We start from the raw sequence: 144,179 nt of genomic DNA, 5'->3' as shown, positions 1-144,179 counted from the left end.
ATTTATGCGCAGTCTTGCTGTTGGTGTGGAGTGCTCTGAGCCAGCTCAACCAATTGGGGCCATGTGTTGTAGTGTTGTCATCATTAGGGTCCAGTCTACTCTGTCAAAAGCCTTCTCTGCATCAATTGACAGCAGCAGGCGGGTACCCTCAGAGATTTTAGAGAAGTTAATCAAATTCAGTATTTTGATTGTATTGTGTTTTGCCTCCCTGCCTGGTATGAAGCCCAATTGGTCGGGGTGGACCAGGTCGGGAAGTAGGGGGTGTAAGCGGTTTGCCAGTATTTTTGTAAACAGCATTAGGTCTACGTTGATAAGCGAGGTGGGTCTGTAGCTCCCACAGAGGGTATGATCTTTCCCCGGTTTTGGTAGGTAATTGTGGCATTCAATCTTTGCTGGAGGAGCGATGGTGTCTTAAGAAGGGAATTTAATGAATTGAGGGAGTGTGGGGATAGTGAGGATGAGAATGTTTTATAGAATTTTGCAGTGAGACCATCCGGGCCCATTTTTTTCCGAGGGGTAGGATTTTTATTACAGCAAAAAATTCATTGCTCGTTATAGGAAGATCCAAGGAGCGCTGAACATTCGCTGGTATTGTGGATTTGACCCGTTGCGTGAGGAAGCCTCGGATTTCCGTGTGTGAGGGTGTGGTAGCTCTTAGGTTGTATAGTGTAGAGTAAAAATATCGGAAAGATGTAGTTATGTCTGTCATTAAGTGGTCATTTACTTAAAGATAAAACAAACAAACTAGTTAAACTCGAAAAAAAAATAGAAATGTTATAAAGAAAATGGTATCTAGACTTTTATGAAAGAGATTCTGAAAGTCTTATCCGTTTCACTATTAATAAATGGTAAAACGACATAAATACTAATATAAGTTATGAAGAATGGAAAAATTCCTTAGCTATTGTTTCTAAGAATATACATTGTCTTAATTTATCCTAGGTACAGTATAAGATCATGAATAGATGGTACTTAACTCCAAGCAGATTAGTAAAAATTCATTTAAATATTTCTGACAAATGCTGGAGATGTGATCTTCATAAAGGAGGGTTGATACATATTTTGTGGGAATGTGGGTCAATATTTCTTTTTTGGAGTATGTTGGCCATTAAAATAAAAAAGCTGGAGGGGTGGAGCTTGCCTACTGGTCGGATCAGGCATATTTTGTCAGAGCTCCTGCATCTGACGCTGAATACCGAGACTAGCTGCAGGCTATATGATTATTAGGACCCAGAAAGATACTCACCCCGTTAGGCTGCCGGTGGTGTACCCGGGGATACCTCTCATGAGCCCATCTGACATTGAATCACCCGGACTGAGGCTTGTGGCCTACTCGCGCTTGAGCTGGGGTGAGACGGCCGCTCTCCCAGTTCTCCAACGGACGCATTGCTGTCGTGCCCCCCCTCTGGACCAGCGGGGGTTATCCCGGTCCCCACTGATGACCACCACTATCCACCATTGCCTTCCAACACCTGCAATGACTGAGGTCCTGGACAGGGACGGTTTCCCCAAGATGGCAGACATGCTACCACCTCGTGCACAGCAACTTACCATGCTCCGGCAGAGCCAATGTGAGCAAATCCTGCAGCGCCTGGCTGGGACTTTTGAAACATTCTGGTCCAAGTTAGCAGCTCACCTTGAATTGTCACAGGCTCCGGTTGAGGTGAGAGAGCGGAGAAAGGAGGGAAGGGAGAAGAGCGGGCCTTCTCTGGACGCTCCTGCCGCAACAGTGTTGCAGTCTCACAAGCTGGTCCAACATGGGCTGAGGGCTGACAAGGATCTACTCCCAAAGCATCATCCGTCGACGTGGAAGATCCAATGCCGCAGGCGGCAACAGCCCATCGGGATCCACCGTCATCCCCCGCAAGGGAAGAACTCGGCCTCCTATTCAAGCGCCCAAGTTCACGGTACAAGGATGCAGGCCTTCATAGTGGCCTGGGGCAGTGGGGAGGTCTGGCTCGGACTCTGCCTCATGATGCCGCTCAGCTCACTCTGCCCACCACCAAGACAGAGCATCGGCTGACTTGGGACATTGCACCTCAAACCCTGGAATAGACGGTAGCCTGACTTCCACACTAGTTTTACTCTCCTACCCATGGAATGCCTGTCTGCATCTACAGTGTCCCACATGATTAGGCTCACAGCAAGCATCACTTTTTCTTTAATTTGCTTATGTCTATTGTCTACTTGATATATCAACGCTTTTCTTTTCTGTTTTATGGGGGGATGTTGTGGCACGCAGCCTTTTATAGTACATACGTTGGCTGCTGTACCACTGCCTAATGGAGGTGCATACCCCGACATATAGTCTTAGAACCTACCAGTCTTTCCTGAGGCCATAAAGGAGCATCAAACTGACATTTTGCAGTAGCTCACGTTCCCGCGCTTAACTTGGGGAGCTGGTGCCCACCTTCTGTATGGTGTTAGCATTTACAGGACTGTGGACCCAGTGGTATTTCTTTAATCTCTTAAGAGAACTCGCATACTACCAATCATGGGCATAGTGCCCCTACTCTCATTCTGTTTATGCAACCAATACCTAGGTCTCAACTCCAGCCTGTAAGCCTTCTATAAGCCAGCACCAGTACTGTGTTTTTCTAGCCTGAATAACCAATCTATGTACCTAGCATGTTCTATATTTTTAGCCTGTTTAAAATATAAAATTGTGCATTTACGCACGATTATCCCAGATGCAAAGCGTGATAAAACGCTTGAGGATTGCCGTTGGGGTACCTCAAGCTTGTTGTAATTTTCTTATGCACTGCAAAAATGTAAACTCAAATTAAAATAAATAAATAAACATTTATTTATTTATTTTTAAAAGCTGACTAATATTGAGATTGATTTACTTTCAAGTATTTTTCTGTTACATCTAAATATACATCAAATCTTTGGGCAATTTTCTGCATTAAGAAAGACTGAATGAAGAGAGCGCGAAAAATAGCTATATTAAAACAGCAAACGCTGTAAATTACTGTACTTACAAATAGACCGCAAACTTAAAGAAGGCAACGTAATCACACTGTGATTTGCAATTTTCTGCATTAGTTATACACATATTGATGGCTGCGAAATGACTGGTGGCAAGGACTGGAAATCTTTTAAGGTTCCATGCTGGGACCTAGTTAAATAACAACTGGTATATCAGTTAAAGATGGAAATGGGAATTACACCAGCAGCTAGGAAAAGGCTGAAGGAATGGCTGTTTAAAATAGAACAGATCTAATTATTTTGAATTAATCCCCTGAATGGAATAGAATAGAATAGAATTTGAGTTGACAGGTAATAAGATATATTGAAGCCCAAGACACTCTAGTCTCACCTGCAGGGAAAATTTAAGAATAGTTATATAATGCCAAATGTTGTTTTGTGATGTTGTGTCCGTTATGAGAGGTAATATTTAAATTTAGTATATGAGCAATGTGTTAAAGCAATGGTTATACAAAAAGTCCTAACACTATGTTATTAATATAAACACCTATAACTGTATCTTCGATGTATTGTATTGTTTTTGATTGTATATTAACCCCTTAAGGACCGGACTGTTTTTGCGATGTTGTACATTTGCGACCAGGCATCTTTTTACACTTTTTTGGTGTTTGTGTTTAGCTGTAATTTTCCGCTCTCTCATTTACTGTTCCCATACAAATTATATATTGTTTTTTTCAGGACAAAAGGGGCTTTCTTTACATACCATTATTTATATAATCTCATGTAATTTAATTTTAAAAAAATGAAAAAATATGATGAAAAATTGAAAAAAATACATGTTGTTTGACTTTTATGTGAAAAATCTTTTACTCATCTACAAAAGCGAATGAAAAAAACTGCTAAATAGATTCAAAATTTTGTCCTGAGTTTAAAAATACCCAGTGTTTACATGCTTTTTGCTATTTGTTTGCATGTTATAGGGCTATAAGTACAAGTAGGATATTGCGGTTTCAAAACATAAATTTTTAAAATGTATCAATAGTGACATTGTAACACTATTATCTGTCATAAATCGCTGAATAACACCCCACATGTACATATTTTTTTTTAAAGTAGACAACCCAGGGTATTCAATATGGGGTATGTCCAGTCTTTTTTAGTAGCCACTTAGTCGCAAACACTGGCCAAAGTTAGTGTTCATATTTGTTTGTGTGTGAAAAAAGTAAAAACTAAATTGAACGCTAATTTTGGCCAGTGTTTGTGACTAAGTGGTTACTAAAAAAGACTGGACATACCCCATTTGCAATACCTTGGGTTGTCTTCTTTTGCAAATGGTATGCCATCATGGGGGTAATTCTCATTCCTGGGCTACCATACGCTCTCAAAGGCAACGTAACCAACCTGGCCATTTTCAATGTAAAAATATTTGACCCATATATTTGACCCTGTAACTTTCAAAAACGCTATAAATTCTGTACATGGGGGGTACTGTTATACTCAGGAGACTTTGCTGAACACAAATATTAGTGTTTCAAAACTGGAAAATGTATCACAACAATTATATCATCAGTAAAAGTGCTGTTTGTGTGTGAAAAATGAAAAAAGTGACAATATCATCGCTGTGATATGTTTTACTGTTTTGAATCACTAATATTTGTGTTCAGCGAAGTCTCCCGAGTAAAACAGTAACCCCCATGTACAGGTTTTAGGGTGTCATAGAACGTTACAGGGTAAAATACAGTGATAGCAAATTAAATTCTCTGGACTTTCGGCCTGGGTTGGCAGGCAGGTCCCTTAAATTGCAATTAATAAAATAACGTAATTATGTAAAAATATTACATAAATACGCACGTAGAATTTAAATATATATGCATATTTGTATATTTGAAGTCTACGTGTATATTTATATAATTATTTATGTAATTTTGTATATGGCCACATGAATAGTTTGTATTCTTTTTATTTATTTATATATACATAGATATATATACAATTTCATTCTAAGTGTATTTTGATACAAATATATATATATTAATATCAAAATACAGTTAGAATAAAATTTCGTATAGATATATAATTTAAAAAAAATTATTATTATTTTTACATGTTTAATTGAATTTAAATTACTTATTATTTGTATTTTATAATAATATATATATATACAATATATATAGTTATTATATATATTATATATATACACGTGTGTAATTTAATTATAAGTGTATTTTTATATTAATCTATGTACATATTAATATAAAAATACACTTAGTATGACATTATATATGATATATAGACATATATTATATACATATAATATATGTCTATATATTATATATATATATACACATATATCATTTTTTTTTTAAATTAACATTAACTTAATTTTTTTAATGATTTTACACTAGCAGGGAGACTGTCTGTCAGCACAGACAGTCCCCCTGCAGGCAGACACATGGACACGTATTGTGACCATGTGGTCGCCCTGTTGAGCGATCACATGGCCCCAGGGGTCCTAATTCACCATGGGGAGACTGTCTGGGCTGCAGCCAGTCTCCCCACACCGGGACCAACGCCGATCGCCGCCGGGGGAACGACGGCGATCGGGTAAGTACATCTTAAAGTAAGGACGGTTCAGGACCGTCATCGGTCGGCAACGCAAAAATGCCGATGACGGTCCTGAACCGTCCTCCGTCCTTAAGGGGTTAATAACCAAAACAAATTTATAAAACAAAGAACAAATATGAAAAAATAAGTTTCCTAGAACTTCTGGGTATTTGACTTGGCTTGTAGAATGTTCCCTCTGATTTCTGCTCTTTCTTACCTTTTTTTTTGTTTTTTTCTATATTCTTGTTGAGCCTCCCTACCACTAATCCTTGAATCATTCTGGGCTACTATTTTTGCCTGATTGCAGGTTTGTTTTTCCTTATTATAGGAACTGTGTTATGCCTGGCCAGTCTAAGGTAATCTGTTGCTGTGCTTAGACTGGCCTGTTTTACTTTGTCCTATCTTTTTAGATAGGTGTATGAGTCTTATGTCAGGAGACTATGGCATTGTAAGCGTTAATTAGCTGTGAAGAGATTGCTATTGAAAGGACTCTTTGGTGATTTGATACTTAGGAGTCAAGACTTGTGAGCTTGCAATCTCAAATCAACTACATATAGAGTAATGCTTTGTTACTGCCCAATACATTTTTCATATATTTTTAATGCTTGAAAGGACTTTATATTTGGAATAACATTTGTTGTATACTGTGATGGACCGCCGGGCTCCCCGACTGGGTACCTCCGCCAATCGTGCATCCTAGTAGTCGCCGAGTACCATAAGCACCGCACCGGACACCATAAGCATTGTAGCCCCCTTAGCCGCCGCAGCTTGGTTGGGGTCTCGCCGTCCCTTCCCACCCAGGACCAACACCTGGATCCAGCTCCCAGTGAGAAGACCTCTCCTCCGAGAGAGTGCAGCAGGTATAGCAGTAATTATAGCAGTATAGCTGTTCCCCCCACACATTAACCAAGGCTTAATGCTGGGAGTAGTGATCTGTTTTATTCAGGGCCACACACGCCCTTTTATGCTAACCCAATTCAAGGGGTTTCTTACACCAAACAACAGGGTAATCCCTCACCTGTACCTGAAAGATAATTGAGTAAGGAACTGTACAAACTCAATTATCTCCAGGCACAGAAAACACACATTTTACAGACACCCAAAAAGTACCCCCAAAACACATGAAAATCCCACAAAAGTCACATCCCCTGATAGCCCTGATCTGGGTGACCAACATATCCAAAAATCACACAGATCGATTCAGGGGTTCGGGTTTTCCATGGAAGTCATAATTTTACCGACTGCACACGAGGCTCCTGCCCAAAATAGTTCAGGGGATAAGTGGTAGTGGTCGGTCAAGTTCATTAGTTTAAAAACGAACAAACTACCGAACGTAGTTAATAGTCATACCGTGGAGCTTGTTCCCCTCATCCAGACGAACGATTCCACCGTACAGTGCCCTTCCACTCTGTACCGAACCAAACTTGTGGAAGTTCAGTGGTGTTCGGGAGTTCGAGTGTCCGATTTCAGTTCCATGCACTCAACGACCAAACACCACTGCGTGCATTCACGGGAACAAGATGGTTGTTCGGCCAAACGAACGGTGGCCACCCAGACTAACACTTAGAACACTGCGGGTATAATCATTACAAGATGCTAAAAGGGGTTAACAAGCACCCGGGTGGTCCTTAGTTCGGGAGTTGGTTCGGTTCCCAAACCAATAAGAAAATCCCACAAACCAAGTCTTTTCCCATAGCTTTTACAGGGCCCATCGTCCTCCAGGAGCCCGTGGCGAGGTGACGTTCGCCACATATACTTTTTTTTTTTTTCTCTCAGATTTTTTGGTGTGATACATGTTGGTTTACCTTTTTTGGTGAACTTTGCTAGACAAAGGTCTTCAGCAAGGGTATTGGACAGTCTGTTTTGTTTATTAATCTTCGTTTTTTTTATCTTCTTTAGTTTTAACTTCTACGTCTGCTCACCTATATTTCTCATTCATTACTTAGAATTATAACTTAATTAGTAATCTGATATTTATCCAAAAGACTTGCAAACTCTTTAAATTTGTATAGATCCAGCAAATCCGTAGCGCTGTACAATGGGTGTACTAACAGACAAGTAATTATAATCAGACAAATGGACGCACAGGAACAGAGCGGTTGAGGACCCTGCTTAATGAGCTTACATGCTAGAGGGTCTATGATGTATAATTTTAATTTCCAACACTTCAGATTTTAATGAAAAACCCTGCTATTGTTCTGCATCTGCTTAAAAAAAAGCTCTTCGTAAGGTTTGCCTTAGGATGTACAGATGATGCACCAAAGTAGATTTCAGGATTGACAAATTACCAGGGACTCACATTTTTATCTTACCAAATGATTTCAAATTCCCAGTTAATGACAGAATAGTAGACACATACATTAAGATGAAATAAATAAGAACAGAAACAAATATAGGAAAACCAGCAAACCGAAATATATCTTCAACAAGGCACACAAATGGTGGCTCCAATAACACAAACTTACAATTAAGAATGCCTTAGTTTGTTGACTTCTAGGTGTCTGTAAAAGACTCATAGATTCACATAAAGCAGTGGAATCATCAGGGGGCCCAAAGAGTGGTGTTTTAATTGGGAAAGGCAGAGGCATGGCTCTTAAAGAGACAGCAGGAGTCCCTACATGCTGGTATTGCAAATCAATAAAACACTTAGCACTTACATTTGCTCTAAAACCGGACTACATTACCCTAACATAGATTTAACCCTGTTGACTGCCATATGGATGAGTAACAAATGCCATTATTCAAAAGGTTGATTTACCTCAAAAGCATTTTAAAATTCAAATGCCGTTTTTTTTTTCTATAAAGTCTATATTTTGCAATGATGACAGCAACTGATAAAAGGCAAAGCTATTGTAAACTAGTTGCTTCATTGCGCGAGAGAAAATATCCAGCTTATTGCCATGTAGCATTTTTCTTTTTAAACATTATTTAGTTGGTGTTGATTCATATGAAAGTGTCTCTCTCAAATTGTACATTTTTTGCCTCTGTGACTTTAATTGAATGCAAATTTGCACTAGCAATTTATCACTGCATTTAAGAAAGGTGGGCCCCAAAACAAGTGTGCTTGTGTATAATAAATTTGTTGAGGACCCACAAGAAACTACATTGTGTACATTGACCATTTCTTAATATGAATAGAGGGACACCAATCCAGTTTTCGATAGAAGAGAAACACTGATAATTCTAATAATAGAGTTGATATGAACCCTCATTATCTAGAATATCATACCCTGGGTAAAATGCAATATGTTACATCTCATAATCCATTATCTCACATTGTATTGTCACAATCCACGATGTTCCGTCCTCTTATAATTGTATGTGCTGTCATAATTTAATCATCTCTAATTCTCTCATAATCCAACATTAACTGTTCTTTCATATTTCAGCAATAACATCCCTGTCACAACACAGCACTAAAACTCCTTTCACAATTCTTCATTAAATGCCCTGTCACATTGAAATATTACATATTTTTTCATAATTCTGAATTGAATGCCCTGTCACATTGAAATATTAGATATTTGAATAATTATTCACTCCATGTGAACGCGAAATTGACTCTGAGAGGTAAAACGTTTCTGTGAAAAATAGTCACCACTGTGCTTGCATATTAAAATTTAGATTTGTGAAAGTTTACACGAGACTCACTGCTTGTTCCAGTGGTATAGAATCAATTATATAGTCAACTATATAGAATAAAATCGCGTCAAAACAGAACTAAGGAACGAACCCATGATTTGTGCTTTTAAAGGCCATTTTATTCTTTCTTTCTTTTTCTGAATCAAATTTTATTTTTCCCTAAACATTTAGGTAAGGGGGCATTCATTTGGTACTGTAAAGAGGCACATAGGACCGTAATACCCTGTTCCAATGGGTCGGGGTCAGTACAGAGAATCTCAAAGGATGTGAGGTCCCTAGTGAGGAGATGGCATGGTGGAACAGAAGATAAACATTCCAGCAGTTGCCTATATCAACTTTTTGGAATTGGGGCTGCAACGGGCTGCAATAGTCATGATGTTTAGAGTAATCCTTTAACCACTTGTTCTGTGATTAAACACCACTTTTGTAAAGAAAATATCCTCAGATGTCTAGACAGAGGGGATTCCTTGCCATTGAGAAAGTGTATGCAGGGGGAATGAGGGAAATGATGTGTGGATTGCAATTCAAAAATGTTTTCAATTTTGTTCTTTTTCTTTCAGTTTTACCATTTCTTGCTTCCTACCAGGGAAATACATTTGTAGTTATTGAAAGTGCAAACAATAGGTGGAATATCTAATTAATTCAACTAAGGATAGTTTATATAGGAAAGAACTACTCTTCTATGGTATTTAGCTAGATGCCATTTTATCACTGCCTGGATTAATTTCCCTCATTCTTGATAAAGGCTCAATAGTAGAGTCAAAACTTTGCTTTAAAGGAACACTATAGGGCCCGGAACCCAAACATGTATTCCTGATTTGCCCCCCCCCCACCACCCTTAGCCCCCATATAAAAGTTTAAAACTCACCTTATTTCCAGCACCGCGCGGGTCCGCCGGCACTGGCTCCACGCGCTTTGTGACATCATCAAAATGGCTGATTTTTAGCCAATCCAATTCTTTCCCTTAGCACTGGATTGGCTAAAATTGGCACGGGGACGGGGCCAAATGCCGTTTTGGCCAATCAGGACCTCCTCATAGAGATGCATTGCATCAATGCATCTCTATGAGGAAAATTCAGCGTCTCCATGCAGAGCATGGTGAGCTGAACGTCAGTGCTGCTTTTTCGGCCGCACTGACCCAGGAAGCTCCTCCAGTGGCCATCTAAGGAGTGGCCACTTGGAGGTGTCCCTAGGGACAATGTAAATACTGCCTTTTCTGTGAAAACACAGTGTTTGCATGAAAAAAGCCTGAAGGGAACTATTATACTCACCAGAACAACTACATTAAGCTGTAGTTGTTCTGGTGACTATAGTGTCCCTTTAATAAAGTCTGCTCACAAATATAGTGCACAGGCATTTTCTCTGATGGATTAACTTTCGTATGAAGGATGGGTGGGCATATTGTAATATGTTTAAGTTATTTTTATGGGCTCTTTATTTATTTCTCTCTCTCTCGTTTTCAATGAGACAGCAGCATAACAAATGTGTAGTTGAACCTTAAGTACATTTGTTCAAGAAAAAAGACAAAACAACTTTCATCAAGGCATGGACTCCATAAGACCTCTGAATATGTCCTGTGGTATCTGGCACAAACACACCAGCAGAAGATCATTCAAGTCCTGCAAGTTACGATGATGGTGCCAGATTGTTGTTCTAGCACATACCACAAATGCAAAATTGGATCAAGATCTGCGGAATATGGAGGTCAAGGCAACACCTTAAACTCTTTGTCATGTTCCTCAAACTTTTTGTGGCAGGGTGCATTATCCTGTTGAAAGAGGCCACTGCCATCAGGGAATACCTTTGCCATAGCCATGAAGAAGTGTACGTGGTCTGCAACAATCTTTAGGTAGGTTGTACATGTCAAAGTAACATCCACATGAATGCTGCGACCCAAGGTTTCCCATCAGAACATTGCCTAAATCATAACACTGCCTCAGCCAGCCTGCCTTCTTCCCACAGTGCATCTGCTCCCAGGTAAACAACTCACATGCACCCGAGCATCCACCTATCCTAATATGATTCATCAGACCAGGCGACCTTCTTTCATTGCTCTAAAGTCCAGTTCTGACACTCATGTCCTCATTGAAGATGATTTTAGTGGTGGAAGGGGGTCATCATGGACACTCAGACCAGTCTGAGGCTACACAAACTGCAATGCATTGTGTGTTCTGGAACCTTTCATCATGGCCAGCATTAGGTTTTTAGCTATTTGAAATACAGTATCTCCTCAATGAGATCTGACCAGATGGGCTAGACTTTACTCCCCATGTACATCAATAAGCTTTGAGCGCCTATAACCCAGATGCTTGTTTACCAGTTGTCCTTCTTGTGCCATGTTTGGTAGGCTCTAATCACTGCATACTGGGAACACCTCACAAGACTTGCTGTTTTGGAAATGCTCTGACCTTGTCTAGCCATCACTATTTGGTCCTTTGTCAAAGTCATTCAGATCTTTTCTCACTTTTCCTGCAACAAACACATGAAATTTAAACATTGACTGTTCACTTGCTGCCTAATATATCCCACCCCTTGACAAGTGCCATTGTAATGATATAATCAATGTTATTCACTTTACCTGTCAGTGGTTTTATTGTTGTGGTTGATCAGTGTATATGTAATGGCTGTTTTAGTAGTGTGTGTGGAACTGCACTCACACTCATAAATTTGAGCCAGGGTGCTTACTGAACCGGAATCAAACACCAGATTTCCAAAAATTAATAAAGTAATAGAGGTCCAGGCACTACTTGGTTCAAGACAGGTACTTTATTAGGAACCACAACAGCAACATTTCGACCCCAAATGTCTTTGTCAAGCTTTGACAAAGACCTTTGGGGTCGAAATGTTGCTGTTGTGGTTCCTAATAAAGTATCTGTCTTGAACCAAGTAGTGCCTGGACCTCTATTACTTTATATCTAATGGCTGGTCCGTAGCCAGAAATGTAATAAAGTCTTAAATAAAGGCAGTTGTGTGAGGAAATACAATGGGACAAAGAAGAAGGAGTCTGGTGACTTTGAGTGAGAACGTGCAAGTCTATATGCACTTAATGAGGGCTAGTGCACAAAACATACAACTAAAATAGTTGTATAATTTTGTTTACAATAACAAGTAAGAAATGAATTAATTTGCTATTTAGGGCAGGAAGGAGGTTGAAGGTCATTAAGGTGTTTATGGCAGTTTTGGGTATTATAAAAAAAATGATGGAGATTTAGACACATATGCTGTATGCGCACATTATCATTCAGTAACGGAGCATTTGTACCCTTTTTGAACCAAACAAAATGTTTGTCAAAGCACAAAAGGGGGAAATAATGCTAGATTTCAATTTCACTAGAAGCTTCAATATTCTCCAAAACCGAGACAGAGATAACAGAAGCTACTATGCACTTCTATTAAAAAAGCAAAAAGCAGGGGGGGGCGTGTCCTGCGACCGCATGGAGTAGTCGCACTGTAACGGAGCTCCGCAGCCACCGAGCCTAAAAGCCGTCAAAAACGAGCCAGACATACCGCAAAACTCACCCATCCGGTCGCCCCAACATCCTAATACAGCATGGCACCATCCAGACAGCTGAAATTGACGGACCCGGTCCGGAACGCCAAAAAAGACCGCCCGCGGCAAAAACAAGATGGCGACGGCGGAACTCCAGAGGCCTCTGACTTTGCAGATGCCGCTGCACTAACCATCGAAGATGCAGACCAGACCCCCCACGGGGACTCTCTGGTAACTAACCACAGCCTCCGTTTAATGCTGCAAGACCTAAAAGAGTCTCTTAGGACCGATTTCAAGCAGATTACCAAAGAACTGCGCGATGATATTCAAGAGCTAGGAGACCGCACTGACCGCCTGGAAACCAAAACGGATGATATGTGCACAGCCCACAACGAGTTGGTGGACCACATACACCGCTTAGAGGAAGATCAAGCAACTCTAAAGCTTAAAATGGCCGATATGGCGGACAGGGCCCGTAGAAATAATCTACGCTTCAGGGGCATAGCTGACACAATCCCGAATGAGGCCCTCCCAAAATTTCTACAAACCCTATGCTCAGCAATAGTACCACAGCTCGGGGCTGAGGCCTGGACGCTGGACAGAGCGCACAGGCTGCCGAGACCGGCCAGGCTAACGGCAGACACGCCGAGAGATGTTATAGTACGCTTCCACTACTACAGCTCAAAAGAAGCAGTCTTGTCCGCGACGAGGAAACTGGAAACGTTACCTGAACCGTACCAAGGACTCAGCATTTTTGCCGATCTCTCCGCAGCTACCATGGCAAGACGACGTGAGTTTATTAATATTACGAAAACCCTGCGCAACCGACAGATCCCGTACAGATGGGGTTACCCTACTAAACTGCTAATTTGGCACAAAGGCAAAACTGAAGTAGTATTAGACCCGGAGGCCGGAATGGCGAAACTTAAAGACTGGGGCCTACATCATAACATGGGCCACAACTCTCCCACGCACACGCAACCAAGGAAGCTGACAGCTGACTGGATGATGGCGGGATCGACTTCGAAAGCAGCAGCACCTTAAGAACTTTGAAGCAGAACCAACCAGGGCCTAGGCCTTGCCGGCTCACTCACTTAAGTATCACTATCTGCAATACGCATTTGATTTACTGAATAACTTATATGCATGTACTCAGGGTTTCCGGTTAAGCCACATCAGTTGACATAACGGTTTTGTTTAATGTTCGGTTTTTAATTGCCACTGACCGTAGCCGTTTTGAGTTATGTTTATAATATAGTAGTTTAGCAACTTGCCTACCCAGCACCCTGTAAACGAAACTAATGTAATCCAGCATAATGTTTACATAAACCAACAGGGTGACTTTTGCCTACGGGGAACCACGCACAGTAATAATTGTTGACCTCCCAACCGGCCCATGAGGTGGATCCCCATATTGAAGTAATGTCTCTCAACGCCACAAGTAAAACCCTTAGCCTACCTAACAGGCGTGGTCGGTACATGTTTGGGGAGCCGGTATGGTGTACACCCCAGATTCGATACCATTGGGACATGTATCTCCTAAATTGGGCTACCGACAGTTATGTTTTAGTTTGCTTTAGATTTGGGCCCCCAACGCCATATTCTAGTGTGAACCTATCTCATTCCATCTGGCTCCTCAAGGTAGAATTTTAATAGGCTCGGCTTCGGTGGAGCCGTCTGTCCACACCCCCCACCGCCCACCCTCGAGAGATGCCAAACTCTCACCTGAGGCGATCTACATCCCTGTGCTGGCCACAGGTATCCCCTTGTTCTCCCCCTTACACCCCATCCCAAGGTTTAAATGTGTTTGTACGATATTTGTTAACATGTATAAAAATGTTCCTAGATGCTATGCAATGTATCAGTATTCCACCACTCATAATGTGTGTAACTGGCCTAAACATGCAATGTCTGTGCGTTTGCCTACCCTTGACCGCACGCAACACCCCCCAGGTTGGCCGCCAGGCCCTACTGGTCCCAGGCGCTAAAGCTCTGCATCCCCACACACAATCATGACGCTGCCTACGTTTAAAATCTACTCGCTAAATGTCAAAGGCCTGAATAGCCCGCATAAGAGGCGCCTCCTGGTGCAAGAAATGCAGAAATCTAAGGCGGCAGTTATATGCCTCCAGGAGACACATCTCTGTGTCCGCAAACCCCCACGCATTCACTCCCCTCACTACCCCCAGGTATTCCATGCGCTCTCACCTACCAAATCCAAAGGGGTCGCTATTCTTTTCCATAAAGATTGGGTCTTTCAAGAAACAAACAGGTATACTGACAAAGAAGGGCGCCTGCTGGTTCTGGTGGGTAACCTAAATGGCATGATGATGACTATAGCAACACTATACGCCCCAAATGAAGCCCAGAATACGTTTATTCGTAAGTCTTTGCTGCATCTCGCTAAAATCAAACAAGGCCACACGATAATATGTGGTGACCTTAATTGTACCCTGAACCCTGATCTTGATATACAGCGAGAAGGCCAAAAACCCCCCACCGCTCAATCGAGAGCGATAAGCGCTGACTTAAGCAAAACAATTTCCCACAATGAGCTTTATGACACATGGCGCTCTATATACCCTACCAAAAGAGATTATACGTTTTTTTCACAGGTACACAGAACGTACTCAAGGATAGACTATTGTCTGGTAGACAAGGTGACCCTAAATAATATAAAGGACATACACATAGGACTGAGGACGTGGTCAGACCACGCCCCGCTGTCAATCACTTTTAGATCTCTACACTCGGCGAGAGGCAGGGGAAAGTGGAGACTCAACGAGAGCTTACTAGATAACCCACACATACTTGACACAGTAGTCAAAGAAGCAACGGAATACTTCCATATCAACTCATCAGATGACATCCCGGCCCCAACCATTTGGGTTGCTCACAAGGCAGTTTTACGGGGAGTACTCATAAGGGAAGGGTCCAAACTTAAAAAGATAACTAAAGACAAACGTGCCCTCCTGCGACTAGAACTGACATCCCTTGAGACAAAGAACAAAGCTAACCCAACAAAAGCCATAACGAAACAAATCTCCGAAATACAAAGGGAACTACACGAACTAGACCTCTTATCCACCGAAAGATGGATGAGATCTCTCAAACTCAACTTTTACACACAAGGGAACAAAGCAGGAAAAATACTGGCCAAAAAACTCAAACACAAACAACTACAAACCAAAATCCCTTACATTGACTCCCCCACAAGAGGCAGATTATATAACCCCTTAGATATCGTAAACGAACTGGCACATTACTATGACACGCTTTACAACTTGGAAAAAGACCCAACGACACCCCAACCCACACTTGAGACCATAGAGGCCTTTCTAAACAAAACATCGCTACCGCAACTCTCCCCAATAGCCTATAGGCAATTGGACGAACCATTCACGGAAGAAGAGGTGCTCAACACTATTAAGTCCCTGCCCAAACATAAGGCACCTGGCCCCGACGGGCTCTCTAATTATTATTACCACAAATTAGCACAGACATTGACACCCCACCTCACAGACCTATTCAACACCATTAAACGAACAGGCACTCTCCCGGCGGAGATGCTGGAGGCACACATTGTTACCCTGCCCAAACCAGGCAAGCCGCCCACTCAAAGCGAAAACCTTCGACCTATCTCCTTACTGAACGCAGACATTAAACTGTATGCGAAACTTTGAGCAACAAGATTGAAACGTAACCTCCCCAACCTAGTCTCGGCCGAACAAGCGGGATTTGTCCCAAGCAGACAAGCGGGTGATAACACTAGACACTTCATCAATATGATCAACTGGGCTAACAAATATAAGAAATCAGGAGCAGTTCTGGCGCTTGACGCTGAAAAAGCGTTCGACCGTCTGAACTGGCTATACATGGAGGCCACCCTATCCAAAATGGGTTTCACTAGCCAATCCCTGAGAGGTATTAAGGCATTGTACCAAATGCCATCAGCCAAGATCTTCAACTCCGGCTTCCTGTCAAACACATTCCACATAAGCAACGGCACACGCCAAGGCTGCCCGTTGTCCCCGCTACTTTTCATTTTATGTCTAGAACCACTTATACAACGCATCAAACATGACCCCCTGATAACAGGCTTAGACACTCCAGCAGGGACCCAAAAACTAGCCTTATTCGCAGATGACGTGTTAGTATACGTTTCCGAACCAGAACGATCCATCCGACATTTAATGACTCTTCTCCAAGAGTATGGAAGAGTTTCCTACTATAGGAATAACCTCAAAAAGACACAAGCCCTGCCCATAAACCTCCCCCAGCGCACCGTGCAGTCCCTCATGGGCTCACATCCATTTGACTGGAGGAAGGTATCCATAAAATACTTAGGTATTAATCGGACCAAATCAGCCCAACATCTTCCTAAAGAGAATCACACCAAGGTGGCCCATAAATTGCAATCGCTACTAGATGGCTGGCATGATCTGGAAATCTCATGGTTGGGTAGGGTGAACACCATCAAAATGATGGCACTGCCACATATCCTATATCTATTCCGCACTATTCCCATACCACTCAATGACAAACTACTACACAAATTCCAAAGTATCTTCAATGCCTACATTTGGAAAAAAAAGCCACCGAGACTAGCTAGGCGCCTAACCTGGCTTTCCCCGAATAAAGGGGGGCTGGGCATCCCCAACATCAGGATGTACTATAGAGCCGCAATCCTGGCACAAGGCCTGGAAATACTCACACGCCAACACACTCCCATTTGGGCTTCCCTAGAAAACGCCTGCATTAAGCCACTCACCGTGCAAGCCGCACTGCGGGCAGGTGTACTCGGGAAGGCGCCCGCGAACAACCCCTTACAAAGCACAAACCATCTACTAAAAAGCTGGAAGAAATGGGCAGGCACACTCACGGGTGCGACTAATCTCCTATACTTCGCACCTATACAAACAATCTCAGAATTAGCTGAAAATATCACTATGACAACATGGACTACGAGTGGCATACACTCGATAGCCCAACTGTACACAGAAGCAGGCCTAAAACCGTTTCCAGTGCTCCAACTGGAGTTCAACCTTCCCCACAGGGACATATTCAAATACATCAGGATAAAACACATCTTACAAAATTTAAACGCACAATACTGTGAGGAAACACAACTAACACACTTCGGCCGACACTGCATAAAACGACCCACGCAATCAAAATCATTATCCATGTGCTATACAGCTCTCAACGATAGAGATCCGCTCCACAAGCACACCTATATGCGCTTGTGGGAACGCGAGCTCGAAGTAAACATCCCGATGCCACTATGGCTACAAGCCATTCAGACAACTAGAAAAACGTTTAACAGCCTAGCGCACTGGGAGGCTTACTGTAAAATACTTATGAGGTGGTATATGGTACCAGTCAGGCTGGCTCTCATGTATAAGACCACATCACCTAACTGCTGGAGATGTGATGCCCCCAGGGGAGATATGTTACACATTTTTTGGACATGCCCTGCAGTGACCGACTTTTGGAAGCAAATAGGAAAAGCCATCAAACTGATTACACCTCGCAAACTCCCATTCACACCAGAATGCTTCCTCCTCCACCTGTCTCCAGAATTGTTAACTGACAAAACTAAACATGTCCTCCTGCATATTTTAACCGCAGCTAAAACCAGCATAGCATGTCACTGGAAGAAAAGGAGCGCCCCAACACCGCTAGAGGTATGGGGTAGACTAGACAATATCGCTATGTACGAACGCATGGCATACAAACTGCAGGGTCGTGCCGAATCCTACTCCACACACTGGGAAAATTGGCACACGGCACGCAAAGAAATATTGAAATAGTGAAAACTCACACCACTAACATTTAACACACTTCATGACTTTCAAAGCCAACGTCCCACCGGCTAGCACCTGGGAATTTACGAATTTACGCAATTAAGGTATACCGCATAGCTCAGACAAGTAACACAAAATGTACACTGCATGGAACTAGTACAAGACTCTCGTACCGTAATGTATAAACACTGGTTACTAAGTTACCCCCCTGTTTACTTTCTCTAACATCATTTCCCCTCCTACACCCCATCCTATGAATATGCATATAATCTGGCGAACACACACAGTCCACAAGGCGGACATTAGTCAGCACTCTATGCAATAATAGGCACATAGATTACAGAAAGAAAACAACTTGGAGAATGGTACTTAATAGACGATGTGTAATAGGTATGCATTCTGTATGTATTTTGCATGTACCACCTGAATGAATCAACACCTGTCGCCTCCTTTGTTTAACTCAGATCAATGTCTAATATGTACTGTGCAATGAGATAATATGACCTTGCATATTCATGTCCCCCTCCCCTTTCTTCATTCTGTACCCCTATACATCTGAATTTCTTTCTGCAACAAAATTTCAATAAAAACGAAACATTGAAAAAAAAAAAAAAGCAAAAAGCAGCTCTCCAGCCATGGTTGATGGTAAAATGTTGCCCTCTAGATCACGTAGGTCAGATCATCAGATCTTCATGGTTCATAGTGAGAGAAATCTCAAAAAATTTAATATTTACAGTACATATTTAATATATGTTTTAAATGACATTAAGTGAAATGGTGTTTGCAAATATGCTAGGATACAGCATTGAATGAGATCCATTGTTAATTTCTGCCCTTGGATCACATTGCTTCCTTCTGTATGGTATGTACAAATGTATCAGTGTTACAAATTGGTGATAAAGGTATCCCTTGAAAGCATGGTAATAAATGTCTCTTAAAGTATTGGACTTGTACCTCCCTTCTACTCTGCTTTCTGCTCAAGTTGTTCCTCTGTATGTTACAGCTTTACAACTGTACATGTGCTTTGCGTGACTATTTCCCATGTGACATATCAGGATCTGCAAGGAGACACCTGTGCTTTGGACTCGGATATCAGCATAGATATAATGATTCTTTTCTTTTTTTTTTAATGTAGCTGCATATAGCTGTAGCTGTTTACTATATTCATATCCCTAATCGCATCACTGTGGCTGTGGTAAGGTTCAGCCATGAATTTCAGAGCAATCTAGAACTGGAAGGGTTAAAGGAAAATCAGTTATAAAATAATCATTTTGCATTGTGTTTTGGGATGTTCAGGTTTATTTATCACCCTTTTCCCAATCCACCAACACCAGTGTGCACCAATTACATAGCACAAATGACTCAAGACACTTTAAACAACACAAAGAACCAGAGCTGTACTGGGACAACAATTTGGCACAGACATTTAAAGGCGGAGAAGTCCAATACAAGAGGCTGGAGCTAGAGACAAGCATGCCTCCCAAAATGAGTATGTTTGTTTTATGTCTCTCCAGAGCAGCGTATGCGCAGTGCCTTGCTATAGTGCTCTTGTATGGTAAAAAGGTCCGGTGTACGTTTTCCGCAACACAAGCAAATTCAGCTGGTAGCTTGTCTCTGGTGTCCCCATAAGTGGGACACCAGAGGATGAAAGTGGAACTGACTAGTCTTTTGTATTTGTGAAGAGGTTGACTGTGGTGTTGTATGTGTTTGGAGGCTGCTTGTGGGATTCCATGTACGTTAAGGGATTTGATTGTGGTGTTTGTATCTGTGGGCACATGTATAGGGGCTGTAGAGATTGTATGTATGTCTAGGAGCTCCAGTGTCTGTATGTGTATGTGTATAGGGATTGCATTGTGTATTTGTATCTAGGAGATGTAGTACAGTGTTTGTGTGTATGTGTCTAATGGGGCTAATGTATTTGTGTATTGGTGGTATTGTGTGCTTGTATGTATAGGGTGTGTAGTGTGTGTGCATATGGGGTGCAGTGTGTCCAGATAGGGAATGTAATTTGTGTGTATAGGGGGTTTAGATTAGGTGTATGGGTGTATATGTGGTGGGATGGGTCTTACATAATTGAATTTTAAATGACACAAATAATTATTACAAAAATAAATAAAATGGGGGGGCGTGTCCTGGACTCAGACCGGAGCGGACGCATGTGCTGATGGCTCCGCTTCGTGAGAGCTTCTGCTGAGCAATTAAGTCCTAAAAGAGGGCATCAACTCTCTAACATGTCACAACCCAAGGGGAAGAGAACCACTGAGAGGTCAGAAAAGACTTATTACTTTGTCTCCAGAGCCGGGCAAGGTAAAAACCTGCAGCCGCCGGATCAGACCCAAGATGGCGTGGAGGACGACCCTGAACAGGCAGCACGACCACCGGAGCCAGACCCCTCACTGACACACGGCCTGATAAAAAGCCTACTAGACGATATGTCTGACAAAATACTATCCAAGCTAGACACTGCACTAAAAGAATTCTGCAAATTTCTACTTGAATTGGGTAACTAAACCTCTCGTGTAGAGGATTAAATGGCGGAGATTACTGAAGCGCACAATGCTCTGGCGTGCAGAATGGAGGGACTAGTCTCCAGGATGGATGCTCAAGATGTGAAATTGGCAGACATGGAGGACCGGGCCCGCAGGAACAACCTGCGAATCAGGGGCATTGCAGAAAATGTGGGCGCAAACGACCTCACGGCCCGTTACAGGCCTACTGCGGTTATTAGTACCCGATATGCCCCAGGATATGCTCCTCCTGGACCGTATTCATCACACAGCAAAGCCCACATTCCTACCTCCAGAAACACAGCGAGATGTAATGCTCCGACTGCATTATTTCCACGCCAAGGAGGCTATCATCAATGCAAGCAGAACGTGCAAAAGCCCACCGGCTGAATACAGGGGAACAACTATTTTCTCTGATGTATCGGCCTATACACTGAAAAGACGACGGGACTTTCGAGCTATTACCACTATACTGCGAAAATATTGTCTACCCTATCGCCGGGGGTATCCTACTAAACTCCTAGTAACCAGAGCAGGGAAAACCACAATCATACCGATGCCTGAGGACGGGGACCGAATACTGCGATCCTGGCACATCACACGATCGATCCACCCAAGAGAGTGAAGAAAATATAAATGGACTGCTGCATGCTCAATATCCATGAAAAAGGGGCCCTGACCACACATGCCACGAGAACTGATTAACGGAACATCGGGATGGGTAATGTAGTAATATAGTAATGGCAATTTTATCACCTTGTAACCAAAAGCAGGTGTGGGTCATGTACCGTAGTGGGATCCATATCTAAGCCCCTGGGCACCATTACGCCCTGCAAGGATCCATAGGAAAAACAATACAGACAGACTACAAAATTTAAAATAAAAAAAAAAAATACTCGCTCATGTGAGATTCTGGTTTGACCTAGTACCAATTGAGGGCACCAGGATAGAGCATTGCTGGCAAATCTTACCCATGTCCAACTGAACCACAGCGCCTAGGGGTGGCGCACAATCTGCTCGGAATCGACCTAAGGTTCCTACAAACATACAACTGTCTGCTTGCAACCGCATATCACCTAGGGTTCTTATACTCGAGACAGGCGCACAAATGTACTGAGCTTACTTAAAATAAGCGTTTATATGTGAAGCACTTGGGGGAGGGAGCTCCCCCAGGACTTGAAGCATAGGCTTCAACCCCCACAGCACGAATATGCAGTGCCTAGACACTTTTCTGTTGTTCATTGTTTATGTTTATGTATATACTTTCTTTATGGTTGATTATTGTTTTTCTTTTCCGTGTTATGTATTCCAATAAACTGCTTGCTATGATAGCAGGAGGCTAGTGGGTGGCCCCACACTGCTTCACGTTCGTGCTTCAAATCCTACCAGCACGAGGACTAATCTAAACTCTCCCCCCCTACATCGGGGAATATCACTATTTGGTCTGAGGGAATCACTACTCAGCTTGTCAATGCTGGGGAGAGCGGTGGCTCTCCCAATCATACATTGTTTAACACGACATACCGCGATCCGCACACGGCAACCACCGTGAGAATATGCACCTTTAACGTGAGGGGTCTCAATGTCCCAGCGAAACAACATCTTCTCACTTGAAACCTTAAAACACTGCATGCTGAAATACTGTGCCTACAAGAGATCCATTTCAGAAATAATGACTTCCCTAAGATACTGACTACAGAATTTCCTCACTAATACAACTCCACATCCCCCACCAAATCTAGAGGGGCATCTATCCTTCTAAACAGAGACGTCACGTTTACCCTACACTCCCAGGACATTGACACCAATGGCAGATATGTTGTTGTAACGGGTACAATAAATAACATGTTGTATACGAAAGCGAACACATACTCACCAAATACCAACCAACATAACTTCTTACATAAAATATTCCAAAAGCTGGCCAGCACACAGAGGGGCATTACGGTGCTCTGCGGGGACTTCAATCATGTCCTTGACCCCAAAATGGACACCACCCTCTCCCAAAAAACTCCTCCATGAATATCACTTCTATGATACGTGGAGAATCACACACCCGGAGGACAAGGCATACACACACTTCTCAACAGTCCACAACTCCTACTCTAGGATAGATAGCTTTCTCATCTCAGGTTACAACATAAACTAAATAGTCTCAATCGATATAAAACAAATCACATGGTCAGATCATGCCCCAGTGCTGCTGGAAATAAAAAAAATTATATGATTTTAAACACCGCAGCCCGTGGAAAATTAACGATTCCCTGTTGCATGATGGGGGCTACACACTAGAACTCAATGAGGATTTAAGTTATTACTTCACACTCAATAACACAGGGGAGATAACACCCACAACAGTATGGATGGCCAACAAGTAAGTAAAGGGGCTGTTGATACGGAGGGCAGCATATATAAAGCTTACGCAAACGAAACAGTGGCAACAGGAGTTATACGACCTGAATACCCAAAATCAGCTTACACCGACTGTAGCGGCGAAAAGACAAATACTCCAAATAACCAGACTTATACACAAACAGGCCATAGACCAGGTTGGTAGACATATGTCAAAATTGAAACTGTCCCACTACCTAAATGGCTAGCAAGCTTTTGGCACGACGCCTAAAAACTAAACGGCAAATCTAAAGATATCGTATCTGATCGACAGTAAGGGGAGCAAGGTCACGACACCTAAAGACATCAGTGACATATTCGCTAGATATTACTCCAGCCTCTATAACTTACGAGATGACAGACTCACCAGACAGCCAATGAACAGGGGTATTGCGGAATACCAAGATGGGGTTAAACTGCCAAGGCTTATGCAACAACAGCAAGAGGAACTCACCAAACCAATAGAGACTCAGGAACAAATCCATTTAGAGTTAATGTGCAAGATCCTGTACAGGTGGTACATGGTGCCAATCAGGCTAGCGAATATTTATCCCCAGGTCTCAAAACAATGCTGGAGATGTGGGAAAGGGGAGGGCACGATGTACCACATCTGATGGAACTGCCCACCCATCAAAGAATATTGGGGGGGGTGGAAAAAGTTATCTCTGGGCCTTACATATCACAATGAAGCTCAACCCGAGTGTGGCTTACTATTTATGACGCTTGATAGGTACAGAAAATCTCAGGCATTCTTGATATTTCACATCCTAATCGCTGCAAACCTGCAAATAGTGAGGGCCTGGAAACAGGCGATTGCTCCGGAGAGGACGATGTTGCTACAACAAGTCACCATGAACCTTGATTATGAAATAAGAATCCACACAGAGTTCAGGGCAACAAAACACATGTTAGCAGCTAAGGAATGGTGGGAAACATACATTAGCAAGGGGTCATGACTAACAGGAAAATCAAGCACTAAAATCTTATGAGAGTTCGATGGGAGGTCGTCATGTTTGTCATGCTTATCATACATGCACAAGTTAACGTTCCCACGATGGAGGTAGCAAGGATACCCACATTGTACATAGTTGTGCCATTCAGGCACCTCATACATTCACCATCTTTGTAATCGGGCCATACATAGAGCACGCACGACCACTAGGACCTGCGCTACGCACACAATAGTCACGGCAACGACTACACAAGCTGACCCAATCAATTAATGATGTAATTAGACAGGTATGACTGCATTGGTTATTGTTTGTACTACTCATTAATGTCCCTCTTCCCCATTTTCTTTTCTGTATTCCGCAACTCACTTGAAAAACAAGAATCGTAGGCAAAAAAAAAAAGTTGACGTAGACATAAAATTACTGACAACCAAAAGAGTACATACAAAAGTATCCCAACTGTTAATAATGTGTCCCTATAACAGGCTATGATACTCATTGTCGAATGTAGCATTGTAAATATTACCACCCATATTGTACAAATTGAACCTATTGTACCAATTGAATCAAGTGTGTTACTAACAAATGCATGTAATGTGTCACATTTGAATCCCTTCTCCCCTTTCTTTTCTGTACCCCCATTTTTGACTTATGACAAAATAAAAATTGTCAAATTGAAAATAAATAAATAAATAAAACGTATGCCTCTTCCCAGTTATCTTGAGGGGAGGGGAGACATGCTGATTCCTAATGTTCCATTATCTGGTGTTCCACATGTCTGCATCTTCCCTGGCTACAGACCATTAGTATCTGTCACGTGAGCTATGGCACTTGTTAGAGCATTGTCGTGGTAGCCCGGAGCAAGGTTCAAATTGGCCGAAGTTTGCCATACAGACATACATGGTCTGCAGAGGTGCAGACCAGAGACTGCCCCCCTCCCATGCATTAGGGTCCTCTGCCACTTTACAGGTTGTAGGAGATCTTTGATCTCCCTACCAACCCACGAAGGAATAAAAAGCCCTTTTTGGACTGGTGGTGCCCTTTATGAGCAAGCATGGGAACTCCTAGGAACCTTTCCAGCTGATAATACAGTATGAAGAGTTATTTGTTAAAACTGTTTTGTGGTGTATCTTTTCAGATTTTATATTGTGACTTTATCATACTTTGTACTGTTTGAAGTGGCAAATATACAATAATTGACCACAAAGAATAAATTAGTTTAAACATTAGATCTCTTTTTACAGGCAGTTTTTTGGAAGGCTGTGCAGGTCACAGTCAGGGAGGTGTGGCTACGGCTGTATTAACAAAGTAATTTAACTTCTAAATGCCAGAGAATTGAGCAGTAAGACTGCAGAGACATTATCTGTACACTAAAACAGCTTGATTAAGCTAAAGCTGTTTTAGTGCCTGTAGTGTCCCTTTAACTACATTTTATAGTACTCACTGTTGCTAATTAAAGGGGTTTTTACACAAGGTTCATTTATCCAGAAATATACTTAAGCTGAAGTTGTTCAGGTGACTATAGTGTCCCTTTAATGTAGTGTATTTCTTAGAGACTGCGTTCTTTGTCAAGTTCACTTTAACCATCAATGAAGCCAAAGAACCTTTCTATGTACAAATCAATATTCTGACCAAGGATTGAATCTTTGATATGGCTTAGAGCAGTCACTTTTCTGATTGGCTTAGCCAGAAAAGTTATCCTTGCCTGAAGCACTGGCTTTGTATGTCACTGACTGAGATCAGGAGAAGCCAAGAGGCAGAAAGTGAGAGCATAATTGAAAGATAAGTGTGAAGGAACAGTGAAGTGGGTGATGGACAGTGAAGTGCTCATAGACCCAGATATACAGAGGATATAGTGTTTGAAATCTATAAGTGAATGCGAGAGATCTAGTCAGCAGAATATATATCCAGAGATGGAAAGTGACAATCTGAGGGAATAGAAACTGCACATGAAGAGAGAAATGTAGAGCTTATATTCCAAGTGGAGAGAATGTTTGACCTCAGCAGTAAATATAAAACAGTATTCCAGCGAGATAAGTGTAACTGAAAGTGTAACTGTAGTACGAAGTAGAGACACCTTACCTGTTAAAGTGGCAGTCATGGCGCCAAGCAGTCCTCTGGTGCTGTCCCACTTTAAGACGTCAAATCATTTTTTGAACACTTTTGAACACTTTTGAACACCAATGTGTCTCTGGTCTCACCCTCACAGCTGACACTCTCAGCCAAGTAATTCTGTTCAAGTAGGAATTAAACTGATATATCTAATGAGTAAAGTGAACTGTCTGCATTTGGTATCAATGGAGAGAGTGTTGGACTATGGGCACCTGAAGGATTTAGGTGTGACACCATTCTAAAATGATTTGACTACTTACAGTTAGATGGTCCATATATGGGACTACTGAAACTATAACCACTACCGCACACTGTTGTTTTTACTATACTTAGACTGCTCCTTTGATTTATAAGCTTTCTAAAAATATAAAGATAGATGGGTGTGATATGCAGTGACCATTAAGTCTTAACAGATTGCTTAGAGAACTCCTAGCATGAAAACACATAATTATCCCAGCTTAGCTAAACTCCCACTAACTTCCCCTTAAAATGACTCTCTAAGTACCAAAATCACTCAATTTTAATGCAGTGGTTTTGGTGCATTGATGTTCTTTTTCTCTGACACATGTAGTCATTTCCATTTCTAGGAAAGGGCAAAATATTTACATTTGTCAGAAAACACTAATCATTGTCAGACTGGCTTGCACTAGAGGTGCTTCATCCTGAAGACCTTTGAATTCTGAAAGTCTTTAGGTTTGGCTTTATCATGCACAGCATGACACTGAATGCTACTAACACATATACCGAAGCTATTTTATAAAAAGCATCTAATTATCAGAGCGCAGTAGTTACTGCACATGTACCTTGAGTCCCCAATGCTTATCTTTGAGAAGTATTAGATTGGACAAAAGGGGAGGGATGGGTGGATAGGACTTTACCAGTGAGATGCTAGAATGCGATGAATGGCCTTATGGCAGTCAGTGGAATTAGTGGGAATGTGACTATGACTGTGAGGCTGAAAGAACTATTGAAGTGGGGGTGGGAGGGATAAAATGGCAATAAAATGGCAATTACAGTAGCTAACCTTGGCCATACTGGTTACAGAGAATCATCATTAAATTCAGAGAATTCCCTATTTCCCTATTTCCTGCCCAGTGGAAAGTGGAAAAGCGGCTGAAATCTCATGTTCTCTGCTAGCCTGTTTATTTTCTCATAAATGGTCACTTTAAATCTTGTGAATTGCAAGATGGCTGCCTCCATACTGAAACTATCACCAAAAAGCTCTCACACCTTGCTCTCAAATGATAACCAAGGCCGTTAGTGAGGGAAGAAACCATACGGTTTTACGAGGCATAGCCACTGGCCAGGACAGCCCTAATCTCCTGTGAGTTGCAGTAGCTGTTTAATTTTGTTAAATGTAGAGTGGCCTTGTGGCACGGGAGACACTCTTGTCAGAATATTTCACTTTATTTCCAGCTGGATGTGAGGTACAATAGAAAGATAACTAATGCGATATTGGAGAGGGACACAAGTGTGGGAAGTTGGGTATGGGTAAGGGAGAGATAAAAGTTGAAAAGTATGAAATAATGGAGTTGGTTCCTCTGAAACTCTGCATAAATAGATCTCTGTGTTTATATACACTATCATAAATTCCATTCCAATATTCACATAATAGCATGACAAACAACCCACCCTCCCACCCAACATTATACTGGCATTTTGCGTGTTTATGCACAAGCCTTATTCACACTTGCTTATCTTCCATTCACACACACACACTGACACTCTGCTTGAAATACACTGTAAATTAATATACACACAGGCGCATAACACAATTCCATAGTGTGGAAATGAGGTCCTGAGGTGAAGTTCCAAAGTCCAAAGATTCTGGAATGCATTCCATCAGTCAACTCTTATTCTAAAATTATTTTATGGGTTATCTATACACTAATCAGCCACAGCATTAAAACAACTACCTTAATATCATGTAGTTCCTTGTGCTGCCAACAAAGCTCTGATGCATCAATACATGGTCTCCACAAGACCTCAGAATATGTTCTGTGTATCTGGCACCAAGATGTTAGCAGCAGATCTTTTAAGTCCTGCAAGGTGGGGCCTCCAAGGATCGGATAAGTTCCAGCACATGCCACAGATGCTCAATCGGATTGAGATCTGGGGAATTTGGAGAACTAGGCAACACCTTAAACTCTTTGTCATGTTCCTCAAACCATTCCTGAATAATTTTTGTGTTGTGGCAGGGCGAGTTATCTTGAAAGATAGCAGAAAGAGGCCACTGCCATCAGAGAATACCATTGCTCACATCCCCATTGAAGGCAGATGGACAGGGGTCATCATGGGCACACTGACTGGTCTGTGGTTACGCAGCCCCATAAACAGCAAACTGTGATGCACAATATGTTCTGACACCTTTCTATCATGGTCAGCATTAAGCTTTTGAGCAATTTGAGCTACAGTAGCTATTCTGCGTGATCAGTCCAGACAGGCTGGCCTTTGCTCCCCACGTACATCGATGAGCCTTGGGCACCCATGACCCTGATGCCGCTTCATGGGTTATCCTTGCTTGTACCACTTTTGATAGGCACTAACTATTGCGTACTAAGAACAGGCCGCAATACTTGCTATTTTGGAGATGCTCTGACTCAGGTGTCCAGTCATCCCAATGTGGCCCTTTGTGAAAGCCACACAGATCTTTTCGCTTGCCCATTTTCCTGCTTCCAACACATGAAATTCAAGAACTGACTGTTCAATTGCTTCCTAATATACCTCACCCTCACCAGATGCTATTGTAATGATATAATCAATGTTATTCAATTCACTTGTCAATGTTACGGCTGATTGATGTAGTTTGGATTCCATAGGCCTGAAGTAACTGAAATTGTTTGTGAAGTTAGCCATGCCAGTGTTTTCCTTCACATGAAACCTTTCCTTAGGTACTGTCATGCTTTTTTTTCAGTTTTCCTTTCCTTATATCTTAATGATTAAACTGATCCCTTGTCTTTATTTATATTTATTATCTTTTCATCCTTGTGCTGTATTTCAATACCTGGGTGTCTCCATTTTGTTCCCCTCTGTCCATAATGTCTGCAATTTGCCCTTCTGTGGGATTCTTTTGACTGATGGATGGTTAGCTTGCTTAGCAACTGAAATGGAACTTTACTTAAACTCCTTCCATTGACAAAAATTGCCCTATATATTGCTCCTCATAAGAAAAAAATAATCCTTAATTTTTCTTTAAAAAAAAAAAAATGAATAAATATATATATATCCAAAAAAAAGGTGAATTAAAAAAATTAAATAAAAAAACAAACAAACAAGGAAAAATAGAGGGATAGAAAAAGATTGTTTTTAAAAGCAAAACCTTCAAAGTGACAGACCCTGTGTAGTGTATCAACATTTCACCTTTTGGCAATTTAAGAGGAAGTACCCCAGCCGCCTAATGCACTTTAGCTTGCTGAAATACTTTGTGTGTGTCCTCTTTTTTTAATTTTAGAAAAGTGCAGATTTTAATAGAAATTGACACTTTTATAAAGCTAACCTGGTTAATTTAATGGACAGCCTCAGAAAGTCTGGGCGTGATTAGAAGAGGAGGTTTTGTAAAGGTTGTAGACAAAAGATCTGCAGCTTTTGCAAGCGGTTTTTAGATATACCCAATGAAAACATGTATCATTAAATCCATACAATAAAAAAAACACAGGAATAAAAGAGTTAACTGTGCACTAGCCAAAATCTGTATGCATATTTAGATAAATGGAGGTTATTTAGTAGCTCCAATGGTCATTAGATGTAAGCCCACCTGTCACGTCAAGGCAAACATCTTAGGTTGGACGTACACTAACAATTCACCTTGCTTCTTTCAGCTTCAGGCAACGAAATCGCTGAGACACAGTTTTGGTTGTGCAAATGATTCCATGTAAGCTTGACATGTCACAACAGCATGAACAAACACAGTAATATCAAACAATAGTAAACACTTATATGGCATTCATAAAAACTGCACAATTTTGTATTAATAGCATCAGGCTAGCAGAAGAGGTATGTCAGCAGGCAGTGCCATTGCATATAAGACTTTACTGTTTAAATATTAAGAGTCAGCTGCCCTATTATGTAGAAATATTAAACAGGATAAACATGCTAGGCGAATATAGTGATATCTACCACTTGCTGTACTGATATGTCTGAGTCAACATCTCAAACTAAGGTTACAAATGAGGCTTTTATAGTGTGCTGGATACAGGGCCGGTGCAAGGATTTTTGCCGCCCTAGGCAAAAGAAAGATTTGCCCCCTCCCCCCTCCCCTCAGGGACATCACAATGCCCTACCCATATGATCTGCCATATGAACTAACGCAGTGTGTGTTTACATTAAAAAGCCTGCAGGGACAAACTATAGACACCAGAACCACTTCATTAAGCTGCAGTGGTTCTGGGGACTATAGTGTCCCTTTAATGTGAGGCAAATTAGAGATTAGTGTCACTAATAATACACTAGATTGCCTACTTACAACCAGATGAGGATGGTGATGGGCTCTGGCTGCAGTCTGGCTCCACTGGTCTGGTGTAGAACAGGATCTCTGGAGGCTGTTTGTAACTGTGGTCACAAAATTCAATGTTCTGGGAGAACGGCAAGCAGCTCCATTTTTTGGGGCCCCTTACACAGCTCAAGGTCTGGGCCCCAGGGCCTGACGGTGAGTATGCCCATAAGGTCCACCCATAAGTCCACCTATATGTTCGCTCACAAGAAGTGGAGTGTGTAGGGGATGTGTTATGGTAGAGGATCTAATGTGTGTGCTTATGGAATGTAGTGTATAGGGATACCAGTTTGTGTTGGTTGTGTGTAGTGGAAGCAGTGTGTTTTTGTGTAAGGGATAGAAAGCAGTGTGTGTTTGTGTATAAGGGATGTATTGTGTGTTTCTCGTTGTGTGTAAGGGATGCATTGTGTGAATCTGTGATTGTATGCATAAGGGATGCAAAGTGTGTTTCTGTGTATGTAAGGTATGCAGTGTGTGTGTCTGTAAGGGGTGCAGTGTGTGTGTGTCTGTAAGGGGTGTGTTGAGTGTGTGTAAGAGATGCATTGTGTTTCTGTGTGTGTGTTAAGAGAAGAAATGTGTGTTTGCATGTGTGTGTAAGGGATGCAGTGTGTGTGTGTCTGTAAGGGGTGCGTTGAGTGTTTGTAAGATGCATTGTGTTTCTGTGTGTGTGTAAGAGAAGCAATGTGTGTTTGCATGTGTGTGTAAGGGATGAATTGTGTGCTTCTCTGTGTATGTGTGCAAAGGATGCATTGTCTTTATGTGTAAGGGTTGCATTGTGTGTGTGTGTGTGTGTGTGTGTGTGTAATGGATGCATTGTGTGTTTCTCTGTGTGTAAGGGAAGCATGTTGTGTTTCTGTGTGTGTAGGGATGCATTGTGTGTTTCTGAGTATGTATAGGCATGCATTGTGTGTGTGTGTGTGTGTGTAGTGTGAAAGAGCTCCCTGTCCTGCCCCCTGTCCTATAGAGCTCTCCCTTCCGTCCCTTAGAGATCTCCCCTGCCCCTTAGTGGTCTCTCATATCCTACCCTCCCCTGTCCCTTAGTGGTCTCTACTCTCCTCCCCCCTCCCTTAGTGGTCTCTACTCTCCCCCCACCCTCCCCTAGTGGTCTATCCTCCACACACACCCTCCCTCCCTTAGTGTTCTCTGCTCTCCCCCCACCCTCCCTTAGCAGTCTCTCCTCACCCCCCTCCCCTAGTGGTCTCTCCACCACCCCCTCCCTCCTTTAGTGGTCTCTCCCTCCCCCACGTTCTTCTCATCCCCCTCGTGTTCTCCTCCCCTCTCCTCTTGTTCTCCTCTTCTTCCCCCGTGTTCTCCTCTTCTCCCCCTGTAATCTTCTCTTCTTCTCCCCCTCCCTGTAATCTTCTCTTCTTCTCCCCCCTCCCTGTAATCTCTTCTTCTCCCCCCGTAATCTTCTCTTCTCCCCCCAGTAATCTTCTCTTCTCCTCCCTCCCTCCCTGTAATCTCTTCTTTCTCCCCTCTCTGTAATCTCTTCTTTCCCCCTCCCTCCCTGTAATCTCTTCTTTCCCCCTCCCTGTAATCTCTCCCCCCCTGTAATCTCTCCTTCCCCCACTCCCTCCCTGTAATCTCTTCTTTCCCCCTCCCTGTAATCTCTTCCCCCCTCCCTGTAATCTCTTCTCCACCCCTCCCTCCCTGTAGTCTCTTCTTTCCCCCTTCCTCCCTGTAATCTCTTCCCCCCTCCCTCCCTGTAATCTCTTCTTTCTCCCCTCTCTATAATCTCTTCTTTCCCCCTCCCTCCCTGTAATCTCTTCTTTCCCCCTCCCTGTAATCTCTCCTTCTCCCCCTCCCTCCCTGTAATCTCTTCTTCCCCCCTCCCTGTAATCTCTTCCCCCCTCCCTGTAATCTCTTCCCCCCTCCCTGTAATCTCTTCTCCACCCCCTCCCTCCCTGTAATCTCTTCTTTCCCCCTCCCTCCCTGTAATCTCTTCCCCCCTCCCTCCCTGTAATCTCTTCCCCCCTCCCTCCCTGTAATCTCTTCCCCCCTCCCTCCCTGTAATCTCTTCTCCCCCTCCCTCCCTGTAATCTCTTCTCCCCCCTCCCTCCCTGTAATCTCTTCTCCCCCCTCCCTCCCTGTAATCTCTTCTCCCCCTCCCTCCCTGTAATCTCTTCTCCCCCCTTCTCTTCTCTTCCCCTCCCTCCCTGTAATCTCTTTCCCCCCCCCTCCCTCCCTGTAATCTCTTCTCCCCCTCCCTCCCTGCAATCTCTTCTCCCCCCTCCCTCCCTGTAATCTCTTCTTTCCCCCTCCCTGTAATCTCTTTCCCCTCCCTCCCTGTAATCTCTTCTTCTCCCCCCCCCCTTTTCTCCTCACCTCCCCTTCCTGTAGCGTGGCCGAGCTCCTCTCCGGTCCGCGGTACAGGAGTTTCTGTTTCCTGTACCCGGCCGGACTGACAGGAAGTGCACACTGAGTGTGCACTTCCTGTCAGTCCGCCCGGGACCGCGGACCGGTGAGGAGCTCGGCCACGCTACAGGGAAGGGGAGGTGAGGCAGTGCAGCAGCCGCCTGAGCGCTCTTTATAGAGTGCTCAGGCGGCTGCAGCATTTAAAGGGCCGGCGATGGGGGTGCAGGGCGGCCCCTCCTATATGGCGCCCTAGGCGGCTGCCTAGTTCGCCTTATAGGAAGCGCCGGCCCTGGCTGGATATCATGTGTAAAGAACCACCAGAAACGATGAAAGCTAAAGAAAAGAAAAGCATCACATTGAGTAGTATGAGGCGGCATGTAAAACTGGAATAGATAAGATGGTGGCTTGTAACAACAGCAAAGCATCTCGCAGGGGTCAGCAAAGCACAGAAGTCCTGAAGTGCGCACTCAGCTGACTCCGGTACTTGGCATGAAGAAAATGTTAGCATGAAGGGTGCAGAGAATAACGGTGCTCAGAAGATGAGACAAGGTCCCCCTCCAGCCCAAGGTACATTTGAAGGCCAGCATCTGCAAACTACAGACTCTGAGACTTCGTGAGCCAAGTCTATCCCCTCTTGGATGTTCTGCCACCTGCGATGGGCAGTCTTCCGTCGATGTATGGCTGGGTAGGCACATAGCATGAGAAGTTGGAGCAGGAAGAATGGCTTTGCCCGAGAGAGGCCCCTTCTGCCCTCAGCCTTTGGTCCTCGTCACCTCCTTCACTGTGTTGGATGGTACCAGAGCTGTGCGCCTCTCCTCAGCTACAGCCATGTGCTGAGTGGAGCCTGTCATGTTCATCAGGAACTGGCTGAGGTATGCACCTCGGGTCGAAGGAGACTGGGATATTCCCCACCAGTCCGGGAGGGGGGGGGGGGGCAGTGGGGTTGCTTATCGATCGCTTCATGGTACGAGTTAGTAGCCTAGAGATCGACAGCTTCTCCCAGCTATCTGTCCGCAGGCAGCAGTAGGCCAAAGGTCTGGAGGAGCGTGCCTCACTTTGGTGCCGCTGTTACACTGAGTCAGATAGCTCTGCTTAGTGAGTGTAGGTCTGCTATGTGTTCCGGTTCAATTCCACTGGCAATATTGGCAGGTAAATCTGATTATTTGCTTAAGATTGCAGGAGCTGCATGAAATTACCTCTGGCCATCTTGGAGGTCAGGCACCACCCTCTCAATTCGTACATATTTATTAACATTTAATAGGGAACACATGGGCTGGGCGGAAGCATTGTAACATGGTTGCGTGATACAAAGGTAAATACAAATACACAAAAATAAGTCCTGCACTCAAACTCCCACTACTCCAGGGTGGCAGCAACGACCATAGCAAATATCAGCCCCAATACATACAATAAAAACCAAAATAAAAAAAGAGTTACCTGCGCACTAGCACAAATACCAATGCATATTTAAATAAATGCAGGTTATATAGTAACTATTATTTTAATTCACCTTGCTTCCTTCAGCTTAAAAAGAAAAAAAAAAAAGATTTACTAGTGTGCAGATAACTTTTCTATTTGGTTTTTATTGTATGTATTGGGGCATGGGGCGGGGCCTGACCTCCAAGATGGCCAGATGTGTGCTATGGTTGTTGCTGCCACCCAGGAGTTGGTTCCAAGCAGCCTTTGATGCACTGTGCACAGCTCTGGACCTGGATTGAGTTCCATCAGAAAAAGTAACTACTCACCTCATCCACGAACGCAGAGGTCTCCAGCGGAGTCCCGGTGCACTGCTCTCCTTCTGGGCCGAGATGGACACTGCGCCTACCTGCCATCCACAACCCTGTGGAACTGTTTGTGGAGTGGGAGTCTCACAAGACATTAGCCCTGCAACTAGAGCTAGAGGGTTTAGTGGTGTACAGGCCCCAGCTTGTACGCCGTCCTGGGCTTTGGGAGTGGGGAAGCTGGAGCACCGCCGTATTGACCCTCGCAGCCTGTGGGACACCCATGTGTGGCCGGGAGGCAGGAGAAGCACCATTCAGTAAGCAGAGCCAGTTCCCAAATAAAGCGTGTTTGTGGCATTGGCTGAAACATGGACGATAACTTCTCTCAAGCCTTTCATATTCGGCTTAGAACACTAGTTTTTGTTTCAGATGCCTACTACTCTACCTAATCATAGGATATTTAGCCTCTAGCTATACCACCCTTATATACCTTCTTATTGCTAACACACTACTGATAATGCAAACAAACGTATAATATAGGCTAAAAATGTGATGGGCTTAAAATGGTCAGCTGACACTCTCAGCCAGTCACTGCTGCCTTTTACAGCTCAGGCTAATTCTTGCTCATTGCCCTAGAGTACAGAGGGGATGAACTGCTGGGGACTATTACTTAGCATTAGCCAATTTAACAGTGAGAGGAAATATAGTGACAGGATACTCCAGACACTATAACCACTTCAATGAGATGATGCAATTACAGTGCCTCTTTAACTTTGTTTTGCCATCATGTCTTTGTTTTCACAAGTGAATGTTTTTGGTTTGATCTGCTTTATATACAAAAATATGTTATGTATGAGCCTGTTCCTTTTGAATTTGGATTTGAATAGCTCTATTTCAAACATTCTCATAGTACATGTTCAAACACAGTTACAATTCAGTTATTTTATATAAGTGCATTGTATATTGCATATGTAAATAATGTAAATGTAAATCTTAATTGCAACAGACATCTAGATTATTATCAATTTGTGCAGATGGGACTATAGTGGAATTAAATAATTGCTCCAGCTTATTTATTTTGATTAGAAATTTTCAATTCAATACAATTTGTTGTTTAGTGAATAGTCCATTTTAAGAAGATATGTTTGTTATTTGTAGTTTCTTAAGTCTCTAAAGCAGACATTTGGAGAAGCTGATGTATAACGCTATAACTAACCAAATTTATTTTCGCTTTATGAAAAATGTTGGACAGATTGATGTTTTATTGGAGAACAAGCATTTTAGGAGGCGAATATAAAGCCATTTGTTTCTGATTAATGTGCTTTATTAATAATTAAATCAATTACTTGATAGGAATAATCTGCACCCTGCGGGCCACTGCATATTGTCAATAAAATTAAAATTTTCTCCTGGCATGGTGGCTGCAAGCGAAGGCAGAAGAAATAACTGCCTTGTCACTTTTCGTAAAGTGGGACAAGCCAATGACAGCTGCAGAAACCCTGAGCAGGCCACTTTAGCTCCATGACCTCCAGCAAGAGAAATCAGATTGCAATCTGTCATTCTAAGATTCCTATGGACTTTGCAATGCACCCTGTCATTGTACACACTATCAGATTATTATACCAGTCATGGATATGAAGAAGGCTCTGCTTTATGTGCTTTTGGGTACAGTTCTTGTTGCCTAATGTGTTAAAGTAAGTGTTCAACTAAGTTAAATGTAATGTAAAAGTGTTTAATATGTTACAAAAATCACAGCTGTGCTTAAAATAATCAATGTGTTGACCCCATTCTGGTCACGGCGATTGTATATGAAACCTTAAGTCAATAAATGTGGCCTTCTGGTAATCAAGCCACCTTAAAAACCTTAACAAATCTGAACTCAAACTTAAAATGTTTATTTTATCCTTAAAAAAAATACATGGTTTTCTTGTTGCTCTATTCCAGGTTTCAAAAATTGAGGTGCGCATTAGATTAGTGTAAATATGCTTTATGCTTCTCCTATGAAAGACAGAACCTATTTAGGGGTTATCCCAGGAAAAAAATATGCACTCAACTCCTTAAAGGGGTACTGAGAAAGTGTAATAATTACCTTGCAGGGTTAAGACTGCGTCTAGCGTCTGTCAGACAGCCACTAGAGGCACTTTTGGGTGGTTAGTCTGCATAAGGACATCCAGCATCCGTAAATTCCCAATAGGAAAGGATTGCCATGCATGTCATATAAAATTAGGCAATCAGAATTTTTTTCATTTTAAAAACACATAAGATTACAATCTCCAGAAAGGGAATCATCACATTACTGTATCATAAAATGTCAATGAGAACGCAAGTGCACCTTACCAATAATTAAAGACATCCCTTAACACAAAGGGCTATTTGCCTGTAAGAGGAATTTCAGTCCCAACGAATAGCCTCCTAAAAGTGAAAAGTGAGCAAACTGTCTTACCTATCAGATTCAAGATGACTGGCCAGGGACATAAATATAAATATACATAATATGTAAAAACTATGACATTCTGATACATTTAGAATTTGTATAGGTTTAAAAATATACCTTACCCTGACCAATGAGGTAATCTACAATTCAAATTGGGTTGCGGCAAATGTAGCATTTTTGTATCATACCAAAATGGATGGCACCCAGGTACTTGCCTCAAAGGTTCTTTTTATTATTATTACATCTTAATTGTTCATGAGGGCACATACTAGCTTGGCCTGGCCCATTGTAACGAAAAAGCACAATCAGATTAAACCCAATGTTCATACGTAGAATTAAAGACTGGGGGAAAACTAGTGACCACCTAAGCTCTTGTACTCTATATATACACACATTATATATTCTATTTAAACCTAATAATATACATTGTATTATACTTATACCTCTTCATTTGCATCAGATTGCTGTGCAAAAATATTTTTAAAATACTAACCTCCCAAATGGCAGGGAAAATCATTAGTTCATGCTGCACCTGTTTCATTTTTGAAGAGGCTAATTAATCCTCCAAAGATTAACACTTTAGAGAGAGAATAGCTCCAAAGCAAAGTCAATTCATTCTGACGTGATATGTACATATGCAAACATGATTAAAACAGAATCCCAGAACAAATAATAATAATAAGTCACTTCCTATTAGAGGGGCTTTGTTGCGCACCCTTCGGCATCGAGTAAATAACGAAAGGAGAGCTTCTGACGGGTTCAGTACTTTTATTCTTTTTCATCAAGGGTGTGCAGGAGGGTTGAACACCACCAACATTAATCTCTTTAACACCTTGAGCACCGTGAACCATAATCACCAAGTATCGAGCACCGTGAACACTGTAAAATGACATACAATACATTTGTTTACAGAGATCACAAACAGGATTACAAATGTGGAGTTCAGTTATCTGCACACATTGATATTACATTAACCCCTTAGTGACCAGACCCTTTTTCAATTTTCTTACCGTTTGGGACCAGGGCTCTTTTTACATTTCTGCAGCGTTTGTGTTTAGCTGTAATGTTCCTCTTACTCGTTTACTGTACCCACACATATTATATACCATTTTTTCCCCCATTAATTGGTCTTTCTAAAGATACCATTATTTTCATCATATCATATAATGTACTATTAAAAAAAATATAAAATATGATGAAACAACTTTAAAAAAACACACTTTTTCTAACCTTGACCCTCAAAATCTGTTACGCATCTACAACCACCAAAAACACCCATACTAAATAGTTTCTAAATGTTGTCCTGAGTTTAAAAATGCCCAATGTTAACATGTTCTTAGCTTTTTTTGGAAAGTTATAGGGCTATAAGTACTTTCCAAACTATTTTGTTTCAAAATTAACGCAAGTTACATTGTAACACTGATATCTGTCAGGAATCCCTGAATAACCCTTCACATGTATATATATTTTTAAAGAAGACAACCTAAGATATTGAACTTGGGGTATTTTAACTCTTTTCATGCAAGCATTTTATCACCAATCTATGCCAAATTTTAACAAACAAAAAAATAATTGGTGATTTTTTTGACACACAGTAATTTAAGAATACATCTACGGAGAACTTTAAGGGTTACTGCCAAAGAACAGCCCAATATGTGTTCAGCAACATCTCCTGAGTACAGTGATACCACCCGTGTATAGGTTTGTCGGATTCTCTGGGGGTTAAAAGACTTTATTTGGAGGGTGCGCATTCCAGTTTTCCAACTTGGAATTTTCACAGCCAGTCATCATGCACCCATGTCCTATTTGGGACATTTTTGAAGCCGGCCAATGTAATTTACCCCCATCAAACCATATATTTTTGAAACGTAGGCACCCTAAGGTATTTCAAATGGTGGTATTTTAACACTTTCCATGCACTAATTCTACCATCAGTCTTTGTCAAACTTTTGGGTAGTCATTTTTTGTGTTATTTTTCTCTCACATTGTACTTTAGGTATGGATTCTCAGTTCCTGTTATGTTTTACTGACCCAGAATACCCCGATATGTGTTCAGCAACATCTGCCGAGTACAACAGTGCCCCCAATGTACAGGTTTTATGGGTTTTTGCAAACTTACAGGGGTCAAATGTAGGGCTTTTCCATGTTTGCACATTGAAATTTGCCAGATTGGTTTGCTGGGCCTATGTTGCCTTTGAAACCATATGGCAGCCCAGTGTAAGAAATTGATATTGTAACGGAATGCAGTATATTAGTACACGATATCCGTTGGTATCTTCAGGAAATCCACAGTCAGAGTAGAAAGCAAGGCAATATCCCCAATCCTCCCAATAACCGGACGAAACACAGTTTGGGAGTCAACTAACTCGGTTTATTCACAAGCAGCGTATTTATGCAGTTCCCCATGCAAGGGGTTTCCATACAGATATTCCAGGGGATTTCTCCCAGCATGCATTGTGACTTTCCCAACAGGCATCGCTGCACGAGAAGGATACTCCCACTAAAATGGACGATTAAGTGGATTATCCCCTCGTGCAGCAAAACCGACAATTGACATTAAAATACATAATTCCCGTAATATTCGGCACTTTAGAATAACTGAACGTTCGGTAGATAGCTGGGGTCGGAGCGCACACTTTGTGAGAATACCGCTCCGATCCCAGCTGAATTGACCGAACGCCGCACATAATACATTTAAACATCAAGGTGAGTTTAAAAGTACCGAATAAGTACGGGACACATAATGTACCGAACGCGGTACTCCCGAACGCTCTGGAAGTCCAGCGGTGTTCGGATCACTGAGTAGCCGTTTTCAGTTCCAGGCTCTCGACGACCGAACACCGCTGCAGAGACAAAGGATCCAAGATGGCCGACCGCCGCATGGTCGGTAGTGGATCGACGGCCACCTAGGAGAGCTCTTAATTACCGATTGCAACAATGTTGCAATCGGTTAATTGGTGCCACACGACCTGGGAATGTGTGGTCTACCTGGGGAGTCCACATTCGTACGGCGAACGGCCAGGATAGCCGTGTTTCGTCGTACGAATGCGTTGTATGCTGGCGGCATACGGCTGCCAGCATGCGAACGGTCACAGTACAATACACATACAGTCAACGGGACACGTTATACATTCAGCCTACGGACAACCTGCAATGAATATAGTTCAGAAGTGGCTAGGTTTGCCACAGATATGCAAAACATTGTAGACATAGATAGTAATATAGAAATCTATACGTACTAGGAAATCACCTAACAGCTTTTAGCAGTCTATAAGAGCTATCTGTTAGGTGATTTCCTAGTACGTATAGATTTCTATATTACAATCTATGTTTATTTTATTGTAAAGCCTATATGGGAGCTTTCTTGTACTAGTTGAGACCACCAGTTAGATACTCATTATTAAACGTTAGAATTCTCTGTTCTCGTGTACTTGATAACAGTGTGATAATGATGAAAGCGTTCAGTTGCATTTTCCCAGCACCCAGCTAAAACAAAAGCTTACATCCCTCCAGCAGTTCTCCTGCCAACCAGTTTTCCATGCATGTTATCAGAAGATCAGAGTAATGAACATCTAGGTGTAACCATGGGAGTGTGCGTTTTCCAAAGTCATCCTGTCCCTAAAAGAAGTCTAGTCCTGCTCCCAACCTACCCATAAACCATCCCTAACTGGTCACATCTTACACAATGTTACAGTTTAGCTGGAGGGAAGAGATCAAAGGGAAAGACTTGTGTAAAGACAGAGCTTTCTGGAAAAAGGGGGATGGATAAACCACATTTGGGAGGGAAAAGGGATTCTGGGACATGTAGTTAAGGGCTGCAAGAATCAGTCTTTTAAAAAGACAACAGCCAAGGAGGTCGCTCTCTTGTCTTTTTCTCTCTTTGTCTCTTTTTGGGGAGGACAGAGCAGCAAAGCAGAGGTGCCATGGTGAACTGAGAGAGACTGTCCCAGACTACCAAAGATGAAGGCACAAGGGGAAAATCTTCATTTAAATGTCTAGGCATTGCCCTTTTACTATGTATCTTTTGATTATGTACTGGATATGGTTATAATGTGTAAGGTGTATATCCTTTTTAAATCTGTAACAGTATCCTAAGTTACCGTAATATTAACAATACATTTTATTATACACTTGTGTCTGTGACTTATGTGACTCATTCCCTAAACGAATATCCTTGTAAGAGGGTCATAATTTCTTACAACAGGAATGAAAATCAACCCCATCATGGCATACCATTTGTAAAAGTAAACAACCCACGGTATTCAAAATGGGGTATGTCCAGTCTTTTGTAGTAGCCACTTAGCTACAAAGGCTTGCTAAAGTTAGCGTTCATACTTGTTTATTGCTTTTTTTTTTTTTTGCACAAAAACTGGACTTTTACTGGTGATTTCATTGTATGATAAGTCTTACTGTTTTAAACACTCATATTTGTGTTCAGCGCAGTCTCCTGAGTATAACAATACCCCCTATGTACAGGTTTTATGGGAAAATTACAGGGTCAATATAAGGCTTGTTCAATTCCATTTGCCAGATTGGTTTGCTGGGTCTGTGTTGCCTTTTGAGACCATATGGTAGCCCAGGAATGTGAAATAATCCCATCATGGCATACCATTTTCAAATGGGGTATTTCCAGTCTTGTAGTAGCCACTTAGTCACAAACACTGGCCAAAGTTAGCGTTTTTATTTGTTAAAATGAATAATTTGTAAAAAAAAATACATATATATATTCTCTCTCTCTCTCTCTCTCTCTCTCTCTCTCTCTCTCTCTCTATATATATATATATATATATATATAAAGAAATGATGAAACAGAGCACTCCAAAGGACTTGTTGATTTAATTTTTATCAGTGTTGAAGAAAATCAATGTTTCGACCCGATCCTGATGAAAGTTTGGGTTGCAAACTGAAACGTCGATCTTTTAACTATGGACATTAAAAGTTAAAGGGACCGAATGCACATGCGCGGGCGCCGCCGGGATGAGACCTAATGTGCATGCGCGGCAATTGCTTTCAATGCTTTCCTATGGGGATTTTAGCTACGCTGGAGGTCCTCACATAGCGTGAGGACGTCCAGCGACGCTATAGCACAGAATACCTGTGCTATAGACCAGGAAGTGCCCTCTAGTGGCTGTCTAGTAGACAGCCACTAGAGTAGGAGTTAACCCTGCAAGGTCATTATTGCAGTTTATAAAAACTGCAATAATTACACTTGCAGGGTTAAGGGTAGTGGAAGTTGGCACCCAGACCACTCCAATGGGCAGAAGTGGCCTGGGTGCCTGGAGTGTCCCTTTAAGTTTTACTTAAAATATTTTGAGTCCTGAGAGTGCTATATATATTAAGGCCATATGCCTGTATTTGTGGGAGGAGTTTGAATCTATCTCCTACCATGTGGACTTCCGGTGCGACTCTTACTGCCAAAATATTTTCCCTGTACTTACCTTCAGCCATGAAATCTGACCGCTCCGGGCTACCAGCTTACTTCAAACCGCATCAGAGTCTCGTTGCCGATCCGCTTCCAGGTTCCTGTCTCATGGTCTTCACAGATAACGCAAGGCTTTCTCCCGAACGCCCGTGGCTGGTGTTTGTGCTATTTCATATTCATACGTACAGTGTTCGGTGCATCATAGGAGCTTTCGAGCCCTTCGTGGTGTTTGTGGAAAGAAGGTTTTGTATTAATTCCTATGTTCCATATGCATGGTAAACAACCGAACATTCGCATAAACATTCCGTTCGCATGCATATGTGTTGTTTAACACTTATCCGTTACATATCATATGTTTCTCAAACATATTCTAGAGTTTGAGCCCTTAGCAATGTTACACAGAGAAAGTTCGCAAAAATATTTACCGTTTCAGTACTTTAATGTCACTTAAGTGCTTCCTTATCTATAGTTTGGTTATCATGATATTCATTTCACATAAATTCACATCTGTTGTTTGCTTAAATCCGGGATTTTGCTAATTACCCCCTTTTTCTTTTTTAGGTTATCTACTAAAATGGGTTTCGGACTGTTGATAATTACATATTTCATTGAACTTATTTAAACTAATTTATGGCTCAATATTCATTTATTCATATATGAGTTAACTCTAGCTGGCCATTTACATGTCCCCACAGCATTCCTTTTTCCTAAACTACTTTCGTGGCCCTCCTGACGTTGTCACATACCTATCTCATCAATTACGCTCTGTCTATGTTAAGGGACTTTTAGTACGTTTTTACATTTTACATTACATTACTATTACATTACATTATGGAAAACACCACGTTATCTGTGTTTTCACTTGCTAGCAGTCTAGCTTACTCGTATGCCCATTAGTCCTTGGGGGATGGCTTGCCTGTTAGCATTGACCCTTGTATGGTCCACGATATGCATACATTAACGTTCTGACTATATAATTATGGTTTAAGTTATATACGTTCCTTTATCTCATGTAATTTCAATTCCTGCTTAGAATCCTCTCTATACTTTCCTGATTTTAGAGGATACAGTGTATTTCAGTTTCTCACTGGTATTTCGAGCTCCCTTAATATACATTTTATTATTATCCCCCGTGTTATTATTATACTCATTATGTATGCGTTTTACTGCCTTATCCTCACACATTACGCTTCATAAGAGTCAAGCCCATGCCTAGGGAAAGTGAACTAGCTTATAGGTTTTAGGTGCTAACCTTCACTTTTCTTAATCATATTGGTCTCACACTAGCAAGGTCAGACGACCTGCCTCAAACCAGAGGCTTGCCCACATGACCCCACATTATAGTTATTGTCCCACAGACCCTCCTTTAGGGTGTTAATTAGTTAGAAGTCACCTATCACGGCCATACGTATTGATTCTCTTAACATCACCAAGAGGCCAACCCCCTGCCACAACATTTCGGTGGCCACGTTCCCATCGGGGCAAATCATAGCTAGAGCCTCTCTCTGCCACTTGGCAACTAGCAGGGCCTCACCTATCACGGGGTAGATTAATTCTTCACCTAACGGCACTATATCAGCCAACCAGTTCTATAAGTCGGTACTCTGTGGTATGGATCATTGTTTGTTTATTTTATTAATTTTAGCATGTCTCAAGCCTCTGATCATGAAAATGACCTGCCTCTTCCTAAAACTCCAGCTAGGCCCTGCACTCCCTCTCGCCCTAGTTCCTCTGCTGAGTCACTCACCCCTTCCACTCCCGGGTCCTTGAGGCCATGGACTATACCCAAGTTTGCCGCCGAGCTGCGCAAGAGGTGCATCCCCTACCCTGCCACTAAAAGGAAGGGGACAGAACTCTTTAAGGTCCTATCCACTCAGTCCAATTACCCCAGACCCATTATGAGTTCTCATGGAATAAGTTTTGACGGCATGGGGAAAGTAAAGGGCAGGATGTCCCTGTTGATTGCCTCCATGCTAGTCATAACCGATCAGCTGACAGTACTTGTAACAGATCACCCTATTCTCCAGCCCACTGCAGCAAGTCTGGCCGTGGTTACTACCCCTACGGTGGCAATCTCACAGAATAGTTTGAGCACAGTTTCTCCCCTTCCCTCCACATCTCACATTGTCACATTTGCATATTTGATCCCCACATCCAACAGGAAAGACATCATTGAGGGTAAGGATGTTAATTTAGTCTTTCTACTGATTGCTTCGCAGGATAGTGTAGAGAACAGGACCTATAACTACGGGGACATATACATATACATATAATACGTGTGTGTGTGTGTGTGTATATATATATATATATATATATATATATATATATATATGTATACACACTTATTTCCTACATGTGTTTAATATATTATAATTAAAGCATTTTATAATATATTATACATATATACACACTTTTATATATATATATATATATATATATATAAATATATATTTATTAATATCAAAATACAGTTAGAATAAAATAACATATATATATATTTAAATGATTTTTACAATTTTTATGTATATATACACATATGTAATTTTACTCTGTGTATTTTTATATTAATATTTGTATATATTAATAAAAAAATACACTTAGTATGATGTTATATATATATATATATATATGACACGTTATATATAGATATATGTATATATATATATATATATATATATATATATATATATATATATATATAAATCTCATATATACATATATATAAAAAAAAAATTATTAACTTTTTTTTTCAAAAACCTTTTTCACCAGCAGGGGGACTGCTTGTCAGCACTGTGGACACCTATTGTGGCAATGTGCTCTTTTAGAGCGGTCACATGGACACTGGGGGTGTCCTAATTTGGAAAGGGGGAACTGTCTGGGCTGTCAGACAGTCCCCCCAGTGAAGCAGAAGACCGACCGCCGGCGGGGGATCATGAAGCACAGGCATTAGTCCTGCTCTCCTTTTCACTCAGGACAGTAGTAAACAGGCAGATTTCCCATAAGTATAGCCATTACCTGCACTATTTTATCCAGCTCAATAGTGGACACATACAGCTTACGAACAACCTCCTAAATGTGACCCATTTGTTATAAGAAAGCCCAATGAAAGTATTAGCGACTGCAGAAATACCAGAGTCGCCCATACTTACACGAGCCAATAATCTAAATTACTGATGCACTTACCTGAGAAGGAAAACCAGATTAAATAGCCGGGATAGAGGCATATGAACTATTGCAGGCCTATTTCCACTGACAAATGGGGATTTTTTTTTTTTATTATTTATTTTTGCGTGCATGAAAGATAACAGACAGCTTTCCTCGCCACAACAGCGTTTGGAAGCTGAAGCATAACACAGTTATTATACAGTTATGGCATTGAAACAGTGCACAATTTTTAAGTGAAAACAAGCTTATACGTTGTGAGGCAATATATGAACAGTATAATGGTAAAGACAAACAAATTGCCGATCGTTTAAGCTAGAGGTATGCAAAAGTTACTAGATTAATAGACATTAACTGAAATAACATACGAGTATGTCTAAAGGTTAAAGCATTAGTTTTCATGCTTAGAGTGCTAACATCGCTTGGGTGGGTAGTCAATATAGCATGGTTTCACATTAAATAGGAATTCAAGAATGCATAGCTGCATCGATATTACAGGCACCTTTCCTGCTCTGTTACCAGGACAGGTGGGGTATACGCTATGACAGAGCAATGTGTCATAAAACCACAGTTGGTTTGCGTTATTAGCCACGGTCATGGTGCGGTATCACGATTATAAGGAGGCTCATACATAGAATCGTTTGCAAAATAAATGAATGAACAAACCATAATGCGTAGCCCAGCGCGTAATACACAACATATTATTCAACCAGGTTAAGTTAAAATATATATGAATGAATACATGCCGAGCTATGATAGCAGGCATTATAAGCGTGTAATCCCATATAAATGGACAGTGCACCTGTTAGTGTATCGTACTAGGAAAAGTAGACAGTTAGGAGAAAAAACATATTATTATGGACAGGTTTGTTTCACAATTTAAGATGCTGATAATAATTACTAGTTCAACTTTATAATGGAGTTCAAGAGCTGTATTTGCAGGTTAAGCTATGCTTTAGTAGATGTGCTAGGCTATGTACAGGGTATTTGTCAGGTATCACATGTGAGTGCCTAACCGTCTATGGCATGAGATATGCTGGGTGCACATGTGATGGTGTAGCATTGCTCACAGGTGCATATACAATAAGTGTGGTGTTTCACTAGGGTAATAAACATGTATGAGTTATAAAACTAAGTGTGTTAATGTGGCCCTGGCTAGAGAGGCAAGGCTGGATAAGGATGGTGTGAGTCAGAGTCCTCTTCGGCTGCGTGGGCTTGGTGGTGTGGTAGCTGTCCTAGCCGTATGATGGCAGTTGGAGTCAGCCTACTCCTGTCGTCGGTGCCGGCAAAGCACATAGAGAGTCCAACTGGGTTTCAGCATCGCGTGTCAAGTAGGCTGGAGGGATTCCGCTGCTGCCTCCCGGTCCTCCGTGAGTACCGTGGGTGGTGGGGGTATTTCTCTGGCGGTTTGGCCATTTCTCTACTCCCCTCGTGGATTTGCAGGCCGGAGTCTCTGTGTGTCCCTGTGGTATGGGAGCGTAGCCCTTCTGGGTGCTGTTTGCGGCTCTGTGTCGCTGCTTTTGGGTGTTGCGCTGGCAGGCCTTGGTTGTGCTTGGAGTTGGCCGTGTCCCAGCCCCTCGAGTGCGCCATTTTGTTTTATTTAGTGGCAGTTCTTGTTTGGGAGCCCTCCGAGTCGGTCGGGATCCATGCCAGCGGTGTCGGATGCGCGGTCTGTGGTTTTTATGTCCAAACATAGTTCTCGTTTCTGTCAGCGGCAAGGTCAGTCGTTTGGGTTCGTGGGCCCGTCGGGAGCTTTGTCCGTTTTGGCGCCCATTGCTTACTTTATCTGGGGGAGGGAGTTTGCGCCTGCTTAAGGAGTGTGTCGGTAATACCTTGGGTGAGCGTGTGGCTTTATTGTGAGCCTCCGCTTTTCGCTCTTTTTTTTTTTTTTTTTTTAATTCTTTATTTTTGTGTGCAAAAGGAAAAAGCAGTTACAGAGGCGTGTGCCATGTTCCAACAGCATGAGCACTCCATATAACAATAAACAGCGTTGTAAGAAAGCATGGCTTGATAACACATTGCACATTTTTTATGTGGTAGAGAATTGCAGGAAATGACATTCTAGGATTTTAAGTAGCTTAAACATTCGGTTATGCAACGTAAATTTTACAGAGTAAACGCGTGTGGCGCGCTGATGCGTCATCACTATGGATAACTATGCAAACTACTGCACGTTTTGGTTCCGTTAGGTACCGGCTTTACATGTTTTATGCTTATAGTGATTGGTGGTAGTGGTATACATGTATGGCTTACGCTTTTCGCTCTTTAACCGCCATCTTCTCCAAGAACTTAGTTATTATGGCATCTAGCCTGGCCATGAGGTCGGGTCTCTCTGCGGTGTGATTCCACGTGGCGGCGGCCATTTTGCAGGGCCGCGCCTCGTCTCTCCGCTCGTTTGCCTCTTCCTTTCGGTTCTGTGCCCGTGTGTGTCCGCTTGGACCGGGATAACCCCCGCCGGTCGGGGGGGGGGGGGGGGGGGACAGGTTGCTGGCAGGTCCGTTTCTCCGGTTTGTTGACTGGGAGAGCGGCCGTCTCTCCCTGTCGCTGTCGCGTGTAGGCCCCAGCCAGCCATCTTGGGTTCCCGATCACCGAATCGCTCGTGGAAAGTGTCAGGCGTATCAGCGGGTCCTCATGCAGGTAGGATATCCCAGTAGGTGTATGTCTCAGTTTTTGGCGAGTTAACGGTGCTAGTCGGTGAATCCAGCAGGAGCTCAGCCTTCGTGCGTCTTCTCCGCTTGCTGGCTTGGCCCCGCCCCCAGACAAATGGGGATTTTTACAAACACCCTGATCTATGAAAACGACATAGATCCTTGTACACAACATGAACCATTATCATCTCTTCAGAGAGAGCTTAGGTCAAAGCCCCAGTCACTAAAAGGGGTATACCCAGGAAATCATCTTTCTATAGGTGCAGTGAACTGTGTAAATATTGGCCAGGTGAGCATATCATAAAATTTGGGCCTGTTAAAGCCGGCTCTCTCCTAACTGCAGTGAAAGGTAGGACAACAGACTGTTTAAAGGAGTGGCTGGTACTATTTACACTAATTTCAGAATTCTATTTCCTGTCCTATCTGATGTAAGGGGAGGGGCTAACCCACAATGCCACCATGGCTTACTTAGGAAAAGGTTGGTGCATTAAAGCTCGCTGTAAATTTATGTACCATTGGTACCAGACGCAGGAAAGAGCCCACAAAATGTACCCAGCAGCTCATACCCAACGTTGGAGAGGTTTCCAATTCTTATGAGCTACATTAAACACATGGTGGACTTGCCCGCACCGTCAACCCATTTGTACTCCGGTGCAACTATTATTTAAATCCCTATGCAAACTATCCCTTACACTCTTTATTACATGCATGGCCTTTCCACCTATTTCCTTTTACCAAAGAACACCGACTACTCGGGTGATTCTTGCAGCAAAAAGTCTTATTGCGCTCAGGCAGAATGTAGAGGAGAATCTCCACACAACATTGTACAAATTTATGGCTATGTTTATCATGTCTTTGAGAGAAAGGTGGTAAAACTTTGGTTCCCATGGTGTGAAGATTACGCTTTCTCTGTAGCACCTAGTCGTCTGACCACTTTATAATATACTTTACGGTTTTTACCGGTCTTACCCCATGTCTTTCGCTTTATATGTGATTTACAGGAAGTCACTCCACATCTTGAGAGGCTCTGCTTTGCTATATGTGTTATTGTACTCTTTCTACAAGTCGGAGGTTGCCCATGATCAAATCCCCACTTATTCGACTGCCTTTTTGTTCCATCTTCTGTATTGATATTATGTCTATCTTTTGTGTTTTCGCTTTGTGTCGATATGTATGCATCTTCTAGTTATTGTATACTTGTGTATTCTTAACTTTAAAATAAGAAATAAAAAAATTTACATATATATTTATTTGTGGTCGGTTAATATCGTATAGTGAAATATCTTGTGATTGGAATTAAGTCGGTGTGGTGTGCCGGAACCGACGTAGGGGGTAGGCCTGTAAAAGAGGGCCTCCCTGAATGAATTGTATAAGAGGGAGAGGTGGGTGGGGTGAACAGCGTGCGTACGGCAAGGTAGGAGTCGCGTTTATATAGAAACGCTAACTCCTCCCACAAATACAGGCCTTACGGCCTTAAACTTGTGGTCGGTTAATATCGTATAGTGAAATACCTTGTGATTGGAATTAAGTCGGTGTGGTGTGCCGGAACTGACGTAGGGGGTAGGCCTGTAAAAGAGGGCAAAAGAAAATGCAAGAAAACACACTTATTGCAATATCATTATCATATAAAATCCGTTTGCCTTACTTCTTATCCGTTAGGAATGTTCCTGTATAATGTAGCTGATTCTAGTGACTCTAATTATGTGTACCGGCGTACTGCTACTGGATGCCGTGCTTATTGAAAGGATGTGCTTAATAGGAGCCAGTGGCCCCAACCTACTCTAATGCCAGGAGTATGAATGTAGAACCGTATTTAGAAGTAGTTAGGGAAGGATTAGTAGGTCAAGTGTCTTGATTGTCTGGTTTGAATGTTGGCGTGACATGATGTAGTGTTTGTACCTTCTCAAATCTTCCTTGAGGAGACGTGATTTGCCAGTCTGATTAGTTGTGATCGTGGAGTTGTAGGGCTCCGGAACCCTTGTACGGTTGCAGTCACAGATTTAGGACCTGGTTGTGTGGTGCGGATGCTGTTTAGGGAGTCTGATACTGCCCAGAATTCCCACCTGTGGACGTACGTTACTGTAGAGTGATAAACCAATTATTTATCTTTGATATCTTATGGTAAGACGGGGTATGGTTTGAAAGGCTTGTCAGAACATGTTATTGTATGTCAGTTCGGTATAGTGCGATCATGTTGTATGAAGGTTTGAATAAAAGGTGGCAAAAAAAGCAGAATAGACTACAATTGTACAGTATGCCTGTGAATGTTGTGTTCCACTCAGTCTTGTAAGAATGTCACGTTCTGTCGTACGTATTCTTAGTGCAATTGAAAAAAACGCTATAGGTGATCACTTGTTGTCGAGTCCCAATAGCCGGGTGACCGAATGAGGATGTTAAAAATGCAGATTATGAAATGCGGAAAGTAACCGTGATGACAAGGAACTGGGTGTTGTAAGTTGGGTGAGGTACTAGGCCAATTGACTCTTGACCAGAAATCCCTAATAGTTATGTGGATGCTTCCACCCAGGATATTGGTTTAACTGTGCAAATTGGGAGTTGGTCGGAACCAGGCGGATTAACTCATAAACCCAATTCGAGCTCTATGACTCCCTCTACCTGACCCGGACTGCAATGCCGAAGGACCTTCTAACCCTGTTTCCATCAGTCTGTGAACCATCTACCCAAAGGTTGAGAAGGTGAATGATTGTACTGAATATGTTGCAGACCGCCATGCAGTCGGGCTAACCTTCAACTAACCTGCTTGACTAGGGGTCTGTCTGTTAATGCGGCTACGGCTATTGGTAAGCTTGACTAAGGCCGGTATTGCCATAGACTGAGCGCCACTTAACCGGCAGTCCCCAACCAATAGTTTGTAGGGATGAATGGTCACGTGGAGGGGTTGGTGATCTCCGTCCTGCTAGCTGCTAGGCCAAGTAGTTACGCCTGCCCATGATATGCTCCAATCCCTAGTGATTATAGTATCGAGAGAATTGGGTGATGATATTAAGGCAGAGGATGCGACTGAAAGCGGAGCAGACAGAATAATGCTGAGGCGATGTTTATTAGTATAACCAGTGGCGCACATTAAATAATACGTGATTAGCTGAGGAGAAATGGACATTTAGGGTGCACAGTGTGAGTGACCCCCCTAGTGTAGAACCCGTGTGATGAATATGCCACCAAGTGCCGGACAGACGTGACTCCCGAAAATGTTAAGTTGAAAGTTTCGAACAACGTGTATGGGCAGACGGTCTTGACATGAGTCCCGAGGCATATAGCACATACGTGAAGTAACCCACAGTTGGCAGACCTACATATGCCCAGGTTAAAATCATTGCAAATAAGCGGGTGAGTACCCAGACCGTGAGGGGGTGTGAAAGGTGATGCGGGGGGCCAACTCTGTGGGGTGGAGGGAATGAGCGTGTGTGGAGGACCTACATGAGCCGGGCTGGTGTTCTCTAAGACGGAGAGTCTATTATTGAACGACTGAAGATTGGCCAGAATGGTGTTTAGACTTCCTATTATGGCAGTAATTTCTCCTTGTGATCCGATCCCCAACACAGAATCTTCCGGGTTCAGTTCAGTGGTCGTACAAGGGAGGAATGGTTCGTCTCCCATGTTACCTTCTTGGGATGTGCTAAAAAAAAACCCATCACAACAACAAAGAATTGATTAATAACAAAACAGTTGAATAAGCGTAGAACTGGCTGGCTAACTAGTGCCAAAGCGAAAAGCTCTCTACCCCGTGACAGGTGAGGCCCTGCTAGTTGCCAAGCGGCTGGTGAGAGGCTCTACCTATGATTTAGGCGTGGGGTTCGTGCCACTAGCGTGGTGGCGGGGTGCTGGCCTCTCGGTGACAGTAAAGATCCAAATACGTGTGGCCGTGTCAGGTGAGGCCCTAGCTATGAACCCGATAGGTGGGCTAATGCGAGACTCTAACTATGATTTGGGCCGAGGGGCAAAATCTCCGTGTTGAGATTGGGGAGTTAGCCTCGCGGGACCAGATCCGTAGTACAACTAAGGCCAGCAACCTAACCCTAAACAGCCAGTTCTCTAACCCTAGACGGGGGCTTGATGAGGGTGGAACGTAACATATTCAGCAAACCGATTCGAGGTTGATAGGAACCGTGAGGAGGTTGATAGGAACCGTGAGGTTCATATTACAGGGAGGTAAAAAAAAAAAGAGATAAGAAGAAGAGGAGGAACTGAGGATGTGGGATAGAAGAGAGAGAAAAGTATGAGCAGCCCAGTGTAGTTGTTGGAGATGTGGATAATAGCATAGTAACCATAGACCCTGAGGGTACTGAAGAAACTCAGGATAAACCCTGAAGGGAGATTTTCAGGAAGGCGTTGTGCCAAGAAAAGCATGATAGTATCAGAGGGGGAGAGGAGGTTGATAAGAGTGAGGCTTGTATGAAATAGCACGACTGTCCATAGATAGCGAGTTTGAGTAACCGTATAACGAGTTATCGAGAAGAGCCGTGGCCTGTTGAGGCAAGTCGGGAAATCAAGCCCCCGTACCACAATACCCCAACGCGTAATTTCGTGGCCTTGATGAGGCAGTAAATGAACGAAAAGTATTTGTACCTGGTTGAAACCTGTAGGCAAAACGAGCCAATAATTGACTGGTGATAGAATGTTGTCTTATACCTGAAATCAAGGTGCAGTTTAAAAAAGGAAAAGACAACCCTAAAATATAAGTGGCTTCTAACAGTATTAGATTATGCTGACATGTAGAAGGGCAACACAGTTGGTTGTACTGGTAGACGATAGTAGGTAATCTATTTAGTGAATTCCGTGATATTGCCTATAGAATTATAATCATAGGTCCTGAGTGTGCTGAAGAGGCTAAGGATAGTAATTATTCCCCTATAAGGTTACCCTTGAGGATATTGTGCTAAAGCGTGGTAGGATTTAATGGATGACAATGGTGAAGAAATAAAAGGCGTTAAGGGAGTCTAGGATTTTCGAACGGCAAATAGCCCGAACGCGGCTATTTACCGACCTTGGTGTTCACATGAAAGGAGGAGCGGGAGAACGGAGAGGACACCGGGACCGGAAAACGAGGACCGGAAGTTCAGCTGTCACGGAGACGAGGTGAACAGCGTGCGTACGGCAAGGTAGGAAAGGGGGAGTAGCGTTTATATTGGAACGCTAACTCCTCCCACAAATACAGGCCTTAAACACACACACACACACACATATATATATATATATATATATATTCGCGAATAATAGTATAAAGAAACAGAGATCGGGACAATTGGAGACCAGCAATTTCTGGACTTGGTCCTTAGGACCTTTTTCTGGGTTCATGTTGCCACTCTTGTGGCATATATTTTTGTAAGTGCAATATATTTGAACCTTATTGGTTTTGTTTATGGTGTTTATTGGTCTAGGTTTGTTATATTTTCTTTAAGAATATTAGGATTGCTTCTTCCAATGCTGTTCTTCATATTGCAAATGTAGCAGGAAGGCTTACGTAAAATTGTAAGGTATTTAATATTCGTTTCACTTGTATTAGGCAAATAGATAGACATGGATCATAAAATAAAGAAGAGGGGTAGGTGAATGTGAGTTAGGGGAGTGGGTTTACATATGCAAAATAGAGTCAGGTTCATTAAAGAACTTGGTATCACCAACAGCAAGAGGGCTGCATTCTGTCCCTTAATCAGTATTTATTACATGCATACATAAATTGGCGGCAATAACTGCGTAAAAAAAGCAAGACGGTATCAACAGTACATCTGGCTGTATATCATGAAGCATCCTGACACCATGACCATGTTAATATGCCCGATGAAGTCTCGACATGGAATGGGTAGAGAAGGTGAAAGGAGAAAAGCTAATGACAGATCCCAGATGGTTAAGCAATAAAGCAGCTCAGCTTTTTTTTTTTCCCCCATCTGAGAGCGTGTTAACCAACTAGCTAAATAACTATTCTATATTTTAATCATGGTTTCCAGTTCTAAGATTTTAAACAATATAAACATTAAAAGGGATTCTATGTGCAGCATAGCACCTTGTGGTCTTTGTCCCAAATGGCTTAATCTAAACTTAATTTGAAATTTAGCACATGCATGAATACCTGAAAGTCTACCCCCTCCCCCGCCATAAATTTCCCCATTATGAGTTGCGTTACTTAAATCTTATAGTGTATGGAAAGGAAACAAAAAAAGTACAGAAATATCAAGTTGTGAAGCCTGGTCACAAAAATGCTAATATGAAACAAACACATTGCAAAGCATATTTAAGACAGCGTAATCTGGGGAATTTTATTTCTGTTACACTCACAGACTGCGCTGTTACAATATGCAAATTAACATATTGTATCACTTTCAGCCTACATGTCTATCAGTTCCCTTAGCAACAGACTGCTGCTTAAACCCTAGCCAAATCCCTTACAAAAGATTCCTCAATAAGAGACCAACAGTTCCACACTAAGGAAGTGGATCAATATAGCCGTCTGTAGAGTGACTCATTGGTTAATATAATATTTAAACCATGCTAAGCTCTTAAATCTATGTTTTAAAAACTGGCCTTTGCCCATAGACTTCATCAAAATGAGACACACTGTGTGCTAAACTGCAAAGTGCCACAGCATGCATATCACACACCAGCTTGCGTTGTTTACAGTGTTTTTTTTTCTTCAACTTTATGACATTTTTAGATAATGCGTTTCGGTATTCTGATACGGTTTAATATGTCTCAATCAGGGTTATTCACTAAACGTTATATTGTAGCAAGTTGAAAGTCAAATTGCTAAATATGGGCAACAAAATACAAGCATGAGTATAGCACATTAAAAAATTTTAAGTTTCCTTCCACTACTACAAACAAGGGCCGAAACATTGCGTATGGGGCAATGGCTTAGTAGAAAAGTTTTACACGGGTGGAAAAAAAAAAAAAAAAAAAAAACATTATTCTGGGGAATGTTTGAAATATTTTGCAGATTTGAATTCGCTACAATTCAGTGTCAAACCTCATCTGTCTGTAATAGGTGCACCTAGGAGAATGGTATGGACATATGCATAATTATTTTGTGAAATTATGTTTCTTTCCCTGTGGGACTCAAGATAACGCAAAGCAATAAATGTCATAATAGGTACCAACTAAACTCTAAATCCCCACAGATGTAACCTAGCTCTATACTTAAGATCATATGCAGTGCAGACTGTTAAATATATCCTGAAATGGACCATGTCGCTCTTCTCATTGAGAGAAGCTGCAGTAGAATAGTGAATGTGGATCCGTCACAAGGATCCCAGTACCTACGGGCAGAGTTGCCAAGCATGAAATTCCAATGGGAAAACAAAATGAGTCCCTGGATGAGACACAGGTGCATTGCAGAAGATGCATTTGGCTTTTATTCACCAAAGTGTGAATTTACACAATTAGGAATATTTTACATTATATCGGAATTAAAAAATAACCAGCTATGGGTTTGGTTTCACTACTGTGTCCTAAATTTTGAGATCCAATATCCAACAGCAAGGAAAAAAAGTGTCTCTGTATGGATTAGCAGGAAAGGCATCAGATCATTACCGGACGAAAAACTACCACATGCTGTCAAAACGTGGGTAAAATTGTGGAAAGAAAAGCCCCAATAAAAATATTTGCTAAATGCAAATGGGTTGGCATCCCTTGTATTCTCAGATAAACTGCATATCCAATGGTCACTTCTAGTTATTTAAAAAGTAAACAAACAAAAATAAAAATACAGCCAGCTGTTAATTTCCAAGTATCCAAGCAGTATCTGAATCAGTTAACCAAGATAGATATTTGGTAATTTCAATAAAAAAACAAAAAACATCAGCATGCCAAATCATAAATTTATTATATATATATATATATATATATAATACAACTCCTGCTAAATAAGAGTGGTCAGCAATGCCTACATCTCCATTTTTGGGCGAGGGAAGTAGTGAAAGATCAACCCAAGATGTAGAGGGTGCAGAACACTCCTTAAAGGGTTACTTCAAGCATTATGACCACTTCAGTGATTTACCAATGCTCTCAACGAACTAATGAGCATTAGGCTCTGCATCCAGCGGCTGCAGCGACATGGGATGGGGGTGGGAGGCAGTAGGGAGGGGGCACTGCACTGTTTGTTTTCCTGGCACTGGAGAGTCCCTTTAAATACATAAAGGGAATCAACACAGTAAAGGAGGAGACTTTATTTAAAAGAAGAAAAACTACCACAAGAGGACATAGTCTTAAATTAGAGGGGCAAAGGTTTAAAAATATCAGGAAATATTACTTTACTGAGAGGGTAGAGGGTGCATGGAATAGCCTTCCAGCTGAAGTGGTAGAGGTTAACACAGTAAAGGAGTTTAAGCATGCATGGGATAGGCATAAGGCTATCCTAGCTATAAGATAAGGCCAGGGACTAATGAAAGTATTTAGAAAATTGGGCAGACTAGATGGGCCGAATATTTCTTATCTGCTGTCACATTCTGTTTTCTTTCCCCTCATTTCACTCTCCAAACATTGGTTGATATGAGAAAAAAAAAATGATCTACCACAGTTCCTGTATCTTTTAATCCTATCAAGTGAGGGAGTATAGGGAATTCTGTATATTCAGCCAAATGGTATATATATAAAATTTGTCAACATTCGCCAGATTTGCTGCAAATGCAACTTCCAAGTACACACCTTTATAAACCTATGGAAAGGAAAGGAGGATGATATGCTCTCACTATAGCAGATGGTGAACAGGCAGCAGTATACAAGACAAGGATTCCCAAACCTTGTGAATAGTTTACAAGAAAGAAAGGAGGTGTATACCGTGCCTAATAGTTTATATATGCAAAATATACATACATATATTCTCAAGTGTATCCAGAAAATCAGAACCTCAGAATAAAAATAAAATAAATAATAGTGCAATACAGTATGTTAATTTCTAAAAGTGGTGAATATAGCTATACACAATCCACTCACATTTATATGAGCTATAACAGAGCTCAGCTGTGATGCGCTTGGACGGTACAATCCCCGTCTTAGGATATGTTGTTGTGGTTGACGCAGATGTTTCCAAAGTGCAGTATGCGTGGTATATGTAAAAAAAGGAAATAGCCAATAGTGAAGTAAGTACTAATCATAAAATAAATAGTGAATACTATTGTACTTACAATTGCTAGAGCGTACAACTTGCTCTAGTATAATCAGCTTAGGTGGTATAATCCCCACCAAGGATATGCAGGATCCAGGAGGTAGAGAAGAGAATGAGTATAAAAAGTAACTAAAATAGTATACTTTAATATAAACAAACATATAAAAAAACCATATAAGGTTTAAAAGTTAAGTCCCACTTAACACGTACTTACTTCACTATTGGCTGCTATTCCCATTTTTTTTTTACATATACCACGCATACTGCACTTTGGAAACATCTGCGTCAACCACAACAACATATCCTAAGACGGGGATTGTACCGTCCAAGCGCATCACAGCTGAGCTCTGTTATAGCTCATATAAATGTGAGTGGATTGTGTATAATAGCTATATTCACCACTTTTAGAAATTAACATACTGTATTGCACAATTTTTTTTTGTTTTATTCCGAGGTTCTGATTTTCTGGATACACTTGAGTATATATGTATGTATATTTTGCATATATAAACTATTACGCGGTATACACCTCCTTTCTTTCTTTTTTTATAAACATATGAATGGTACACGAAGGAAAATCAATAAAGGCAAACTATAAAAATACATTCTGCCTCAAGAGACTTTGTATTATTTTATAAAGCAAATATAACCAAATTATTGAAATGGTCAACCACTACAGGAAGAAGACAGATCTGTGATTGGCTTTTAGAAATTTGGAATTAATTTGAGATGTTTTGCTAGCTGCCAGCGTTACTGTAGCTGGTCTAGAGCAAAACAAAAGCGAAAATTGCTCACTACTACAGATGTTCTTCAAAGAATAGTTTGTTTTTAGGCTGCAATGAATATTGGCATATTGCAGTAGTTATAGGTTTGCTGACAAAATCTTCTCTGCTTCTGGCAGTTAAGACAACAAGACTCAACACTTGGTAGATCCAACATTGGCACATCCTTTGCTCTGGCCAGAAATTAGATCTTTGTAACCTTTGGGCTCTCCATTTCACAGAAATTCCTCCATACCGTAACTACTCTACAAAATATTTAGCAGTCTTACAAGTCCATGTACATTAACATGTTTTATATTGCAATTTAAAAAAAAAATAAAAAAAAAATAAAATACATTTGATAAGCTTTTGGTGTCCCCTGAAAAAGCATTTGGGGCACAGTCCTTTTTTTTTTTTTTTTTTAACAGATCAATCAACTTTGAAAAAACGGACTAAGACTACCATTACTAAAGTTGTTCTGGTGAAGCGCGTAGTGATTTATTCTAATGTGACTTACAAACTTTATTTATGGGCTCTATCCATTATAGTAATGATGTACAGCAAAGTTTGTAATTTTAGCCACTTTCTATTAAAAAAAAAAAAAAGTATGGGACAAAAAACAAAATAATAATAATAATAATAATAATAATAACCACAATAGGTTTTGTGATTGTTAGAAATGTGGCAATTTCCACGTGTGTACCAACATTAGAACATCTAGCAAACAATTATTGCGAATTTATTTTTCATATAACCACACAACTAGCCTTTGCTGCCAAACTCATTTGTGCAATACCTCTGAAAAGGCTACATCAATGACAATTCTATAGATGGATTGTAGTGAATATCCCTATAGCTTAAATGAAAAACAAAATATGACTGTTACTAGATATATCCACAATAAAAAAATGCATGCCTGCATTTAAGTATATATTTTTCATTGGGGATAGATCTAAAAACAGCTTGCAAAAGCTGCACATCTCTTGTCTGTTGCCTTTGCAAGTCCTCCCCTTCTAACCCCACCCAGACTTAAAGGGACACTATAGTCACCTAAACAACTTTAGCATAATGAAGCAGTTTTGGTGTATAGAACATGTCCCTGCAGCCTCACTGCTCAATCCTCTGCCATTTAGGAGTTAAATCCCTTTGTTTATGAACCCTAGTCACACCTCCCTGCATGTGACTTGCACAGCCTTCCATAAACACTTCCTGTAAAGAGAGCCCTATTTAGGCTTTTATTGCAAGTTCTGTTTAATTAAGATTCTCTTATCCCCTGCTATGTTAATAGCTTGCTAGACCCTGCAAGAGCCTCCTGTATGTGATTAAAGTTCAATTTAGAGATTGAGTTACAATTATTTAAGGTAAATTACATCTGTTTGAAAGTCAAACCAGTTTTTTTTTTTTTCATGCAGGCTCTGTCAATCATAGCCATGGGAGGTGTGGCTAGGGCTGCATAAACAGAAACAAAGTGATTTAACTCCTAAATGACAGTGAAATTGCAGAGGAATTATCTATACACTAAAACCGCTTTATTTAGCTAAAGTAATTTAGGTGACTATAGTGTTCCTTTAATACAGCTCAATGAGTAGTCTTTGCAAGTCTCTGGGCAATTGCTGCCTCCTGAGTTTAGCTCCGCGGAGTACAAGTTATGTTATGTTATTTGACAGCCAGTGTGTGCAATAAGGTTAATTCATAACCGTGTCAATTTCTAATGAAATCTGCACTTTGTAAAATAAACATGTTTTTTTAATGTCCGAACAATTGAAATTTTACATCTAAGCTACTGCAATGGGTGGTCTGTGGCAGGTTATACAACTTCCACAAAATGTTAGGTGGTTGTGGGGAAAACAAAATAAATAAATTATATACAATATATATTTCTGTAACAGGGTTACACATTAAACTGAAATCTGAAATGCAAATTGAGGCTGTGAATATTTTGTGAGAATTTTTCCACCATGAGCAATTTTAGCCTCAATTTTGCAAGTCTGAGTTTAATAACGTACAATTCAGAGTTTATATTTTGTGTTCAAAAGAAATGAAAATAAACCTCCCATCACGCACAAGCTTTTCTGGATCAGTTATCGGTAGGTTCAGGTTTTCCAGGTGTGTTTTCTAGCTATGCATATGGAATACAAAGTGTAGAAATCAAACGAACTGGAGAGTCTACAAAATAAAAATTTCATTTACCCTGATTTTCCAAAGCAACTTAAATACTGGCAGTGTAATCTTTGATGCAAATTGTGCAACAGCTTATTAAAATTTCCCCCCTACAAAACTAGTGTGGAAAGAGCAAATTAATTAATTTTTTTTTTTTTTTTACTATTACAGCATATTTTTTTTATTCAATATATTAAATATATATTAATCAGAAAAAAACACATACTGTAAATCCAGTAAGATACACAAATATAAATGTTTTCTTTTCAAAAATTACACATATATACACACAGTCCTGATGACTGTGGGATCCATAGTAACCACTGCAGAGGGTATCTTTGCATTTTCAGTTCTATGTACAGTTCTCTTTTCAACTTATGTACAAGTCTTTACAAACTGGCTGTGAAATGAAAAGGGGTCCATAACTACGGCCTGCTGGAGTGTGCGTGGGGAGAGAATCTCCCATAACTTTAGCTTAAAAAAAAAAGTTCAATGATGTGAAGTACAGGCCCTTTTCTGAAGTAGCTGTGAAAAAGCCAGATGAACCGTGCATGTGTAATAAAAAATACTTTCAATACAGAGATGAAGAGACCAAGGATAATAGCCTCTCAGCCAAAGGCACATCTGGATTCTCTGTAGTACTAAAAATAAAGTCTAAATATCATGATCCAGTAGATCACATTGTTACAGGGATCTACTGAACGAGGCACCTAAATGTCAAAGAAAAGGATCGAAAAATTTGCCAGGCAACGTACTTCCATTGTCATTGCGCCTGTGGGTTGCTTTAGAAAGGCAAAGTGTCCATGAAAATCTTATCCACAATGGGAGGGGGTGGCACAAGGTCCTCTAGCTTCAGGTAAAAAATGCGCTGAAGGCCTTGCGTGCAAAGGGTTCGGAGCTCTGGAAGTTTCCCTAGAAGTTTGGACAGACAATTGGGTCTGTTCAGGTCACTCACACTGGACGTCACATGCTCCTTAAGGCAATTAATAATCCGATTCTGAAGATCTTCCACTTTTTTAGACTCTTTCAATCCATGTCGATCTAATGGGAGGACAAAAAAAATAAATACATACATATTCACTTTTTTGACCAATATTCAAAGCCAACAAAACAAAAGGAGAGCTGGTGAACATTAGCCCCTATAAGACTACATGAACAGATGTTCAAATTTATTTAAAACATTAGGTTAATTATTGTAGGTCAGTATGTAAAATAAGTAGCTAGCACAGTTGTGCTGTGTGTGGGTAAATTAAGCTCCTGTTTATTTCCAAAAATATCCAAATGGCACCGTACAGCACATGCTGAACGTGAAAGGCGGGCTCCTTGGGCAGTTGACGGAAGTTATCAGTCTCACAAGAGCAAATGCTTCTGAAGGTTTATATATTTTTTTGGACCAGTATCAAAATAAAGTGAAATGAAATCTCATTGATAGCTGTACAACAATATTTTACTTATACTCAGAAAATATACTTTGTTTGGTAATTACATTCAATGAGCAAAGAATTGATTGATGTACAATAAATTAGAATAGCAAATATTCAAACCAGCTCACCCCTGGCTCACTAATTGATAAACATAATTAAAGAATAAGCAACAAAATTTCACCTTCAATTGATACTTAATAAAAAAAAAAAAAAAAAAAAAAAAAAGCTGCCTGGCTAAACTAAAATAAATATCACTTCAGCCCTGCAAAAGGCAACCTTTACAGGCAAACTAAAGGGTTAGAACAAACAGTTTGTTAATTAAAAATATCATGATCTCTACAAAAGTGCAGGTAACCCTGTCCTTAGCTGATGCACAGATTTTGTACATTTATGTGTACTGCAGGAGACCTATGTTTACCTGTAATGATGACAAGGGCAGAAAGGCAGGAGAAAGATGGGACATCGATATTCATCCGTTGCAGACTGTGTGAAAATTCAATGATTGAATCAATCCACTCTCCAAATCCCCGGACACACTGCATGCGATGAAGTACCACTCCATTACAGAAGATGAGCTTTCCTTCATCAGGTTTTGATCTGGTTAGGAAAAAAAAAAAACACACCAGTCAAAAACAAAAAATACACAAATAATATTCATTGTGTTCCAATGTCCAACATGATAGCTAGGCGAAAACCTCTAAAGTTCCCATGTAAAAAAGTTAGTCCCAGGGATGAAATAATTGAATGATTGCTAGCGTGTTCATTTTACGGTCACAAATAAGTCATTCCATCAACTAAAATGCATCTGTATTTCTCAACAGGACATTCTAAAGACCTGGACAACCGGTTCATACATTTGTAGTAAAAGCCAACATGGATTAAAGTGGAACTGGCACTTCTCTAAAGTTATACCAATAAAACCATTTCACACAAAAAACAAACTTACTAAATATAGAGGTTAAGTAAACAGCTTGAAAAAACACAAAACAAAAAAAAACAAAAAAAACCCCACACAAACCACAAAACCTGAAATGTTTTTAAATTCTATTCTAGCTCTACTCCGGATCTACCAGAGAGAAAATGAGGCACCTAATGGGAAGTCTGATTAGCTGCACCAGCTTCATAAAACTATGTGATTCTTAAAGGAGGTCAATGAATGGTTACCACAAAAGCAGCATCTCATTAACTGAATGACCAAAAAATACAATAATAAATAAATAAAATACAAATGGGAAATGCATATAGCTCTAGTGAATTGCAAGTTACAAGTTACTTTCCATTAACTAGAGGATAGTGTAGGAGTGGCAACACGGTGATCCACAGGATAAGACTCTCGTAAACTAATGTTACTATTAAGAGCAATGAAATAGGAAGGGATGGAGGTGCAGGGTTTTTCTAGACTTCAGAACTCTAATAAAATGTAAACAATCTATTTAAAAGTGTACGCAATAACAACATGACAGGCACCAGGTTTTGAAACTGTTGATTTGTCAATTATCTGTCAACAAAAATATAATCTTGCTTTTCAAAGTGCCCATTTGGTAGTAATCGTAAATAGAATAGATGAGCCCAACAACATTAAATTGTGCCCGATATGGTCCTCCCTCTCCTTTTGGCTCGTCTATCAGCCAAAGAATCAGATTTCTCCAGCAGGCAGGTATCTCTGCCTTCTCACTTGTTTATTACGGCACGTCCTGCTCAGTGTTCAGAACGGGATTAGGAACACAAACTACAGACCCAGTGACAGCTGGTTTACCTGTATGCCAGGCGCAGGATGAACAGTTCCAAAAACGCAGACTCTAGAAGAAGGTCCTGATCTTCTTTGGGGAGATCCAGAAATCCTTGGATTTTCTCTGCCCACTTGCGTATCACTTCTAAGGAACCTGAGAGTAGATCATAAAACTGTTGCACATCGAGAGCGTTCTCCTTCTCCAACTGGACAGGCACATTTTCCTGAAACTAAAAAAAACAAGAGGCATGGTGAAACATTTCATAGGGTTACCAGCTTAACTCTTTACATAATGCTTTCTTCACTTTAAGCTATATCATAGCATGTACAGTTTTAATACATTAAGGAATAGAGAACAGGTTTTAAAAATAGCATGACAGAAGGAAGCAAAAACCAAAACAAAAAAAACCCTGTTCTTTAAGAATCATATTCCTAAATCACATTGCTCAATGTGACCAAAGCTGCAAAGTTTGTTGCCACAATGCAAGATAAGAATAATAACGATAACATGTTTAGTGACACATGTTGGATAAAGTAATGGCAATACAACTTCTGGTTAATGCAAAGGCATGCAGGACATACAATGAACTGTTGTATGCAGCAATGGGGACTTTGACCAGAAGTTGCCGCTCTGAGATTGCAGTTGTCACTAGGGGTAATTTTGCAAAAAAATAATAAAAATAAAATCTGCACAAGTAACAATTCTGCTTTCACTTGCTTTATAAAAATAGGAAACATTTGTAAAAAGTAAACAGAGGTAGCCTTAAAGTTACAACCGAGCATTCTAGATAAAAGTAATTATATGGGATTTATGTAGAACTTTGGGGTTAAATTCTAAAGTGGAGCAACAGCAGAACATTCCATGACTGCTCTACTTTAATAAAATAAAAAATAAAAAAAAAGATAATGGTCTCATTATACATAAAGACTATAGACCAAATAAGCAGAGCAGGAAACTTACCTTGGAATAGTCTAGCTTTGCTGAACTGGGAATTGAATCGATGTGTGCCCGTACCAGGGAATTTATCAGACTGATGGGTGAAGGGTCTGGAATTTGCCTTGGTTTAGATGGCAGTCGGCCCCTTCTGCCTTTTAAGCTGTCTGTCCGAACAACTAGAAAAGATCACATGTCCCATAAGTACAACAATGTATGGAAGTAAAAGGCACAGATCAAATAGCAAAGACAGAGACCGAGACAGATGCCCTCCCCCTGCAATTAGATGAGATATTGTCCTTATATTTAAAGTATACCCCCCTGCCATCAATTCTTAATAAAAAAAAAAAAAAAAAACCACTACCAACACAAAAATAAAATGTAATACAAATAACATTAACTCCGCATCAAGACAGGCTTACTTCAAGCCCATTCTCCTTCAATGAGATATAGTACAGAATCATTAAAGGTACATAGAACATGCATAAAAATCACAGTAAACCAATTGCAATGCATTGAATCAAATTCTTGTAAAAAAAAAAAACAAAAAAACACTTTTTGAGGAATGCCACTCTTCATTTGGGCATCCATCAGGCAATATCTATGCCTTAAAATCACTTCATTAAAATGAAATGATGTTGTCGCTTAAAGCGGTCTCTTTAAGAATGTGGTCATCAAATATTTATAACTAACAAATTGCCTTATACCTAATGAAGCACAGACTCCCCACATTATTTTCTTTACATACCTTCTTTTACCATTCCCACTGCTAAGCATTTCTGAAAACGGCAGAACTGGCATCGATTCCTGCGCCTTTTGTCCACCGGACAGTCCTTGTTAGCCAAGCAGATGTACTTGGCATTTTTCTGTACAGTCCTCTGTGGGGAGAAAATGGAACAATTGTCAGGGGAAGAAAGATGCCAGGCTCAGACAAAGCCTCTTCTGTTCCCATTTATTTTTGTAACATTTCTCTGGTGTCGGACTGTTCCTAATATCAAGTTGACATTTGGCTCCTAGCGAAAGAATGATTCACCTATCTTAATTAGCAAACCATCTCTTCTAAAGCACCTGATTTGTCCACAACACTGGTGAGTCTGTGCCAGCATGGGTCTGTGGAGGGGGTCGACAAAGTGGCATATTTAAAGTAAAAAAGTGTGTGTGGGGGGGGGGGGGGGAATGGAATCTGCACCTAGCAATGATAGAGATATCAAGATTGATTCCTGCAAATGTAAGGGATTCTGGCCAACACCCAGTCTTTGAAGTAGGAGAATCAGATCAGATACAAGTTCGGGTTCTAATAACCTCTGAAAACTGAATATACGTATTCTGTGCACTAAACATGAAATGCAATATTACAAGCTCTGCATGGAAATAGCAAAAAACCAACACCTAATACACAAACAATTTCAAAACAAGGTATACACAGTCATAAAACCAGTGCAAAGAATTTGCCATCAGTTTTGTAAAAATGGGTTAAAGAAAAGCAGTGAATGGCTCAGCAGCTTTTTTCCAACGTTATATGCTACTTAGAGGGGCTTTGAATTTTTAAAGACAATTTAATTTAAGGCTGCACAAAGTATTTATTTTGAAGAATCGGATCTTAAACACAAAAACCTCTTCAAGGTACGTTACAATATATTAAGGTTATTATATTCAGTCAAAATAAAGCAATATTTTATATCCATGGGCAGTTTAAATAAAAAAATTAAAAAATGCTCAGTTTTAAAGATTCAAACACAAGTAATGCGAGGACCACTTACATGGATTACCAAACAAGGCATCATCAATTCACATAGGAAGCTTTCTTAAAATTTAAATGAAATTAACAGCACCAATAAATTATGATGTGCAAGAAATACAGGGTATTAAATACAAATCAGTGCTTGGGTAGAAAACGGTTAATGCATTGTTATCGCATAATGCACAAGAGTATAGATAGACTTACACAGTCAATACTCAAAATAAAAATATAGTAGCATATAAAAAAAAAAGTTTTTCATATCTTGCCATTAACACCGCTTTGTACGAATAAATAAATAAATTACAATCTGTTCTGTTGAGCTGTACAGTCAAAAACAATTTAACTGCTCAGCTAATAAAAATGGTAGCCCTTTGGGAGAGTTAATTAAAAGTGAATAGCTTCGATGCTTTGCTTGAAATGGTATATTAAGATGAAATTTTTTTTTTTTTTTTTTTTTTTTTTAAAGAGAAGGATTGGTTACACAAACGCCATGTTTTGTTTTTTTTCAAAACATGCAACAGGCATTTTTACTTGTGTTAAACAGTCTAGGTATTCGGATATGGATAGATAAAATTGTATCTAATTATAATTAGAAGAGGCAAAAAAAAAAACCCTCAACTTGCTTCTGGTATGGAAATCATAGGTTATTTAAAAACAGAAGAAGTATTTACCAAGACTTTGAAAAAGCATGAGTAAAATAGATATTTTTTTTATTTTAAAGTGGATTATTTGTTACCTTACACAGATGCAGAGACATTCTGTGCAGTGTTGGGCACTTTTGATGTTTAATGTGATTAATGTCTAGCACCCTAGCATGATGGATTAAAGTTGCAGTTTATTTCACACCGTTCCAACACCTGCTGCCTAATGGAAACTCTTGGTATCCTAACCACCATCTAATTGGTGTTGGGTTCCTCCTCTTATACCCAGTTTGCCCCTAGCTCAATCATTTCAACGGACGGTTAGAAAAGGCATCAGAGCTGATCAAATGGTGCAGCACTGGGCCAAGAAACTTTACACGGGGGAGGACAGCTGCTACCTTTTAACACCATGGGATAGTTTTGGGACGAGCCCCCTTTCTTCATCCCAAGGAACGCGTGTCAGCTGAAGCGCAAAGACTGGATGGCTCGAAATCAAAAACATATGCCAGGATGGTCTGCCAAGTCTGTAGGCCAAGTAGCACCCTGGGAGACCAACAGGTGAAGCAAGCTAGGTCTGGTCGAAGCAGAGATAGCCAATCAGTAAAGAGCAAATATTCAGTGCTTACCTTGAAAAAACCTTTACAGCCTTCACAGGTTCGTACTCCGTAATGCTGACAAGAAGCATTATCGCCACACACAGCACAACGTCCCTCATTAGAGCTGGGACTACGTGCTTTTGAAGGGGATAAAGGACTGTCCAAAATCACAGGCCCCTGACCGAGAGACATGGCAGGAAAGCCAGCAGTAGAGTTCTGTGCTAAAGCAAAGACATCAGCATCCACAACCTGCTGCTCAAGTCTGTGTGTGGTTTGTGCCATCTTTAAGGAATTCTGGGCAATGTTTGGGCTGTGAGCAGATGTACCAAAGGAGAAAAAAGAAGGCTGTGGAATACTGCTTTTCTGCTGTTCAGTCCATGGTCTCATGCCGTCATAACTCTGTGAAGGAGAATAAGCTCCGTAGGAAGTATCCCATGTAGGCATCTGAGGATTTTGGAACCCTGGAGTTGATGGAGATGGGATGGAGCACGGACTGCCATAATAATCCGATCCACTAGAGGACATGGTCTCATCCATTTGGTTCGTGAATGAACCTGGGTAGCAGCCAAATACCTGAAACTCCTCCACCTTTACCGATGCCTGTGGATTTGAAGAAGGGATCTGGTATAGAAAGGCGTCAAATTCTCCAGTGTAACCGTCCATGAAGGTGCTGAAGCTTGGTAAGGAGGTGGAAGCTGTAATTTCACTGTTAACAAGGTCCATGGTGAATTTGCCAAACTCTGAATTCAAGAGGTCTGGTATGTAGCTATCACAGGGACCTGCACACTGAGACAGACTTCCATGCTGAGCTTGAATACAGGGCATTTCTAGATAGAGAGAAACATAACAGGGATAAATGAACTTTGCTTATAAAGACTAAGCTTTTATGATACATAAAGAAACCACATTGAAAAAGTGTTCTTTCAATTTGCAGAATAGCAGTAATGGTCACAGAAAGTAAATCAGACAGACATTTTACAGTACGTGTTAGTGGCTGAAAAGTGAATAGAGATATCTGCTGTATATATACACACCCTTGGAAAAATCCATGCCACAGAAACAAGGAAACTCCATGGGCAGTGGGCAAAGTGAAAACGACTGGGAGGCGCCTGATCTATTTATGAAGCAACAGGCTCTAGCCAAATAGTCCTACAAGGCTACTTTGACATTGCAAAGCACCGTCCAGTTCTTTCTTTGGCGTAGTGACATAAATTTACTTGTCACCACTAAGAGCTATTGAGTTTGAGCCAGACTGTCTCAAGTTTTCAATAAGAACCTGCAAATGTGAGGTTTGCTGTAATACACCTCTCCATTGAATGTAAAAAAAAAAAAAAAAATACATATTATTTTGGTTAAAATAAGAAAGCATTAACAAAACACATCTAACCCTTTAAATTGGCTGATCCCACTGGCCTTAAACTCAACATTAAAAGAAGAGCAGCCATTTTAAAACTACAATAATCAGAAATGTTTGTTAAATGCAATAGGAATTGTTAAAAAAAATTATAAATTTTTTTTTAAAATTCCAACGCAATTTAAAACCTTAGAAGTCAGCAAAGCAAACAACAAATCTGTTCAGTTGTTTGCAATGGTTGAAACCGTCATGTTACCAATGTAAAGTAACTTTTGCATTAAGAAATTCGATCTTGCTTAGAAGTTAAGGAGCCAACGACAGCACACTGCATTGGTTTTAAAAGCACACACAGGAAACTTTTTGTACTTCAGTGTATTTATTAAAATCAAGCAAAGTAGGAAGGAGCATTCCACAAAACTAGGCCGAGTGGACGTCAGATCAGGGCTCTTGCAGAAAGACTTTAAAAGACTTGTGGCAATTCAAATAATTTATGTGACAAATAATTTTGAAAAAAACAATTTAAAAAAATATATATATCTATATATTTTCTCCAAATACAGACACTATAAAAATGAGGTCATTTTAGATAGATATATACATTCATACATACACACCAGATGGAAATAAGTTTCCATGGGGGTCCTCACTTGCTCATCTGTTAAACTGTCGTGTTTGGAATTGTCATTATTACATAGTTAGCACAAGTCCGTATCAAACTTCACTGTACATGCATACTTTGTAAAAATAAGGAACATTGATGGCCGTTTACAAGATACTTGATTTTTTTTTTATTTGTATGCTATAAACTCATTAAGACTACTCAATAGAGGATTGCACTGTATAAAAACATGCACTTTGGGAATTCAACAGCTGACAAAGACCATTTTAATCCAACACAATACAACTGTTTTATAAGGCTTATGGGTTAGACTCTTCCCTAGAGGAAATGCAACCAGTAGCAAGAGATAGGAGGCTGCACAGAGCCAAGAAAGCACTTTGCACAGGGACACAAAAGCACTGCAGAAGATTTGTTCCAGATAGGTTGGGTTGTCCTATAATACACACGTTTGCCATTTAAAATGGATCATTATCTCATAGCTGCTCTTGGCGTGAATCACGGTGTATAGAAAAGCCAAGGCTTTGTGTGGCTACACAGGCTATCCAACGAAAAAAAGAACCTATATCAACGTACAAGAAAAGTTAATCAAATTAATTAAGTTGGTTTTGCATGGACAAACCTCATGCAGCAATCAAAAACAAGAGCGCCAACACACGATAATTGTAAAGATATGCTTTCATAATTATTTGAAATCTGTACCCCCACCTGCAATATGCATTATAGAACAGTATTGCAAGCGGAGAATAAAGTTATACAACCCAACCAGCACACAGCTGCAAGCAGGATGAAGCTAAGATCTATGTTGCAGACACTAGTGGTGTCTGTTAGGGAACTGGCAGCTATTTGCAGGTGTACATTGAACAAGGCACAAAAGACTTCAGCCTAGCTTGTTAAGTATCAAATTCACTTCTTACAATGGATATTTGCTCCATTATTGCAGAATATATTGGAACACATCTGGGAATCCTGTGTGAACAAGCATCTACAACACCATGTGCAATATAATTCCAAAAATAATAATAATTATACATTTAAACTTTAGATTATTTGTGTATTTATAGATTCAGAAACAAGATTATACAGTGTATAATGCCAGCATGAAAGGAGTCTACATGACAGGTTGTCTCTCCTAGCTGTAGAAACCTGCTCACGTTGCCAGGGGCAGCCTCAAGCAATGAATTTGCAGCCTGTCTGCTGCACACCGGCTACAATAGCATCACAGATTGTGCAAAGTTAGATGGCATGGGGATAGGACAAAAAAATATCAATATGCAATAATAAAAAAAAATAATACTGATGTAAATGCCATCAACACATTCTAAAAACAAAAACACAGCCAAAACCAAACCCAAACAGCATGCACATTCTAAACAGAATCCTCAGGTTATTTTTTTTATCTTCAAATTAACATTCTAGAACCCAATAAAAGCCACCTTCTAACAGATTTCATTCTGCATCGAGAATCCCCAGAAAATGAGACTAATTCCTGCAATCCGGGCAGCCTCCATGACAGACTGCCACAATAAGGAATGGGATGTGGCTGAACAATAGGCATGCACTGAGTGTGTGCAGAATGAATGGACTATCGCCATGTCGCGACATACCAGGTCTGTCAGTGGTGTGTGTCCCCGGAGCGGGCTGTCCGCAGGGGATCAGGGTAGTGCAGTGTGTTGGCAGTGCTGGCCGGTCCCTGCACTGGCTGTGGCTCGCTGCTCGCACTGTCCCTTCTCACGGCTCACTGTGCTCTCAGACCTGCATGTCAAATCTATTAAAGCCTCTGTGACGCACGAGGGGGCGCGGCCCCGGCACGGGGGGGGTGTGACGCACGTTAGTGATGGTGACCACTCTCCATAGAAGGGCAGAGGGGGCGTGGCTTTTCCGGCAGCGCGAGCTTGGAATGTGTCCCCAGTGACGCACGGCTTTTCCTATGACGCAGGCAGCATTGTTTGATCTATTAATAGTCCGGGCGCTATTCTTAGCAGCCGGCGGCGGGAGGGACCCGGCTCCAAATAGCAGCACCGAGCGTCATGGGGCCGGCCGGCGGATACAGCACGGGGGCAGGAGGTTTCCCGGGGATTCTCTGCATATTTACGGCTGAAGGGATTCCATAGGCTGGGCGGGAGCTGCGGCTGCTGCCTGCCTTTACATCACACAGAGCCAGCTAGCCACCCTGGGCTACTGGAAACCTGCCTGTACTGCTAGTGCATGGAGCACACAGAGCCAGCTAGCCACCCTGGGCTACTGGAAACCTGCCTGTACTGCTAGTGCATGGAGTACACAGAGCCAGCTAGCCACCCTGGGCTACTGGAAACCTGTCTGTACTGCTAGTGCATGGAGTACACCGTGCCAGCTAGCCACCCTGGGCTACTGGAAACCTGCCTGTACTGCTAGTGCATGGAGTACACAGAGCCAGCTAGCCACCCTGGGCTACTGGAAACCTGCCTGTACTGCTAGTGCATGGAGCACACAGAGCCAGCTAGCCACCCTGGGCTACTGGAAACCTGCCTGCACTGCTAGTGCATGGAATACACAGAGCCAGCTAGCCACCCTGGGCTACTGGAAACCTGCCCATACTGCTAGTGCATGGAGTACACAGAGCCAGCTAGCCACCCTGGGCTACTGGAAACCTGTCTGTACTGCTAGTGCATGGAGTACACCGTGCCAGCTAGCCACCCTGGGCTACTGGAAACCTGCCTGTACTGCTAGTGCATGGAGCACACAGAGCCAGCTAGCCACCCTGGGCTACTGGAAACCTGCCTGCACTGCTAGTGCATGGAGTACACAGAGCCAGCTAGCCACCCTGGGCTACTGGAAACCTGCCCATACTGCTAGTGCATGGAGTACACAGAGCCAGCTAGCCACCCTGGGCTACTGGAAACCTGTCTGTACTGCTAGTGCATGGAGTACACCGTGCCAGCTAGCCACCCTGGGCTACTGGAAACCTGCCTGTACTGCTAGTGCATGGAGTACACAGAGCCAGCTAGCCACCCTGGGCTACTGGAAACCTGCCTGTACTGCTAGTGCATGGAGCACACAGAGCCAGCTAGCCACCCTGGGCTACTGGAAACCTGCCTGTACTGCTAGTGCATGGAGCACACAGAGCCAGCTAGCCACCCTGGGCTACTGGAAACCTGTCTGTACTGCTAGTGCATGGAGTACACAGAGCCAGCTAGCTACCCTGGGCTACTGGAAACCTGTCTGTACTGCTAGTGCATGGAGCAGACCGAGCCAGCTAGCCACCCTGGGCTACTGGAAACCTGTCTGTACTGCTAGTGCATGGAGCACACAGAGCCAGCTTGCCACCCTGGGCTACAGGAAACCTGTCTGTACTGCTAGTGCATGGAACACACAGAGCCAGCTAGCCACCCTGGGCTACTGGAAACCTGCCTGCACTGCTAGTGACACCCCCAGCCCCACCCCCTTACAGCTACTATATTACAGGGCACTAGCCTGTCGACATTATTGTCTCCCCACTAGGCCCTGCTGGGGTGTCAATGATACTTTATTGGGTTGGGTGACCCCCTCCTTCTGACAGCACCGCTGAACCTTTAATGTCCTATTATATTCATACTGAGGGTGACCCCTCCCGCTGACTGCACTGTTGGACCTATAGTGTCCTGTTATCATGCTGAGGGTGACCCTTTCCCCTGCTGGACTATACTGCATGGTGTGCTTGTTGGGTGACCCCTTCTTGCATGCTGGGTGACCCCCTGCTGGCCTCACCAGGTACCACACTTACAGTGTTTTACCTCTATGGCAGTGATACAGTCATGGCTGACTGAGCAGATTTCCGTGCCCAGAAAGTCTCCAGGTCTGGCTTTGTGACACCATAGTGGCCTCAGTGCCCGAAGCCCTTGCTGCATTCCATGGTGATGCTCCACCGACCACCCTACACCTCAGGTGCTCGGGGCTCCAACTCGGGTGATTCCTTCTGCTCTGTGTATATGGGTCTGCATGTAAGGGCACAGGCAGCCACCCGGTGGAGGGTTGTGACTTCCTGGATGAGTACCGTACCGACAGCTCTGGTGCCATATCCCCCAGTGCTTTTTTTTTTTCCCCTCAGCAGCCATTCCCACTCCACAAGGGAGACTTTGACTCTCTGACTGATTGCCAAAGAGCCTGCTAACCACCGCTGGTGGCCCCAGTGAGATTCTGGATCCTTCTGGCCCTCCTCTTCGATCCACTGGCTCATTAAACACCCTCGCTTCTCATAATGCCCCCCTCTGTACCACATTGCAGAACTCCTGCGTTACTCCCTCCACCTCCTCTTGGATAAGTAGGTCAGAGTAAACCTTCGGGCAGAATGCCCCCACCCAACGTTACCGGATTTCGACCCTGCGTTGGCTTTCTTCTTGATACGTCCGGAAAAGACCCGCAAAGACCTGGAACAGGGTCAATGCTCTGCCCTGGCCAGACTGCTTGATGTCAGTGGCACGTTGACACAGATGTTCCTCATGGCGGGTGACGCTCTATAAAGTGGAACACTGGTGGTTGCTAAATCTCCTACAAGAATGGGCCCCATGGGCCATCTGTTTGTTTATAAGGAAGCACCAATATATATGGCCCTGTCCTCTGTACACCGCAAAGTGGCCCTTTACAAGCTAGACTGCTAATTGGTGGATTTGGCATCCAAGGTCCTGATGTCTAAGGTCTACTCTTCGGGGACACCTTCACGAAGGAGTTGGACCGACACATTTCTATTTATCCATCTCTAAACTAGGCACAGATGTCTCTCACACAGTGTCCGGAGTCAGGATCAATTTTGTCGAACCTCTGACACAGGTCACCGCTCCAGGGCCGATACGCATGACCAAAGAGGTGTCCGAACTGGTTAATTCAGACGATTTATCCCTGCTGGACAAGGGCTCAGTGGAGTGGGCGACTGGCCCACCTCACTTTTTGAGCTATATCTTGTATGGAAGAAGACAAGGGACTTGTCTGCATGCCCTTAACGCGTATGTAGTCTATCGACTTTTCAAGATGGAGGGCATCCATCTCCTCAGAGACCTGCTCTGCGCAGGCAAATGGTTCTCTCAACTGGATCTGAGGGAAGCCTACCTCATGGTCCCGATCCGTCTGATTCAGGACCTGGAATTCGCCCTCAACATGAAAATAAATGTAAAAATCGGAACTGGTCCCCTCTCGGTCGGTCCAGTTTCTGGTTGATTCGGTTCAGGCGGTGCTCATTCTTCCGCTGTCAAAGGTGATCACCTTCAGGAAGGATATCAGACGCCTGCTTCGCGACACGCGGGTCACACTAAGGGACCTGGCCCTGTTGTCAGCCTCGATTCAAGCCATAGTGCAGGTTCCTGGAAGATCGGGCACTCAGCCTGAAGGCTCGCTATCTCAGGTCATTGGCCTCGTACGACAGTCGTGTGGCTTTCGAACGAAGCCAGTCTGGAACTTCATTGGTGGCTGTGACATATGGAGGCCTTGACCAGCAAGGCGATTTTTGGACCTCAATCAGACGCCAGCTGTATGGGCTGGGGCACTACTTGCGATGGCATGGTGACAGGAGGACTCTGAACTCTGGAGGAGAGAGCTCTTCACATCTACTGTCTGCAACGAATTGCAGGATCGGTCGCCACTCGCAGCTTAACCAAGGGGAAGAATCACTGCTCGCTGCTTCTCCGCATGGACATCGTCCCGGCTGTCCGTTACATAAATCGTGGGGAGGTTTCTCACTTCAAATTGCTGTCGGAGCTCACAAAGGATCTCTTTCAATACTGTATAGACAAGAATGTCACTTGTGGAAGAATATCTCCCAGAACAGGACAATCAAGTAGCGGACTGGTTCTCCCGACACTGGATAGATGCTATCGATTGGCAACTTCACCCTTGGTGTTTCGACTACTGGACTCAATGGGAGACCCCCTTCACTCAGATCTGTTCGCGTCCAAGGTGAACCGTTAGACGGAGTTTGTTCTTCAGTTGGCTTCCAGACCCCTCAAGGAAGCGGTGGATGCGTTTCTCAAAGACTGGCCTCCCTCGTGGGCGTATGAGTTTCCAACTTTCTCCATGATAATTCGGACATTGCATCGGACCACATTCCAAAGAGTGTCACTTCTACCAGTCACAATACTTTGGAGGAGTCAACCGTGGTTCCCTCTCTTGCTGGAGTTGTCATGCGAAGGGATCCACATCAATTTATATTAGAGGACTGCCTACCGCTAGGTGACTTAGACAGTTTCCGGGGTTGCTGGGAGGTGTCGGGCCCATCAACGACAGTTACTCAGAGACTTTTGGGCGTCTGGCACCAGAAGATCATGCCTGGCGATCCTGGCATGGCTGGTAGCTGGAGAGATGTTAGGATCCTGTTATGGCCCTATCATGGCAGTCCTGAACTTCCTGGCTGAATTGTTTTCTGAGGGTAAGTTGTATAGGACCATTAACGTCTTTCGGTCAGGTAGTTTGACAGCTCATGTGCCTTCTCAAGATTCTGGCATTGATGGGACCACTCGGTCTGCAGACTACTCAGAGTTCTACGCCTTTTGAGACCCCTACCTCTCGCTATTCCTCATTTTGGGTTGTATCGCTTGTTTTGCGATCCCTTGAGAAGGGGCCTGATAACGGGGATTTGTATTTGCGCCAGCTTTCCGCTTAGCTGGCTCTCCTGTTATGTATCTTTTCGTCACATTTCTGATGTTCAGGCTCCTGACGTAGACTCTTTCTCCTTCTCACCAGATAGAAACAGACAGACACACTATTTCACACAGGATGAGATCTCATTCCTCTTCTGGGTCGTATCCCTATTCTCCAGATAGGCCACGTCTCTCTTTGGCACGTTACCTACGGATATATATATATCTATATAGATATATATATCCAGGACCTCGTCCTATCGCCCTTCTGCTCATGGGCAGCTTTTGATTTCTTACGTACGACTGTTTAGGGCTGTTTCTGCACCTAGGATTGCTCGTGGACTTGGTGGTTTCTCTCATCGGCTGGCGTGGAGAGTTCTTTTGGAGCACATTCGGTTTGGGGCGCTGAAGCTTCAGCAGCTCTAGAAGCCAGTGGGTCCCTTTACGGATATTTCTCGGCGCCGCTGTTTGGTCTAGGGAATTGACTTTCCGTACTTTTTATTTCCATCTACGATCTCATGTTTCTGCTGTTTGTATGTCTGGGCGTTTAAAATTGCAAATATGAAGCCTCCTGTCTTGCCATAAAATTAGGGATTATTCTAGCAGCAGTGAGGAAATCTAAATTGTAATAAAGACAGGAGGCGAATATTTCCCACCCTGGAATAGTTTTTTTTCCCTCTTATGCTACTTAGGGATATTATGCTTTACAATGTATGGTCTTATGTTGTTTAATAAAGATTTTTATCTAATATACGGTTTTGGTTGTCCGTTTATTCCTCCTGTATTATACTGTGGAAGTAATATTGTATGGATATGACATCTTGCCTTGACAGTTTTACTTTCCCGATTGTTTCTTTTTCCTTGCAGTATAATCTGGTTTTGACGATTTCTTCTAGAGATGTACCTGTTACAAGTTGGATTAATTGGTTTTCCTTGCTCTCCTGCTCGACCTCCTCAAAGAAAGGAAGTGGGAGGGTCTGAACGAGGGATTTCATACTGCTGTTATTTTTGTTCTGATTGGTTGTGTGAAAAAGTTCTGTTGACTATTTCTTTCCTGCTGGAGGTTTTCCGTAAAGAAGGTAAAGCAAATATGAAGCCTCCGATCTTTAATAAAATGTAGATTATTCCCTCACGAGGCTAGAATAATCCCTAATTATAAAAAAAGATTTATACACACATCCATACAAAGATAGATGCAACATAATTAAGTAACATTTGCAGTGCTGTAGGATAAGCTTGCACCCAGCAACTACATTCGTTCATCTCTAGCTTATTTTTATTACTTATGCCCAGATGAAAAATAAATGTAGAGAGATACAGATCAGTACATGTCATTAAGTCCTTACTAACACCTTCTATTTCAGGCTCACATTTGTCTACTTTTATGCAGGTCAAATCCCTGTATTTACCCTCTGCCATGCAAGCCATTTAATAATGTCCTGTAACTGGCACACTGCCCACTTTAAGAGGAACTGTCCACTTTTATTTTGTGAGTTTTTTATATATGCAGTGTGTATGAACCTTTTAACAAAGCTACACAGCAATAAATTACACAAACATGTCTTAAAAATTACATTAAATGGGTTTAGAAAAAAAGTCTCTGGTTTTGTTCTAAAATATATTTTCAATAATAGAAATGCTTTAGTGAATTCAAAATGGAAGTGAAACGTTTGTAGTAAACTTAGTAAAAGGATTTACCGTATATACTAGAGTATAAGCCGACCCGAATATAAGCCGAGGCCCCTAATTTTACCCCAAAAAACTGGGAAAACTTATTGACTCGAGTATAAGACTAGGGTGGGAAATGCAGCAGCTACTGGCAAATTTCTAAATAAAATTAGATCCTAAAAAAAAATATTAATTGAATATTTATTTACAGTGTGTGTATAATGAATGCAGTGTGTGTATGAGTGCAGCGTGTGTGTACGAGTGCGCAGTGTGTGTGTTGCAGAGCCTTGGTGGGGGGTGGGCAATTTTTTTTTTTAATTAGTTTAATTTTTTTTATCTATTTATTATTTTTTATTTAATTTCATTATTATTATTTTTTAATTATTATTTAATTTAATTATTACCTGTTCCCAGGTGCAGCTTGTTCCTGGTCTGGGATTTCCTGCGGCAGCACATGTAGTTTAAGGAATTAAACTGTATTTGCATAAATTCCCAGATCTCTGACTGACACCCCCTTAAACCTGCCAATTCTTTATTTTTGAATATATTAAGCAATTGACAAACGACAAGGTTATAAATCAATTCAGTAAGATAGCATAAAGTAGAACAATAACAAATGCTTTGACAAGTACAACTGTCTTGTTCGCTATTCAATGCGGCTTTTACAAGGTTGCTCAATTAGTAAGTTTGCAGGTCAGTAGGTTTCACCATTTAGTATTTGCTTTGTGGACAACATATTTGAGAAGGATGAACTATTCAATAAGAAGGGGTGGATAATTCCACAGAGTGGATCGTGCCCCACTCCTTGGGGTAATAGAGGGTTTTGTATTCAGGACGACCAAGTTTTATAGTAGCTCTGTGGGGAATTCCGAATTTGCCGTGAGTTGTTGCATCTCTCTTACATCTGTCAGTATATTGTGTAGTTCTACCTGAGAGGACAGTGTCTGCTTGTTCCAATGTCGGGCCAATGCTCTTCTGTCCACCAGTGCCGCTGTAGCTATCAGCTTGTTTTCATCTCTTTGTAGGCATTTCTCCAGCACCTGTTCGATGTTGTGACTTGCATTTGATGTAGGCGTACCTGTGTAAGGTACCATCTGAAGAGGTTTTTGTATCCCTGCTCTTTATTGGGTGACACATAGGAATATTTGATTTGTAGGGTCCCTATGTACTAGGATAGCTACTACATTTTTCTTCCGACTATTGGAAGCGATTTGGGGATGTGCCGTCTTGGAGGGTGTTGCAGGAGGAGAAATGTGTTTCCTGGATAAGTGCTATGTCAGTATGCGTTCGTCCCCCCTCCCTGCTTATATATGGCAGGGAGGGGGGCTCTCCTTCCCTGGTGGTCCAGCATTGGCAGTTCAGTGGGGGAGAGAGGGGGGCTGGCAGAGAGCTTACTTACCTGTCCTGCAGCTCCTGTCAGCTCCCTTCTCCTCCGCGCCGTCAGTTCAGCTCTTCTGTCAGCTCACACTGTAAGTCTCGCGAGAGCCGCGGCTCTCTGCCAGCCCCCACAGCCCCTGTCTGTATTAGGGCAATGTAAATTGCCCTAATACAGACTATTGACTCGAGTATAAGCCGAGTTGGGGTTTTTCAGCACAAAAAATGCTTATACTGCTTATACTCGAGTATATACGGTATTTGAATAAAATGTGCAACTCATACACATTTTAAAAAATAAAAAATACACAACCAGTTAACGTTCACTTACTATTACAATGTATTATTACCTCTGGAATGACAGTTCCTCTTTAAAAATGAACATTTTATTTCAGACACAAATTCCTTTCTTAGTCGCAATACTTCTGTTTACTAAACTTGCATGACGTTTTCATATTGAGTTTAAAAATGCACCTAGGGCATTTTAGCTCTCCTGCCTTGAATTAACCTCATTTCCTAAATGACGGAACCAGTAACGCAATGAGGGAGGGGTGGGAGTTTATAAGTGCTTTGCCAACATTTTCTTTTGAAAATAATTTACAGAATTACAAATTATTTTACTTTTCTGTAAAACAACAATGCAGGCTTTTATATTTATCAGATTTCTCAGAAGGTTACCCCTGCGTAAAGGGACACTATAGGCATTAAAATAACTTAAGCTTACTGAAGCAGTTTTGGTGTGCCCCATGCAGTCTCACTGCTCAATTCTCTGCCATTTAGGAGTTAAATCACTTGTATTCCTGTTTATGCAGCCCTAGCCACAAATCCCTTAGCTGTGACTCACAGCCTACAGATGTTATTTGCTTTTATCTCCAGCTCTGTAAATCACAAACCCTAAGCAGGTTCTAGAAGACTATTAACAGAGCAGGAGATACATTGTAAATCAAACAGAATGTGCAATGGAGGAAGTTTAAACCTTAGATGTCTCTCTGCAGGAAGTGTTTAGGAAGACGGTGCAAGTCAGATGCAGGGAGGTGTTACTAGGGCTGTATAAACAAAGTGATTTACCTCATAAATGGCAAAGTACTGAACTGCAGAGGCATGATCTGTACACCAAAACCACCTCATTAAGCTAAAACGTTGTTTTGATGCCTATAACGAAGGAACATTATTACTGTTTAGATAAATACAGAATACACATGTACAATTACAACCCTTTTGATTTTAAAAACATACATCTGCATGCACATTTTTTTTTAAAAAACATTAAATATAGTACAGAGATGTGGGAGATATATGCACACTGCAAATGGAATTACAAACTGTACTCTTTGGATACATTATTTTTTGAACCTAGGCAAACAAACCAACTTGTATGAGAAATCATCTAGGGGAAAAAAATGCCATGTATTCCCTAGTAAGGGTTAATAAGTATGTAGGGGTTTAGACAAATACCGCTCTGTCTCATTAGAGACTTTACCTTTTAGGTAAAAGCAGCAAGGTGAATTATTAGCATAGGACTCCCTAAACATGAGCTTACATTTTAATGGCAATTAGAGTGATACTAAAAAAAAAACAAAAAAACCTCCAGTTATTTAAACATGTATATGGATTTGGGATTGTGTGCAAGTAACTTTATTTGGGTTTTACATTATTTTGGGACCTAGCTAACCAACCTGTATAATAAAGCCACTAGGAAAAAAATTAAACAAAAACCAGAACCGTAACCTTCTAGTATCAGCTACACACCAACAAGGTATGACAGTCAAATCTTTAGAATTAAAAATATAGTCTCTGAGCCAGCCAGATTTGAACCCAGATGCAATGAAATGTCAAAACAAATTTGCAAAATGAGTGTACCAAGGATAAACTTGACAAACAAGGAATGGAGGGGGGTTACTTAGCAAGGCCTGGAGATGTCAACTATTGAAATACCAGTGCAGATATAAAAATACAGACAGAATACCACTTCAAGCCTTATATACAGCTATGGGCAATGCAGGCATAATAACGGTACATTAAAACTAGCACACATTCAGACAAAATGTACCATTACCTACAGATTATTAGTAATGTATGTACTAAATGTACATGTGAGCAGTTGCATTTCAGAGACTTTTTGCCCACTGAAAAAGAATACCTAGGCAATATAACCTCAAGCTGGGCAGGTTTGGCCTATTCTGAATCTTCAAGCTCCCTAGTGACACAATCACTAGAAGAATATGGCTCATAAAGCGAACCAACTGCCTATCCAGATTACATATGCCGTAAAAACACTCTATAGAGAGGGTGGCAGCTGAATTAAATGTGCAGAGGAACCAAGAGGTTGGATTCAAACATATAATCACTCCATGTGTTACATAGTATAAAATACAAAACCACCTGGGATCAGTACAAAAAAAACAAACAAAAAAACACAAACACGAATTCCATTTATTTTGCAGCAGACAACCTGGGTGAGATATTTATCACTTTAACCCAAAATAACTTGTTCGCATTGCTTGACTTGTGATTATTGCAAACTCCTTCTGCTTTTGATGCATTTTTCCTTTCTGAAAATATATTGTACATGTTTTCCATTTAGTGTATCTATGCACCCATCTTCATTTTTAATTTTTAGCAATACTATTCTTTAAAAAAAACAAAAACAAAAAAAAACACTTTTCCTGGAAGGCTAGGTGTACCTGCATTAAAAAAAAAAACAAACAAAAAAAAACACCCACAACATTCATTTCATGTACTGCCTATACTGCATGTGTTGATCTCTGAAATTTGTTCAGGAGTCTATTTTTTAATGGAGTAAGTTTCGAACACTGGTTTTCTAGTTTACCTTTGACATACTGGATACACACATTTTCCTTTTTACCTGAACAGTGAAAGCTGGTAATCTAATCAGCAAATCACAGCTTCTGGAACACAAAATGTGTATTCCAAACGCTAGAGTGCCTTTGTCAACATTTAACTTTCCTTGTTTCCCAAACTGCTCTGTCCATGCCTGGTCCTGCCTCCTTGGTTGAAATCACAGAGATCGATGATCTCAGCCAATGCTTTCCAGCACTGGGAAACTAGCACGCATGTGAGGCAAGGTAACACGCTGTGCCAATCAGATGATCTGTATGAGAAAATCGGACTCAAAAAAGTGGAATTTTACTCCACGACATCAGTGAAGCGCCTCTACTTGCTGTTAGATGTGGCAGCCACTAGAGGCAGGTTAACCCTGTAAATAAAAATCTTTGCGGTTCCTGCAGAACTGAAATGGTTTAGATTGCAGGGTTAATACACAGGGCACATGGCACCCATACCACTTCATTTGCATGAGGTCATCTAGGTGGTCCTGTAATGTTCCTTCAATGGACTTTAAATCAGTGGCTGTCACTGAAGATTTTAAAATTGTGAAATAATTCCAGAAATGCCATCTTTACATGGAAACACTTAATTCACCATCAACCAAACTGAAACATAGAGCTAAGGGAGTCCCTGCTATTTTCAAATTGATCTCCTTGCTGCAGTGAGATTAGTTTGAAAGTAACACAACCAAATTACCCTGCTGTTACAATATGACCAAAAATAAATGAATACAATTATTAAAGGAACACTATAGTCACCTAAATTACTTTAGCTTAATAAAGCAGTTTTAGTGTATAGATAATTTCCCTGCAAGTTCACTGCTCAATTCACTGTAATTTAGGAGTTAAGTCACTTTGTTTCTGTTTATGCAGCCCTAGCCACACCTCCCCCGGCTATGATTGACAGAGCCTGCATGAAAAAAAATGGTTTGACTTTCAAACAGATGTAATTTACCTTAAATAATTGTATCTCAATCTCTAAAATGAACTTTAATCACACACAGGAGGCTCTTGCAGGACCTAGCAAGCTATTAACATAGCAGGGGATAAGAAAATCTTAATTAAACAGAACTTGCAATAAAGAAAGCCTAAATAGGGCTCTCTTTACAGGAAGTGTTTATGGAAGGCTGTGCAAGTCACATGCAGGGAGGTGTGACTAGGGTTCATAAACAAAGGGATTTAACTCCTAAATGGCAGAGGATTGAGCAGTGAGGCTGCAGGGGCATGTTCTATACACCAAAACTGCTTTGTTAAGCTAAAGTTGTTCAGGTGACTATAGTGTGCCTTTAAGGGAAGTTAGTTACAATTTCAATTTTCAATCAGAAAAACGTATATAGAGATTTGTCAGATTTCAACAGTTAGCAAATAAATGTAAATTTTATGGCTTAAAAACAACCAAATTATCATACTATAAAACTTTCAAGGAAGAATTAGCGCCACACCTAACCAACATGTACAAACAGTGGACCGTGGGAGAGAAACCACATCAAGATCTTACGAATGCAGACATCACCCTTATTCCTAAACCAGATAGGGACCCGACACAAGTCGCCAACTACAGGCCCATATCCCTCATCAACTTCGACCTCAAAGCGTAGGCCAAACTATTGGCAGCCCGACTGAACCCATTACTCACCAAATATATACATGCTGACCAGGTGGGCTTCGTCCCCACTAGACAGTTATATGAAAACACACGGAGAGCCACTGACCTCATATGGAGGGCTGGGAGGATGAGAACGCCTTCTCTGATCCTCGCCCTGGATGCGGAGAAGGCGTTCGATAGGGTACTATGGCCCTACATGTTCACGCTATTACGCAAAATGCATCTACCGGACACATTTATCACTGCAATACAGGCCCTCTATGTGAACCCTAGAGCACAAACGTTGCCGGGGACAGCACCATGCCCCTTTGCCCTCAAAAATGGAACGAGACAGGGATGCCCACTATCCCCTCTCCTATTCATTCTAGCTCTTGAGCCGTTACTGATACGTATTAGGGAACACCCGGGGATCAGAGGCTTCCGAATAGCGACAGAGGACTTTAAGGTCTCGGCATATGCCGATGACGTTTTGCTAACCCTCACCGACCCGAAGAACTCGGTGGCCAACCTCCTCGACCTACTACAAGAGTACAGGCGCGTTTCAGGGAATAAGATAAACATTGAGAAGTCAATGGGCATGCCGTTAGGCTTAACTGAACCAGACATCAAATGGCTGGCCCAAACACACAAACTGAATATCACCAGCCGACCCCTGAAGTACCTAGGCGTTAGTCTCCCACCGGAAACTAACGATCTATACACGCAAAACCACAAACGCTTACTGGCCACACTAACAAAAGACCTTGCAACATGGCACGAAAAGCCTATCTCATGGATAGGAAGACTACACAGTGTAAAGATGAATTTGTTACCGCGCCTCCTGTTCCTATTCCAGGCTCTACCGGTGAGGGTCACCAAGGGAGACCTCAAACCACTCCAATCTGCCATAGACGAATTTATATGGGCCGGGAGGAGGCACAGGATAACGAGAAATACCCTTCACACGCCCAAAAGCAAGGGGGGACTGGGTCTCCCCAACTTACACGCCTACTATTTAGCGCACAATTAGCGCAAATAATAGAGTGGCACTCACCACCCGACACCCACAGGTGGGTGGACCTTGAAACCCTGCTCATGAGCACGGATCTTCCACAGTTCTGGATCTGGGTCCCAAGACCCGATAGACCGGAACTTAATACAACCTGCCCAGCAATCCTGAACTCAATCAAAATCTGGGACGCTACAGCCCATAAACACGCGCTCACGCATCCAATATCCCCGCTCACACCATACCTGCGTAACAAGGCGTTCCGACCGGGTTTGGCCGCTAGGGAATTCAGGGGCATTGAAAACACGGGCATACAACGATATCACCAGCTATATCAAGCAAACACAATCAGAACATTCGAAGATCTTAAATCTCTGGCCCCACTAACCACTAGAGACCACTTTAGATACCTCCAATTGCGGGACTTCGCCGGCACGACACAGGTCAAAACAGCCGCCAGTGCCAAGCTAACATTCTATGAAACTTTATGCATGTCGGAAGGGCCACGTACCGGCCTCATCACTATCCTATACACCCAGCTCAGTGCACCATCCGATAAGACATACACTCCCTTATATGTGACACAATGGGAAACGGACCTACAACAAACGCTGGAGGGGGGGGGAATGGCAAGACATATGGGAGGCAGCAGCAAAGGCATCCATATGTGTGATACACCAAGAACAGTGTTACAAGACACTCATGAGGTGGTATACCACCCCGGTCAAATTATATTGTATGGGTAAAACAACTACCGACACATGCTGGAGGGGATGTGGGGAGAAAGGCACATATCTCCACATGTGGTGGACATGCCCCAAAGCCGTGCCCTATTGGGCGGAGGTAGCTCAACTACTGACAGCAGTTTTAAACAAACCAGTCAGACCGGAGCCCTGGTCATTCCTAATAGCCAGACCGGTTGACACTCTGATCAACAAAGGGCAGAGGCTGTTCAATAAAATCACACTGGCAGCTAGAAGAGCCATGGCACAAACCTGGTTACAAATAGATATGCCACACATGGACAGAATCACCCACAACATCCAGGAAGCCCACCTCATGGATAAGCTAACAGCACAAATACGAGACACATACCCCCTGTTCCTTAAAACATGGGAGCCATGGGAAGATTATACCAATCGCTGATAGACATTCCATAGACAGGACTGATCAAACACACTGATTGGAGGATGCAGCCCATGGTGCCGCCCACCCCGCAGTGGCAAAGCCCAGACCCTACCCGCTTCCCCCCCTCCCCCTCTTTTTCCTTTCTTCACCTAACTTCGGACCTATCTAAAGGTCATGTACAAAAAATGTTTCATGCTAATAGAGAGGGTAAGGGATGCTTAAGACATGATATGTATGATAAATATGTGAATCGTGAGAACACAGAGGAGCATGGACACAAAAGACAGTCAGCAATTACTAATATACAAAAACTAGTACGGATTATATCTCCAAGCCTCAGGGGAATCGGACTCTCCACTAAACCGGAGGATACCAATACACTACCCAGCACGTAGCGGCAACAATACAGAACTGCTACTTCTTATGATTCCATTGTACGAATGTATACTTATGCTAATTGTCAAAATACTTGTTCAAGCTCCGTATATACCATGCACGTGCTACTAGGCACGCCTATACCCTTCTTAATGTTGTACACTGCTAACGTGCATGAATTGAAAATAAAGATTTTTTTTAAAAAAACAACCAAATTAGAACTTTGCGAATAGCCAAAAGAGTTTTAACCTTGTAAAATTTCCGTTGAAACAGCCAAATTTGGAAACTGGATGGCATTCCACTGACATTCAACGTTTAGTGAAAAAACCCTTAGATTTTTATGACATACAGTTAAAATGACATAACATGGATTGATGAAATTAGTAATTTGATGGTAGGTTTTTTTTTTACGGATTTTAAGCTATGAAGGCTAGGGACATTGCCCCTTTAAAGATTTATACTTGGCAAAATATATTGATGGAATTGTCCCTCTCATTTAACCCCTTAAGGACACATGACGTGTGACATGTCATGGTTCCCTTTTATTCCAGAAGTTTGGTCCTTAATGGGTTAAAATCGAAGTGGCAGTACAGGGTTGCGGAGGCTAAATATATCATTGTTCTTGGGTAGTTAACCATACTGTACATCACTTTTATAATAGGAGCTGGGATATCTACTCTGTTTACTGGGTAAACAAAATTCTCAATTAATTGAAATCATCTCGTCTGTTGTATGCAGTACAGTTTCTATTTATTCTGTGTATATTGTTTTTCATTTATTACATTTGCCTCTAGTAAACAAAAGGTGTAAATATTGTCAATGCTCCTTTATCAGTAACTGTTCTTTGAAATATTACTGAAGATGGTTATAATTCTTACGCATGTGTAGAATTACCTAAAAGGTTGCATGTTCCATTCATTTACAGGTAATTAGTCAGTTCAAGTGTGTAAAGAAAAATCCATATTACATTTACTTAGTAATTAGTAATTAGTCACCATATTACATATGGCTATGCTGTCAAGCATTAACACAAGTAATCAATAAAGATAATATCCCAGCTACGTGAATTGGAAAAGTTGACTTTGGAAAACGAGTTGCATCACTATAACTTTCCACAGAGTTAAAGAGGATTTTCTGCTGGAAACTGGGAAACTATAGATTCTGTGCACTCACCAAATACCAACTTCAAAGCTCACATAATTCTGTAGCTTTAAAAAAAAAAAAAAAAAAAAATACCCGAAAATAATATAGTTTCAGTATATGATCATATATTGCATAGGCCTGCCACAACACCAATGTAACCCACTTTTGTCAGGTCCTTTCCAGCAATGAAATGTCACTCTTCTGAGATTAACCCCTTAAGGACACATGACATGTGTGACATTTCTTGATTCCCTTTTATTCCAGAAGTTTGGTCCTTAAGGGGTTAATCCACTTACTTGGGATAAACTTCCTCCTGGGACTCTCTGCAAGGTAAGGTTAAATAGGGCCCTGGAATGAGGCACCTGAGCCAGGGAGAAGTGCTAAGCCACGGGAGTACTGTTTTACAGATAGATAGAAATAGTGAATAAATTAAAATATGAAAAGTGCATTGTTTTGAGGATTTGAAAGATATTTTAAAGTTTGTTATGGTTGGTTTTCACTGTTTGACATTGTTCTTGTTTGGGAACGCACAGGAAGGGGCCCATTTAAGAGGGGTTGCAGATAGCGAGCATTCTATAAGTCTAACATATGACACACTGAGGATAGCAGCATAGTAGGACCACTGACACACTATACTGCACAAAAAATAAAAAAAATAAGATTCTTGTCCTGAGCACTAGATTTTATAAAGCACATAAGGAAAAATAAGGGCTATGTTTTTTTGTGTATAGGTAGCAAGTTGACAAAACCGGATATTAAGCAGAGCGTACTCATGGTTCTGTTTCAATTGCCAATCAAGTGGACCCAGAATCCATCTGTATAATCAATCCAACAAAAGGGCAAACATGGTCTAAGGAGATCAAAATGGCTGCGGCTGCACCCAGATCCAGATTATTATTGGTTATTATTTATATAGCGCCAGCGCTTTACAATAATAGGGGAATGTTCCAAATGAGACAATAACAAAATGTAACAGGAACAATAGGCAGTTGAGGACCCTGCTCAAACAAGCTTACAGTCTAGAGGAGGTGGGGTATAAAAACACAATAGGAAGGGTATTGAGGGAGACCGCAAATAAACATGGTGGGAAAGTAGCAGAGCGGGAGATGAGAGTGGAGTGTGGCCCTTTAGGAGAGAGCAACAGGAAGGTTTGAGAGATAGAAGTTACTCTTGGGAGGCATAAGCATTCCTGAAAAGATGGGTTTTGATTTACTTCTTAAATGATTGAAGACTAGAGGAGAGTCTGACAGGGGTATGCAAGCTGTTCCAAAAGAAAGGAGCCGCCCGTGAGAAGTCTTGCAGGCGTGAATTTGCAGGGGGGCAGTACGGCTTCTGGGGATTCCAATTACGAGGGAAATACAGTAATCCATGTGAGAGATTACTAGAGCATGAACAAGCTCCTTGGCAGCATCTTGTGTAAAAAAATTGGGAGTATGCGGGCAATGTTTTTAAGCTGTAATCGACAGGTTTTAGCAACAGACTGGACGTGAGGTGCAAAGGTGAGGCCAGGATCAAAAATGACACCAAGACAGCGAGCTTGAAAGGATAGGGTGAGGCAGGTACTGTCAACCCGCAGGGAGATTGAAGGAGGAGGCTTAGTTTTATGAGGATGAAAAATAAGAAACTCAGTTTTAGAGAGATTGAGTTTCAGAAAGCAGGAGGACATCCAATCAAAGATCGAAGAGAGGCAATTAGTGACACCTTGTAGGAGAGGAGAGGTCAGGTGAGGAGAGGTATATCTGGGTGTTCCGAGTTCAGGTGGTAGTGGAATCCATATGAATTAATGAGTTTGCCAAGAGAGGCAGTATAGAGAGAACAAAAGGGGACCAAGAACTGAACCTTGAGGGACTCCGACTGAGGCAGGATGAGGAGAGGAGGCCATGATCAACAGTGTCAAAGGCAGCAGAGAGGTCAAGAAGAATTAGTATGGAGTAGTGGCCTTTGGATTTAGCAGTGATTAGGTCATTTGTAACTTTAATGAGAGCAGTCTCAGTAGAGTGGAAGGGGTGAAAGCCAGATTGAAGAGGACCGAGGAGGGAGTTGGAATTTAGGAAGTGAGTCATACGCGTAAAGACAAGTCTTTCTAGAAGCTCTGAGGAAAAAGAGCAGGGATATGGGACGGTAGTTGGAAGGTAAAGACGAGTGTAGGGATGGCTTTTTTAGGATGGGTACGACAGTAGCATGCTTAAGAGGAGCAGGGAAAACACCATATGAAAGAGAGCAGTTTAGGATGTGTGTTAAGGATGGTACAAGACAAGGGGAGAGAGATCTGATAAGGTGGGAAGGTATTGGATCAAGCGGACAGGTGGTGGGACGAGAGGAGAGGAGAAGCAAAGCCACCTCTCCTGTTCTGTAGCTGGGGAGAAGGCCTGTAGGGTAGGGAAAGAATGGTTGATGTGTGGATGCGAAAGAGAGGAGCATTCTTTCCTTAACTATTCAATCTTGTCGGTATAGTAGCATGCAACACTATCTGCCGAAAGGTAAGTTTGAAGGGTGGCTTGAGGTGGCCGAAGGAGAGCGTTGAAGGTATTAAAGAGACGCTTGGGATTGCGTAAGCATGAACTAACAAGAGATGAAAAGAAGAATTGTTTAGCGAGGGTGAGGGCTGTGCTATATGAAGACAAAATTAATTTATAATGGAGGAAGTCTGACAAGGTGCAGGACTATCTCCAGCAGCGTTCAGCTGAACGGGAACATCTCTGTAGGTAGCCTGTTGACTTAGTGTGCCACAGTTGAAGACGTGCCCTCCTTGAGGTGCATGCTTAGAGTGGGGCTGCAGCATCTAGGGCAGAGGTGAGGGTAGCGTAATATGAGGAGTTAGCAAGAGAGGGACAGGAGAGGGAAGGGATGTATGAGAGTTCAGAATGGATTACAATTGATAGCTGCTGGAGATCAAGATAATTCAAATTTCTCCTGAGTGTGGGGGCACTCTCCTGAGTGTGGGGGCACTCAAAAACAAATGATAGGATGTGGTGGCCTGATAGATGAAATGGAGTAGAACAGAGAATGGAGACTGAGCATGCATTTGAAAAAATAAGATCTACGGTATTGCCAGCTACATGTGTGGGGGAATTATCCCATTGCGATAGGCCAAAGGAGGAGGTGATTGAAATAAGTTTTGAGGCCACCAAGGACAAGGGTGGGTTTATAGGAACCCACCCATAGGAAAAAAAGATAATTGTAAATAAAGGCAAATTGTAGTTGTGGGGAACTAAAATAAATGGAAAGATTTAAAAAAAAAACAACTAAATAAATAAAAACACCAATGCAAAATAAATATATTATGTATGACTGAAAAGTGGAGGAGGGGAGAGTATCAGTCTCCCCTATTGAGGGCGCTAATCACTATAGTAAAAGCGAGTGTAAAGTATAAAAAATACAAATTTATTATACAATTCATATAAAAATCATAATATTCAAGCAGTGCAATTCCAAGACCAATTAGTTAAAAAACCAGCTACTGGCACACAAGAAAAAAGATGTTTCCAAATAGCCCTGGGTCGCGACTCCAAGGGCTAAATATACTTGCGGCTTTCTAATGGTAAAATGAATGGTCTCTGGACTGCTGTAAAAACAAGGATTCAGGCTCAACGCGTTTCGTCCCGCGCCTTTCGGGACTTCCTCAGGAGCTGTGGATGCTGTTATTCCTTTTTCCGGTCTCTCTTTTAAATCTTCAGGAATCTTCTGCCTTCGCGCCAAAAACCGCCGTCGCGCATGCGCATCACGACACAAAGTTCCGTTCAGCTACGGGTACCCTCGAGGACCAGTGACTTTCAGGAAGTTTGTCGGTGCGCATGCGTGGCCGATCTTGAGCGCACAAAACTTTATTGGCACCGAGTACTGGACACTATGTAACAAACTTTGAGTTACTAGGAATCCGGAACTCATCACATATGTGCCTTAATTATAATAATACGGGAAACCTAGAGATTACCGCAAATATAGCAAAAATAATATATACTAAAAGTACTAAAAATAAATAGTAAACATTATCTAAAAAGACTATTATGGTCTTGTCAGGATCGGGTCAGGGATCCAACACGCAGAGTACAAAGAGTAGCTGATACGTATACCGGTCCTTAGAATGGCCGGACTAACGTATAACTACAATAGAATGGTCAGAGACAAGCCGAGGTCGAGGATAACAGAGGACAGGTAAGCGAGAGACAAGCCGGGTCAAGGATAACAGAAAGGCAGGAGAGTAAACAACAAAGCCGGGTCAGAACCAAAAGACAAGTGAATAATAAAGCACTGTGTGACTAGGCGGACTAGAACCACGACAGGGCAATGAGTGAATGAGAGAACCACCGTTAAGTATCCTGGCTAGGGAGAGGGGACACGCCTCCGGCGAGTCCTGATTCGTCTCCCGAGATTTGAGTGGCAGGATGTTTCGGGTTAGCGTCATGACGTCTACCTCCGGTCCTTCTGTTATAAAAGGAAGTGACTCCCTCGCGGCCGGCGTTAGCAAGACCGAGTGAACCGCGGGAGACCGAGGAGACATGGCGTCCGGACGGATAACCTTCCAAGTCTCTACCTCTCTCAAAGGTAGAGACTCCAGGTACCCTGACAGTACCCCCCCCCTCAGATACGCCCACCGGGCGGAAGGAGCCGGGGCGAGATGGAAAGCGGGTGTGAAATGCCCTGCGAAGACGAGGAGCATGGACATCCTCTTGTGGTACCCAACTCCTCTCCTCAGGACCATATCCCTTCCAGTCAACTAAATATTGTACTCGTCCCCGGGAGACACGAGAATCAATAATGGAGTTAACCTCATATTCCTCCTGACCCTCCACCTGAACAGGGCGCGGAGGGGCGATTGTGGAGGAGAATCTGTTACAGATTAGAGGTTTCAACAATGACACGTGAAAGGAGTTCGGGATGCGTAAAGTAGCTGGAAGAGCTAGACGATATGCCACTGGGTTAATTCGAGTCAAGATCCTGTAGGGACCAATATAACGAGGAGCGAATTTCATGGAAGGAACTTTAAGACGAATATTCCTAGTGCTCAACCACACTCTATCGCCTGGAACAAAATTCGGAGCCGCCCTTCTACGTTTGTCAGCATGTTTCTTTACCAGTACAGAATTGTGTAGAAGAATCTGTCGAGTCTGATCCCACAACTTCCTCAAGTTGGCCACATGGACATCAACCGACGGCACTCCTTGGGAAGGAGAAACCGGGGGAAGAATGGATGGATGAAAGCCATAGTTCATGAAGAAGGGACTTGAATGCGTGGAGTCACAAACAAGATTGTTGTGCGCAAACTCTGCCCAAGGAATCAAACCGACCCAATCGTCCTGGTGTTCGGAAACAAAACAACGTAAGTATTGCTCAATCTTCTGGTTAGTTCGTTCAGCAGCTCCGTTAGACTGAGGATGATAGGCGGACGAAAAATTCAATTTGATGCCTAATTGAGAACAGAACGACCTCCAAAAACGTGAAACAAATTGGGAGCCTCTATCAGAAGTGATCTCAGAAGGAATCCCATGTAAACGAAAAATCTCTTTAGCAAAGACCTCCGCCAATTCAGGAGAAGTCGGGAGTTTAGGCAAAGGTACGAAATGTGCCATCTTGGTAAACCTATCGACTACGGTGAGGATAACAGTGTGTTTTTTAGAAACCGGCAGATCCACAATAAAGTCCATTGCCACACAGGACCAAGGTTTGTCAGGAATTTCCAGCGGTTGTAGAAGGCCACAAGGAAGCGTATGCGGTAGTTTGGTTTTAGTACAGACCACACGAACCCCGATAAAATCCTTAATATCCTTCCGTAACGACGGCCACCAGAAATCCTTGGAGATCAAAGAATACGTCTTGCGGACACCCGGATGACCAGCCACCTTACTCTCGTGAAGACACTGTAAGAGCTCCAATTGAAGTTCAGGGGGAACGAAAAGTCTGGAAACCGGAGTCAGTCTAGGTGCCAGATGCTGCAAGTTCCTTATCTGATCAAGTAGCGGGGAATGAACTTTGAGAGTAGTGTTAGCGATAATGTTACACTTGGGTACTATAGAGGACAAAACCGGCTCAGATACGGCAGCAGGTTCATATTGGCGAGATAAGGCGTCGGCTTTAGAATTCTTAGAACCTGGCCTATATGTGAGTACGTAGTTGAAGTGAGTGAGAAATATGGACCAACGAACCTGTCTAGATGATAGTCGTTTAGCCTCCCCAATATAGGATAAGTTTTTATGATCCGTCAAAATAGTAACAGGATGCAAAGTACCCTCCAATAAATGTCTCCACTCCTTCAAGGCCATTATAACCGCTAGTAGTTCCCTGTCACCAATGTCATATCTGCTTTCAGTACCGGACAATTTTTTGGAAAAGTATCCACAAGGATGTAATGGTTTATCTACACCCAACCTTTGGGACAGAACAGCACCTATACCTGTCTCAGAAGCGTCTACTTCGAGTAGGAAAGGTAGAGTAGTATCAGGGTGAACTAAAATTGGTGCGGAAGCAAACAGCTCTTTGAGTGTCTCAAAAGCCCGAAGAGCTTCAGTAGACCAATTCTTAGTCTCAGCCCCTTGTTTGGTCATGTTAGTGATGGGAGCAATGATAGAGGAGTATCCCTTAATGAAACGTCTGTAGTAATTAGAGAAACCAATGAATCTCTGGATAGCCTTGAGACCCTGAGGTAAAGGCCAGTCTAGTATGGATTGGAGCTTCTCCGGATCCATTTCAAACCCTTCCCCAGAAATCACATAACCAAGAAACGTAGTTTGGGATTGGTCAAAGCTGCATTTCTCTAGTTTGCAGTACAAGCCATGCTGAAGAAGTTTGTGTAAAACCCTCCTGACTTGCCTGTGGTGAGTCTCAATATCCCTGGAATGTATAAGAATATCATCAAGGTATACAATTACACAGTCATCTTGAAACTCCCTAAGAACCTCATTAATAAGGTCCTGAAATACTGCCGGAGCATTGCAGAGACCAAAAGGCATTACAGTATACTCATAGTGCCCATATCGAGTATTGAATGCAGTTTTCCACTCGTCACCGTCGTGGATTCTCACCAAATTATAAGCACCTCTAAGGTCTAACTTAGTGAAAATTTTAGAACTTTTTAATCGGTCAAAAAGCTCGGTGATCAAGGGAATCGGATAAACATTTCTGATGGTTATCTTGTTAAGACCTCGGTAGTCAATGCAAGGTCTTAAAGAACCATCCTTCTTTTTAACAAAAAAGAATCCAGCCCCAGCAGGAGAGGAGGATCTTCTAATGAACCCCTTGTCTAGGTTTTCACGAATATACTCTTCTAGAACTAAGTTTTCATTCGTGGACAAAGGATATACATGACCCCTGGGGGGCATGGTACCAGAAAGTAAATTAATTTTGCAATCAAAAGGCCTATGTGGTGGTAAGGTATCAGCCTTTCTTTTGTCAAATACTGCCTTTAAATCTTGATACAAGGACGGTATCTGTACTTTGGTAGAGTCAGGAGCGTTATTAAGTGGGTTGACACTACAAAGAGGTGACACTTTCTTTAAACAACTTTCTTGACAATTCTGGATATCATCTGGATATAACTAATTGGTCTTGGAATTGCACTGCTTGAATATTATGATTTTTATATGAATTGTATAATAAATTTGTATTTTTTATACTTTACACTCGCTTTTACTATAGTGATTAGCGCCCTCAATAGGGGAGACTGATACTCTCCCCTCCTCCACTTTTCAGTTCTTTGTTTATAGGCTTTTCTGGGGTGTGCCTATTATGAGTGGCAGCTTTTCTACTGTAGAATCCTTTTTCATAACCTAGAGTCTGGATCTTTTTTCTATTTTCACATATTATGTATGACTGTTTGAAAAGAACACTAACATTAGGAATAGAAACCTGTATTGTCAACATTAGGGTGTTCCTCAACCCAGTTTGCCACTGAAAGGGTGAAAAAACCCTGTTTCCTGCTCACCTAACCTCACCATGCACCGTTACAAAGGAGTTAGGTCACCTTTGCTGAGTTAAGGGGACGGGGACACTGCACCCTGACCACTTCATTGAGATGAAGTGGTCTGGGTGACAATAGTGTTTGTTTTAAGAATGCTATTTTGTTGGTAAAGTTATTTTAAAATGAAATTATGTAAATGTGATTATGCATATCACAAAATAATGCAGACCAGGTTTCTTTTCCCTTTATTTAAACTTTAAGTCCCATTGTAATTTTTTTTGTCAATCTGAATATGATAAAAGCAGATTTCCGACAAGAGAACCTTCAGCATTTAATTTTGGTTTTGCACACAGGACGTGTGCCTAGAAGGTGATAAACACACATACACGAGAGGGGACTCGTGTTTTTTTTTAGGTGTGTGTATAAGTAATGATAATGCTTTAGAGTTCAAAAGGGTTGCTGTGGTATATTGCTCATATGCCTGAAGAATTTGTCAGTCGCCACAAACCACAATGTTTTGTTATTTCCCTTATTCAATGCTCATCAAGCAGAGTTTGCAGACAGGAGGAGTCTCCTACACCAAGTGGTTAAAGCCGTTTGTAATTTACAATGAGCTGATAAGCAATAGGAAGTGAAGGGCAGCTGGTAAATAGATAATGAAAACCCATTACATGTAGAACAAAGAGGACAAATTCATATAGAGGAGCAAGACTATCACAAATATACACTATTTGGCCGACAGCCACAGTTTCACTTATCATTGTGGAACAAGGTTTTAATTATGGTCTATCCGTAAAGCAACATTGTCACTTTGGAGGGGCGGGGGAGGGTCTTTGGAAATTTTGCAAAACCTTATCTGTGACATGTTGGCGTCTGGGTTAAACGTTTTAGTGTGCACTTACTTAGAAATCTTCTGGTCTTTGAGAAATAAAGGCAACAGGAATTGCTGGTGTACTTTTACATATAACTGTACAAGATGGGGGTCCAAGGATGATCCCACAAAGACTAATGTCTTCCATATATCTTCATGCAAATGTGCAATGAGGTGTCACTAACATCTATTTATCCATTACAGATTAAAATGCTTGTTCCCATCTGAGCTTAACATAACAACCAGGAAGTAACAGTACCAGCTATCCTGATTGACAGCCGGGGGAGCGGGGAGAGAAGATGTACCAAGATTAATTTACAAAGTGCCATTTTCTACTGAAATCTTTAATTTATGTAAAAAAAAAAAAAAAAAAAAAAAAATACACACTACTCCCATAAAGCTCTGTAGCAGGCTTAATGTTGAACTATAGTGATAGGAATACAAAACCGTATTCTTAACATTATAGACCTAGTGGCAAATATTGGGTCAAAAATCACTTTATTCACCAACCTGATTCCGGCACCGATGTCAGTCGGCGATGGGTTGGGCTCCCCCTCAGCCAACATCAGTCAATGGGGGGACCTAATAGGCATACATGGCAAGCGCCTTATGCGCATTAGGCCTTTCCCATAGGAAAGCATTGTTTCAATATTTTCCTATAGGGATTTTCAAATGCTGAACGTCTTAATGCAACGCGTCAGGATGTCCAGTATCGTTTCACAGAGTCAAATACAGAGAAACTACAGGAAGCGCCTTTAGTGGCTTTCTGGTATACAGTCACTAGGGGCAGTCTTAAGCCTACAATGTAAATATTGCTGTTTCTCAAAAACTGCAGTGCTTTACATTGCATGGTTAACATAACAGGAACAATGCACCCAGACCACATCAATGAGATAAAGCAGCCTGGGTGCCTATAGTGTCCCTTTAATACTTTAGGGTCTGAAGTATTCCGTAAAGCCTCAGCTCCATAACACATGCAGACCTTTTATTTCAAATGTGAAATTGTAATTATTTTAATTTAATGCATTGAAAAATTGCACAGTGTCAAAAAAAAGAGAAGAAAAAAAAACATTACATTTGCATCTACATTTTTTTTAATCATAATACTTCTCCCCTCCCTCCCCCTGTGAAGATTAAACATTTTTTCCCCATATCACATGTACTCTAATTGAAATATTATTGACAGATGTTCAATATACTATTTCCCTAACTTGGTACTCTAACAATAACAGCAAAACACATTTTAAAACTTAAAGATGTATCACAAGTTGGATAGGAAAAGCTAAAAATTATTTTAACACACTCAAAACAAACATCCACTAGGATAAAACCAAAATAACACCCCCCTCCAAAAAGACAAAGAATTTACAATCTGAATTATGAATTGACATTTGCAATTTAATAACAGATTTGTTTTCCCATGGTGGATAAGAAAGGGAAAATGGGAAAAATAAATACAAATTAATCTTTATTTTTTTTCTCTTTATTTCTATCACATACAAATTCCCTAACTGACCAACAAAAAAAATCTGAAGAAATATGTATATAAGTATTGCAGGTACATACATAGACAGTCAACCATATAAATACCTCTAGTCTTAGTAATACCATAGAATGGATGTTAAACCATCTGTTGAGTTATCTTGTGTTTATCAGTTTTCATCTAGATTCTCTCTCTTTTTTTTATTTATTTACATACCTTTTTGTAAAAATAAAATAATTTTTTATAAAAATAGATTAACAAGGGGGGCGGGGCCAGTCCGCCGAGCTGGACGGTCGCAATCATGAGCAGCTCCTGTAAACTAACACTCTTTAACCCTAAAAAAAAACATGTTTTTCCCACGAAAACACATACCGGCAGCATGGATCTTCGGAACAAAAGGGAGAGGCTGGCTCACCGAGCTACAGTCCCCTGGGGGAGAGGACTTCGTTCCCCAAGATAGGGCCTTCTCAGGCGGTGAGCGGAGCGGACGGCCGCTGCCCCGCTATCCTGCACAGTAGCACCTAACTGGAGGTCCGGATCGGCGCAGGCCTGGCCCCGTTCCCCCCCTCTGGGCCGGGCGGGTGATCTCGGTCCCGATCCAGTGGCCACGACAACAACAGTCCACCCAAGACCTAGCAGTTTCACCACCACGAGCTGCGGCCTCAACACCTTAACTAAGATGGCGGACGCCACGCGCGCCAACAGCACAGAGAGGGCCTGCAACAACCCAGCGCCCCCAACGCAAAGCACTCACAAGCACAAGCTAGCCCGTCACCCACTACACCCAGAGGTAAACTCATATTAAAGCACCTCAACAAGATACAAACCCTCTGGGATGTGCTCGGGGGCTCCGACCTCAGCTCCACGGCAGGTCTGAAACAAGCAAAAGAGAATGGGGCACAACAAGCCAGTACCCGCATCGCCAGGGACCACACAAGCAAGCACATCCACCTCAGACGTGCCGAAGAACAGATTTCACACACGGAGAGCCATCCATACCGCACTTTACACCACGACGGAAGACGTCGTAAAGCATACAGCCGGGCAGCCGGGTAGCTACTCCAACGCACTGCTATTACCTCATCAGTGGAGTACCCAGAATTAAAGGACTGCTCTATCATGACGAAGTGTGGGAGAATACGGTTATACCACGGGAGAATACTGTTCCCCGCCTGCCTCAACCCATCAATCGAGGCAACAAGCAGGACTTATAACTAATGTAACCTGACATTCTAAAGTAGCCGGACATATCAAAGTACGTGTGCATAAAGTAATTGCCTAGCCTAGCTTAAAAGGGTCCTAAGCGATATATGGTGGGGCTCTCTTACCAACCCCATACATACCACTACCTCCCCTACCTCGAGGTTTAACTTGCCCCCGAGACACAAGCCACCTTGTTAAATAAGGGTACTTAGACCTTGGGCTGGCTACATTGTGTAATGCGCTATCAGCGACCTGCAACCCACTGGGAATGTCTTAATTAACTTGCCATAATACTGTATGTGCGACCTACAACACGAACGTTAAGCTGATAACCCTGTCTCATAAGCACTGTGACATAGAAGCATGATCTAACGCACTACTAGTTCAGCTCGTTTGCATTAAAGCCTCTCAGTTGATGTTAAAATTCTGCCAACCTAATTAACAGGACAGGTTAAGCATGATCTAACGCCCTCCTCACTGTTGTTGGTAAAATTTTGCAGACCTAATCGACAGGACATAATTGACCAAACTTATATGCAACGTATTGTATTATCCTAATAATACCAAAAATGTGCATGTTTCTCATCTACCCTAATGTAATATATAAATTTGAAATGCTGGAGGGTTGCCTTTGGGGTACCTCACACGCGACTGTTACAGGTTTATGCACTACAAAAATAAATTAACAAACTGGACATACATTCACACATTGTGGCGAGTAAAAAAAAAAAAAAAAAGAAAGAAAAGCATCTATCCTCAAATGGTCCCTAGTTTAGTTATCCATGTTCTCCATTGTTCTATTCTAGAGTTAAGGTAGTTTTCCTGCCTTAGGATCCCCATCTCCATTTTACAATGATTCAAGGTTTGATATCTTATGTCCCAAGGGGGAGCATCTTGGAGTTTCCCGTATCTAGCGAATGCTGCTTTAGTTTCTACGAAGATATGTACCACTAGGTCTTTTTTATGTGTAGACATCAGAGGCCAACCTATATGCAGAACCAATGATCTACACCAGAACTCTCAATTTACATCTAGTTGACCTTTGCAAAATTTTGCTACTTTATTCCAAAGTTGGCAAGTCTTCGGGCATGACCAACAAATTAATTAATCTTAACCATACACTGACTTGCCAAACAGAGATCAGCAGTATATATATTTGGACATTTTACACACAGCAATTTGCTGCCAAATCAATCATTTAGGATCAGCAAAATACTGTAATTCAACCATATGCTACAAAAAACACAAGTACTTCAAGACACTGGTTATATGTCCACCGTACAGAAAGGGCATTTTTTATTCATGATCACCTTTCCCACAAATTAAAATAGCACCCACTTATTACAATACAAGCGAGAACGAAAAAGAACCTCAACTCCAGAAACAAAACCATATTTAAACACTAAAGGATTAGGAATACAAACATGTAATTCTGACACGATAGTGTAAAAAAAATATCTTGCCTTATTTCCAGCATCGCACGGGTCAGCCTCCTTGACAGACATTAGAATTCCCATAGGAAAGCACTGGATTGGCTGACAGTCAAATCTAACAATCTCAGCCAAGGAGGCAGGGAGGGGGCGGAGCCAAATGCTGCCGTGGCCAATCAGCATCTCCTCCTGGATATGCATTGATTCTGAGGAGTGGCCTAAGTGTACCTAGGCTGCAGGGACATGGTATAGACACTAGAAAATCTACATTAAGCTGCAGTTGTTATGGTGACTATAATATCCCTTTAAATAATGCTTCTTATTTACCCATTGTTATTGCATTTTAGTTTTTTTTTTGCCTGTTCACTGCTATTATATATCGTTATATAATAATTATTGAATATTACTTTAAGTGTGTTTCACATTTACAATGATAACACCTACAGCTCACTTAGTCTTAAACCATTCTTGTATGTTTGATGTCGTTTATTTATTTTCCTTGATTATGAAGATGTTCAGTTCTTCACACTAAAGTCTTGTCATTTTGTGAAAAATGAAAAAAAAAAATCCAAACAAAACTGAGTTCTGTTTCCCGTTTAGCTACTGCAGCCAATTGCAGAATTTTGCCAAAGATCAGATTCCACGTAAGACAAAGTAATCACACTTATTTGTCTCTTATCCCGATCTTTTGACTGCAATGGAATTTCTGTGAAATTCTATCAGTCTTGACTTTATCACACGCAGAGACAGTGCCACTTTTACTAGTGGCCTCTACATGTAAAATAACGTGTCACCCTTTTTAGTGCATGACATGTGCCATGAAGGAGTTAACATAACATTGGTAGTTTATTCTTTGAACATCCGACTAGTGAACTGGGATCTGGATTGCATGACTTATGTCAATATAGTCATTTGGAAAAGTTCTCACCTATATAGCTATATTCACAACTTTACCAGAAAGGTTAAATTTAATTCACTGTTTCAAATAAGCCTTTATGTTCACCGAGTTGTATAAAAGTAATATTGATGTTTTCTCAAAGAAATTTTTTGTAAAAATAAAAAAAGTATATAGATTAACTGAAAGCTAAACTTAGTACTTGTGACTAGTACTATTCCAGTTAGAATGTTCTTCTATCCCAATGGGTCTTATGTAACCAGTAGAATAGAACCACAAACAGAAGGTTAAGGGCGAGAAAAGGTAAATATTATTTTTTTTTTGTACTAATCTATAAAATTTTATTGAATGATTTTTTTTTTTTTTTTAGGATAAAAGCAGTAATTTTTTCGGGTAGTTCGCTCTTTAATTACAGCAAAGAAAAGTACAAATTCTATACAAACTATTTACTTTTAGTTTGACTTTTATATGTATGTGTGTAAATGATTATGTATCTCAATTTATTTTATTTTTTTTAGACCAACTGACGTAGAAGAATAAAACGTGGGGTAGTGCACTGCTGTCAGCAGCTGGCGCAGGATAAATAGGATGTGGAAAATCTCACCGATGCAATGAGAAATGCAAACAGAAATAGGTTATGCACTTTTCCTATTGTTAAATTCTATTTTTGGAATTGGTTCTTGGTTCAGTTAAGCAGGTCCACACACATGCGTAATTAATACAACTTCATGGCATGTTTGCGTTGGAGTCTTGGAACATGTCCCAGGGCTGCTGCTGCTTTTTGGAATGTGCTAGCGGTTAATATGATGGACTCTCTTGCCAACAACTTTCTGGGACTCCAGCCACTGCCTAAAGAAGATTTTAAATTACTTGTATTAATCTTATAACAATGGGTTAGTAAGAAAAAGGGTACCCAGATGGCAATGGAGTTTAAAAGATGTAAAAAGAGTGTGCTTTTCAGTTTGTTTTTCAATATCAGAATTTAGCGAATATGGATTTCCCATTTATTGAAGTGCATGAGGTGCATTTGGATTCATAAAAACATTAGTCATATAAGAACTAATAGTATGTTTTCAGAAAGGTTAGCTTTTGGGGCCAAAATTCCTCTGTGACACTTTTTTTATTAAAGGCACTGAGAATGTTCAGCGTGTACAACTGTTTGGCAGTGTTCCACAGCACTAAATGCAGGGGCCTATTCAATAAATTGGAAAATTAAGACAACCGACATGGTTAATTTCAAACTTTTTAGAATACCAATACATACATTATATATAGTATATATATATATATATGTGACGAAGTGCCCTTCGCCACTTTGTCCTGGAGAGGCATGCTTGCCTGCCTCCTCCCCTGCGACTATGGTCCTGGACTATATTACACTGTAAACCCTGTATTCAGGCATATGGATTTGTATTAGACTGTCTTTTACCCTTTATCTATGCTGTAGGTTTGGACTGCTAATATAACCTAACAGCCAGGGGATTTAGGCGAATATATTGCATGAGAATCCCATTACTGGAGAATACAGCCGTTCGTATGATTTCATGCGAATTCTTTGTGCTCTGAATAGGTGGCCGCCATTTCGGGACTTTTACACGTGTTCGCGGCCATCTTGCGTGCGAACAGCGGTGTTTGCCTGTGAACGCATGGAACTGAAATCGGAAGCGCAAACAGGCGAATACCGCTAAGACCTCCAGACATCCAGAACTACGTACGGAAACTACCGAACGACCGGCCGTTCGGTAGTTATACTTAACTTAGTATGGGGATTCTAGTGACCACAAAGATGCGAATGGATGGCAAGAATTTCGTCTATTTTACCGTGCGAACGGAGACCGACCGCAAGGCCAAAACTCATGGAACTATTTTCGGCTAGTTGGTCTGTGCGGTCGGTCAAAACTTTGGAGCTCTGTATCTCCCGAACCATCCATCCGAATGGGCTGATTTTTGGACAGACTGTTCCCCTGAACAAGGGCTATTTGGGGATACCAGATTTAAAGCTGTACCCCCTGTTTTTGGGGTACATCCAGAACTTGGGTAAAATAATGTATGTTTTAATTGGGTTATGTGTTTATCTGAGGGGAGGAGACGTGGGGGTGTTACCATGCATGTGATTGGTCAATTTCATCCTCCCCCTGGGAGTGTCCTGTATGTACCTGATCCTAATAAAAAGCAGGCTGGGTGTTCCAGTCCTCAGACCTCTTCTGACCCTCAATACGTAGCCTTGTCTCGTTATTGGAGGGAACTGCTGTATCACACTGGGGATTGCTATGCGCTGCATATTCCCCTGAGCTCTTAATCACTTAGCTCTTTTAAGAGCTTGTTCCTGTTACGCTCTCCTGGAGGAGAGGTCTTCCCCACACGGTCCTGGAGGACAGAAGCCGATCCAGGGTGGAAGGAAGACGGCGCGGCTCCAGTTAAGCTACGGCGGTTGTGGAGCCTGCGGTGGTTGTGGTGTCGTCTGCAGTGCTTGGAGTCCTCTGAGAGCGCTAGGAGCATCCATCAACGGAGGGTACTCGGTCGGGGTACACGGAGCTCCGTTACATTGGTGGCAGCGGTGGGATGGCGTCCTAGTGCGAGGAGAAGCAGCTCAGAGACACTGGTAACGTTTGGAGTTACAATTGAGGGCAACGCTAGCCATTGGGCAGCGCCCCTGGCGACAACAGGATGGAATCCGCTGGTTTGCGGACAGCGTTCCATGATGAGGAGGAGAAGGAGGCCGCAGATTACAGGGATGCAGCCAGAAGGGAACTCTGGTATGATGCCCTGGAAGATGCCCAGTGGCGGCGAGGTGAGAGTCTCCCCAGTGATGAGCAGCGGCTACAGAAGCGTGTGGCAATGCGAATATGTCTACTGGGGGAGCAGCCCCTGGATGAGTGGGTGGCAAGACTAGAGACCCTGGTATGGCGAGAGATCGGGCTAGACAACGCATACCAGGCCCTCTGGTGGCATACCATTCGACTTACTCCCTGGACGGCCGAGCACGACCTACCGGAGGGGGATGATTATGATGGTCCTGGTCTACTTATGGATGCCATGGAGGAGGATCTTGATTTCGGCAGCACGGAGGAGTCTAGGCTTTGGGACATCTACGACTACCGGATGGGCATGTATGTCTGGGCTGACGAACGCGAGGTGAGAAAAGACATGACCCACCTGGCAACAAGGGAGTGGGAGCTGGAGCAGGACTACATACACCTACTCAGCTTCGTGCAGCCCCAACCTACCCGACAAGCAGAACCAGACCTCCCTGACTGGTCCGGCGATGAACCTCAGATGGCAGGTAGAGATGGGACCGATGTCTCTCTACCGGCCCTACAGGGATGCTGGGCAGTCGGCCCAGATCCACGGCGGCAGTGTGTACCCCAGGGGGCCGAAGGTGCCGTCCTTCCCCCCCAGCAGCAGTGTGTCCTACAGAGAGCGGAGACAGTTGGTCCCTCTCTACAGCAACAGGACAATGGTAAGGGAGTGGAGACAGGCGGTCTCCCTCTTCAGCGGCAGTGTATACCCCAGGGGGCAGAAGGTGCCGTCCTTCCCCCCCAGCAGCAGTGTGTCCTACAGAGAGCGGAGACAGTTGGTCCCTCTCTACAGCAACAGGACAATGGTAAGGGAGTGGAGACAGGCGGTCTCCCTCTTCAGCGGCAGTGTATACCCCAGGGGGCAGAAGGTGCCGTCCTTCCCCCCCAGCAGCAGTGTGTCCTACAGAGAGCGGAGACAGTTGGTCCCTCTCTACAGCAACAGGACAATGGTAAGGGAGTGGAGACAGGCGGTCTCCCTCTTCAGCGGCAGTGTATACCCCAGGGGGCAGAAGGTGCCGTCCTTCCCCCCCAGCAGCAGTGTGTCCTACAGAGAGCGGAGACAGTTGGTCCCTCTCTACAGCAACAGGACAATGGTAAGGGAGTGGAGACAGGCGGTCTCCCTCTCCAGCGGCAGCCTGTGTTTCCGGGAAAGGAGCACAGCACCCCCTCTCCCCAGCGGCAGCTTCCCCTAACAAGGGGAGACACCAATCCCCCAGACGGCGCAGATGGGACCGTGGTCTCTGTGCCTGACCTACAGGGATGCTGGACAGCCTTTCCAGATCCCCTACTACCCTCACCGGGACACCCAGAGGAGGGGGTAAGTACAAATTCCCCTCCCCAGCTAACTCCTAGCGTGGCACCAGGGTTAACGGAGGCGATGCTAACCCCTACTGACGTCCATGTTCCCTTGACTACTGAGCCGGACTATGGTCTCAGTACCCCAGCGGAAGAGCTGGCAGCTGGGCAGAGCGCAGTCGGCCTCTGCCCTACCTTTTTCCCTGGTCCAGAGCCTGATGTCTTGCAGGCTACCCCAGCAGAAGAGCTGGCATCTGGGCAGAGTGCAGTTGGCCTCTGCCCTTCAAGTACCCTCGGCATGTGGCCTCATTACCACAGCCAAATACCCAGGTGCAGTGACTGTATGTTGTGGGTGGGCTGTTCCTGTACTTTGATGTTGTGGGGGGGCTACTCGGACATCTGTTTATTGTGGGTTGGTGGATCGACTAACGGAGGCACTGACCGACAGAAGGTCAGGTGCCTGGTTAGTCTTCCCCCCAAAGGGGAGATGTGTGACGAAGTGCCCTTCGCCACTTTGTCCTGGAGAGGCATGCTTGCCTGCCTCCTCCCCTGCGACTATGGTCCTGGACTATATTACACTGTAAACCCTGTATTCAGGCATATGGATTTGTATTAGACTGTCTTTTACCCTTTATCTATGCTGTAGGTTTGGACTGCTAATATAACCTAACAGCCAGGGGATTTAGGCGAATATATTGCATGAGAATCCCATTACTGGAGAATACAGCCGTTCGTATGATTTCATGCGAATTCTTTGTGCTCTGAATAGGTGGCCGCCATTTCGGGACTTTTACACGTGTTCGCGGCCATCTTGCGTGCGAACAGCGGTGTTTGCCTGTGAACGCATGGAACTGAAATCGGAAGCGCAAACAGGCGAATACCGCTAAGACCTCCAGACATCCAGAACTACGTACGGAAACTACCGAACGACCGGCCGTTCGGTAGTTATACTTAACTTAGTATGGGGATTCTAGCGACCACAAAGATGCGAATGGATGGCAAGAATTTCGTCTATTTTACCGTGCGAACGGAGACCGACCGCAAGGCCAAAACTCATGGAACTATTTTCGGCTAGTTGGTCTGTGCGGTCGGTCAAAACTTTGGAGCTCTGTATCTCCCGAACCATCCATCCGAATGGGCTGATTTTTGGACAGACTGTTCCCCTGAACAAGGGCTATTTGGGGATACCAGATTTAAAGCTGTACCCCCTGTTTTTGGGGTACATCCAGAACTTGGGTAAAATAATGTATGTTTTAATTGGGTTATGTGTTTATCTGAGGGGAGGAGACGTGGGGGTGTTACCATGCATGTGATTGGTCAATTTCATCCTCCCCCTGGGAGTGTCCTGTATGTACCTGATCCTAATAAAAAGCAGGCTGGGTGTTCCAGTCCTCAGACCTCTTCTGACCCTCAATACGTAGCCTTGTCTCGTTATTGGAGGGAACTGCTGTATCACACTGGGGATTGCTATGCGCTGCATATTCCCCTGAGCTCTTAATCACTTAGCTCTTTTAAGAGCTTGTTCCTGTTACGCTCTCCTGGAGGAGAGGTCTTCCCCACACGGTCCTGGAGGACAGAAGCCGATCCAGGGTGGAAGGAAGACGGCGCGGCTCCAGTTAAGCTACGGCGGTTGTGGAGCCTGCGGTGGTTGTGGTGTCGTCTGCAGTGCTTGGAGTCCTCTGAGAGCGCTAGGAGCATCCATCAACGGAGGGTACTCGGTCGGGGTACACGGAGCTCCGTTACAATATATATATATATATATATATACACACACACACACACACACACACACACACACACACACATATATATATATACATACATACACACATATAATTTATTTATTTATTTATTTTATACGCAGGTTGTATTTTTTTTCCCCAAATGCAAATGAGCGACTACTTTACCTTATGCTCCATCTTTCCTAATACTAGGTAAAGTAATTAAAATGTTATTTAGTGAAATGCTTAATCCTTCCAAACATTTTCTCACAGCTCATTCTACATAACTTTGTTTCCCCAGCCATCAGCCATGGTATTTAAAGGGACACTATAGTCACCCAGACCAATTCAGTTCAGAGGTTTTAACCCTTCAGATGCAAACATAGCAGTTTCAGAAAAACTGCTATGTTTACATTTGGAGTTAAGCCAGCCTCTAGTGGCGCATCTGCAATGCTTGAGGCATATTATGCCTCCATCGCGCAGAGCGTCCATAGGAAAGCATTGAGAAATGCTTTCCTATGGACACTTTGAATGCGCGCTGCACTTGCCGCGCATGCGCATTCGGCTCCGCTGACGTCGGCGGGGGAGGAGAGGTCACCAGCGCCGAGGGAGCCCGGCGCTGGAATAAGGTAAGCTGCTGAAGGGGTTTTAGCGCCACCAGAGGGGTACCCTGAGAGTGGGGGCACCCTCAGGGCACTATAGTGTCAGAAAAACAGCTTTGTTTTCCTGACACCATAGTGATCCTTTAACCCCTTAAGGACACATGACATGTCTGACACGTCATGATTCCATTTTATTCCAGAAGTTTGGTCCTTAAGGGGTTAAGAAAAGTCAATGAACATTCTGATGGTATAACCAAAAAGAAATACTGATAAAATGAGTATGCCAAAATAAATGACACTTTTTTTTTTTTTTTTTTTTAAATCTCTGTCTCGAGACTCTAGACCAGGCATAGGCAACCTTCAGTTTTAAAGAGGTTATGGACTACATCTTCCATAATGCTGGCAAAGCATCAAGGGAGATGTAGTCCACATCAGTAGTGTGGAAGGTTGCCTGACCCTGCTCTAGACTATAAACTCATTTAAAAAGGGTCCTCAACAACCTCTGGTTCCTTTTCACTTCAGTGTGAAATATATTAGCACTTTATAAATAACGGCATTTTTTAATAGTTAAAACTAAAATATTATATTGTGGCTTTATCAAATCTCTACCACAAAAAAATAAAAAAATAAAATGATTTACTCAACATTTTCACACTAGAGTGCCCACTTAGGTGACACACCATTAATTAGTAATGTTGACATTACACATTTAATTAGGTGTGGGAGTCTGTTAGTGTTCACTTGCATCAGCTCATACTTTCATTAAAGATTCAGAGGAGGTGGCACTATATTAAAGAAAGAGATAAAATAAAAAAAAAGGAATACAAGCAGTTCCTTAAAATTAGACAAACACCATAAATTATAGTTTGTGACAAGTAATCATATTTTGCAACCTGAACAACAAACAGAAACTGGTTAAACTATAAGCATAATTGAAGCCGTTCAGCTAACAGAAGCAGACTGTTTTCATCTTTTAAAATGGCAACTCTTCAAAAGCAATGTCTTTATTATACTTTTAAAAGAACTGCAGGCAGTATTTTGTTTAAGATTTTTTTTTTTTCCCATGGCTTCCATAAGCACAGTTCCGAATTTCACACTTAATTTGGCATAAGAATCTGTTACACAAGTTTGTATGCAGTCAACACGCCAGTGGCCTGCTTGCCTGTCAAGTAGAGCTACTGAATCTACAATGTTTTCGAAGTCACATCATTTGTGTAGACTGCTGGTCAAAACTTGAAAAGTGCTGTCCTACACTGTTTAGGAATCAGAGGCTACAGGAAGTTAATTAAATAGCCATATGAAAGATTCAATTAGTTGTGTTCCCGTCCACAGCAAATTAAAGTTACATATTGCAGGGCAGCATTTTCATGCACTGCCCAACAGAATGCAGAATTTGAGTGTCCAGAAACATACCGGTATTCTGGAGCAACCAACCACTTACACTGTATCAAATGCGCGTACACTGCAGGTTTTACTGACTAAACAGTTTAATTTATGACCAATGGCAACAGAAGTAATCAGGAGTATGTAACAGCAGTAAGCATTTCCATAGATGGGAAAATAGGGGACAAATTGTTTACCTGAAAAAAGGGATAAGAACCCCCAGAGTCGGCTCGGGCTGTTTGACTTATGAGCACCGCATCAGAACGCCACAAAAGGATTCACCTTCTCGGCTAGTGGAATTGCTGCGCAGCCGTCGGCCATCTTAGTGAGACTGCGTGGGAGCCTTCTACCTTCCACGTTGATCTGCCCAGAAGAGATGTGATGGTTAGAGCTTGCTTGATGGGGACCGGGATAACCCCCACTGGTCCAAAGGGTCCCGTTCCACAGGTCGACTTGGCCACACTATCTCCTCCAGTTGTTTCTGCATCACTTTTAGCTCCGATCAACTTCTAAGTGAACAGGCCCGGACAGGGTTCTGGTAAGTTTCACCGGGTGCAGATCAGGAGCAAAGATAGGCTAAAAGCCAGGCGAGGAGCTCAAGCAAAGCACGTCTGGTTGCCATGAGTGTCGGGCCCCGCCCCCGGTATCGGCCACTATTGATTCCGATATTGACGATAATGTGAGAGGCGGCGGTGGCACAGCGCACACAGGGCTGGCATGTCCAGAAGGCAACAATCGATTGACCAGCAGGAAGGAAGCCCACATCGCTCCCTCTACCAGTCAGTCACTCAGTGTAGCGTGGCCAAGCGGAGCAGAGTGGATCGCAGTACAGGAGCTTCAGTTTCCTGTACCCAGCAGGACTGGCGGGAAGTACTCACTGAGAGAGTAATTCGTCACCCCGGCCGGGCCATCCATGTACCACCTACCAGGGACTAAGTTCGCAGCAAGAGGAGGCCTGGGAAACCTCTAACGGGCGCAACGCTGTCCCCCACTCTTGAAACTCACACAAGATGCCCACCTGGGCTGAGAGCAACACGGGTCAAGATCCACAGGTCTCAGTCACACACGCGGAGGGCCGCAAGACGCACACCTGAACCATGCAGGGCCCACCGCACCCTTCCGACCGGGAAGATACTGGACCTCGACGGATTCCAGGCTCGTGGCAAGAGGGTACCAGCTCTCCCACAGCACCAGAGTTGGAGAGGCACCCCACCTTCATGATGCTGCACTGCTCCCCCAAGTGGACTGAACACAAGCAGGGACCAATCGCAGGGGTGTCGGATGACTGTTTAGCCTACTGAATCGAGGGGCCTACATGGTAGCCCGCAAACTGCGTCCACTAAGCACCACCACAGACACACTTCTAGCACCAGAAAGCGGATGGGCAAGTTCGGGCAGTGCCAACCACACGTTATTATATGTTTTCATTTACTCTTTTTCTCTACATGGCTCTCCCTGCTGACTACTTTCATGCCTTTAATTTACCTAGCGTGATTCTTAGCCATTACCGATATGTCTATTATGCACTACGACTGTCTCATCCTGATTAGCTTATTAGCCTAGTCAGCCAGTTGGTATACTCGCCACTTTCCTTGCCTGACCTTACGTGTGGCACAGTGTATATTCACTTAAGTGTAGCACTACCACTACAACGCTCCGCCTGTATTATCGTTGAAGTGGTCCAATCGGAGTTACATCTCCCCTAGCTCTGTTTAATATGCCAATCGGCATTTAACACATTATCTGGCTGATCAGTCAACTAGCGCAGTCTTAAATGGGCACCCAGTGGTATTGCTTACATGTCATCACCTGTTCCATTCTTGTTTTATTATAACTTTGCCATAGTTGCATTATTCTGTGTCCTGCTTCGCACTGTAACTACCCTATGCTACTATTGCTTAACCTCTTCATAAAATATAAAATTGTGCATGTATTCCCAAATACCTCAATGTTACAAGTGATTTTAAAAAATAAAAAAAAAAAGCCTGAGGATTGCCGTTGGGGTACCTCACGCACGTTTGTTATATACACTGCAAAAAAAAAAAAAAAAAAACTTATAGGCGGATTCCCGCAGCTTGATCGCCAAAGCACTGGAGCACTGAATCACAGATGTTCAGGGCCATCTTCCAGCAGCCAAAGGAAGAAGGAGTAGTAGAGTTACATTGGCTCTAATGGGTGGCGTAAAGAAAGGAGATTATATACTTTAGAGCAGGGCTTCCCAAACTTTTATGGGCCGAGACCCACTTTTCAAAATGGTAATTTTTCGGGACCCACTTGCTTTTAATGTGTATTTTAAAAAGTGAACACCATGGCAATCCACTTCAGAGGCATACAATTGGCACACCATGGCAAACCGCTTTAGAGGCATACAATTGGCAAACTATAGCAATCCGCTTTAGATGCATACAATTGGCACACCGTGGAAATCCGCTTTAGATGCATACAATTGGCACACCGTGGAAATCCGCTTTAGATGCATACAATTGGCATACCATTGCAATCAGCATTAGATGCATAAAATTGGTACACCATGGCAATCAGCTTCAGAGGCATACAATTGGCACACCATGGCAAACCGCTTTAGAAGCATATAATTGGCAAACTATAGCAATCCGCTTTAGATGCATACAATTGGCACACCATGGCAATTCGCTTTAGATGCAAACAATTGGCATACCATTGCAATCAGTTTTAGATGCATAAAATTGGTACATCATGGCAATCAGTTTTAGAGGCATACAATTGGAACATCATGACAGCTTTAAATACATAAACTTGGCACACCATGGCAATCAGCTTTGGATGCATAAACTTGGCATATCATGGCAATCACTTTTAGATACATAAACTTGGCACATCATGGCAATCAGCTTCAGAAGCATTCAATTGGCACACCATGGCAATCAGCTTTAGATGCATAAAATTGGCATATCATGGCAATCACTTTTAGATGCATAAACTTGGCACATCATGGCAATCAGCTTCAGAAGCATTCAATTGGCACACCGTGGAAATCCGCTTTAGATGCATACAATTGGCACACCATGGAAATCCGCTTTAGATGCATACAATTGGCACACCATGGCAATTCGCTTTAGATGCATACAATTGGCATACCATTGCAATCAGCATTAGATGCATAAAATTGGTACACCATGGCAATCAGCTTCAGAGGCATACAATTGGCACACCATGGCAAACCGCTTTAGAAGCATATAATTGGCAAACTATAGCAATCCGCTTTAGATGCATACAATTGGCACACCATGGCAATTCGCTTTAGATGCAAACAATTGGCATACCATTGCAATCAGTTTTAGATGCATAAAATTGGTACATCATGGCAATCAGTTTTAGAGGCATACAATTGGAACATCATGACAGCTTTAAATACATAAACTTGGCACACCATGGCAATCAGCTTTGGATGCATAAACTTGGCATATCATGGCAATCACTTTTAGATACATAAACTTGGCACATCATGGCAATCAGCTTCAGAAGCATTCAATTGGCACACCATGGCAATCAGCTTTAGATGCATAAAATTGGCATATCATGGCAATCACTTTTAGATGCATAAACTTGGCACATCATGGCAATCAGCTTCAGAAGCATTCAATTGGCACACCGTGGAAATCCGCTTTAGATACATACAATTGGTATACCATTGCAATCAGTTCTAGAGGCATACAATTGGAACATCATGACAGCTTTAAATACATAAACTTGGCACACCATGGCAATCAGCTTTCGATGCATAAACTTGGCATATCATGGCAATCACTTTTAGATGCATAAACTTGGCACATCATGGCAATCAGCTTCAGAAGCATTCAATTGGCACACCATGGCAATCAGCTTTAGATGCATAAAATTGGCATATCATGGCATCACTTTTAGATGCATAAACTTGGCACATCATGGCAATCAGCTTCAGAAGCATTCAATTGGCACACCATTGCAATCAGTTTTAGATGCATAAAATTGGCACACCATGGCAATTAGCTTTAGATGCATAAACTTGGTATATCATTGCAATCACTTTTAGATGCATAAACTTGGCACATCATGCCAATCGGCTTCAGAAGCATTCAATTGGCACACCATGGCAAACAGTCAGATGCATAAAATTGGCACACCATGGCAATCAGCTTTAGATGCATAAAATTGGCATAACATGGCAGTTTTAGAGGCATAATTTTGATATATCATGGCAGTTTTAGACGCAGAAACTTTACACATCATGGCAATCAGTTTTAGAGACATACAACTGCTTACTCACAGACTCAGAATCAGAAATGTTGTTGTCCTGCTCTTTCATCCAGGCACCTCACATTGATTATCCTAGTGGTGGAACTGATGTAGAGAGGACCGTGGTGCAAGTATGTTTTCTGGGCCCCCATCTAGTGAAAGTGTGGCCAAAAGGTAGATCTCCATCTGTCGGAGAACTTCAACAATAATATGCCAGATGGAGATCTACCATTTGCACATCATTGCAGGGTTATATTTGTGAGCAGTGTTTGAATGTAAGCATGTTTTTGTACTAAGTATATGTGTGCATGTATGAGTGTATTTGTATGTACTGTTGCTATTGGAATGTAGTGGTGTACTTGTTTGTAATGTTTGCATCTGAATGCAGGGGTGTTTGTATATGTAGTGTAGGACTTTAAATGCAGGTGTGCTTTTTGTGTGTAGTGTTGGTGTTTGAATGAAGGGGTGTTTGTAGATCATTTTAGTGTTTTAATGCAGGGGTGTGTTTGTAATGTTTGCGTTTGATTGCAGTGTGTGCGTGTGTGTAGTGGATGCAGTGTGTGTATATTGTGTTTATAAAATATACATATACACAATGTGTGTTTCAATGTAAGGATGTTTTTTGTATGCAGTATGTGTGCAGTGTGTATACACACACACACACACACACAGACACACAAATACACAGCGATACACACAATGACACTTAGTTTCCCACACACAGATACACAGACACTCATGTACACAGATACACACAGACACACAAATACACACACACACTGACACAAAAGGACACGCAGAGACAGGAGGTGAGGGTGACAGTGTGAGAGGGAGTGTGTGTACTGGTAACAGTGTGGGGGGCAGTGTGAGAAAGGGTTACAGTGGGTGGGCAGGGGGAGAAAGGGTTACAGTGGGCAGGCAGGGGGAGAAAGGGTTACAGTGGGCAGGCAGGGGGAGAAAGGGTTACAGTAGGCAGGCAGGGGGAGAAAGGGTTACAGTGTGGGGGGGCAGGGGGAGAAAAGGCGACAGTGGGGGGGCAGGGGGAGAAAAGGTTACAGTGTGGGGAGAGGGGCAGGGAGAGAAGGGGTTACGGGGGAGGGCAGGCAGAGAAGGCGTTACAGTGGGGGGAGGGGGGCAGGCAGAGAAGGGGTTGCAGTTGGGGGGAGGGTAGGCAGAGAAGGGGTTACAGTGGGGGGAGGGGGGCAGGCAGAGAAGGGGTTACAGTGGGGGGGTGGAGGGCAGGCAGAGAAGGGGTTACAGGGGGAGGGGGGCAGGCAGAGAAGGGGTTACAGTGGGGGAAGGGGGGAAGGCAGAGAAGGGGTTGCAGTTGGGGGGAGGGTAGGCAGAGAAGGGGTTACAGGGGGGGGAGAGGGGCAGGCAGAGAAGGGGTTACAGTGGGGGTGGAGGGCAGGCAGAGAAGGGGTTACAGGGGGGAGGGGGGCAGACAGAAAAGGGGTTACATTGGGGGGGCAGGCAGAGAAGGGGTTACAGTGGGGGGAGGGGGGCAGGCAGAGAAGGGGTTAGGGGGAGGGAAGGCAGAGAAGGGGTTACAGTGGGGGGGAGGAGGGCAGGCAGAGAAGGGGTTACATTGGGGTGAGGGGGCAGGCAGAGAAGGGGTTACATTGGGGTGGGGGGGCAGGCAGAGAAGGGATTACATTGGAGTGGGGGGGCAGAGAAGGGGTTACATTAGGGTGGGGGGGCAGAGAAGGGGTTACATTAGGGTGGGGGGGGGCAGAGAAGGGGTTACATTAGGGTGGGGGGGCATTGTTTGGGCTCTGTGCCCTACCTTCATTAGACATCCCTGGTGGTAATTTTCCTATAGAAGATCAGTTCCAATTTAATTAACAGAAAATGCACACAAAATATAAATACATGCTATGCATGTAAGTGCTAACACTCATGTCCATAATGCTTTGCAACGATGCCAACAAATTGTTAACACACATCCACTTGCAGGTAAAAAATAGCTCCCCCTCACCTGAGAATAAGTACTGAGCATAAAGGAACAAAGACAACTGCGCAAGGTAGGAAAACAAGCAATGCACGTCTCTAACCTCCAGGGCAGTTGTAATTGCATTGTGTTTAGACCACCAAGAGCATTATACAGCGTTTTATTCCCAGAGAGCACAAAGGATTTATTTGCCCTTTTTGTTGGTAGCTTCTGCTACATCAACCTAGTGAACCTGTCACGTGACCTTCGAAATGCATGAGGACATTGAATGGACCATCGCCAAGAGAGAAACACCTCCAGTATGACATCATAGGAGGTGGAGCAGGCAGTAGCACTGAGAGAGTCTCGGCGCTGGAAAAATAAATGTAAAAAAAAGTTAAATCCTTTTTTTTTTTTTTTTTAAATCTAATCTAAATAGGTTTGTATTCCTAATCCAAGTGTTCCTTAACCCCTTAACCCCTTAAGGACACATGACATGTGTGACATGTCATGATTCCCTTTTATTCCAGAAGTTTGGTCCTTAAGGGGTTAAGGACACATGACATGTGTGACATGTCATGATTCCCTTTTATTCCAGAAGTTACAACCAACAGATATGAAATTCTTCGGAGAAACTTGGAACGTTTTTATATAAATAACTGAAATGGACACATGTTGCAAAGTGTGTGGTCACAATATTAGCAGCTATGAATATTTCTAAATTAAATACATATATACCTCAGATTTATTCGTACAGTTACATAAATCTTTAGTAAGGACACTAATTGCAAATAGTTATTTATTTCACTTTTAAAATGTTTATAAGTAACAACTATTTTGAAGTGATGCGTAATCTTGGCATGGCAGTTGTTAGTTTACTACATTTCCCATAATGTTCAGCCTGTATAGGGTAAAGAGATTTCCAACGCAGCACTATGGCATATCCTTCCTTCTGGTTCTTTATTTTATAGCTACAAACCAAGATTAATTCACCCATTAAATCAAATAGCCAAAAAGTGGACTCAAGGGTGTTATAGGACTACAAAACCCATAATGCTTTGCCAACCGTTTATTTTGTACAAAGTATACGATTTTGGGCATGCACATGATCAGGGATTTCCACTGTAAATTTTTGAGAATTGAGCATTTAAAATTTTTAGCCCAAAACAGGTAAGTTGTCTAGTTAAATTTACAAACCCAGTAAAAAAAATAAAAAAAATACCTCTTTGAAAAATGGGGTAACAGATTAAAACACATCATCACTGTATACTTATCATTATCACCTTTATTATTAGTCAGTACACAAATAATTCTACAGTAACAACTGTAGACAAGCATCCAGCATTGCACCCGGGTGATGAAGGGCCTCCCTTGTGACAATTTACAAGTGTTTGGATTTTCTCCAACACAAGTGATAATGGAAAAAGATTAGGCACATTCCTTCCATACTAAAAACGGCAAGGAGAGGAACATGGGGGGGGACCCAACAAAAGACACATTAAGATTCAAGATACTAAAATTTCCATGCACTGCAATGTGTATTTATTTAGAGGTTGTATTTAGTACCATTCCACAACATGCTGCATATTTTATTCTAAATATGTTTTCAAAGAGTGACACAAACTCAACGTGTGCATAAACAGTGTGACGCAGTGCCGGAAACTGAATCCCACTACGTTCTAAAGTACAAGATGATACTCCTACACATATAAGATGCTGAAGAAACACTTTAACTTGGGTTTATTATAGCTACGACTTCTATAAAAAGAAAACGCTGCAAATAAACTTGGTGCCAAGTTGCTAAAGTTGTAGTGCCATCAATCTCAGCTACTTGGCACATAATTACCATCTCTCAGTACAAAATGTACAACCTATACGGTCGGCTGCTGCAATAAAAGGCATTAAAGAGCGGTTCCGTGAGAATATTTGGTGGTTAGTGTAAAGAGATGCTTGTTGAAGACTTCTGATACTATTTAACACTTAAGGGTGGTTAGCAAGGTTGGTTCAGGAAAAAAAAAATGTTCTGATACGTACAAAGACAATCATACAGGTTACAGAAAAGGACTATGTGAGATTATATATAAAAATATGGACACATACACATACGTACCTCCCAAGTGACCCTATTTTGGACCTAGATTTCTCTTTCCTAATCTCCCTCTTTTCAAGGAGCTCCATATGGTTGATGTGTCGGGAGTGTACAGCAGAGCTGCACTGCAATCATTCTCACAGTAATGTGCCTTTAGACTGCAATAAATGTGTTCTTGCTCTAAATTAAATTTGCAGAAATTGTTATTACGGTAGTAATTTTCCTAAAATTTCTCAGAACAGCCCCCGCCCCTGACCACAGCTCCACTCACACCTCTATAGTTAAAGGTCCCCTCTTTGCACATTTAAAATGATGGGAGATATGGTACACACATATGCACTTGTGGTCAGGGACCAGAGCCGATTACAATATAAACACACACACACACACACACAAAGAGTTTAAATGTGATCAATCAGGTGGTAACAGGACGATTTAAATTTACTACGATATAAGCAATGTGAGGCTAGGTTTAAATAAAACAACCTAACCCACACTTTGGCATAAAGTACAAGCCCACCTACACATGTAGCTATTTAGCATCAAAAATGTGCAGCTGGAACCAATGTACTACGTAGGATGTGTAGGGCCTCCCACACTACATGCAAGCATTTGTTATGAATGATGGAAAGATGGAAACTGTGGGATTGAATGACACAGCACATCATAACATGCAGGTAAATTCGATCACTAAAATATGTATATTACTGCAATGCTCAGAGTTCCAAAGGTTGAGGTTATAATATAATCTAGATAAAATAAAATTATAAATAGCAATGACTGGATAAAATCCATCAGTCAATTCAGATTCTAGAAAAATGCAATGTGTTACATCATACTGCCATAAATATTGGGCCAGTATAAATATTATTGCATAAGCTGCCTCTAGAAATTTTACCTCAATGAAGATATTCCAGATTTAAAGGGATTTAAAGTAACAAAAATAACAGTAATTTTGTTCAGGACTATAGGTTCCCTTCTATCATTGTGATGTTAAATAAAGATTATTTATCATTTCCAACGCAGAGACTCCTCTGCTGCAGTCGCCAACTCCACCCCTGAAGACATAACCATTACAGAATGAAATATAGCGCTGCTGTTAAACAATTTGCGACATAAGCATCATGGAGCATGTAGTTCACTATGACCTGCTATAGGCTGCGCTCAATCAAATGCCGCTTGGCGTAAGACTTTGTTCTGGAGTAGGAACCGCCTCTAGTGGCTGTCAGGAAGACCGCCTCTGAAAGTGTATTTAACCCTTCAATGTAAATATTGCAGTTTCTACAAAAGGGAAATGTTTTACACTGAAGGGATAAAATGGCAAGACCACAGTATTAAGAACACTTCATTAAGTGGGAGATTGCTGGGAGTTTTGTGAATAAAGCCCTATAACATCTTCAACCACCATCTCAAATTTAGCAGAGAACGTAGCGGGAACTATTTATTGGCCTTCATTCCTTACTCCATTAAGTTTCCCCATCGCATCAATGGTCGTAATTACATATACAATGTGCATGTGCTTTGGAATCTAATGCAAATAGTATGAGGGATTGGCAAGACAGTAGCAAAACAGGAAATCCCCATACATTTTAAAGTGAGATAGTTGATTTCAAAAGTAACCCTTCAAACATTCTAAACAGTACATCATGCTGTAGTGGTTATGGTGCCAGGAATGCGCTGGCACCATTCGAGAGTCAAACCACTTAAGACTGCATTGATCATTTCCCTGGGTGCCGGACGTTTCTTCTGCTGTTGCAAGAAGCTCTTCCACTGAACTAAACCCAGCCATGCATGGTGGTTCTTATTGACTATGGACACTCAGCTGAGGTGCTCAGCCACTGAGCTTAGCTCAGTAAAGCTAACTGAAAGCGCCTTCTGGCAACAGGAGCCCAGCTGTACATAAATAAGCAAATTGTTGCTTACTTTGGGAGTGCATCAGGGCATTCCTGGCGCCATAACCACTACAGTGTGGGTGCACTTTCCTTTAAAACTGGACACTGTCCCCTGAGACAGTGGTTTGCTATTACCGCATTTACATGGCCAAAATAGGTAAAATTCAATATAGCAGAGAATTTGAGGGGTGCTGTGAATGATAAACAAATTCAAAACAAATCCCTTTTATAGTGTTGAAATTCTGCACTATGCATAGATTTTTCTTCTTCTAAAAGCTTCTCATTTTTGCTATAGATGCCAATCCGATATTAAAAGGAAGGTTAAAAAGGAAATGACCATCATTCGCAATTATAATATTACATGTAATGTAGTCCTTGTGTTTTCTGCATTGCATTTATATAATCACTAAATGCCTTTTATTCAGGGTGTCTCCTTAGTAACCATATTTCTGTGAGGGCAACCATCTTAAAAAGGCCTTAAAAATGTCTGCCCCTAAAAAGCAATGTTAAGTGAGGATATGCTGTGTATCCATTTACATGAATGCATTAGAAAATACCAAATAATAAAACACGATGACAGTATTCCTTTAACAGACAAGCATACAGCACAGTTTCTTTTCATGTTTAGAATTTAAAAATAAAAATCAGGGACATTTTCCAGTAACTGTAATTCTGACAGCATGTCGTTTATATAATCTAAAAGTGGATAATCCTGTTAAGCAGTCAGTTTTTCTTGTCATAAGTTTCCATGAGGATCTATTCCTAAATAGAAACCGTGAGGGTTTCCACTTGTAAAATGGAGAAGTGACTAGAGAAACATCCATCAAACATGTAAATCGCTCCTAACAATTATATACTTGTTTCTAAGCCAACCTTGGCTAAATATGCAATTACAATAAAATCGATCATACGATTACAGGGAATAGGACAGGCCGACAATCAAGCTTGTATTTGACTTTTGATATTATTAGACTAAAAAGTGGGTAAAATGTTAATGATGTTTACATCACCAAGTAATTATAAGTAGTAAACCTGAATTGAATTAAATTAAATTTACTTCCGCATAGAAACAATTCATAGCACCAAAAGTGAAGTCAATTAGGACATTTTGTGCCAGAATAACCAGCCACATGAAAACGCAAAATGGCTTATATGGCAACTTCAGAAACAGAATTTCCATTATTAAAAAAACTATTGATTACATTATACAGATATCTTTTTGTACAAAATTTATCACACACAAAAAAAAATTAAATAAATAATCAGGCCCCAGTGCAAGTTTTCAAAGTTTACTTCAGACCACTAATGTCAGCCAGCCTAATACATATTTTAGTGCAATAAGGCCGTGGTTTTCCACCAGTGTCTCTCAAATCACCTTAAAGTACCACAAACACACGTACTTCAGGTCTGTAATAGGTTGAATGAATAGCAGCCACAGGAAGTTAGTGACCGCTATTATGCTGGGTAGGGTGGAGCCATAAGGGAGTATTTACACCAGCCATTATATGAAGTGGCCATTTTAACTGAACCTAAGCTTACCTGTCAGTTGTCCCTCCCACCCTCCCTGTATTTGGTTAGGTTAGTTGATTTCCCGTTTTTTCACAGCGGCGGGGAATGGTTAAATCGGAGGGTAGATGGAGGAGAAAGTGGGCATCCTGAGGTTTAGTGTGGATTGGGCAGTGTTGCACGTGTTTGGTAGGTTCGAGCCCGTCGGTGGCTCCGAATCTGGGGGTGTGGTGGTGTCTTGGTACACCCTACACTGGAACTGGTGGGTGGCGGTGTCTTGGTACACCCCTACAATGGATATGGTGGGTAGCAGTGTCTTGGTACACCCCTACAATCGATATGGTGGGTAGCGGTGTCTCGGTACACCCCTACAATTTAACCTGGTGGAAATGTGGTCATATTGGGCGGCCAGTTTCTGTATTAACATGTTATTTAGATTGTTATCTATTGTTATTATTGTGGGGTCATTGCTAGGGGTATGCTATGTATATGGGGGGATGTTAACTTTAATAAGATTTGTTGGCAATGACCCCATTTGTTATTCCTTAATTATTTTATTAATAATTTAATAAAGCTGTGGACTAATTATTTCCAACAGTATAACCTGTGTCTGTGTTTTAATGGGGGTTTGGGTAAGGTTAGCGCATATGCCGGCAAATCCGACTGTGCGCCTGTCAAGTGTTCTCATCTTTATTTTGATTCAGGACCCCCTTCAATCTAAATAAAAAATGCGAAATAAAAGGCTTTACTTACCTTTTTTTCCCGAGGCATGATAGAGTCCCTGCAGCCACTTAAAATCTGCCTCCTGCAACATCAAACCAACGCTTCTCATGGAGAATGTGGTTGGTCTAGTGGTAGACATTAACTAGAGGCATATTTAACCCTGCAATGTAAGCATTATCGTATTTACTAAACAGTAATACTTTACATTTCAGGGTTAACACTAAAGGACCAATGCACTGTGACCACAAAGAAAATGCTATTTTTTTTACATGAAGAAAATGTACGTTTTTTTTTTTTTTTGTGTCAGTATTAAAATTGGTGTTTCTATCGAGCAATTAAAAACAACTAATAAGTTAATTTGACTAGAAGCATGCATATTCCTTTAGCAAGGATACAAGTAAATGTGATACTAACAAAATGCTGTGAAAAAAAAGGTAACTCTCAAAGCATCAAATCCTCTACAGCCCTATGCAGTGGTTATAATGCCAGGAGTACCCAATTTACAATGGTATGCCCTCTTACCTGGGCCCCCAACCAGTAACAAGTTTACCTGCAGCAGGCTCAACGTTATCTGGTTTTGTGCGGAGCTGCAGAACCCAAATGCCAATCCTGCTGTTCCTTTTTTGGCCAAGAGGGTCCCTTGAGAAACTGCCATTAGCCAGCCCAGAACTCTTATTCTGGATTGAGTAATACCGGCCCACAAGACGCGGCCAGCAGCAAAAAAGGTTTATCTTAGAAAAAAGCAGGAAAAAATAATAATAATTGTGTGTCTCGGTTATAAAAGATCGGAAACCTCTGTTGTATGGTATACCTATGAAGAGATGTTGGAAACCTAGTACTGGTAATTAAAGCCCAGCTGAAAACCAATGATTAAATAAAAAAAAAAATTAAAAAAAAAATGTTGGAGAGACACAAATCTGCTGCTATTGCTAAAACGTGATATTTACTTTTCCGTCATAAACCTTAACTGCAGGAAAAGCTCCTAGAGACTCATAATCACTAAACGCCAGGGAAGTAAACAGAAGGAGTCATTAAAGTGACACTCCAGGTTATCACTAACCTCACCGTCATCACTCGTCAACTCATAGAATAAAAAAAATGAAAGCACATCAATAAAAACATTTTATTAATGATACTCAAAAAAAAATAAAAAAAACACCTCACTGGGAACTAATCTCAAGGAACTAATCTGCTAGTTCTGTAGTGAGGAAGTGGTTTTCTATGTCAAACTCAGTCCTCTCACGGTTTTGTTAAGTAAGCTGTAATTCTCCATAAACCTCTGAATGGCACGATTGTATACAGTACAGCTCTTGACCATGCATGGTAGACCAAGTGACTAATAGTTACAATCAAGACAAAAAATATGTATAAAACAACTTGCACATATTAAGAGAAAGTGCTTGTGATCAGGTGTGAAGTGAAGCAAACTGTGCACAGAACAGGTTTGGCAAGACATAATGACTGATTGTCTCCTCCGCTTTAGCTGGTGAACTCTTGGTGAGAAAAAGTGAAATTCTAATTCTTGACATCCTTAGTGAGCACAAAAGGCTCAGCAGCCTTCCATTCATATTACCCTGTATGTGAGTGGGGTACAGTTAATTTGACAGGAAGTATTATATCAATGGCTCATGGGTCTCAAAAGCTATACACTTGGTTCTGAATTCTTCTACAATGAAAGACCAGAGGATGTACAGCATCCTGAGACATACATTTAGATGCAATATATAAAACAGGTGGGCTTAAACTTAATTTCAGTGTGCCATGTTGGAAGGCCAACCCCTATTTTCCGTGCCCCATACACCCACAAAGTGGAGTGGTCAGGAATCTAGAAGACCCTTGTCACAAACTGTAATAATTCAATTTTTAATTAGTGCTTAACTTCTTTCGACGAACATACAGATAGTGGTGTGGCATGTGTCACCAAGCCACATTTTGCATTAAAACCCCCTATCCTGGCACCCTACTTAAAAGTGAAAAAAAATATGAATTAAAATCATGGGTCTCTATATACTCACTAGGGCCATTTATTCCCTGTGGTAGACTCCCCCCCCCCCCCCCCCCCCCTCAAAAAAAAAAAACTCTAAAACACAATGATTTCATGCACAAATTATGTACAATGTTAAAATTATTTTTTTTCTTACAGTGTGGTACAAGGGAGGGAGATATACTTTATATAAAGCTCCCTTAATGAGACAGAGATCTTCAGTTCCTTGCGGAAGGTGCAAACAAGAGCCACTTCACTTTTTATACTGCTGTGCATGTGCAGATAAAAGAGAACAAAAAAAAAAAGGAAAGGAAAGAAAAGAAAAGAAAGAGTCGTCATCTACGGAAGATAACACAAGACCGCCTTCTGTAGATCTCATGAACATCTGACAACAGATCTCATGAACATCTGACAACAGCTGTGGCCCTTATAGGATTACAATTTACCCCTTTTTTTTTCCTCCTCTCAAATCAAAAAAACAAAAAAACTTGAATGATAACCTTAGCATAAGGTAGGGTAGCAAACTTAAACTGCACATTTATTCACTACCCTAAGCTATTCTCCAAGAATAACATCATCTATATGTTATTATAGCAAATGTATAGACCTTCTTAAAAATCTTTAGTGTCTCCTTTCACCTGTCATGACAATTTTTAACCCCTTTATGTCAAGAACTGACTGACAGTGGATGACAGGGGAATATCTGTTCCCTTTTTCTTCATAAGTGCAAAAACAGCACATGAATGTAGTTGATGTGATATTACTCTAGCAAGTTTGTCTCACACACTTTTCAGGGAAATATACTAACAGAGTTAGAGAGGTTACTCTATTCGGACGCGGATCTGCTGGCAATAAAGCCAACAAGTCAGCATCATAGGAGAGGTTGGGACCACATTCCTAAGTAGGGCTGTCAGCATCGGAGAAGGCAGGAGCTAGGCAGAAGCAGATAGTGAATGTCAATTCATAATGTTGATGGTACCGTCTTCGGTGACCAGGAGGTAGCATCTTAAAGGAAAACATCTAAGTTAGAAAGAAATACATTGTTTAATAATGTTGGAGGGTTTCTTTACAGTTTAGATTGCTGGCCCTTGTCCCAGTGTCCAAAAAAGTAATTACTTACCTCTAATCTAGCGGCAAGAGGGTTTTCTCACCGCAGGCCTAAATTTTATAAAATAGGAAAAATGGTACAGCCAGTTAACCCCTAAACCACTTTGGCAAGTGCTTTATGGGACTAGCGTGTTTCCTAACAAATATATAAACAATTAAATATATTGGTTAGCACTTGAACTATATATTCAGTGCTAAAGGGTTACGCCAACCATTTTAACTGTACACTTCCCCCCCGCCCCCATTTAGCATGCCCCAGTAGGTCACCCTATTTAGAAAGTTAAAAATAAATAAACTTACCAGGAATCCAGCACTGGGCAAAGCTCCCTGCGCTGGTTTCCATGACCGGTCTGACGTCACTGCTCCCTCATGCAGTCCAATCATATTTGTTTGGACCGTTTCAACGACTCAGAGAGAGATAAAAATAAATAAATAATGTAACACAAAGGAGTATGGAATTGGGCACATAGAAGAAGGGGAGATCAAACACTGATGACAAAGTCACTGCTAAGTGTGTAACTAGGCCCTGGCAAAAAAAAAAAATGGGAATATCTATAAGTGTGCGATGTCTCACTGCACATACAGACTCCTAAAACCATAATCACTTCTAAAAGCAGAAGTGGCTATGGAGGTTGGAGTAACAAAAGGTAACATTACTTGCCAGCAAAATGAAAATGTAAAAATTATACTTACTGGAAAAATTCATTCTGGCATCACAGTGGTTGCAATTGTATTTAAAGGGACACTATAGTGACCAGAACAACTACAGCTTATTGAATTTGTTCTGGTGAGTAGAATCATTACCTTCAGGCTTTTTGCTGTAAACACTGTCTTTTCAGAGAAAAAGCAGTGTTTACATTACAGCCTAGTGATTACTTCACTGGCCACTCCTCAGATGGCTGTTAGAGATCCTTCCTGGGTCATGGCTGCCTAAAATGCATCCAAACATTCAGTATCTCCTCCCTCTGCATGCAGACACTGAACTTTCCTCATAGAGATTCATTCATTCAATTCATCTCTATGAGGAGATGCTGATTGGCCAGGGCTGTGTTTGAATCATGCTGGCTCTGCCCCTGATCTGCCTCTTTGTCAGTCTCAACCAATCCTATGGTGAAGCATTGTGATTGGATCAGGCTACCACTTCTGATGATGTCAGCAGACTGCTTGTTTTTTTTTAAGGCAAACAGCATGTAGATCTACAGCTTCTGGCTTGAATACAGTAAGATTTTGCTATATTTATGGAGGCATGAGGGGCCCAGGGGGCTAGATGGTGGTGTTAACAATATAGGGTCAGGAATACATGTTTCTGTTCCTGACCCTATAGTGATCCTTTAATCAATCCCAAAAGTTTCTGCACAAATCAAACAATTATTATTGTTTACTGTATGTACACATGTGATATGGATCTCTGTCAATCGGACAAAGGTTGAACAGAGACACCAAACACTTACTGCTTTAGGTGTTAACTGCATATCCTTGCAGGTTTGTTTTATATTAGTACAGACGAGAAACATTTACTTTTATAAATCCCATTACTAACTCCTCCCAGCTGTCAAAGAGATAGAGATGAAGTACACGGTGCATTTTCTGTAACGTGATAAGATATCATTATTCTATTGGATACCAGATATTGATTCTAAAAAAATATATACTGGGATTTTTTTTTTTTTTATTGATTTTTTTTTTTTTTTAAATCACAGTTATAATGCTTTTGCTCTACTACATCCAAGGAAAAAAAAAACTATCGCAGTGCCCAAGTAGCAAACTGTGTGTCTTGAACCCAAGCAATGGGGGGAGTGGGACATGGTGATGCCACGCAAAATAATAAAACAAAACAAGAACACTATAACATATTACTTTATACACATACAACAAATTATTGCAAGAAGCAGCAATCTATTTAACAGAACATCACAGTACACGGTTTAATTATTTCATATATAATTCCCTAAGAAGTCAATACAGTTTATCAGTAGGTATATAAAACAAACCCTCTCCATTCTATCCTTGGCAGAATATAAAAGTCTAAACGTCCTCAGAAAGTGAAGTCGGCCAGCTAGTGATTTATGGCTCTCCCAGTCAGCCCCTCTATCTAGTCACATGCAGCAGTCTCTGTGCAGTACTCACACACTGGGGATCTCTGTGTCCTGTCCCGAGTGCCCCGATCAGGTTACTGAAGGCATTCAGGCGGTATCCACCTGCTCTGGCTGGGGGGGAGAAAGGCTAGGGATCCCTGGGTCACTTACAGTCTTCTCCCCCTCCCTGTGCCCTCCTCAGCCTGGGAAGCCTCCATTCTCCAGCAGTGCTCTGCCCATAGCCCGGGCTGGGAGACAGACAGGGAAACCTGATGCTCCAGTGTCTGAGCCTCGCACGGGGCTTCGCTCGCATTCTGCCGCCAGCTTCTTCCTTCTCCTGAGCGGGGGAGGAGGGCCGGTGACGTCAGCACAGCGCTCCATTGACGTCAGTGGAATCCCTGTATCTGCATCAATGAGCTAAATTTAGCCGCTCACAAGAAAAAGCCTTAAAATAACTCTCATGCCTTTTGTGTCACAAGCTCCAGCAAGTTATTCCACAGACAATGATGGGGGGCAGACACACACACACACAGCCCAGGATGATATTTATAGGCTCCAACGGCACAAGAAGATCTAATTAGAGACACTTCGTGTATTTTAAGGGTTTATTTTATTTCCTGCCTAAATATAAAACCCAAGACGTCAGCTCGTAACATAGTACAGATCCTCATGTGATTTCACTAGGACTATCATCACCATGGCATGTTTTTGGAAAGCTTTTACGTTTGTTTGAAATATAGAACTTGCCTCCCCCTTATCACCATTTTAAGGTTATTTTGAAGAGACACATTAAGTAACAGCCGCACGACAGATACATTCAGAGATGCATAGAAAAATAAATAGATGGTGACTATGGCAGGACTATTATAAATATTATAAATAGTTCATTACATGCCTGTGTCAGTGTTTCCTGTCAGAAAATAAGATAAAGTTATACGAGTTCAAAGATAAAGACACACTTGGTGCTGATAACAGATTGGGTTCAGAAGTAAAGATTTGGGTTTATTTTAATTTTAATTCAGAATTCGTAATCCGAACAAATGTTTTGGGGATAGAATCCCCCTTTCCTCAATGAACGTGTCTTCTTGGTATTATGTAGGCTGTGGAATGTTGTGCATTGGTGGAACGATGAGTTTAACTTAAAACCATAACATTCGAATGCTGTAACCCTGAAATAGCATCTGAAAGATGTATTGCTATAGGTGAGGGGAAGTGTTTATAGTGTTTATAGGATGTGGCATATATTAAAATGATTCTGCTTTGATTATTATTTATAAAGCACCAACATATTCTGCAATGCTGCACAATGAGTAAACAAAAAACCAAAGAATATTTAAAGCGGCACTGTCATGCCGAACTTACCTTTCCTCAATCTCTTCCTCTTCTCCCCCTCTCTCGGGATCTGTTCTTCTTTTCTTCCATTCTTCTTTAGTTTTCTTTAAAATCATAAGACAAAGTAGGGACTCTGTCTTATGGAGGATTCCTCCGCTTGACCAGCTCTGACCAGCGGAGGAGCAAAGTGTGCTTCATTTCCGCTGGTCAGAGCAATTTTCCCATGATCCCTAGCTTTCCTCCCAGTTCCCACAATGCTTCCTGTCAGTATTGCCGAAAGTCCTGTCACTTAGACAGAACGCCGGCAAAACTGCCGAATTGCATCCTAACAGAATGAGAAGAGTTTCTCCATTGGTGTTAGGATGCAATTCGGTACTTTGTTCGTATCGGAATTTCATTCTAATGAATGAAACTCCGATCCTATTCATTGCTGTGGCTGCATCTTGCAGCCGCTTAGTAGATAACTCCCTAATTCCCACGGTATCAGGGAGCTATCTACTAAAAGGCTGAAAGACCTAAATTGGTCTTTCAGCCAACTTTACTAATACTAAGTAAAGATTACTTAGTATTAGTAAATAATATGCCCCTACTCGATATACCGCGAGTAGGGGCATGTCTAGTAAGCAGTGAGCAGCCTGTGGCTGCTCACTGTAAAAAAAAAACAAAAAAACACCTAATAACCCCCCCACCTACTGTCCTCCCCCCTGGCCCCCACCCCTGCGCGGTGGGTGGGGGCCCTAATAAAATAATAAGGGGGGGACCTACTGTCCTCCCCCCCTGGCCCCCACCCCTGCGCTGTGGGTGGGGGCCCTAATAAAATAATAAGGGGGGGGGGGACCTACTGTCCTCCCCCCGTGGCCCCCACCCCTGCGCTGTGGGTGGGGGCCCTAATAAAATAATAAGGGGGGGGGACCTACTGTCCTCCCCCCCTGGCCCCCACCCCTGCGCGGTGGGTGGGGGCCCTAGTAAAATAATAAGGGGGGGGGACCAACTGTCCTCCCCCCTGGCCCCCACCCCTGCGCTGTGGGTGGGGGCCCTAATAAAATAATAGGGGGGGGGGACCTACTGTCCTCCCCCCCTGGCCCCCACACCTGCGCGGTGGGTGGGGGCCCTAATAAAATAATAAGGGGGGGGACCTACTGTCCTCCCCCCCTGGCCCCCACCCCTGCGCTGTGGGTGGGGGCCCTAATAAAATAATAAGGGGGGGGGACCTACTGTCCTCCCCCCGTGGCCCCCACCCCTGCGCTGTGGGTGGGGGCCCTAATAAAATAATAAGGGGGGGGACCTACTGTCCTCCCCCCCTGGCCCCCACCCCTGCGCTGTGGGTGGGGGCCCTAATAAAATAATAGGGGGGGGGGACCTACTGTCCTCCCCCCCTGGCCCCCACACCTGCGCGGTGGGTGGGGGCCCTAATAAAATAATAAGGGGGGGGGACCTACTGTCCTCCCCCCCTGGCCCCCACCCCTGCGCTGTGGGTGGGGGCCCTAATAAAATAATAAGGGGGGGGGACCTACTGTCCTCCCCCCCTGGCCCCCACCCCTGCGCGGTGGGTGGGGGCCCTAATAAAATAATAGGGGGGGGGACCTACTGTCCTCCCCCCCCTGGCCCCCACCCCTGAGCGGTGGGTGGGGGCCCTAAATAAACCCCCCCCCCCCATCAAGGTGACTAGGGGTCCCAAGCCCCTAGTCACCCCCCCCACCCAAAACATTCTATCCCCTACCTACCCCCCTCACCCTAAAAATAGTGAGGGGGGAATAAAATAACTAACCTGTAAAAAAAAAAAAATTAAACTTACCATTTGACGTCTTCTTTTTTCTAAATTCTTCTTTCTTCAGCCCCCAAAAAAGCCAAATAAAAATCCATCATACCCGTCGCACTTTAAAAAAAAACAAAAAAAACCGAGCGCAAAAAAAAATTAATCCATGTTCACCCATGGAGGGCACGCCGCGTACTGAGCTCCGCAGGGCGGATCAAGGCTTATATAGCCTTGCCCCGCCCTGCAATTAGGCTTAGAACACACTGATTGGTTGGTTTAAGCCAATCAGAGTGCTCTGTGTCATTTTACACAGCGTGGGAAAATTCAAAAGAACTTTCCCACGCTGTGTAAAATGACAGATCACTGTGATTGGATGGTTTTCAAGCCATCCAATCACAGTGCTCTGTGTCATTTTACAAGCGTGGGAAAATTCCAAAGAACTTTCCCACGCTTGTAAAATGACACAGAGCACTGTGATAGGATGGATTTCAAGCCATCCAATCACAGTGCTCTGTGTCATTTTACAAGCGTGGGAAAATTCCAAAGAACTTTCCCACGCTTGTAAAATGACACAGAGCACTGTGATAGGATGGATTTCAAGCCATCCAATCACAGTGCTCTGTGTCATTTTACAAGCGTGGGAAAATTCCAAAGAACTTTCCCAAGCTTGTAAAATTACACAGAGCACTGTGATTGGATGGCTTGAAAACCATCCTATCACAGTGCTCTGTGTCATTTTACAAGCGTGGGAAAGTTCTTTGGAATTTTCCCACGCTTGTAAAATGACACAGAGCACTCTGATTGGCTTAAACCAACCAATCAGTGTGTTCTAAGCCTAATTGCAGGGCGGGGCAAGGCTATATAAGCCTTGACCCGCCCTGCGGAGCTCAGTACGCGGCGTGCCCTCCATGGGTGAACATGGATTAATTTTTTTTTTGCGCTCGGTTTTTTTTTTTTTTTTTTTAAAGTGCGACGGGTATGATGGATTTTTATTTGGCCTTTTTGGGGGCTGAAGAAAGAAGAATTTAGAAAAAAGAAGACGTCAAATGGTAAGTTTAATTATTTTTTTTACAGGTTAGTTATTTTATTCCCCCCTCACTATTTTTAGGGTGAGGGGGGTAGGTAGGGGTTAGAATGTTTTGGGGTGGGGGGGGGGGGGTGACTAGGGGCTTGGGACCCCTAGTCACCTTGATGGGGGGGGGGGGGGTCATTTAGGGCCCCCACCCACCGCTCAGGGGTGGGGGCCAGGGGGGAGGACAGTAGGTCCCCCCCCTTACTGTTTTATTAGGGCCCCCACCCACCGCGCAGGGGTGGGGGCCAGGGGGGAGGACAGTAGGTCCCCCCCTTATTATTTTATTAGGGCCCCCACCCACCGCGCAGGGGTGGGGGCCAGGGGGGAGGACAGTAGGTCCCCCCCCCATATCTTTATTTAGGGCCCCCACCCACCGCTCAGGGGTGGGGGCCAGGGGGGGGAGGACAGTAGGTCCCCCCCCCTTATTATTTTATTAGGGCCCCCACCCACCGCGCAGGGGTGGGGGCCGGGGGGAGGACAGTAGGTCCCCCCCCCTTATTATTTTATTAGGGCCCCCACCCACCGCGCAGGGGTGGGGGCCGGGGGGGAGGACAGTAGGTCCCCCCCCTTATTGTTTTATTAGGGCCCCCACCCACCGCGCAGGGGTGGGGGCCGGGGGGGGGAGGTCAGTAGGTTCCCCCCCCTTATTGTTTTATTAGGGCCCCCACCCACCGCGCAGGGGTGGGGGCCGGGGGGGAGGACAGTAGGTCCCCCCCCCTTATTATTTTATTAGTGCCCCCACCCACCGCGCAGGGGTGGGGGCCAGGGGGGAGGACAGTAGGTCCCCCCCCCCCCCTTATTACCATTTATGTTTTTACAGTGAGCAGCCACAGGCTGCTCACTGTTTAGTGGACATGCCCCTACTCGCGGTATAGCGAGTAGGGGCATTGGGGAGATTTTAATCTCCCTTGTGCTATTATGGGGGTCATATTGACCCCCATAGAGTGAATGGGGGACCTGGGGGGCTTATGAAGTGGTGGGGAGCACAGCTCCCCACCGCTTCTGTCTTTACATATTACAAGGAGGGAGCTGCACGCCGGTAGCTCCCTCCTTGTAATAAACTGAACGAACAAACTAACACTGATACACAGTGTTAGTTTGTTCATCTGATTTTTTCTATTCATTCATTCGTCTGTCTGATGAATGAATGAATAGGTGAAATTCCCGTTCGCATGTCCAGGTGTTTCACTGGGCATGTGCGGGAATCTCACTGTCTGTGTAGTGTGGGTAGATGACGTGTCCCACAGGGACTTCACCTACCCACACAAAGATGGCGGCGCCCTGAATATAGATCGGGGCAGAAGATACAGATTTAAAAATAGGTAATCTGGGGGGCTTAGGGGCATTTGGGGGTGACTAGGGGGGCAATTGGATGTAGTGGAGGCGGGAGGGGGGTTAAAAAAAAAACGGGATTCGGCATGACAGTGCCGCTTTAAAATCTTTTAGGTTTAAAACACATTGAAATACTGGGTGGTGTAAAAGTAAGGGGTAAGGTGTCAGTCCAGATACACCCCGCTTTTCAATGTCAGACACGCCAAGTCGATCCAGTTTCAGGTTCATACATACGGCTTCACAGACACCTGCAGCTACTCAGCTGTGATATTCAGTGTTATTCACTTAAGTGAGAACTGTTAAAAATTCATGGGACATTCAAAATAAATGTAATGTTTAGGCCAAAATAGCCTAACTTAAAGGATCACTATAGTCTGACACTATGTCATCCTTGGGGGACCCTCACTATGTCATCCTTGGGGGACTTAGCTGAGATCATTGAGTTTGATGATATCAGCCAGGGATAGGCAACCTTCAGCACTCCAGATGTTTTGGACTACACCTTCCACAATGCTTTGCCAGCATCATGGCTGTAGGAGCATTGTGGGAAATGTAGTCCACAACATCTGGAGTGCCAAAGGTTGCCTACCCCTGAATTCTAGGCCATGAAGGCGGGACCAGTCATGGTGAAACCGGCACGGCATGGAAAAAAAGATGACTAAAATACCTTTCTCATGCGATTGGAGGGGTCACATGCCTAAACAGACACATACACTCTCTGACAGACACACACACTTACTCTCTGACATACAAACACACACTGGCAAACACACATACTGACAAACACACACTCTGACAGAGTCATATACACACACTGACAGACACACACACACACACACTGACATACAAACGCACACTGACAGACACAAACTCTGACAGAGTCACATACACACACTGACAGAGACACACACATACACACTGACACACACATTATATCACACACTCACAAATTGACATGTGTGTTTTGCTTTAAGTACACCCAGCCTCCCTACCTTTGGGAGAGCTGATTGGATCTTTTCCTGGGGTTTAGGGGCTGCTCTCTAATCGTCCCACAGTTGGGATTTGTCGAACCCTGGTTTAGTGTATATGTATCTAGGACCACAAAAGGGATCTGGCAAATCTTAGCTTGTTATGAAGATGTGCTTGCACAACAAAAATAGCTATTTAATCATAGGGTAATGAGCAGATTGTCAGAGTGGAGAGCAGCTATTTCATATTTGATATGTTTAGAAAATTCATATTCACTGGCAGCCTGGTACCTTGGCATTAATCCAAATCACTACTGATAGTCAGAAACTTATTACTGTACATAGGAAAATCTCCAGGCGCTCGCAGTGTTCAAACAGCAAGCAGTTTTCTTGGATCAAAAATAGTGACAGAGCAAAGTTTTGACCTTCTACAAAGTCTTTGTCAAGCTCACCACAAGTCTACAATTTCATTATGTATAACTTTATTAATACCAACTTGGGACTTTACAACTTGCACAGTACAGCACAATGGCGGTCACCACGCGCACATCAGAACGCGCAGCAGTGGAGCCAGACCTCACAAGCAGGCTCAACGCCATCTGTGAAGCCTTCTGGGCGAAATTAGAGGACAGGGCACGGCAGCTCAAAGCAAGCATGCGATCAACGAGCACCCCTCGCCCAGACAGCGCACCAAAATGGCGCCACAGGCGGGAATACCTCGCGCACACAAGCAACCACACGAGGGGATCACAAGCACCTAAGCGAAGAAGCAGAGAGAAACGAACCCTCCACATTCCCAGCAAACACCTGGGCCAAGCCAGACAGCCGCAAGAAACACCCTGCTTCACATCACGCTGGCCGAAAAGAGAGATAACTCAGCAGACCTCACTTACCGCAGCACTACCACGCTCCCCACTAGGACCTACAGAGTGGGCCCCTCTACAAGCCTGGGTTCGGAAGAAACATCAATCTCAGCATGGAACCAACATCTTGCGTCCGAGCTACCCTATCCACACCACGATCCAATCCTCACTCCAGCACAAGACCATGAAGTGGAAGCAGAGCCTACCGATGACCTCAACAGACTGTCTGCGGGTTTGGACACCGTGGGGGGGCTCAATAACGAACGCTGATAACAGGGACCGCAGGGATTCCCCCTCGGTGGGCATTGGCTAGGGGCCACATAAACCAGTGTGGCGGTCTCACTGCTAGGGGCCAGCCATAACACAGCTAGGCTAGTCTGACTACACTGACTATTTGCCTGCAAACTATTACACTCATTATACCCAGTGGCACCAACTAACTTGACACTAGCTACATGACTCAGACAAGACACACTTGCCTAAACATCTTAAAAATCTGTGTCAGATACTAGTGGAATAGTTTGTTTAACTCATACTTAATAGTAATATTAATGCTTTACTGACATAAATAAGCATGCTGATGTTTTAGCGACACAAACGACTAAGCCTGTTTTACACTGAGAACATACTATTAATGTTGAAGCTTTTTCTTGTTTAAAAATGTACCTCATCTTGTAACCCAACTTTTTCAGTTTTAGCCTGATACTATTATAAAATGTGCTGTCAAGGGGGCGGGGCCAAGCCTGCAAACTGAGCGGACGCACGTAAGAGGGGCTCCTGCTCTACTTTCCAATTTCAAACAGATAATCGCCAAACCCGAAAAGCCAAACAAACAGGGATAGACTACCTACATCAGGAGTGACCCAGTGATCAACCCGATATCTGAGCCGAACGTTTCAGTGACCGGGAGCCCAATATGAACAGCCGCGGCCTACTGGTGGCGGAATCGGGGAGAGACGGCCGCTCTCCTCGTCCAAACACAAGAGGTACAAGCCCACCGAAGCCCTGCTCTCCCCCCCTGGACCGCAGGGGGTCATCTCGGTCCAGCCCCAAGGAGCAAACTCCCTACCCGGGTCCCAGGTGCAGAAACCAGCGAGCAACGAGAAGCAACGCAACCAGGCAACATGGCCGGCGCCACGTGTGCTCCAAGCATGGAGAAAACGGACCTCAAGGCCAGGCTAGATTAAATATTTGCCAGGTTTTGGAGGAAGATAGCCAACCGGGAGCAACAAGCCAAAGCACACAAAATCGCCCTGATGGTGCCGGTGCGAGCACATGCCTCCTCCGGCAAACAAAACCAGCAAACAGCGCTGGGGACGGCAAAACCGAAGAACCCGAAACAACTAATACCGCCAAGGGCGGCAACTCATCCACGCAAGCACCCGGAGAACTTAAACTTACCTGAACAACAGCAGCGGCATACTGGGCCAATCAAGGGACGGACACGGCCGAAGGACCCCGAACAAAATACACCGCAACTCCTCAGCCGACGCACCATGAGGCAGACCCCTGCCCGGGCATACAGTACGTCGCCTTACACAGACGCCCACGCGCTAGCAGGTCCGCTCCACCGGAATGAGACTCTGACCTTACCGTAGCAAATACCTCCAGCATCACACAGAGCGGCAGGCAACACCATGGCAGGGTAGGAGAGCAGCTGGAACCTGGCTCAATAACGCCAAGAGGCATTGGATGACTTAACCTGGCATCACCAGGGTGCGCAGAGTCTGGGCCTTTAGTTCTCATTTTTCATAGCTCCATTAGCCCTCTGTGAACTGGTTCTGAGCCACATGACTGCGCTGCATTATCATTATTGTTATCTGTAATGTCTCTGCCTCACCTAAAAACCCAGTGGTAGTTAATTGCTTGTACATAATCACATATCACACTCACACTGAATATGCCTGTAACCAACTCACATAGTGCTCCTTGCTATTATGTCATTTAACTTCCTTGAAAATCTATCTTGTCACATATTTGGCACAGAGCAACGGATACTCACACCATAGCGACACCTGTACATACAATCAGCCCTAGGGGCATCACTGATCTCGCAGGCTTAACCCCTTAAGGACTGGACTTTTTTTGCGATGTTGTACATTTGCGACCAGGCATCTTTTTGACACTTTTGTGGTGTTTGTGTTTAGCTGTAATTTTCCGCTCTCTCATTTACTGTTCCCATACAAATTATATATTGTTTTTTTCAGGACAAAATGGGCTTTCTTTACATACCATTATTTATATAATCTCATGTAATTTAATTTAAAAAAAATGAAAAAATATGATGAAAAATTGAAAAAAATACACGTTTTTTGAATTTTATGTGAAAAATCTTTTACTCATCTACAAAAGCGAATGAAAAAAACTGCTAAATAGATTCAAAATGTTGTCCTGAGTTCAAAAATACCCAGTGTTTACATGCTTTTTGCTTTTTTTTTGCATGTTATAGGGCTATAAGTACAAGTAGGATATTGCGGTTTCAAAACATACATTTTTAAAATGTATCAATAGTGACATTGTAACACTATTATCTGTCATAAATTGCTAAATAACACCCCACATGTACATATTTTTTTAAAAGTAGACAACCCAGGGTATTCAATATGGGGTATGTCCAGACTTTGTTAGTAGCCACTTAGTCGCAAACACTGGCCAAAGTTAGCGTTCATATTTGTTTGTGTGTGAAAAAAGTAAAAAACTAAATTGAACGCTAATTTTGGCCAGTGTTTGTGACTAAGTGGTTACTAAAAACGACTGGACTTACCCCATTTGCAATACCTTGGGTTGTCTTCTTTTGCAAATGGTATGCCATCATGGGGGTAATTCTCATTCCTGGGCTACCATACGCTCTCAAAGGCAACGTAACCAACCTGGCCATTTTCAATGTAAAAATATTTGACCTATATATTTGACCCTGTAACTTTCAAAAACGCTATAAAACCTGTACATGGGGGGTCCTGTTCTACTCAGGAGACTTTGCTGAACACAAATATTAGTGTTTCAAAACTGGAAAATGTATCACAACAATTATATCATCAGTAAAAGTGCTGTTTGTGTGTGAAAAATGCAAAAAAAGTCACTTTCACTGACAATATCATCGCTGTGATATGTTTTACTGTTTTGAATCACTAATATTTGTGTTCAGCGAAGTCTCCTGAGTAAAACAGTACCCCCCATGTACATGTTTTAGGGTGTCGTAGAACGTTACAGGGTAAAATACAGTGATAGCAAATTAAATTCTCTGGACTTTTGGCCTAGGTTGGCAGGCAGGTCCCTTAAATTGCAATCAATAAAATAACTTAATTATGTAAAAATATTACCTAAATACGCACGTAGAATTTAAATATATATGCATATTTATATATTTGAAGTCTACGTGTATATTTATAGAATTATTTATGTAATTTTGTATATCGACATATGAATAGTTCGCATTCTTTTTATTTATTTATATATACATAGATATATATACAATTTCATTCTAAGTGTATTTTGATATAAATATATATATATTAATATCAAAATACAGGTAGAATAAAATTTCGTATAGATATATAATTTTGTTAAAATTTTTTATTATTATTTTTAATTTTTTTAATTTAATTTAATTTAAATTATTTATTATTCGTATTTTATAATAATATATATACAATATATATAGTTATTATATATATATATTATATATATATACGTGTGCAAATTAATTATAAGTGTATTTTTATATTAATATATGTACATATTAATATAAAAATACACTTAGCATGACATTATATATATGATATATAGACATATATTATATAGGTATAATATATGTCTATATATCATATATATACATATATATAATAATATTTTTTTTTTTTATTAACTATAACTTTAATTTTTTTTATGATTTTACACATGCAGGGAGACTGCCTGTCAGCACAGACAGTCCCCCTGCAGGCAGAGACTAGGACACCTATTGTGACCATGTGGTCGCCCTGTTGGGCGATCACATGGCCCCAGGGGTCCTAAACCGCCATGGGGAGACTGTCTGGGCTGCAGGCAGTCTCCCCACACCGGGAGCACCGCCGATCGCCGCCGGGGGAACGACGGCGATCGGGTAAGTACATTTTAAATTTAGGACGGTTCAGGACCGTCGTCGGTCGGCAAGGGAAAAATGCCGATGACGGTCCTGAACCGTCCTGCGTCCTCAAGGGGTTAAACTATGCTTAACATTTACATGCTACTGTTATTATGTGAAATGTCTACCTACCCCTCGTAATTATCAGCCTAGATGAATCCTATGTTATAGACAGTTCTACTTAGCCTGACCTCTCTCAAAAATTGTGCTGTTAATGCTTGCCATGTCACTGATTATCTTGTAATATTCCAATGGCTTGTATCTGCTGTTGTGGCGATATAAGCATGTATGTTACTCTAAGCACTACAAAAATAAAGAATTAAAAAAAAAAAAAGTGCTGTCAAATCGCATGCCATATCTGACCAAATGTCTCTAACTTGCCAATACTATTGGGCATTGCAAAGGAAATGTTAACTGTCTATACATGCACAAGAAAAATAAAGAATTAAGAAAAAATAAAAAAATATTTTCATGAAAATTTCCTCCTCTCTATATAATAGTTATAGTTTGGGCGAAATATTGTTTGTTTGTTTTTTAGAGTTAGCTATCATTTTTAGTGCAATAATTTTTTTCCTTTCTTTAATGTTTAAAAACATTTTTGTTTTGCTTTAATGCCTAAGAATCGAAAAATAAAAATACAATGAAGAGATGTATTCTAAGGTTATGATATCCCTTATTACTAGTTGGGTTCCAGAGCAACCGATAGACACCCAGACAACTGTATATGGTACCCCGTGAGTCCACAAGTGTTCCAATGTCATTATACTGCCTGCTCTCTATCAGGAGGAGACAGGATGTGCTGCCCACAGCGCTACAGATAAGAAATAAACTTCCCAAAGTCTATCAGTGACGTCTGTGTCTGCATGTGAAAGGATGGGGGTGGGAACCCAGCAAAAACATGTAGTGCTGACTCGGAGTCTCATTACTTTCTAACGGCATTCCTTGCAGCCTGGACAAACACAGTTATGATTGTCACTTGTAGAAAGACAGTCATACTTGTTACTTGTACAAAATCTTCAAAGGAAAATGGATGTAAAATATGTTTTTTGGGTTTTTTTCAAGTATGTCTCTGTTATGTGTTGAGAGATAAACTTGTTTAGAATATTTTACCTGTCACCAAAATACCTATGTGTATTCTGTATAAGCTGCCTTTTATTATTTATATAGCGCCATCAAATTCCATAGCTCTGCACAATGGGTGGACCCATTTAACGCTAAAAATGTAATTGTCAAATAAAAATCTCCCAAACTGGAGGGCGGAGCCTGACCTCTTCAACGAGTGGTCGCACTAGCCTGCAGCTCCTGGTTTCTCACGACGAAAACAGTAGTTTTTCCAAACAATTCATCTCATTACCTGGAGTGGGGGACCCGCCCGGAAGTCCTGAGCTATATGGGGCGCAAATCGAAAAAAATCGAAGCTGGATGAACCTACCTACAGTCTGACTATCGGAGACACGTGGAAGCAAGTGTATGGCGCTACTGGGCATAAGATGGTGACACTCTCAGGTTGCTGCTCCGACTTCTCCAAGGACGCAGAGGAGGATTTTATACCTGCTCCAGCTCCAGCGCTGACTGCCATGACAGGTCCGGATTCTTCTCTGGGGACAATCGCGGGTCTTAAAGAACATTCTGGCAGAATTTACAGCAATCCGCAGTGATCTGCGGGGCCTAACGGTCGCATCGGAGCACTGGAAAGTACCTCTCAATCAAGCACTCAGCAAATAGCCACACTCCAGCAGGAGGTACAGGAATTGAAGCAGCAGAACCTGTGGCATGAACGCTGCTTTGCGGCTCAAGAAAATACCCGGCGGCGAAACAACCTTAAAGTCAAGGGAGTTTCGAAGGAAGTCCCAGAAGCTAAATTACCACACTGTATAAGACGCTTACTAACAGCCCTGCTAACCCCCCAACAGACCAAAGCAGGTACCCTGGACTGTATCTTTCGAATCCCAAAACCTGCCAAAGCACCTTCCAAAATGGGAGAGACAAAACTGCAGTCCTCACAGCCGTGAGGGGGAACTCGCCTTTCCAATTCGAGAATATGTTGCTGACGTTCTATGCAGATCTATCGAGCAGCACTCTGGCCTGGCGAAGTTAGCTGAAACCACTCACCTCCCTGCTTCAAAAGCATGAAATCCGTTACCGCAGGCGCCTGTTCTGTACACTTCTAGTGTAGAAGGGGAACAACACACACTCCATACACGATCTACAGAGCACTGCTAAGAGACCTGGGTCTATCTACTGACTCGTTTATCCAGCCAGAGAATCACACAGCACCCCAAGCATCCCATACCTGGGATCCGGCCAGGAGCACCCCGTTTATTCCGTGAAGGGTCACTCTGGACTCATACGCTGCCGTTAACACCTGAATGGGTGGGCACTGTTTTAATTGTTTTCTTGTTTGATAGCTTTCGTTAACATACTTTGTTTTACTTTCTTATTACTACACCAATGACTTAAAGGACCATAAGGGCTCAAGCCCTCTTAGCTGGCCCAGAGCTGACTACTCGCTCTAACTACCCCCCACCCCCTGCTCCACTGTGAAGCATGCCAAACTAAGGTCACAGGCTGATACTCTCGGCCACACGTACCAAATCAGCAGCCAGGAGCACGAAGTCTGGCTAGTACCTTCTGGCCTCTTATTTCTTATTTCCTCTTACTACTGAAGCCTATTGGCAATGTTAAGCCTAACTTTCTCATGCCTGTGGACTACTCTACTTATCAGCCCAGGCAATAAAGTGTATACTGTCCACCACCTTGGGGTAGAGGTAGAGGTCTCTAAATGGCATAGACTGATTGATTACCTCTCTCACACACATAGGAGGAGCCACCCTCCTATTTAAATGAGTTTTCACTCGCTGTCACTCACATATATTTGTCCGTATAACACCTAAAGCACCAATGGCATACCCACTAATTTGTCTACTTATCTCTCTACTATATAATTCACATATATAACTTGCTTAACAATCTTCCCTAAAAAGCATCTTCGGTTAACTGCCTGGACTGAGCTGCCATCCAATCCTCAATTTTGAATGTTATTCCAGCAGCAGCATTTTAAAACATTATATTTTATAACCAGTCCTAAAATATGCTATCACAATATGTCGAGAGTCCATGCATTGACAGATCCATGTAATATTGTTTAAATTATAACACTGTGACCGCCTGGTAAGAGCCGTGGGAAAAATCTAGGCATCTAAGGTGCCATATCGCCAATGAAAGACAAAGTTGCCCAGTTCACATTGTAGAGAAAATGGTTGATTTCTTGTCACTTGAATTCATTTATTTTTTAGGAAATCTATGTAAAATCTCTTTTATTGGGCATGTAATGAAGCATATGTTGAAGATGATTTATGGTCAGCTTCCTGTTCTATTTAGTGCACGAAATCTACAAGAATATGTTAGTGCTCAATGTTAGTTTGGTGGGTGGATCTTCCTCTTTCAATTTTTATCATAAAAAAGCTCATGTTTTACGTGTGGAATTACTATTTCTTCCATTTATAAATAGAACACATATAATGCTGATTTGTTATTTTTCAAACTTTTTCTATCTATGAATAGAGGAACTATAGCATGAGTTTTGTAATGGACCAAAACTGCAAGTAGAACATATTTTTCTTTATTACATATTTTCCTTTATTACATGCAGTTTTTTTTTTTTTTTTTTTACCAAGGAAGTAAAGAAACACATTGCCAACACACAAGCTTTTCTGTATGGCTAGCACACTAGAAATCAAACTGTGTACCATGCTCGTATAATTCAAAATTTTCAGGATTACTTCATACTTCTTGTGACGGACCGCCTGGCATCCCAACCGGGTACCTCTGTCTATCGCTGATCCCTAGTACTAACGAGTACCATAAGCACTGCACTGGAACACCATAACAACTGCAAACCCCACGAACCGCTGCAGCTTGGTTGGGGTCTCGCCGTCTCCTACCCACCCTGGACCTATGACCAGGATCCAGCTTCCGGTGGGTAGACCTCTCTTAGTCTAGAGAGCGTAGCAGGAACAAGCTCTTACAAGAGCTTAGTGATTATACTCAGGGGAGAATAGTGATTATAGCAATCCCCCAGAGTGTAGTTCTCCAATCCCCCAAACATGAGCCAAAACTTCATGAAGGTGCAAGATGATCTGAGCTTTAATGGTTCAGGTTGGCGTTTATACAATTCTCCAGGCCAGAGGAACACCCCCTGGACCTGATGGGGCACAGGAACACAAAGGACATAAACCAATCAGAACAAACATACAGTCTGTGGCATGGCCATGTACAGCACACAATCCCTCCCTTTTGCTTGGGAGACAATTGAGTAAAGTCCTGTAAGTAACTCAATTATCTCCAAGCAGAAAAAACACATTTTCAAAGTTCAGAAAGTACCCCAAAACATAACATAACCCCAAAAATGGAAGTCTCTGTTTGACCGGCTGCAAGCATGGCTTCATGCCCAAAACAGTTCCAAGGAATTAGGGCCAGCGGTCGGTCTCTCTTTGTGGAGTACAAAAGTACTTCTATTACATGAATGTATTGGGCAAGGTATATTGCAGGGCCCATAGTCACAAGGTGGCAAACTCACACAACTCACACAACAGTCTTATGTGATTGAACATTTACAAACTGGGATTGTGTCCCACCTGCCCAGGTTAGTTTGTTTTGTGGTATTTTATTTTTGGGGACACCACAGGAAAGTTAAAGTGTAAGAGCATCTATTAGATACACATGTGCTCTCCAAACTGTACTCAGTTCCGTTCTACTCATGGGCTACTCTGAGTGGAGCTGGCCAGTACAACTGCCTATCTGCATGATGTGCATGCATGTCTCCATATCTGTTGTCCTGGGCCTCCACCTCTACATACCATATTTGGACATCCAGATTATATCCTTTAAATTTCACTCCAATCATTACCTGCATAGTGGAAGAGCTATAAGCCTGAAAATCTATCCAATTTCATGTATTAAAAGTAGAAAATATGGACACGCAAAGAGATCTGTGTGACTTAGACAAGGGCCAAATAGTGATGACTGGACAACTGGGCCAGAGCATCTCCAAAACAACAAGTCTTGTGGGATGTTCCTGGTGTGTAGTGGTAAGTACCTACCAAAAGTGTTGCAAGGAAGGACAACCAGTGAACTGGAGTCAAGGTCATGGGTGCCCAAGGCTTATTGATGCACGTGGAGAGCAAAAGCTAGCCCATCTGGTGTAATCCCACAGAAGAGCTACTGTAGATGAAATTGCTGAAAAATTTAATGTTTGCCATGTAAGAAAGGTGTCAGAACACATAGTGCATCTCAGTTTGTTGTGTATGGGCCTGCGTAGATGCCTCAATGAATCAAAGCTGTTTTGGCAACACAAGAGGGACCTACACGATATTAAGCAGGTGGTTTTAATGTTGTGGTTGATCAGTGTATCAAAAACATGTGTAGGAACATAGAACAGCATAAAGCATGGGAATTAGAGAATAAAAAGCAATTAAAAAACAGACTGCTAGTAATGTTCCTTGATTGCATAAACAAAGAACAACAGTGTGGTAGTAAAGACTGACTCACCTAGAACCCTGGTCCACATGATAGTTCCTTTTTAACCAAAACCCAATTGTGGAGAAACTGATGGTTATAGTTCCTGGCGCCATCTTGTTTAATTTTTAACAGTAACAGTGAATCATTATCTTTAGGCACACACAAGACACAGTTTGACAATGATTGAAGAGGTTATGGTACCAAGAGTGTCCTTTTAAGGTGAACTGTTACTATTATGGTGCGATAATGGACCTAGACCTAACTATGAACACCATCCCAAAACTGTTATTCCTCCTCCAAGCAGGAAGTATTTTGCTGGTCTCTGGCAAGCCCAGAGTCATTTATAGAACTGCCAAGTGGTGAAGCATGTTTTATCACTCCAGAAGACAAAAGCAATGAGCTTTTCACACTCCAGATGATGCTTTGCATTGCACATGATGTTCTTAGCTTTACACGTGGCTGCTTGGCAATGTTACCCCATTAATAAAGCTTGCAATTAATCGTTATTGTGCTGATAGTACTTTCAGAGGCAATGTGGAACTTGGAATGAGGACAGATACATTTTTACGTGCTATGCACTTCAGCATTTCAGTCGGATGTGTAATAGGAGATGATCCAGGCGTGAATCA

The 144,179-nt window shown here is 42.3% G+C and overlaps 1 protein-coding gene across 2 annotated transcripts; it reads right to left on the bottom strand.

Moving 5' to 3' along the window:
• Positions 1-60,920: 60,920 nt before the first annotated feature.
• Positions 60,921-126,906, bottom strand: NR4A1 (nuclear receptor subfamily 4 group A member 1). Of its 2 annotated transcripts, none has more exons than XM_063426042.1 (7): positions 126,640-126,906; positions 67,800-68,596; positions 65,540-65,669; positions 64,819-64,970; positions 63,885-64,087; positions 62,547-62,725; positions 60,921-61,745 (listed from the first exon to the last, which is right to left on the bottom strand). In XM_063426042.1, exons 2-7 carry the CDS (start codon positions 68,592-68,594, stop codon positions 61,489-61,491), a joined length of 1,716 nt encoding a protein of 571 aa, XP_063282112.1. In that variant the 5' UTR covers positions 68,595-68,596; positions 126,640-126,906; the 3' UTR covers positions 60,921-61,488. The 2 variants fall into 2 exon arrangements, with proteins under 2 accessions (XP_063282112.1, XP_063282111.1); XM_063426041.1 differs by lacking the exon at positions 126,640-126,906 and adding an exon at positions 71,347-71,474 and having other exon boundaries at positions 60,922-61,745.
• Positions 126,907-144,179: the final 17,273 nt, after the last annotated feature.

Source organism: Pelobates fuscus, chromosome 1 (genome assembly GCF_036172605.1).
Source record: "Pelobates fuscus isolate aPelFus1 chromosome 1, aPelFus1.pri, whole genome shotgun sequence".
NCBI lineage: Eukaryota > Metazoa > Chordata > Amphibia > Anura > Pelobatidae > Pelobates > Pelobates fuscus.
Note: the sequence above shows the minus strand (reverse complement) of the source record. Positions and strands in the feature narration are given on the sequence as shown.

Bases quoted from the DNA above. Each gene is read 5' to 3' on its own strand.
- NR4A1 (XM_063426042.1), bottom strand. From the start codon at position 68,594: ATGCCCTGTATTCAAGCTCAGCATGGAAGTCTGTCTCAGTGTGCAGGT. The intron at 64,088-64,818 runs GTAAGTTTCCTG...TGTTTTTTTTAG, and splicing joins CAAAGCTAGACTATTCCAAG to TTTCAGGAAAATGTGCCTGT. The intron at 61,746-62,546 runs GTAAACATAGGT...TCCTCCCATTAG, and splicing joins TGCCCTTGTCATCATTACAG to ATCGACATGGATTGAAAGAG.